Raw genomic sequence first — 144179 nt, forward strand, 5'->3', positions numbered from 1 at the left:
ATAGAGACCTTCCCTTTTTCCTTTTATTAATATTTCGTAAGGGGACGAAAATGAGTTTTACGGTTTACGGAGGACGTTTGTGTGAACGCATTATCTGTTTAATTGGTAATTTTGGGGTAGCGAGCTCGTCTGTATGAACTTGAACGAATGAGGGAATTCCCAGCGCATGGGTATACTTTATTGGGGTGATCCGTTTTGCTTATTATAATCCATAATTTTAATAGGTGCCTATTATAAATGCCTGTCTGTTTTTCTGCTACGTTTTCACGTCCCATTAGCTTAACCGATTTTGACGAAATTATGTAAGAAATCAGCTTTCATCCCAGGGACAGACATAGGCTACTTCTTCCCCCGAAAGATTAAAGAGTTAACACAGGACTCAAAAAATCTAATTCCATATTCACGCGTACAAAGTCGCGAGCATCATCTAGTTTTGTTATGGTTAATGGGTTAAATCAAGCGTAAACGGCAGGATTCAATCGGCTGTTAATTTACGTCTTACATTTGATTTGCTGCGCATCACATTATTATTGTTAAAGCAGCTATTGGTGACAATCGATTTTATGCATCGTGGCTTGATTACCTATAGGTAAATCGGAGGACTGTTAGGGGTATGAAAATATTATGATACTTTGAATCTGTTAAATTTATTTAATATGTACAATTACTCTAGAATATGTAAAACTAAACCTAAACTAGGCAGGTATCTATTCCCGTCCATGACAGACGGGAGAAAAAAAACATTCATTGCATCGTCTCATACGACGATGTAAGATTCTAAAGGAAATAAATACCTATCCCCAGGTGTCATATTTTTGTAGACTATGGAAACGGACGGATCTCCACGTGCTAATTCAACGTGATGACGGATCGTCCCACAATGTAATATTGGATGAGTGTTGCTAGCATAATATTTGATTCAAGCCCACACTCATTCCCACTTGCGTCACGCACGTGGCTTAGCATGAGGTCGGATGTTTCTCATATGCTTTTGTCTTTTTAGGTTTCCGTACCTCAAAAGGAAAAACGGAAACCTTATGGATCACTTTGTTGTCTGTCTGTCTGTCTGTCGGTCTGTCAAGAAACCTACACGGTACTTCCCGTTGACTTAGAATCGTGAAATTTGGCAGGTAGGTAGGTCTTATAGCAGGGGATATATTAGGGGAAAAATCTGAAAACCGTGAATTTGTGGTTACATCACACAAAAAAAATTAAATTGCGGTCATGAACGAATAATTAGTATTTTCAATTTTCGAAGTAAGATAACTGGGTATATCAAGTGGGGTATCATATGAAAGGGCTTCACCTGTGCATTCTAAAACAGATTTTTATACATCATAGTTTTGAATTATCGTGCAAAATGTCGCAAAATACGACTGTAGTACGGAACCCTCATTGCGCGAGCCTGACTCGCACTTGGCCCGTTTTTTAAATAAAATCCGCATAATATTTATTATCTTTTATTCATTTACTAATAATTATTGTAATATTGATCTTTGAAATATAATGGTCCAATTCGCCTTGATTTATTAGACTTGAAACCCCGTTACGAATCGGTGTCTGGCCAATATTGTTAATTAACAGGAAATTTAATTTCCCTTCCCTTAATTAATTTCCGGTGAAAGTCCTTAAGACTTTTTTTGTGCGTGATGCATATTATACTTTTTACCGATATTTCAAATACATATTTTTAATTTTCGCCTAATTAAATATTATTATGACAAATTCAGATCTTTGGTGGTGGTGCTAGCATTTGTAAAGAACTGTTTATTGTATAGTTCACGGTAGGTCGAGATGACAATCGGGGTGGAGACGCCTCACACCCACCTGCACAGCCCCGCGCTAAACCGGTGCGGGATAGAGCGGGTGACATGTGGGTGTGCGGGGAGTCCGCCCGCCTCATACCCTGATTGACGTTACGACCTGTCGTGTACCATAACGTAGGTCCGCATGAAGATGTAGCTCAAATATTTGGCTTTAGAGATGCGCCCGCAATTGTCAATATCCTCAAAATATTCTTAGTAAGTAAGAAATAAATAAAAATGATCTCTTAGTAATTAGACTCAATAAAATTATCAGCACGTGGACGAAAACTTAATGTTACCTATCTCTTATTCATAAGTATTCGCCATGACACCCCCTGTCTGATAATTCCCACGCTTTATACGCCTATTTGAGAATACTTGAGGTGCGTAAATAAAATAAAACCCGCTAATGGCGTCGTAACATTTGCTTATTTATAAGGGTATTGTTCGCCTGCTTTATGATGCGGAACGGAAAATTGGTTAAACGAGTTTTGGCACCTTTTGTTTTGCTCATTACATTAATACAATTTTTATTTATTAAATTAAACCGACCAAATGAACATAATTTAATTTATATTTGCGATTGTTCGGAAGCAGTGGCATTTTATTTTTTATGTGGAAATTTTTGCTATGTTGAACTACCTATACAGATCTCTTGGTAGGTATAGTACGCGACAGGTCAAGATGGCAATCGGGGTGGGAACGCCCCGCACACCCGTACAAGCCCCCGATCTAACCCAGTGCGGGATAGCACAGGTGACGTGTGGGTGTGCGGAGCGTCCCCCCGCCTCATACCACGATTGCCATCTCGACCTTACGTACTATATTTACCTTACCATAAAATATGTGTGAGATATATGTATATACAGGGTGTAACCAGAACGCTAGCAAAAACTTAGCGTTATTGTTTATACTATCTAAACACAATCCAATACTAATAACCATTTGCCTCATTTTGTAGTTTTAGTGATTTAGTATTTTTCAAACCCGCAATGTATAGCGTGCAAAACTGGGGTCAATGCCCCATCTACGACGTGCCATTGCCTCCGAATGGCCTACAATACTGATACAGCCCGCTGAAAAACAGACGGACGGACAGCGTAGGCTAAGTAGGTACATAATAGGGTCCCTTTGGCACCCTTCAGGTACGGAACCCTAAATTCGTTCATGTTATCTATTGAACATGTAATTGAAGATGACTAGACTTGTGTAATTGGCATACTTCACAAGGAGAGGGCTCACAGGACAAATTGGAACGTGCTACGCGTGCGATGGAGCCACTAAATCAATTTGTTATCCAACTATATCCACGAACAGACGCGTTCGTACTCCATATCCGTGGTATTCAATTATAGCACTGAAAAAAGATGCTTGTCTTTTTTTAGATACAAGTTAGCCCTTGACTGCAATCTCAGCTGGTGGTAAGTGATGATGCAGTCTAAAATGGAAGCGGGCTAACCTGGAAGGGGTATGGCAGTTTTTATTAAACCTATGACCCTTTGGTTTCTACACGGCATCGTAAATCGCTAGGCGGCATGTCTTTGCCGGTAGGGTAGTAACTAGCCACTATCAATCCTTAACACTATTTTAAATACAAAAGTGCTTTTGTCTGGTCCGTTTTAACGACTTAACGTGATCTTGGCAAAGCATATCCTAGAATAGGATACGGAATATTTTTATCTCTTAAAATCAGTTTTTTTCAAAACCAAACATGAGCGTAAAGTCGCAATCATCAGGGTTACAATTTTTTTTAGAATCTTATGCAAACTTCATGAATTGATTTCGATAAGATTTTTCAGACAAAGTGCGTCGCAGCAGCCCGGCAAAATGTCACACTCTAAACAATAATTTTTGTTATTAAAAAAGTTCATTGATCCAAAAGAAAATCATACAATTGGCAGCTATCGTATCCGAACGACACTTAAGTAGACTACTTATTTCACAGTAGCGAACAGTGAAAATCGTGTTTCGAGTTTCAAGAATTCCTCATACAGCGTCGTCAGCACCCTGCCCGGCCACGTTCCACTTGGGATATATGAACACTTTTGCACCGACATTTTACGTCCACGGCCGTCGATTCAATTTATGGAATGTGTAAATTTGATATAACATGGTCAGGGAATAAAAATTCTGTCCCTGTAACTTTTTATTAGTTTATATAGAGTCTTGAACATTTACAGGAACCTACCTAGTAGTTAAGCATTCTTAAATGATAAGAAAGCTTGGGAATGAGTTGCTTAACGGCTTTGTGATAGTTCTAATAAGTTTAAGTGATCTTGTAAAGTGTTGATAATAAAACGAATATAAGGCTAAGTTTGTTGTGGGCTCTTCTCAGACCTGGGCGCGTTTGGAACCCTCGTAGCTTTAGTTTTTAAGTTCGGGTAAAAATTATCACCACTATATTATCTTACAAATGCAACAACTGACTTTCAAAAAGTATAATTTATTACCTATTTTGAATAAACCATTTGATTTGACTTATATAATATACAATGTATACCATAGATACTAATTAAATGAGAATGTGTGTCTGTGTGTCTCTTCCCATTTCACGGCTCAACCACTGAACGGATTGCGCCGTTTGGAACAGATATATCTTGCACCCAGGACACGTACAAAGGACACTTTTTATTCTGAAAAAAATCTTTCGAATTCCCACGGGATTTTACGCCGACGATGTTGCACGTAATATTAAGTAACTTATAATAATGATTATATTGTATTAACTTACTAACTCGACATGCGTTATAAATTACCTACAATGAAACTCATCACCGTTAGACATCTAAATATATAACATAAAACGAAAAGGTGACTGACTGACTGATCTATCAACGCTTAGCTCAAACTACTGGACGGATCGGGCTGAAATTTGGCATGCAGATAGCTATTATGACGTAGACATCCGCTAAGATAAGATTTTTTAAAATTTAACCCCTAAGGGGGTAAAAATTCAAAATTTGTGTAGTTCACGGGGATTATACGAGACACCATTAGATATGATACAAGACATACATAACACTCTACCAGCCGAATTCGAGAACTAATACCATCGAAGAGACCAATCCATTACAATTGACTGTCTCAAGGCCGATGCTGAACAAACGTGGCCTCAGCTGCTCACAGCGAAAAGGGCTGAAACAAATTAATATTCCAGGTACTTGCTCAAAATTACCTGTGAGGATACGTCCGGGCGACTGGCAAGGAGTCTTGGCATTGAGATCCATACCTACAGACTTGGCCTGTCAAGAAGACACAACAACAAAAACTAACACAAAAAACCGGCAAAGTGCGAGTCAGGCTCGCGCAACGAGGGTTCCGTACTAGAGTACTATTTTTTCGACATTTTGGACGATAATTCAAAAACTATGGTGCATAAAAATAAACAAAAATCTGTTTTAGAATGCACAGGTAAAGACCTTTCATATGATACCCCACTTGGTATAGTTATCTTAGTTCGAAAATTGAAAATACTAATTGTCAGTTCAAGATCACAATTTAATTTTTTTTGTGTGATGTAACCACAAATTCATGGTTTTCAGATTTTTCCTCGAATGTCTGCTATAAGACCTACTTACCTGCCAAATTTCATGATTCTAGGTCAACGGGAAGTAGGTACCCTGTAGGTTTCTTGACAGACCGACAGACAGACAAACCGACAACAAAGTGATCCTATAAGGGTTCCGTTTTCCCTTTTGAGGTACGGAACCCTAAAAACTATTAAACTATTTATCCAAAGTATCAACCTAATCGGTTGAGCGTAACGAAAAGACAGAAAGACGGACAAACAAAATGGCTTAATTTTGTTTACCATAACTTATTTCAATTTTCAAACTTCAACATGTCATCGGTATGATGGTCATACCTATACTTACCTACAAAATATTAGTTCAAGTATGTTATGTAGAGCTGAAGTAGGTACTTATAGTTTCTAACATAGTCCCTAACAACAGAATTTAGATACCTACCTAAGTTACCAACTAACTATATTGTAGTAACTGAACATTAGCAAGAAGTCTTACTTCTAAACTAACTTGGTGTTAGTGTTACGTTATAAACTGTCGTAATGGTGTAGCACGGATGTTGATGGTTCAAAAAAGGTATAAATTATAGTTGATTATTTTAAAATAGGACTAATAAAATTCTGCTATTAAATCAATCAATCTTTGAATGTGAGACCTCCCTAAAAAACTCATGACAAAACAACTGACCCCCTTGATAAAGGACCTCGGATGGGTTCGAAACTAGTCGGGCTAACGTCGACTGGATACGTGAGTATAGCCGTAAAAATATACTATATATAATGGAAATCACTCACGATAGTTCAAACGCTAAAAAAGTCATAATGTAGCTACACTAACGGAATACTTTAGGCGAAGGTGGAGTATATTTTCAAGCGATATATAGTATAATGTTACTTTTCATTCCACATTAAGACGGGTTGCGTTGCGTTATCGAGCCACCCGGCTTAACTTATAGTTGCTCGTATATAAAATAAAAGCTTAGCCTTTTTTCCGACAGTGAAAAGCCCGCGGGCTCGCCGGCGCGGCCGTCTCATTTAAATTACAAGAGCGTTAAGACGACGATTCGGGAGGCTGGGGTTCGATCCCAGGTACGCATCTCTAACTTTTCGGAGTTTATGTGCGTTTTAAGCAATTAAATATTAAGTACTTGCTTTAATGGTGCAGGAAACCCACATGCCTGAGAGTTCTCCAAAATGTTCTCATAGGTGTGTAAAGTCTGTCAATCCGCACTTGGCCAGCGTAATAGACTACAGCCACGTCCTTCTCATTCGGTGAGGAGACCCGTACTTAGTAGTGCGCCGGCGATGGGTTGATTATGACGATGTTTCGTAGTATATTACACCATGTGCAAATTATAGCACTTCAGATGGGTCATCACAGATTCATCACAATTATAATAAAAATAAATTAAAGGCGTATATAAGTCCCGCAAATTGCTAATGCGCGTGGCCACCATTTTCGTGACGTCAGCACTAGACTGAAGTTTCTAGCTGATTTGCTGCTGGTGAAGATTTGAGCTGGTTATTTCGACTGACGTCAAAATGACGTCATTTTGATGTTAATGAGACATGGTTCCAGCGCAATGGCAATTTTCGGGACTTATAGGTACTTACGTGTAGTAGCTTGCTTAGATATAAAATTACAATAGATACAATTCTATAAACAACCCAACCTAAATGCCGATGGGCAAAAAATCGATGGATTTGAAATAAGAGCTGGCTGTTGGGATGACATCAAAATTCCATCAAGAGGATGCCGCCCGGAGATGATCTGAATTCAATGTGCGTGCGGTGTTCTATGTAGTTCACCGTTTGCGTGTACGAAAATAAAGCTCGGAGTGAAGCCATTCATAAAACGAAAATCGTTTTACCATGGCGATATCGTTTTTGTAAATAAAATACTGCAGGGATGTTGGTTTTGCTTCGATTTTAATCTCTCTCTATTTCTCTTTACCTTACCCCCATCTATCTCTGCATCATATACTTTCACTAAGGAAGATTGTGAGTAATTATTTACATGGTAAAGATTTTCTTTGAATAGAAAAACGAAAGAAGTGAAACCTGGTTTTTATTCAAAGTCAAAGTCAAAGGTTTATTCAAAATATATAGTAAATTACACTTTTTGATGGTCGGTTGTTGCATTTGTAAGATTAGTGGTGATAATTTTTACGCGAACTTAAAACTAAAGCTATGAGGGTTCCCAAACGCGCCCAGGTCTGCGAAGAGCCCACAACAAATTCAGTATTCGTAGCAAGCTCTGGCGAGCAATTTTTGAAATTTTAGCAAGAGTTTACCTTTTAACGATAACAGTAACGGCACCGCCATTTATCCGTCACCATTGTTTTCCAGCAATTTAGATATATAGATATATTTAGGTTTATAATTTTCATAAAATTAAGTTCACATAATTAATGCGGTTTCACTTTAACATTACGATGAGCTCCCAGATCTTTCCGCAATCCGCATGCAACACTGAGTATGTATTATTTTTGGAGACGTAGACGCCAGATAGGTAGATCCTATACTGGGGGAAGGGACCTCAGGGTCTCCTACCATCTCGTATGCGACCTTGGGAAGATGGAAGGTTGCTGTGACACAAGCTGCCATACCTAAGGTATCTACTCGTGTGCCTCTAGAACGAGCCTAATGGGCGTCGCACAAGGGGGGCACAGATGTGTTCTATTCATATTTAACTAACTGATGCCCGCGACTTCGTACGCGTGGATTTAGGTTTTTGAAAATCCCGTAGGAACTCTTTGATTTTCCGGGATAAAAAGTAGCCTATGTCACTCTCCAGGTCTTAAACTATACCCATGCAAAATATCAGGTCGACCCGTTGCTCCGTTGCGGCGTGATTGAAGGACAAACCAGCAAACCAACATACCAACAAACCAACAAACAAACACACTTTCGCATTTATTATAGGGGTAGTGATTTTAACCAGTAGGTAGGTATACACCACAGATATTCGCTGCTGAATTAAAGTGACGTTTGAAAATTTTGTGGAACAACTTCACGATGCTATTTCTGCAGATACAAGACTTCTTAACTATGGCTTCTGGCTAACTTACGACAGCAACTCGCAAAGTTGAACAAAAAACAAGAATTCCAGTGTGGCTTCTTTGAACGTGACAATTTTCTCGAGTGGCTTATAAATAAATATTTATTTAAAAGGATTGTTTTGCGTGATGCTCATAGCCTGATGCAATTATTTATTTAGTTCAACGCCTTGTTTTCTTTACTATAAGCAAAAGGATATAATATCATAATTTATTAATACCAATATTTATAGCCTTAATAGCTCAACGGTTAAAGGTGCGGACTGAAATTCGAATTCGAAAGGTCGCCGGTTCAAACCCCACCCGTTGCACTATTGTCGTACCTACTCCTAGCACAAGCTTCACGCTTAATTGGAGAGGAAAGGGGAATGTTTGTTAAGGGCCATGGCTAATATTCTTTAAAAAAATAAAATATGAGTTCTGAACGAGAGAACCGAATTCACGCGGACGAAGTCGCGGGCATCATCTAGTATCAAATGTTTTCACGAAGCTCTCACCATGAATCGTAGCCCCAAAACATAAATTACTCGTGCCTGTACACGTAATCTAAATCAAATACGAAGATTCAGGGGGAGTTTCACGATCATTAACGCGCCAAACCTATATTAGTTCCATGCAAGTAACTAACACGCCAACTACGTTTCATTATAATGTATATGAAATACATCATTTGGCTTAAAAGGTAACAATTCTGCTACATTGCTGAGTATATAAGACAGAAACTAAACAATAGTGTTACAAAATGTTCAATGTAGAGCTAAATTGATACTGACACATTCACTTCAAAAGTTATTTGTGTCTGAATGGAGCGTCTAATGAGAAACTAAATGTTCCGAGGGAAGATTATGAACGCGGTAGCAAAATGAGTTTATAGCGTGATGATAATTATTATTGGGTAGGTATCGGGATACTGGGTTGTTAGTCAGTTGCAAATGGCATCAAATTATGTATATTCTGTCGTCTTTTGATATTAATAACGTTAACTGTATTTCATCACGATTTCGAAACTTTGGTGACAGCTTTAATATTTTTTTAATCTAGGTATACATATATGTACTAAAACTGGGCGGTTTCTGTATATTACTAGAAATTATTTGTTGTAAAACTTATATTATAATCGTAGACCATCGTTCTTTTTTATGTTTTATTGTATTGTAACGCGTAAAATTTAACTCCTCACGCGCTATTTGAACTTTTTGTGTCAAATTTAATGTCAAAAGTATGATTTTAGTACTCATTTTAAAGGTGAACCATACTTTTGACATGACAGTTGACCCATAGAGTTAAAATGGCGCGTGAGGAGTCATTTTGTACGGACTATACAGCTTTATTCTGTAAATTATCCTACCAAATGAATGAGCTTACACTTGTTCTTTAAATTAAAAACTCGCCCCATTTTCCCATAAAATATGTTTACTATAGCTCTTCCGTTTTATTGTAGGTAATGGGACAATTTCAAAGGATTTTATCGCGGTTTTATTCAATTTCATAGCATTCCGTTCGAGCGCATTGCCCTATTTATGTTCGTGGATGCCGTGGTGAACTTTGTTTCCAAGTTTATGCTTGAATTAACTGAAGCCTATATCAATAAACTAGGTCGTTTTCATCGATGACTTCAATTTATACACATTTTTTTTGTTTTATGGTCACATCTTGTTAGTGAAAAAATCTAAGTAAGTAATATAGGAAAATATGGTGTAATTATTCCACTTCTGATTAAAATATTTTTTCTTTGATACGGACATTTTTGGCCTACTAATTGGAATACAAATCGGAACTCATTTTCAAGCAAAACGGCCTAAAGTATGCTGAAACTGAGTCCAAAGTAAATGATTTCAATCAAAATGGCCTACTATTATTACAGTAGGTACCTACGTACGTAAGCCAAAGTTATCCGAATATTTCAAGATTTTTATTCTGGAGGCTCTATGTTCTGGAAGCCTTTTATACCATCATGTCGTGACTGTTTACTCCACTGTTTACTTACTTACTTCTTTCATTACACATTTTTATACTTAAAGAATATCATGTCTGTGATTTCGAAGAAGGTTAGGTATATTATAATCAAAACCTAAACCAATTTTTCTGGACTAATCTTCAAAATGGCAAAATCTATTCTGGCCCTAGGTTTTGAAAGAATTAATCAAGGTTATTTTTTAGTATGGGAAAATATTTTAATTCCACGGTAATATTCGTCGACAAAGTCGCCAGCAATACAGCTTGCGAATAAAGCCTGTTTAGAATTACATCTGAGCCGTAATATTATTTCGTATGAAAGAGAGTGACAATTTTAAGCCATCTCATCGCTCCCTTCTAACTTCCGGGTAACTGAACAAATCACAATTTCTATTATCTATCTGTACCAAATCTTGAGGGGAATGTTTCGTTTAAGTGGTATTAAATGATTTGATATTTCGCTTTGATTATTTCTATACATTTTATACGTATTTATAGAATAAATCGTTCAAAGAAGTTGCCTTATCTAATTAGGTAACTTCGTATTTCGCAGTTTGTTATTTTGAATAAAATATTCGTATGTACCTATTCCCTACAGCTAATCACTACGCATATTATAAAATACGAAGGTGTGTTTGTGTTTTAGGGTTCCGTACCTCAAAAGGAAGGAAGGATCCTATAGGATCACATCCTTGTCTGTCTGTCTGTCTGTTAAGAAACCTACAGGGTCCTTCCCGTTGACCTATAGAATCAAGAAAGGCAGGTGGAGAGGTCTTATAGCACACGTAAGGGTAAAACTCGGAAAATCGTGATTTTGTGGTTACACCACAAAAAAATTTAAAATGTGGTCATGAACAAATATCTATTGCTATTTTCGACTTTCAAAGTAGGATTGCTGTACTAAGTGGGGTGTCATAATATGAAAGGGCTTTCCTTGTACATTCTAAAATAGATTTTCATTAATTTTTATGCATAATAGTTTTTGATTTATCGTGCAAAACGTCGAAAAAATACGACTGAAAGACGGAACCCTCGGTGCGTGAGTCTGGCTCGCACTTAGCCGGTTTTTTTAGTTTGTTTGTTTGTCTTAGAATCACGCTGCAACGTAGCAACGAAACAATGTATTTTTTACATGGATATACTTATTTAAAGATCTGGAGAGTGGCATAAGCTTTTTGTACCGGAAAAGCAAATAATTCCGGCGAGATATCCAAACCGTCATATAATAAGTAGGTATAGTACCTACGCGACAGATCGAGTTGGCAATCGGGGTACGAGGCGGGGACGCCCTGCACACCCGCACGTCACCTACGTTATGCCGCCCGCACCGGGTGTGCTGGGCGTCACGACCCCGATTGACATCTCGACCTGTCGCGTACAATACAATTATTTATTTATTTATTTTTATTTTTCATGTACCGAAATTGTAGTTACATAGTAGTAATAAATTAAGTTACATTGGAAATGCTTATTGCTTTGCTAAGTATACTTATTCGGTAAGTAGGTACAAGTGTACGGAGTAGAAAAATAAATTCTATAATTATCGTTTTCCATACAATATTAACGAATAAAGTAATAAAAAATATTGTACAACATCCATAATTTGAAAGATGATAAAAGTAATGGCATGTTATCTGTGTATTGGTGATATCACAAACGACGGACAAAACTATTATAGTATAATTGGAAAATGACCCCTTGGGACTTAACGGATTACACGTTACTGCTGTCAAGGGCCTAAAGGAACCCAAGAGTATTAGACCCTCCCTTTTTCCTTTCATAATATCTCACAGGGGGATAGGAATTACGAGACGAGTTTTATGGTATTCGCAGTACATTTGTGTGAAAGCATTAGCTGCCTAATTGATAATTTTGGGGTAGGAACATCGTAAGCACGAAGTTTAAGTGTGGGACTGCTTATGTCGTTACGCTAACTCCCCGTGAAATGTAAAAGCGTTTAAGAAGGGCACAGGGATAAACAGCTCGTAAAATGTAGCGCGTAACAAATGAAGTATTATAGGTACCTACGGTATTTTGATTATTTCATGTATTCATTGATAAAATAGCGTAGTATCCAATGAACTCTCTGTGTATCGAATATACGTCTATAAGCGTATCATAGAATGGCGTATGAAACTACAAAATACCTATTTCGAGCAGTGGACGTCTATCGGTTGATGACGATGATAGAAATAAACAATACGAGAGGTTTCATAGTGAGAGCGTTCGTAGAAGCGTCAGAGTAACCAACATTGTACAACTGTAATGGTAGTGGCCATACAAGAACTGATAAACTAAGTACATACATAAATTGTGATAAACACTGAATCTATATACATAAAAACACGTCTTGTCCCGTACGCTTAGTATAAGATTTTACGTCTCACCAAACGTTGCTAGAATTCGAGAGTCGAAACAATACCGTCAAAGTAAAATGGACCTAAAGAGCCTTGAATTGAAGTCAAAAATGCAATGCCATTGATTTTAGTTTCGCAACGTTTCCGCTTGGAGCGCTGGCTGTACACAAACTTGAGCTTAAAACAAGGCAGTTAAGATCCAGTTTACTGTAATGCGCAAGGTTTTCGACGCTCGAATACTATCAACGTTGGTTAGACATAAAATCTCGTACTAAGCATAGGTACTGATTGACATCTATCAATACTCAGCCTAAATAACATGACTGAGGCTAGAAACTTGAAATTTTGATAGTAGGTTTCTTATAATATATAATGTAGGCACTCACTGAGAAAGGACTTTTAGAAATTCCGACTCGAAAGGAATCAACTAGGGGATAAAGTTTGTTTTAAACTCTGTCAATTTTTTAAGTTATATTCATAAAATTGGTGGTATAGATATTTAAGGGATTTCAGTCAAAAATGAAGAGCAATTTTTTCAAAAATTCTACTCGAGTGAAATCAGGGCGGGTTAGCTAGTTTCGTATAATCGGATCAACGAAGTGGAATAACCATTACACTTGATTTAGAATAGCCTCATGGCGCTCGCAGCACGTTCCAATATGCCCTGTCAATTGAGAGCTCTCTCACTAAACTACGCCAATTATTATTATAGAAATCTGGCCACGTTTTATTACTTCCATGCATTTATTATTGCTTGCAACTGCAAAGTGCGAACTAGTAGTATTTCGTACGTAGATACCATGTACTTATGAGAATGATATCAATTAATGAGAAAAGAAGACATTCAAAAAAACTACCCAGTAACCTAAGTTATACCAATTTTTGTAAATATTAATTTATTTTTAATAATTCGTAGATTTTATTAATTAGTTTTACTAATTTTAATTAAAGTCCAGCCTTCAGACGTTATGTTTCTTCTTCTAATTTGCTTTTAGGGCTTTCAGGGCGTTATGTTTATAAAATAAAATAAAATAAAAATCTTTTTTATTCGAATAAACTTTTACAAGTACTTACGAATAGTCGGATGCATCTACCACTGGTTCGGAATGCCTTTCCTACCGAGAAGAACCAGCAACAAACTCGGCGGTTGCTCTTTTCAAATATTTGATATAGGTACAAGTTTAAGTTCTGAATCCATTATCAATCCAGTCTAGTAACTTAGTGGTTAAACTATCGTGAGTGATATATCAAGTATTAGGTACAAGTAAACGTCCTTCTTAAATGTATTACTTAACAAGAAAATTAACAATTGATGGAAGGTTAGGAGCCTGGAATCTGTTAGAACTGAAAAACTGTATATGGACCATTTAACTAGTTACAGTACGCGGCAGAAAGTAATGTACATCGACCTTTAGAAGGAGATAGCAGATTTGTAGAGCACTGTCTCTGTCGTTGAGATCGACAAAAGGTCATATAGGTATGAGTGACAGAGCCAACGCTCTACAAAACCGAAGTGTCATTGTAATGGCCGATGTACATTACTTTCTGCCGCGTACTGTAGGTACTCAAGTTATTTCATCAAAATTAAAACCATTCAAGACAGAATTTTTATCTACAAAAAGGAAGACCCCTGTTTAACATTTTTTAAACAAAACATTACATCCACCGTTCAGGCTATCGTTGGCATATCTTTGGCAACGTCAGCTAAAGTTTTGTACAAAAATGTGACCCGAGACAGTAATAGATTGCGACACGGTGTCTCCTTGCAGTTTTATGCTGTGTTGCATTAATGTCACTCGGACACTTTAGATGGATGTTGCGCGAAATTTCACACTTTTCTATATTAAATATTAAATATTTTTAAAAGTGATGTAATAGCCGACACTTAAGCTGATCGCATACTATGATGAAATAGACGCCAGAGATAGATAAGCTGCGTCTGTCAAAAAAATGTGGAAAATGTTATTTTTGGTTCCTACATTGGTTCCTACCACTCCATGGTTCCTACATGCGAGTGACATTGGCAGCACGAGTTGGCCTAGTTATAGATTAGTTCCGACGTGATTTTTCACTGCAATTTTAGGACGCTCCACATAGGTACAGGATATGACGCTTGTTTGTAAAATAGGTATTAAAAACACGTCTTATACAATGAGACTTTACATCTCAATAACGTTGATAGAATTTACTTACTTTACTATTTATAGGTACTTAACTAGACTTACTTTAACGCTGGAATGTCTCGATGTTCGAATAGAGCAGCGAAGAGCATCCGCCGAGTTTCTTGCTGGTTCTTCTCGGTAAGAAAGGCATTCCGAACCAGTGGTATGCATCCGACTATTCGAAAGTACTTCTAAAAGTTTATTCGAATAAAAAAGATTTATTTTTTATTTTTTTATAATAAGTATAGTAAACGTTGGTGCGATGTGAAATCTCATACTAAGCATAATCACATACATACATTACACGCTTTACACGGAAGTACTTCACTAACCTATGTTACACTTCATAGACACTAGATTATCTAGGCTCTACAGCTTAACGCAAATTAGGTTCCTTTGTTATACGACGTAGACTTAAGGTATGATTCCGAACCACGTTGCATGCAGCAGCGCTGCCGCAACAGTGCTGTCACTAACTGTCACAGTCCTATCGCGGCACTACTGGTCACCATACAATCTCTATAAGCTTATATTATGACATTACATTCCGAGCTAGGCAGAAATGTCGCGGCAGCAATGTAGCGGAACATTGCTGCCTAGCTCGGATACATATATATATATATAAAAGAAAAAGGTGACTGACTGACTGACTGACTGATCTATCAACGCACAGCTCAAACTACTGGACGGATCGGGCTGAAATTTGGCATGCTGATAGCTATTATGACGTAGGCATCCGCTAAGAAAGGATTTTTGAAAATTCAACTCCTAAGGGGGTGAAATAGGGGTTTGAAATTTTGTAGTCCACGCGGACGAAGTCGCGAGCATAAGCTAGTGTCAAATAAGCTTATAGAGATTGTATGGGGACCAATAGCGCCGCGACAGGACTGTGACAGCTGGTGACAGCACTGATGCGGCAGCGCTGCTGCGTGCAGCGTGGTTCGGAATCATACCTTTAAGAAAATATTCCCACTGCATTCCGTACAACCCACAAAAAGTAGACGCTCACAATCTGGATTTGGCAACAGTTTCAAGAAGTTAAAACAAAATCGCATTTCACGTGAAATCACGAACCTAAAGACTTACCCATTCTCCGCTCGAGTTTTATCGAATTTACACATTTCAAAAATCCAATCGGAGCTTGTGAACGAAAAATGTCACTGCAAAATAGGAGTTCATAATACAAGTGGAACGTGGCCGGGCAATATGCTGACGTCACCACAGCACAAAATACTTAAATTCGATTTTCACCGTTGCAGCGAAATAAGCAGTCCACTGCAGTGCCGCTCCGAGACGCTTTTTATTGTTTCAATTCTGTTGTAACACGTCTTGTTTATTGATATTATCTATTTTTGATGGCATTGTAAATTAATAAAAATACGGACGATTTTATTCGTAAAAAGAGACATTATACCGCGATAGTATCTTACCCGGAAGAAAATATTGTACTTCGACCTTTAGAAATAGATAGCGGTTTCGTAGAGATTTGTCTCTGTCAACATAACATACCTATAGTATACTAAAGCTTAAATATGTTTTCTAAGTAGATTATGTAGAGTCATTGACATAAATCGTAATAAAACAGAGATTGACACTTAAATCGACAAAATCGTCACTAGTATTCTGACATCTTTGACTTTCTCCCAAAGATTTTGTGGAGACTGGAGACAGATAATAGAGTTCAGTTGCCCGTGAGTAAGAAGGGAAGAACGGCTTGAATTTGTAAAATTGTCATTGTCTCTGCAAATTAGACCTATTGTCTTAGAGATTGCGTAATGAAACTTTACGATTATGATTATAATAGGTAACTTAAAACCTGCCTTGATTTGTCTATACAGCAGCAGCTTTACGGTAGGTACCTACTACCTATATGCGCTACCGAAAGCTTACTGAACCCCTGTAATACGGTACTGTACGGTACGGTACGGTAGGTACGGTAGGGAGATGTGTTAGATGTGTTGAGATTTGTTATCAAGCTCATTGAAAAATTAAATATGTTTGGTAAGTTCTCAGTAGTGTATGAGTGAAGCCAAATTTCATGCAAATAAAAAATAAAAAAATCGAGAAAATATGTATGCCTCTAAACTATGGTGAGTGAATTCCATTACAAGTATAGGTTATTACTACTACTCCCACAATACTCACGTATTTAATCGAAACTAGTCGGGCTTACGTCGATTAAACATGAGTAGGTATAGGTGGAATAACCTCTACAGTACGCGGCATAAAGTAATGTACATCGACCTTTAGAAGGAGACAGCAAATTTGAAGAGCGTTTTCTCTGTCGTCAACGACAAAACGTCATATTATAGGAATGAGTGACAGAGACAAAGCCGAAATGTCATTCTAAAGGCAAATGCACATCACTTTAGAATAGAATAGAATAGAATGTTTTTTTATTCATGTACACTTTTTAAAAGTGCTTATGAATAGTCAGGTAGTTTTAATTTACCACTGGTTCGGAATGCCTTTCCTACCGAGAAGAACCAGCAAGAAACTTGGCGGTTGCTCTTTTTAATTTTTCAATTTACAATGTTATTATACCGTACTATACAAGCCATTGCAGCCCCGTGCATTGCTGGAGCGAGTCAAATCCAAGCTTTTTTATCGTTTACATAGTCTTTCTGCCGCGTACTGTCCCTACCAAAAATCTGTATGGCAAAAAATTAAAATTTTCTTAATACTTAGTGTGAATGTCATGTAAATGTAAGCCAATGTCTGTTCTACAATATAGAAATACTATATTATTATATTACCTACTATATGGGCAGGGCACATAGTTCGTACAACCGATAGACGTTGGGGACCCAAGGTGCTGGAATGGCGACCTCGCACCGGAAGATGCAGCGTTGGAAGACCCCCCACTAGGTGGACGGACGACATCAGACGAGTCGCAGGGAGCCGCTGGATCCAGGCGGCGCAAGACCAGTCCAGCAGTGGACGTCTATTGATTGATGGTGATGATGATGATATTATTATTGTTATCGTGCTCCAAACTCATTTACTACCACGACCATAATCTTACTTCTCAGCAGTTAGTTTCCCATTAAACGGTTAATTCATTCCATAAAGACTAAAACATAAACCAATGTTCACTTTACATTGATACTTACGAAAAAGGCTTTTCTTATTTTTCTTATGCAACAGTCAATGTAGTTTGAATATTCGTATCGTGTCGTATCGTAGGCATTGTACCTAATCTACGCATTATAAGAAACCACCTTGGCGTGCTACCTGTATGGAATTAATATAGGCTTTAAGCGTTAATGAACCACGAAACTCCCTCGAACGTAGCGTATTTGATTTAGATTACATGAACACGGGCACGGGCATGAGTAATTTAAACAAAACGCTACAGGCTTACTGTAAACGTAATTATTTAATCATTACTTATACTTACTATATACTTTGACGGTTTTTATGTATCTAATATAAGAAAGACTTTGTGCAATAATATCCATCAAAAAATTAATAAGTAAAATTGAAAAATTGAGTCTAAAAAGACAGAATTTCCCCATCACTTCCCTTTCCGGTTGTCTATATTTTCGCAAAAGTTTCGTGACCCGCAATGTATCAAACTTTGTCGGGGACTTCATTTTGTGACACTGACTGCAATATTTGAGGAAACTAGGTGAAATAAATTGAACTTCTTTTTTGACGAAGTACTTTTGGGACAATGTTGAGACAGCGTGAGCATTGGGTAATAAGACCAACCAAAGTTTTCATAATATGGTCAGTTTCTATCAAACATCTACAGTACGCGGCAGAATGTAATGTACATCGACCTTTAGAATGACTTTTCGGCTTTGTAGAGCGTTGTCTCTGTCACTCATACCCATATGACGTTTTTGTCGGTCTCAACGACAGAGACAATGCTCTATCTTCTTCTAAAGGTCGATGTACATTACTTTCTGCCACGTACTGTAGGTACGTTTATAATTTATGAGCAGTGTTCTAGTCGGGACGTTGGGGTCCCAAGGTGCTAGAACAGGCGAGATCAAATGAGTCGCAGGAACCCGCTGGATTCTGGCGGCGCAATACCATGGCGTGTGGAAGTCCTTACAATAGACCAATGTCCAGCTGTGGACGTCTATCGGTTGGTAATTATGATGATGTTTTTTTTTTTTTTTTTTGTTTTTTTGAAAGTAATCAACAGCGTAAATACATAATTATTATTTAAATTTAAATCTAGGTATAACAGAAGGCCAAAAGAGATTACTTAAAATTATAATTAAACTATTTTAACAGAATAGAGTTAGAATAAATGTAGGTATATACAATAATAAAATAAAATTACAACAGTGTGTGTATGATTGTATGTGTGTGTGTATGCGTGTGTGAGTGTGTGCTTATGAGTATGTGTGAGCGTGTGTGCATGTGTGTGTGTGTGTAAATGGGAGTGTATGATTGCATGCATATTTAGATGTTAGCTACTTTTTTTTTTTGTTTTACGATGATAGTTTCTTAATTCCTTTTTAAATTTATTGTTTGATAGGTAAAATAAGTCAAACTCAGCGAACTGTTAATATTCTAGTCAGTAGGAGCTTTCTCATCTTTGTTTATCTCGGTTTATTACACAATATTATGTACTATACTAGGCATATTTATTGAGATTTTAAAATAACTGCCTTTTCTTAAGTTCATATCCAATATCTATGGTAGGGTCAGCAACAAAGCTAGGTTTGCACCCGCCAGTACAAGTGACTATGGACCGGTGCATACCTAGCTTTGTTGCTGACTGTACATTTTAATAAATTAATATTGTACGTTATTAAAACCACCACCAAAAATTTGTCATTAAAAAAATCATGTCTTTCTACAAGTTCATCAGTGGAATTATCTTGAAAAAATGTTACTAATTTAAACACAAGAAAGGACCAGAGGTGCGATTGTGTAAAAAGTTACCATGGAAATGGTATTCATTTCATGGCGTAAACAGACGATTTCAGTTGTCAAACGACAATTTCGAATTGTGTAAGGTGTTCATGATTGTTTAGTCATTACATGGTTATGAGATTGGTTTTTAGACCATTGAGTGAATGATTTGATAAGATTTGACAGCTAATTTCGATTGTGTAACTATTTTGAGGCCATTGCTTATGTCAAATAATAACTGTGACTCGAGACCTATGACAATGGTCTTAATATAGGTCATAATATAGGTTTTAAATATAATTATCTAACTTTTTTAAGCCAATTCCTACTTCACCGCGGTAAATTTTGTACCTTTTTACTCGACTACGGCAAAGCCGAAGGCTCAACAGTGCACAAATTAACACAGCTCTTTATCAAAAAGTGTTTTAAACAAAAATTGACGTTATTATTGCAATAAAAGGTACTTAATAATTCATTGCATACATAAGTACCTAGCTAAACTACAACTAGTGATAATAATTTAGTGATGCTAGATGCTAGAAAACCACTAGGTATCGACGCCTCTCAATCCGGCTGGTCACCCTGAGAGGTTAGACCAATAACCTTCAATGTAAATACAGTTCATAGGTGTTTTGATTGACTAGGTAGGTACCGTATGTTAAATGGACACAGAAAACACCTGAAGGAGGCCTCACACCCTAGGGCCTAGGGTGTACTGCACAGCTAAACGGTATCTACCTAGGTATCTACTGGAAACAAATTAGCATTTAAGTAATTTGTTCACTGATTACCTTAGAAAAGAACTCGACTGATTACAGACAGATTGTTTTAAGTTTAAATTGGCTTAGGTATAATTATGTTGTAGGTACTTATGTATGTACCTACCTACTCAAATCTAATAGGTGAGTTTTGTAGGTAATTAAATTTTTGTTTGTTTATTTAATGTAGTATTTTATGTTATGTAAAATAGCTTACTTTATTATAAACATTAAATGGTTTAATGGTATAAAATTTAACTCCTTACGCGCCATTTTAACTTTATGTGTCAAATTTCATGTCAAAGGTACCATACTTTGAGGTGAAAGTTGACTCATAGAGTTAAAATGGTGCGTGAGGAGTCATTTTGTATACTATACCTAACTATACCTAACTACCTACTTAAAACATCATCATGATCAACTCATAGCCGGCTCACCACGGAGCACAGGTTTCCTCTCAGTATGAGAAGAGTCTGGCCATAGTCCACTACGCTGGCCAACTGCGGATTGGCAGACACAACCTTACATACCTACATTTTTATTATTAAAAGAACCTACTTCCTTGGATACAATATCAATAATATAAGTTAGTAAAAATGAATTGTTTATTTGCATTCTACACTACACTAGACAAGTACCTACATAAGAATGAATATTATTTACAACTTTTAATTTGATCATTTATTCAACAATTTAATTTACCTTGGTTTCCATATTCCAGTCAAAAAGAATGAAAATAGCTACTTACATCTTTTATTATTTAATAGAATGTTATAAGGACCTACCCAACTATCTACTATCATTTAAGAAAAAACATTGTCAAAGACTAAAATTCTAGAATGTTATACTTAAAGGAAAGTAGCTACCTAATAGGTACTTATATTTTTTATATAGAAATACTGAAGATAAAATAAACGAGAAAAAGAAGTATGCATTATTACTACATATAATAGCAAAAATATACTTACTAATAAGTTAAAGTAGGTAGGTACATTTATGTTAAAATATTTAGGAAATAGTAATGTAACAGGTTTCAAGGGCAATGTTATTAAGTACCTACCAATAATAATGATAAAGCATTTTTTATTTATGTTATTAATGAATGTACTGTACTAGTTATACCTATCTACTACCTAGGTAGGTAGGAACGATACCTAGGTACTTATTAAAACTCTATTAAGTATTTTTAAGTTCAGTAAATAAAGGGCTTTAATATTATTATTATTACGGCAAAGCAAAAAGGTAAGGATATGATTTTAGCAGTCTTTGTACCTAGATGTTTGTATTTAAGTACTTATGTTCCTAAACTACTGAGCCGATTTTGATAAATGTGGTCTCAATCGATTCGTTAGTACAATATTAAGTAGGTACCTATGCAATTAATTCTGTTTATTTGGCCATGCCAGTTTAATCAGTTAGGTAGGAACCTAGTTACAGTTTTACTTAATTAATTGCTATGTTTTAGTAAGTAAGTTTTCTGTTTCATCATAGGTTTAAACCGTGTAAATATTTGGTGAGTGTTTTTTGCAATTAAATCTATTCATTTCATACATTGGAGAGAGTTTTACTTAGTTGATTAGACCCCAGGGTAGCTATATTTAGGTACCTATCTACTTACCTATTTCTTAAGAGTAGGTACCTAGCTGTTTAACTTTTTACTTTATCTTGTTAAGTACCTACCTAATTGTAATTGTGAAAATAGCTCACCCATACATGCTGAGAATGGGAATGAGGAGTTCCCAGCTGCCGAAAGCCCCTGCCACATCCCAGAAGGGGAATTTGTGGACAATTACAGGCTATCTTTGCCACTGTTCCAGCAACTTGTCGACGAACTCACACCCATACTTGCAGTCAAGGCAGAGATCTACACGTATCTCTACAGAGTTCAAAGTATTGGTCTTATTATAAATACTATCTGTCCCGGCTGTACTAACTAAACGCTAAAATATTGGTCTTATATTATAGTAGGTAGGTACGTATTGATGAAAATAAGAAAAATTAGGATAGAATAGTCATGTCTGCCAAGAAAACCTAAGTATAGGGTACTTCCCGTTGACCTAAAATCATGAAATTTGGCAGGTAGGTAGGTCTTATACTACAAGTAAAGGAAAAAATCCAGAAACCATGAAATTTGTGGTTATGATTCTAGGTCAACGGGAAGTACCCTGTAGGTTTTGATTCCCTTTTCTTGATAGACACAACAGACATACAATGAAGTGATCCTGTAAGGGTTCCTTTTTAAGGTTCTGTACCTCAAAAGGAAAAACAGAATCCTTATAGGATTACTTTGTTGTCTGTCTGTCAAGAAACTTACAGGGTACTTCCCGTTGACCTAGAATCATAAAATTTGGCAGGTAGATAGGTCTTATAGCAAACATAAGGGGAACAATCTGAAAACCGTGAATTTGTGGTTACATCACACAAAAAAATTGTGGTCATGAACAAATAGGTAATTAGTGTTAACAATTTTCAAAGTAAGATAACTATATCAAGTGGGGTATCATATGAAAGGGCTTCACTGGTGCATTCTAAAACAGATTTTTATGCATCAGTTTTTCATTTATCGTGCAAAATGTCGAAAAAATACTAGTACAAAACCCTCGGTGCGCGAGCCTGACTCGAACTTGGCCGGTTTTTTTCTTTTGGAACCCTAAATAGTAGGTCTCTGAAAATTTTTTTGCTATGGTAATGAGTAGGTAAGTAGGATATCAAATGAAAGAGGAGAAAATTCTGTTCATAAAATAAAAAGTATGTAAATTACGATATTAAACATCTTTATTGTCTACAACTATTACAAATAATAAAAATATAGGATAAGCGACAGATGATTAGGAACCTACTAGCTACTCAGCCCCACCCGTTTGGTATTATTAGGTATTTCTTTGGGTTTTAGTTGGGTTTATCTGTTTACTTATGATAAACATAGGAAAATTTTACCTACTTATAATATGCTAAAATGTTGAATGTGAATCACAGTCAATTTTAACACGGCACACAACTCATCATCATCAACTCATCACTGGTTTATCACATTGGAGGCAGACATCTTAACCACTACACTATCACCGCTCTTGATCAAAGATTACTAATTATGAACACATAGTAAATAATAAATTATTTGCCTACTTATATGCTATAAATAACTCAAAGTCTTAATGTGAGAAAACTTAACATTTGATTTTTGATTTATTTTTATAAAGAATGTTAGCAAGTTTATTATGGTGACTAATAATCCCCTTTTCTTTCCAACTAAGCGTAAAGCTTGTGCTAGGAGTAGGTACGACAATAGTGCAATGGGTGGGGTTTGAACCGGCGACCTTTCGGATTTCAGTCCGCTCCTCGAACCGTTGAGTTATTGAGGCTCCGATAACACTCTGGGCTGTTCATAGTAAACCAAGTAGGGTTCTAGGGTTAAGGATAATGCCTTTACAACTTCTTCAGTGCCTGTTCTGCAATCTCCATTTGATATCCAAGCAATTTCAAGGCGTTGCTTCTCATAACTTTGTGCCCCCACGTTCCCCTCGTTGGCTTCTAGTAGGCCAGAGTGCTTATAGGCATTTCTCTGCCGGAGACTTCTTAATTTTATTAACGTATGGAAATTATGGAATAGATATCGAACTGAGAATTTTGTCTAATTTGTTATTGTAATTTGTTCTCGTAAAATTCGTAATTTGTCATTACTGACATTGACACCACTGTCACTTGTCACTTAATTGACACTTGAAACGTAGACTTACAGGAAAAAGCATAATCTAAGAGGAAAAACATAGGAAAAAATAAGTCCACTAACGCCACCTATTGTCGAATAGCAGTAAACTCGACTATTCATTCGTTCAAAGCGTTTAGTTATTGCAAATGCATTATATAATAATAACGTTAGAATTCAATGTTTTAAGTATGAAAGGTAATTTTTATGATGAAATTAATAAGTTAACTTTTAAGTTGCATTGTTTTTGTGTCCGACATAATTCTTAAAAACAAAAAATATTGACTTTCACTAATGCTATTTGTATAATAAAACGCGATTCTAATGAAAAATTTTTAAGTCACCGGTCACCAGTAGGTCTTCATATGATGATACAATTTACGCAATTCGAATTCGGTTTTACCATTTATGACCAATCGCTTAGATTTGCCATGATGGTTAAAACTTACGCAATCGCACTTCAGAACGAACTGAAAAATTGTAGGCATACAGTTTATTCCCATCCTAATCCTATATACCGAATATTCAGTATTCTACGGGAACCCTGTCGCTACTACGGAAACTCGACTAGGTTATTAGGCTAGCGTTTCATTTTGCTTATGTTTGTGTTAAATCGAATATGCAAAAAACTTTTCCAATAGGTGCATTTCGCCGAATAAATTTGCCACCCTCCATTGGATTTTCCGTGGTTTTTTCTCAAGAGCTTTTTGTTAAAACAGGATGCCATTGTGGGAAAACGATTTTCTTTTTATAAATAGCTTTACTGCGAGCTTTGCTTGCGTAGCACATGATCGGTGAACTATGGCTCGAAGCGCATTGAATTCAAATCTACTCTAGGTACTTTCTCTTGATGGAAATTTGATGTCATCCATATGACTAGCAACTATTTCAAATTCAAATTTTGACTTTCATGGTCAATTTTTATTTTATAATATTATCTTACCCATCATCATCATGATCAACCTATCGCCGGCTCACTACAGAGCACGGGTCTACTGCCACGCTGGTCATTTGCGGATTGGTAGACTTCACACACTTTTGCGATCATTATGGAGAACTCTCAGGCATACAGGTTTCCTCACGATGTTTTCCTTCACCGTTAAAGCGAGTGATATTTAATTAATCAAAATTATCTTACCCATATATACTAAAATTAATGTTGGTTTGCTGTCTGTTCGTATGTCCGTTATCTATGCGTTCACAGTCGTTCATTCTTGACTGGCAGGTGCATACTTACGAGTTACACAATATAAACGTACGAATTTGTCTTCATTTTCTGCAATACGAATGTATGAGCTTTATTGATTCCTTTCCTTTCCTTGATTATATATATCGGATTCATCTAAGTCGGAGATACATTTCGATTAAATGACACTTGTTCATTGTTTATGGCCTCATTGGCCGCCATGTTGTTTCCTTATCAATCAGTACGCACGCCCGGCGCTTACGCGTTCTCGAAAACGAATATCGATCGAAATGTGATCGAACGACTGACTGATACGACGTTAGCCACAGACACTTCACTCTAGATTTGTACCACAAATCCACAGACCATGCACAACTTACACTGTCTGTGACGTTTTCTAAGGGACAAGACCACAGACCAACGTTTACTCTGTGTTGCTATCCAAATAAATTCTAATGAACAAGGATGTCGTATTTAGTATGCCATTATTTTCCCCGACATATTAGTAAAAAAATATCTACTTAGTAAAATAAACAATATTATTAAGATGAATTACTGAAATGTACTTAATTGAAACTTCCAACTGCAGACCACTGGAAAAATGGATTATATTAGTGAAGCATCATCAGATATTCTCGCTGTAAAATAAAGCAGAAAAACTCTCTAGTAGGTAGGTAGGTAGGTAGGTAGGTAGGTACCTACCTATTTCACTCAATGTGGTTCATCTAAAGCTAGCCACTGCGCTTACACTATATTAGTACTAAATGGCGTAATGGATAGAACAGGCTCATTACCGCAAAGTGCAGAGCTATTCGGAAAGATATTTCAAACACTACTAAATGCCATGATACGTTTAAAAACCAGTCTATAGTTATAGTCTAAAGTCTATAATATTATGCTGGCACATTGAAATTGTCATGCCAATGGTTAGAAAATCCGAGAGGACAGTCTAAAACCACACCTTTAGAGCTAGCGCGCACTACAGCGCGGCGAGTTCTGAAAGAAATCTTTTAAATCCGGTGCGGAGTTGATTCCGCAGTGCGTGCGCTTCTATGTACCTAGTTCTATAGTTCACAGATTTTGCGGGGCAAAACGCACGGAAATTTACCGTAGTGCGCGCTAGCTTTTAGCTTCTGCCTACGTCATTTTACGGAGTTCTTGAATAGTTTTCAAAATGAGTCCGAGTAAGTAATAAATAGATGAAACTAACTAAGTACTTTTAAAACACCTCGAAAAAAGGTGGTAGTCTAAAAATAGCTATTTTATTTGGCGGCCATTTTAAATATGAACAAAAGTAACGTTCGCACCGCTTCCATCCGAAAAAAGATCGGACCTATCGGATCGGATCGAATCGGACGCGCTGATTCATGCCCAAATAAGAAATTAATACTCAAGTGAAATAGTTTTTTTATTTAATTAAGAACAGCCGCGATTTTAGATCCATTAAGAGCAATCACGCACACATCCGATCCGAATCAAAATCCGAGGAAAAATACGGATACTTATACAAAATATCTACGTCATAAATGTCATATTAAGCTACCATACAAATAGTTCTATGACTTTGGAATTTATTTACGCGGACACGGTTCGGATAAGTGCATAACCACCCTCAGGGTTTGATTTAATTTTATAAGCCTAAACACAAATTAAATGTAATTGTTACGATAACTCATTACAAGAGCACATTACCTTTCTTTTTAATCCCACCGTAAAGCAAAAAAAAAGTGAGGTATAAACATTCTATTTCGCTCAATGTGATTCTTTCGCAAGCTTACCGCGCTCGCACCTAATTACTAAATAGCTTAATGGATGGTACGGGCTCATTACCGCAAAGTGCAGTGCTGTTTAGAAAGACATTATCATAAAGCTGCACACCCACAGTGTTAACGAATGTTTGCTCGTTCACAGGAACGGGCAAACATTCGTTAACTCGGTCGGCGAAAGTGACATGTGCGAATAAATTTGTTCACTCGGGAACGATCGGATGTTTGCGGTGAATCTCCCGATCTGCGGTTTTTTTGGTAGAAACTGTGTCATAGCGAAAGAATGGTTTTCCGATAGTTGGTTTAAACTAAATTTTTTTGTCAAACACCAGCCGAAATATGTTATTTAACGTTTTTAGGGTTCCGTACTTTAATAGGAAAAAAGGAACCCTTATAGGATCACTTCGTCTGTCTGTCTGTCTGTCTGTCGGTCGTGTATGTCAAGAAACCTACAGGGTACTTCCCGTTGACGGATAGACGTTAGATAAACTTTCACACGTCACGGTCTTGCACTGCCTGAATTCAGCAACTCAATCAAAAATCACTTAGCGGCACATTTTTGCCGTTGCGCTGGTAAGGCCTTAAATTATATATTTTTAAACTGCACTGCTCGGCATCAAACCCGTGATCTTCCACTCATAAGACCTTAGCATATGCTACAGATACAGCAATAAAGAGGTCACTCGGTCACCTCCTATTTTTACAGAAAACAACGTTATTGACAAAATTAATAAGCTTTGAAAATTTTAATTAAATTTCTCTAAATAAAGGAAACCATTTCATTTTATCTTATCTTGAATTCCAAGCTCCAAGCAAGCCAGCATGTTATACAATACAGAGATATCATTTAGTGTTTCACGTTTTGTCGTCCGGGCTCTTTTAACAAAGCAAGCGCTGCCGGTTTAAATTCCAGGAAATACAATTCAGGCTGACCATTCAGGTAATAGGGATATTTTGGTTCGCTCTCTACTCGTACCTTACCCTCACTCGAGATCACGTAACGTTTTCATAGCGCTGCAAAATTCCAAATATATTACTGAACCTATTTCTTGTATTTCAGAGTAAAAATATAGCGGAGAATAAAATAAATAATATGTAAAAGAAAACTTGTGTTCGTAAATATAAGGGATTCGGTGTGTCTACGCTTGCTTACCTACTTCATATAGGTGTATGACATCCATTCGTCTATACTTTTGTCACTAGGCTATCACCCTTCCGCACACTTTTCGGATTTAGCTAGGTATGTTCGTTTTAACCATTAAATATACCATTATATATTGCTTTAACCGTGAATGAAAACATAGCAAGGAAGTCCACACGGCTTCATTACGTTCTCAAAATGTGTGCGAAGTCTACCAAACCGCACTTGGCCAACGTGACAGTGGCCTAAGCCCTCCTGAGAGGAGATATTTGCCGTTAGTAAGCCGGCAATCGATTCTGATGATGATGATAAATTTATTATGAAAGAGAACCCGCTTTACTATAGAGCGGCTGGACGCAATTACATAGCTTCTCGAGGTATGACAGGGGTGAAATATGGTAGTACATATACTCGTATTGCATGATAACTTAGATTTTTATAACTCAAAAGGAATTTAAAGACCAAAAGATACAATCGTAAAGGTGACAGACAAAAGAAAAATATTCCTATTCTACATTTCTGTCACATTAATTTTTCGTCCCTATTGTATTGCATTCTGTCACACGAAAATATTTTTTGGACACGTGTGATGGATCATCCTCGAAGTGATACGTTCAATAATTATCCAGGTTGTCGCATTTTATGTAAAAAAACATTTTATCGCACCGATACGGATATAAAATTGGTATCGAAAATTGGTAAACTGAACACAGCTGTCGCAATAATTTATTGCCGCACCTCGCGTCATCTCTTTGCAGTTTTTGAGTTCTTTTATAATAATTTTACTTGCTCATGTCTGATGAATTACCTGGGAAACAGAAAAAGGCATGCACGCTGTTGAAAATATTTTTTGAAATTTTTCACGCTTTTATACAGTTTCTGAAACACGAACTAAAAAAATTAAGGAAGATAGGATAACAACAGATTAGAATTTAATTATTCAAAGTTAGAATCATTTGTTTCTAAGGTTTCAGTATTCGGCAGGAATTATTATAGAATCGGCAGGTGGTTCAAACAAAATTTTACTATTTATACTTAGTTGGGCATCATTGCAATGCGATTAAAATAGGTAAAGTACTACTTCTCGTTAAAAGTATCCGAAATTTCTTCTTCTTCTCGCGTTGGTCCCTCAATTTTGAGGATTATGGCTCCCTTGATATCATCACCTTCTTCACCATATTGCGCCATTTTTCTCTGTTGAAGGCCGTACGGAAGGCATTGCAGAAGGATGTTTCGGGTTTCACAAACCGGGTGTATGAAAATTTCTGAACTAAACACAATATGCGACTTTGTACATCTTTACATGTCAAGATGGCGATCGGGGAAAGAACGCCCCGCACACCCACACATCCCCCGTGCTAAGCCGGTGCGGCGAGCGCGGGTGACGTGCGGGTTTGCGGGGCGTCCCCCCCGCCTCATACCTCGATTGCCATCTCAACCTGTCGCGGACTTATAGCATAATGCTTATCTTTGTAGTCATGTATCGTTGCAATAATACTTGGTTATATGTGATGGATAAGCCAACAAGTGGCGTATCGAATAAATTACAACGTTGTTGCATTTTATGACCATGATACTGGTGCGAGTATGAAATGGTTATTGAGTTTGTTGAGATGAGCGCTGTCACTGTAAATTGTTGTGATACTTTGTAGTTGGACACGTCTCTTTGTAGTTTTGTATCCGTTGCAATATTACTTGAACTTTTCTGCAGGATAAGGGTGATCGATAAAGGTCGACAAAAAAACGAAATGATTCGGAAGCTGTGAAAGAACGGTAAAATACTGTTCACATTTTTCAGGACCGCTTTTTTGTCACTAGCTTATGCTCGTGACTTCGCGTGAACTACACAAATTTACAACGCCTATTTTACCAACTTAGGAGTTGAATTTTCAAAAATCCTTTCTTAGCAGACGTCTACGTCATAATAGCTATTTGCATGCCAAATTTCAGCTCGAACCATCCAGTAGTTTGAGCTGTGCATCGATAGATCAGTCAATCAGTCAGTCAGTCAGCTTTTTTAAAAATGATTATTCGATACATTACTATGGAGTGCTGAATAAAAAAATATTATTCGTGTTAAATTTTTATGCAAAGTAACATTTTAATACAAAGAAGTGAGAATGAAGTTGTGAATTTTACAAGTATCATCTTAACACATAATTTTGTTACGTCACCTTATTAATTTTAATTAAATCTTTAAAAAAGAGCGAATATATAAAAAAGTCAAGAACAAAAAATTGCACTGCAGAAAAATAAGAGTTCATAATATGAGTGGAACGTACGGAACACTCCAAACTCGATTTTCACTGTTTCAGCAAAATAAGCAGTCACTGCGGTGCCGCTCAGCCACGCTCTTTATTGTTTCAATTTTGTTGCAACACTTCCCTTTGTTATTAGTTTTGTTATAGTTTATAACTTTCAAGCTATTTTATGAAAGAAAATATTAGCATAATATATTTTGAAAATATAAATAATACAAAGACCTGTCTTATTATATTTTTATATATTCATAGACTAACTCATTAAACCTAGAAAGCTGAAATTTTGTTAAGAAGTTCCCTTTATAATGTAGACCGAACTTTATAATCAGGCCGGATTTTCTAAAATTCACATGGGGCAGGGAATAAAGGGGATTCATATTTTCAGTCTGATAAAATGCGTTCAATGTTGCAAAATATGGCCGATAGGTAAATGAACCTAGTTTCTGTCACAGGTATTGGTCACTGCGGCCAAAATCTCTCCTAAACCTCTCATTTTCGTCAAATCAAATCAACCAGTTTACAAAAAAAAACCTAAACAGTATAACCACTAACGGTATTGAAACTGAGCCATCTTACTTTCAATGCGAGCAATCCTATCGCTGCGCCAAAAACAGACATGGACGTATAGTACGCGACTGGTCGAGATGGCAATCGGAGTTGAGGCGGGGGAGACGCCCCGCACGGGTGACGTGCGGACGTCACCCGCGCTCGCCCGCACCGGGACGGCACGGGGGCTGTGTGAGTGTGCGGGGCGTTACCTCCCCGATTGTTTTCTCGACCTGTCGCGGACTTATAAATCGGAAACTTTGTTTGTAGCAAGACTAGGTTTTTCTATCTATATTTTGAATTTTTCATAACAAATTTAGAATTTTCAGGTGTCTTAATTAATTTATTCAGCATGTTGGGACGGCTAAATAACTTGACAGTTCTGGCTCTGCATGCCGCAAATATCTCTGTTTGAAATATGACGACTAGTTTTACAGTTGAACAAAAACTCCTGACTGAAATGTCCATCCAAATATTTACAGCGAACAGAGGCAGACACTATTTACAAATGGCCTTTTGAGTTTGCCGAGGAATAACTGTTGAAACGGACATTTTTCAGAATTTTGCTTTGTCAAATAAAATGCATAAATGCTTGGCATAATCGGAGGATAGATGGCGCCTCTGCCATGTAAACATTAGCTCTGACAATTTTTCGTGTTTAAATTTAATTCCAGTTGAAAAATCTAGTTGAAACTTTGTGAAAACACGGAAGATTAAGTGATTCTCACGTGGAAGTGTTATCTAAGTCATCACAACATTATAACCAGCAAGATTAATCTTTTTCTACCTGAACATAACAGTGCCCCAATTCAAATATCTTCAGCTTTTTTGCTAGCCTGAGTGTGTGATCCAACAGCATATTTGAATATTCTTTAGTTTAAAGTAAAATCTTAGTGCAAAGTGAACTTTATTCATGTAATTTAACAAAAGTGTGCTTGGAAATTTCCTATCTTAAAACATAACGGACAAAGTCACTCGCATTGTAAATAATTACCGCCACCTATTTCGCACGTTTCACAAGATTGGACGAGTCATTGCTATCGACTGTCGGCGTAGATCATACTTTGCTTAATAGTACTCGGAAGTGCCGGTAGATGGCATAACACGAATAAATAATTTATTTTCCTCAAACCTAATTTGCCGCTATTAAACACCTACCGCGACCGGTCAGGCCCTGATTTACTTTATCCCACAATCAGTTAATCACCACTATGCCTGTGACTATATGTGCAGGGTGCCCAAATGTAATTAAGGGCCCGGAATTCCTCCTCTGTACAACATGCAAGCTAACATTTGACTTACTTTGTGCAAATGTATCGGAGAAAAAATTTAGCTCAATGACAAAGGAGTCTAAGCTATCCTGGACATGTCATAGCTGCCGCAGCAAACAGCCCAAAACTGACAACTCTAACACGCCCATACGGGCCACTAGCAATGCTCAAACTGCAGCTTCCACCGACAGTGAAATAATAATCACCGATAGTAATGTCACGCGTCGCAAAAGACTAGACCCTACTGCCTACAATACAAATGTCTCCGACAACTCTAGCTCGGACGTACAAAGCCTCTTAGCAGAAGTTAAGCTGCTTACGAAAGAGATATCATCCCTCAAGAACATGCTAGAGGACGCTACTACATCTTTGAATCGATGCCATGAGAGACTGGACGCTATGGGGGCTGCCATAAGTTCGAATGAATCGCGCATTAGTGCCCTCGAGAGACGGAACGCTGAAATTGACTCACTAAAAGGCAAGGTTATTGAGCTGCAGACAGAAGTAGACATGCAGGCCCAAGATTGCCTCAAAAATGAAGTAGAGATCTGCGGTGCATCCGAGTGTCCGGGTGAGAATACAACGCACATAATGATGCTCTTAGCGAAGAAAATTGGCGTAGACCTTTCAGAACAAGAGATAGACTGGTCAACACGCGTCGGTCCACGTATCCTCACTGCTACGAGCGCCACTGGGAATGCCAGAAAACAACCCCGTCCAATCGTAGTGAGGTTACTGCGTCGTGCCAAGAGGGACGAAATAATTAAAGCTATTAAAGTTCGTAGAAACGTCACAAGTACTGACCTTAACTTATCTGGACCCGCAGAAAAAATCTTCGTAAACGAACGACTCACGTCGAAAAACAGGTTGTTGTTTCGTGAGAGCAGAATGCAAGCGAAGCAAATGGGTTTCGCTTTCTGTTGGTGCAAGGGCGGGACGATCTACGTGCGTCAACGTGAAGGAAAACCCGCTGTCGCTATCAGAAACAACGAAGACCTCAACAGACTTGTTAGTAAATACGGAACACCAACTGAAACAACCTCGCAGTAAACTATTAAATCTCAGTACAATTATAATATTAAAGTTTCACTACGACGTATTAAAGCACATTAATAGTCATGTGTTACTATACTTCTATTTATTATATTTTTATACATGCGGCGAAGTCTTCAAAAAATTTGTTAAGCTAATAGGATACCAGCGTTATGAAGTATCATTATTTGTAATTATTAAATGCTCTTTAGATGTTACTAGGTTGGCAAATATACTTTCATTGATGTGTTGTCGCAACGTTTATGAACTATCAGAACTATCAACTATTTTTACCTCATGTTTTTTGCATACTCATGATCAACAAATAACAATAAGTTTATATGTATTGCCTACAGGTAAATTATTAACACTGGCTGTAATACTGTTTTTTGCTTTATATAATACTTATAAGATGCTTGTAAACTATGCTTTAAGAAGGTCATATATTACTTCGGTGTCCACATGGCCGCAATTCTGCATTATTATTAACGCTAAATTGTCAACGCTGGCTGTAATAGTATATTTCGCTTTATATTACACTTGTAAGATGCTTGTAAATTATGCTTTAAAATGGTCATATATTGCTACGGTCTCCGCAAGGCAGCAATCCTGCATAAAACAAAACCCCGAATTCAATATTATTATAACTGTTACACACTCAAAAAGAACAATTAATTTATTCAAATCGACTTTACCGCTGTGTGGTGGTTTAATAAACAGCCCCTGCAAGGGTAATTCACTCAGTTTTAAAGACAATATTATAAGCAACGGGCGATAGTCGCATCATTGATGAGCTAGAAACATTATGCATAAACTGCCACACAGTACCTGAACCGGAACAATGTGGAATGTCAATAGCGCATGACTACAACTTAAAAATACTTAACCTCAACATTAGAAGTTTAAATAAAAACTTTGATAATTTTCTAACAACCTTGAAGAGATTTGATATAACTTTTGACATCATTATCCTAACGGAATGCTGGCTTAATGATATCTCGATAATTCCTACAATAGATTTTTACACGGCCAGTTATACACAAAAGATAATAAATCAAAACAGCGGTGTTGTAGCATATATTAGAAATACTTGGAATGCTGTAGTTTCTGAACCCAATCTTACGGATGCTAACTGCTTGCAAATTCAAATTTCAAAATCAATCACTGTACTCGCAATATATCGTCCTCCGTCATTTAAAAACACAGCTAACTTCTTGTGTTCTCTTAACGCAATACTAAATAACCATTCAAATTCTGATACTACTTTAGTTTTGGTTGGTGACTTAAATATAGATTTGTTATCCCCATCAAATAATCAAGATATAGAATACCTATGTTTAACAGCTGAGCATGGGCTATTTCCGGCTATTACAAAGCCAACAAGAGCGGACGCCTGCCTTGACCATGTGTTTGTAAACAAAATCGAAGGTGCTATTGGTGTAGTCTGTAATAGCGACATAACCGATCACGATATTGTCATACTAGGTCTGTCATTAATTATGCCCAACGCAAAGACATTTAACATGGAAAGGTCTAGACATGACTTTGATGCAATCAGAAAAGAACTAATCGAAATAAACTGGGCAGAAATAATTGACTCACACGACCTTAATAAAACTGTTAATACCTTTGATCTCCGCCTATTACACACTATTAGCAAACACACAAGTAAAGTTAGACTTAAACGCAGGGAAACTAATTTAAAGCCATGGATCACCTCCGGACTAATCCGTTGTATGAGACACAGAGATCGCCTACACATGCAATCAAGGAAATATCCAAATGACATGCTCAAACGGACCATTTACACCCGCTATCGTAACTTTTGTAATGACTTGTTGCGGAAACTTAAAACAGAGTACGATAATAATACCTTATGCTCTAATATAAATAATCCCAAAAAATTGTGGAGATCAATAAGGGACATCTGCCATTTCCCTACAAATAAACAAGACCCTCACGAACTGCTGAAGATCGATGGCGCGACTGACGCTAAGCATTCCTTAGACAAGTGTAATAGCTACTTTTCAACAGTAGGGCAAACTCTGGCTAGCAACATTCTACGCGAACTGCAAACTGAGGAGAAAAACCTAGCAGCTAAGATTAACCCAAAACATTTAATGCTTAACTCTTTCTTCATGCAACCGACTGATGAATATGAATTGGAGTCCCTTATTTTGTCCCTGCAAAACGACAAAGCCCCTGGTATCGACGGCCTAAGCAATGCTCTATTAAAAGAAATTAAGGATGTTATCATACCGCCTTTAGTTACCATATTCAATTTAAGTATTCTGACTGGTATTTTCCCTGAAAGTTGGAAAATGGCGTGTATCAAACCAATCTATAAAAATGGGCCTAAGGACTCCCCGCAAAACTACCGACCCATCTCACTGCTGACAGCATTCTCAAAACTACTTGAGAAGGTAGTTAGTAAAAGACTTACTAAATATATTGAAGCTAATAACCTAATCTCCTCGAAGCAATTCGGCTTTAGAAGTGGAATGTCGACGGAAGATGCTGTATCCTTGTTTACTACTACAGTAGCTGCACATCTTGACGCTCACAAAGCCAGTATTGCTGTATTCCTAGACCTGTCCAAGGCGTTTGACACGGTGTCGATCCCAATACTGCTAGAGAAGCTGGATTCTCAATTCGGTATTAGGGGAGTTGCACTCGATTGGTTTCGAAGCTACCTGACAGGTAGAAAACAATGTGTTAGGGTTGGTGGACACGACAGTGGTCAGGAAGCAGTCAATTTTGGTGTGCCGCAAGGGAGCATCCTCGGACCTACGCTTTTTATCATGTACATCAATGATATAAACACTAATGTCGATGGCGAAATAGTTTGTTATGCAGATGATACAGCAATAATTTATGAAGGAGCTACATGGCCAGAGGTGTTTAATAAGGCTGAAATAGGAATGAAAGGTGTATCCGCTTGGTTGCGTCGTAATCTTCTTACGCTTAACTCGTTAAAAACCAACTACATTTGTTTTCATAAAACAGCTACCTCTGCCCCTAGCCCAACATCGCAGTTGCAGCTGCATGCCTCTGACTGTGACCGAAACCGGTGTAGCTGTGTGGTGCTGGCCAGAACTGACGTTGCGAAATATTTGGGAGTACTTATTGATCAAAACTTAAACTTTAAAGCACACATAAAATCTCTTTCCGGTCGCGTACGCAAAATTATAAATATTATGAAACTTCTTAGACACTCAGCATCACCATCAACCTTACGGTCCGTATACTTTGCCCTTTGTCAGTCAATTATTACTTATTGCTTAACTGCCTGGGGTAGTGCCGCGAAAACGCACATTATTCAGCTTGAACGAGCTCAACGATCAGTACTTAAAACTATGCTAAATAAACCTTTCAAATATCCCACGGTCAAACTTTATCAGGAATGCAAAGTCCTTACCGTGCGTCAGTTATATATTTTAAGAGTAGCTCTCAAAGCACACCGGTCAGCAATATCTTCTAAAGAGTTCAAAATATTGCTTAACCGTCGTGTCTTCAAGATCCCTATGCCTAAAATTAAAACTTGTTTTGCTAGACGTTTCAGTCCATATGTGGAATCATTTATTTATAACAAAGTAGTAAGCATATGTGACATCAAGCATTGTTCCATTAAGCAAGCCAAATCTAAAATTGCATCATGGCTCGCTTCCTTAGGCTACGATGAAACTGAAAAACTTTTCTTGCATTTAACATAAGGGCACTTTGTCATTACTATTTAGATAATAATCTATACTTAAAACAATAATGTATATAATTAATCTTAACATAGCTTGTACTGTAACCTTATTTTTAATCTTAGATAAATACCTACCTTAGTTAAGTGAACGTAGACTAGTAAACCGAGCGTCAATTTACCGGTTAATTGTTTATTGTTAATTCTATTAGGTACCCACGACACAGGACTACCTAGTGTGGGTACCATAACACAATGTTATAATTGATTGATCTATGGTAAATAAATATTTTTTCATTTTTTTTTTTCATTTTTTTCATAATATTAATATTATCCAATAGAGAAGTTGATATTCTAACTTGGTAGGTATGTACACCTTTGCCCACTTGTTTTCCTGTCCATTTTTAATCTGTTTCTTTTTACATTTTTGTCTGGTGGGAGGCCTCGGCCGTGGCTAGTTACCACCCTACCGGCAAAGCCGTGCCACCAAGCGATTTAGCGTTCCGGTACGATGCCGTGTAGAAACCAAAGGTGTATGGGTTTAGTAAAAACTGCCATACTCCTTCCAGGTTAACCCGCTCCCACCTTAGACTGCATCGTCACTTACCATCAGGTGAGATTGCAGTCAAGGGTTAACTTGTACCTGAAAAAAAAAAAAAAAAAAAAAAAAAAACATACTTTTATTAATTTTTGGCACAAATTTTTAATCAAAATTCTTTTGTAAGTTCACACCTAATCATAAATTTCAGATTTTACTTTTCATCGCATTTTTATCTTTACGACAAAATGATTTTTTCTAGTATAAAACTTTATACATTCCCTTTAAGGACTGCGGTTTAACGACGTAGTTTATTACCCGATTCCCAATTAGGCAATTCGAACTTGTGGTCGATGCTTAACTTAAATTACTCTTAGAAAACAGTTTTTGCACTCAAGAACGCCTCAAAGGAGTCGAGAATAATAAATTACTGAAATTGACTAATTTGGCATCTGCTAAAATAACTTTGTTTTCTAATTTAATGGCCGTAAACTCCGACCAGTGAGGCCGTAAAGTTAAAGTTTTGTATGCGATTTTCATGTTTCTCATTTTTAAAGTTTTACTAACAATTTTAAACATGTTAAAGCCTTAATTTAACAGAATAGTAATTGTATGTTTACAGGAGCCGACAAGAAATATTGTACATGTTGAATGAGAGTTGGCTTTGTTACTATGCCCAGCAGTGGACTTCTATCGGTTGATGATGATGATGATGAGAGCTTTGTCTCTGCTCTGTCATGATGTCATGTGACGTTTTGTCGATCTCAACGACAGAGACAACGATCTACAAAACCGCTATCTCTTTCTAAAGATGGATGTACAATATTTCTTGCCAGGTAGGTACTGTAGGTAGATATCACTAGAATGATCAAGTCATCAGCCCACAACTTCGTCCGCGTAGACTGAGGTTTATAAAAATGCCGTGGGAACTCTTTGAACTTCTGGGATAAAAAGTATTTAGCTTATGTCACTCTTTGGATCTTTAAGACCGGAATTCAAGATAGCGGCTTCTGTAGAGAACGATTCAGACGACATGTGTCATGTCCTTACTGCACAACCTAATTGCATTGCAAAGGTTGAATATGACACATGTGGTTTGAATCGTCCTCTAAAGAAGAAGAAGAAGAAGAATCTTAACTATAAATTCCAGTGTAAGTATTATTATTATCTATGCTAAAAATCACGTCGATCCATTGCTCCGTTGCATGTAACGTGATAACCAACCGGTAAATCACACAGTTTCGGATTTACAACATGGATACCGGTTAGTAGAGAATATTTTTAGGTCCAATTAAAACAGTTTTCTTTAAATGAAATGTGCTGTGTTGTATAGGTCCCGCAAATTGCTAATAAGCGTGGCTGCCATTTTAGTGACATCAGCACTAGACTGGAGTTTTGAGCTGATGGTATATTTTCATTTCAGGTGACGTCAAAATGACGACATTTCGTCGTGACGTGGTAATGAGACATGGTTCCAGCGCAATAGCAATTTGCGGGACTTATAAACTGAAAAACCATAGCTCCTTTAAAACGGGGTTGAACCGTGCGTACACTTTGCGCCCGTGCATTATTTATTAGCTCTGATGCGTTTTCCGCGTCCTGTACTGATTCATGGAGAGGGGCTTGGATGAGAAACCAATCCAAAATAAAGTACCCTCAATCGTTATTCTCGTTATTTATTTAAAGTTAAGTGCGATGCTGTGATGTGGTGTAAATAGTACAATATACTTACCTGAGATAGAGATTATAAAGACAAAACCTATGTTTTCGAATTGAATTTTGATTATTTTTTGTTTTTAGGGTTCCGTAGCTCAAGAGGAAAAACGGAACCCTTATAGGATCACTTGTTGTCTGTCTGTCTGTCGGTCTGTCAAGAAACCTACAGGGTACTTCCCGTTGAACTAGAATCATGAAATTTGGCAGATTGGTAGGTCTTATAGCAGATATTCAGGGAAAAATCTGAAAACTGTGAATTTGTGGTTACATCACACAAAAAAAAATTAAATTGTGGTCGTGAACTATAAATTTGTATTTTCAATTTTTGAAGTAAGATAACTATTTCAAGTGGGGTATCATTTAAAAGGGCTTCACCTGTACATTCTAAAACAGATTTTTATTTATTGTTATGCATCATAGTTTTTGAATTATCGTGCAAAATGTCGGAAAAATACGACTGTAGTACGGAACCCTGGTTGCGCGAGGCTGACTCGCACTTGACCGGTGTTTTTTAAACATATTTGTGGCTCACGATGGTCGCCTCTGCCAGTTTTATGGGATAACGTAGCAAAGAGAGCGCTATATCTAACTTTCCGTGAATATCTTCAAAATATGCGATCGCGTCCGGACACCACTAATAAGACCACAGCGCTTAGCAGTGCGCCAAGGAGGTTGTCAAATGCTCGTGATGTTTTGAATCCGTGCTTCGTCCGCGAGTCTACATACAGTATAAACTACTACAGTATAAATTATCCCTTATGCGTTATGCCTATAGCAGTCATCAAAACATGCGTGAACTCGGTGCCCCCTGAGACCCCCCCCCCCCCCACTCTTATTTAAATAAAGACGTAATAACGCCATTAGCTTCCATTTATAAATCAATGTAGCTAATTTAGTGGGCGCACGCAATACGGGGTTGATGCTATAAATCTTCGGTAACTACCGCGAAGCTCAACCGACAGAGGTTAATCTGTAATCTTAATATATTAGGTAGGTACTGGTAATTGTAGCTACCTTCAACTAGCTTTAGCCCGCGTTTTCATCCGCGTGACATAAGTAATAAGATGATGTGATTTTTTGTGTAGCGGTAGTTTATGGAGCTAGAATTAAATTATTAAAGAGAAATTTAAAAAAAACATGATTTTTATTTATTTTAACATGAACGTCACGCTGTACGGAAGGTGAATAATGACGTCACAATTCGTAAACGACAAATTTTTTCAATTTTTAAACATAAAAATAGAGCAGGTAATTATTTCTGCGGGAAAATAATTTATATGAAGAAAAAAAAGTTTACATTTACGCCTTCTGGCCTTTATCGCTTTTTTTTTAAATATATTATAACCATAATCATGATCTTTTTAATTATTTCACTACAGTCCAAGACCCTATTTAAGTATAGTTTACAGCACTCTGGGATGGTAATATATTAAATCAATATAATATAATTAAATAAATAATACATAGCTAACTGTACATACAGTACAGTACTATACATGTACTATAGTATTTCTGTGTAATGAAAAGTTTTTACTTATTTACTTACCCACTTACGTACCACAAAGCTGCAATCAAATACGTAATAGCAACAAAATACAGGAAGTACTCGTAGGCTGTACAATGCCGCGTAGCAGGTCTACGCAGTTCTTTAAAAAACTTCTAGCTCTTTTAAAGCTTACCGAAATGTAAATATAATAATTTTTAAACCACAAAAATGTATGATAATAACAAATAAACACAACAATAAGTTACTCGTTCCTACGTCAATTAACAATAACGATTATTTATTCTGTATTCCCTTGCGTAGCCCCGACTTGGGTACAGTCTTCCACACGTTTCTTTCATTGAAGTTTCGCACTTATTACGATGGGATTATGAGTGAGGTACTTCGTTTCAGGCTGTACAGTGCGTTCATTAAAATTTCTTCAGACGTGCGTGCGATAAACCACTCGAATACCTTACCCGCCGAAAACTTCGACTTATCTCCCTCTCGTAGGAGGTCGTTACGTCGGAATTATGGGCCGTGGTTAAACACATGCTACATTTAGTCGAAAGTTCATGTTACGCCCGAATAACTTGTTATTAACGCAAAATGGATAATGGTACACTTGACTACGTAATATAAAATAGAACTATGCTTCGTAAGCAGTGATAGCCTAGTGGTTAAGACGTGGGCCTCATAGTCGGGGGTAAAGATTCAATCCCGGCACACATTTACTAGCTTTTCGGCGCTATCGAATAAGAAATCAACTTACAAACACATTTGCGCATGTATATTATTATATGAGATGTTATGCATGTGTATAGTCAATTACTTATTCTTTCTCCGTCAAAAATCTGTTCAATTGGAGTTGGTTATACTAACTCCGAACCTGCAGTACCACGTTTTTGTAGGACGTCTGTTAAATTTTCGGCACTTATTCTATTTTCCACCAACATTTGACGTACATCTTTTTATCAATAGTCTGCAATAGGCATAATATTAAAATTATTTTGATATGCCATTTTAACATCGACTAGTTTATACAAACCGTCAACCACACAGCATTCCATAATGTTGTAATTAACAAAATATTACGAACCGCATTCGAATATTCATTTAACAGCAACATCAAAGAGAAATATTGCGCATTCGATCGGACGATACGTTTAATTATGGCGATTTATGGCGGGCAGTAATGGTGCAGCCATTGTTATGATTTTTTTTCGACTTCCCGATTGCACGCGAATTTATTATGTTTAAAATCGGTACTTAATACTTACCCTTTGTGAGGACACACGTATTTATGGTGCTTCGTAACGGCGATTACGCACTGCACTGCCGTCATCCGAGTTCTATCCGTCATCGGTGAGAATACCAGCGATTATCTATGACATAATATATCATAAGCTACCATACAAAACAAAAAGGAACGTATTTTCCCGGACTCGGATTTGATGAGTGCGTAAGCGCCGTTATTAAGGTATACTTACATGTGACAGCAAAAACGATGGCCTATTTAATTTGTGATCTGGGAACCCAACGTATTATTATCTCAAGAAAAACCCTTACCGTTATGTGATTAAAGGAAAGAGTTATTTTATGCAACTGTTGTATAATAAGGGGTAATAAAAGACGAATGTGGGTTTATGTGATGATAGTATCACATGAGTATTTTATTACCTAATTATCAACAGTTGCATACAAGACTCCCAGTTTTGGGGACAACACGCAAAGAAACTTTCAACTTTTATAAAATAACGAAGGTCTGGCACGCGCTGGCTCATACTCTCTATAACTACGATTGGTAAAAAAGGAATGTCAACTATAAATTTCAATCGTGAATCGTGCATTTTCCAATTCCAAGCGTAGAGATATATCCTCATTATGTACAGGTGCACTTTTCAAATAGAATGTGGGTACAAAATTGATTGTATAGGGCCGTTTTCCATTTAGATATGGAAATTCAGATTGTGTATACGAGACAGCAGCCTGTGTTAGACGCTAAAAAGATTCGATAGGCTATTTGTGACTTCGACTCTGTGGCAAGATTTATTTCTTTGAATTCATTTGCACATTTTCTTTACGAAATATAATGTCTCCATTATTAATGGTACAATATAATAGACAAATAATAAACACGGAACCCTAAAAATGTGTTTTTATTCTCATAATTTTTCTAAAAAATTTAAAATCATTGGTTCTACCTACTATTTTCAATATAATGAATATTGAAAAAACCTACAAGTATTTATATTAAAAAATGCAAAATATGTAGACAGCGGAAATGTTTGCAATTTTAATCTAGAATATCTACACGTAGTGCAGAAACGATTGAGAGATACAATATCTACATTATTTTTGTATTATAAAAAAAAATCAAGCGTAGAACACAAGAGCAAAAAAATTGTTCTAAATTTTCAATGAACGTTCACTGTTGTGCTCGTTGTCGCTAATTTGTAATTTTGTCTCACTATATAATTAGGTTATTGGCTCAGTCTGTATAAGTCCGTTCTCTCAGTCGACGAAACGGGCGCTGTAAACTGAATTATCAGATGAACTAATTACTGACTCGATGGGAACTGTACTTGGCAACACTGCGAACGTTACAAACTCGCATTTTGTAATTCCTGGCGTTAAATTGTTAAAAAGTGGAAAAGCTTACTCTGCTTGCATCGGATTGTATTGATAAACTCAACGCATAATAAGTTTTCTAACTTTCCATTCATGAAAATATTATCCTTACTTGTAATCGTTTGGCTCTAGTTTTGTTGTGTACATTAGCTATAAGTATCATCAAATACGCATCTATATTATTATGAGCCATATGTACCTACTAGACAATGAACGGTACCTACCTAATATTTGTTTTGAGTTAAGTACATTATATAGTATACAACTATACACAGTTCACGACAGTTATGGAAATTCCAACAAAACGTCGAGGCCTTGACGTCACTGGCAGGCGTCAAATGTTAACAGGTACATTTGACGCAGGTAGCCCTAAAGTAGCCCTATTTTCTTTGATTTACACCACCATAGCCTAATATTTGACATATCGTCGATTTAAGATCAAACCGACAGTTCCCTCACTCTAGTTCACTGTGCTACAGACCTATTCTACTTCATCGGATTAAGTAATTATAGCTTCGTTAGGAACGGCGCTTAGCAACAAGGGAGGGAGCGTTACGAATGACAGATTTTATAGTTCCCTTTTGTATCGTTTCAAAACGTAAAATAAATGAGCTTTCGCTGTTTGATGATAAAACTCATTATTTTATGCTACATAACTTAATAAGTCGCTATGCCTGTTTCATCGGGAGCTACATTATTATTATTTTCCTTTTGCTGTGGGGAATCTGAGGCTATGAAGTTTTAGTAGGTACCTACGAAAAATCTTACAATTTTAAGCGCGTTAATTACCTTGAATGAAAAAGGAGGACTAGCTTTGTAGGGTTCCGTACCCGGAAGATGCCAACGGGACCCAACCCTATTACCACAGTTTTACGATCTATAAAACTGTGCTATTACTAAGCCTCCGCTGTCCGCTCGTCCGTCAGTCCGTCCATCCGTCCGTTAGTCAGTCTATCAGCAGGCTGTATTCCGTGAACCGTAATGAGTAGAGTAAAAAAATTCATAGAATATGTATTTCTATTGCCGCTATGACAAAAAATAAAACACGAAATAAAAAAAATAAAAAGTGTTATTTTTTGTACGATGGTACGGAACCCTTCGTGTGCGAATCCGACTCGCACATGAACGATTATTTAAGTTACGCAAACAATCAGCCTGGCTGCTTAGCGCAAAGATTTAGTAAATATTCTTAGCACCACCCACGCTGGCACGACTTTTTTTAAAATAATGAGACAGCTTTTCTTTAGTTTTATTGCAACAATTTTAAGGAAATGGATAAGAGAATAATATGATGTACATATTATAATACTAGATGATACCCACGACTTCGTACGCCCACGTGGATTTAGGGTTTTAAAAATCCCGTGGGAAGTCATCAATTTTCCGGGATGAAAAGTAGCCTATGTCCTTCCCCGGGATATAAGCTAACTCTGTACCAAATTTTATCAAAATCGGTTGAACAGTTGGGCCGTGAAAAGTTAGCAGACAGACAGACACACTTTCGCATTTATAATATTAGTATGGATTTTCCTAAATAGTGTAAAGTTTAGCGTGATACAGTTAGACCTGTTAACTAAATTATCAGATGAACTGATTGCAGTTTCGATCTAAATGGGTCGTCGGAACAGAGAGCGGCGAGAATTACAGCTTCTAATATTCCGTCTGTTTCATACCAAAACGCTAGATTAAGCTTCGCTATGAGTGCTAAATATAACTAAGTTAAACTATTATAATTATCATCATGATGAACCTATTAAGCGATTTAGCGTTCCGGTACCATGCCGTGTAGAAAAAAAAGGTATGGGTTTAATAAAAACTGCCTTGTGAGATTGCAGTCAAGAGCTAACTTGTATCTGAAAATATAAAAAAATCGTGTCTTACATTGAGTTCCTGTAGTTATGAGCAATTGTGCCCAACTTTTTGTTTTGTGTCAAACCTCAAAAAGAAACATATTTTGATTTTTATACATTGAATTTTCGGATACAAATCAGATTTTACGTCCTGTATTGCTAAGCAAAAAGATTGAAACAATACATGAATCCAATCGCAAATTTCAATTCGAGTAGAAGTTGAAAATAAAGTAGATATATCCTCAGTACAGTACAGGTGCACTTTCCAAATGGAATGTGGGAACAAAACCGATTGTGTTAAGGCCGTTTCCCATTTAGATATGGAAATTCGAATCGTATGCACGACACCACTGTCTCTATGTTAGACACTAAAAAGTTCGATTGCCTATTTGTGCCCCAATTACATTCGAACAAGATTTATTTCTTCGGAAGCAGCAAGATTTATTCTTATTTTCTTATTTTATATCAAGTTCTTATTTTTAACTCAGAAAAGTTTATATCAAAATAAAAAGTTACTTTGATGATACATGATGCAGTCTAAAATGGAAGCGGGCCAACCTGGATGTCACTTTGGTTTCTACACGGCATCGTACCGGAACGCTAAATCGCTGGCCAGCACGGCTTTACCGGTAGGGTGGTAACTAGCCACAGCCGAAGCTTCCCACCAGACTAGACCAGAAATTTTGAAATATTATAAAACCACAATGACGTACCATAACGCAAACGCCGGGCAACATCTTATATTTGAATCCTAGCCCATGCGTTCAGTGAGTTTCGTATCAATTTGGACTCACTCAAGTAGAAGCTTTTCGATTTAAATGAATAATGAAGCTTTGGATTTATCTAATCATTTGAGGACTTGAACATTTAGAGATATCAATTAAATAAACTCAAAATTTATTTTTAGAAATGACTTTATTATTCCTTTTACTTGGAAATTACTTACAGACTTTAAAAATTCTTATACTATAATTTATTTACAATCAGTTATTGAATACTTATCAGATAAATTTACACACATATCAAGAAACTATATGGTACATAAGGGAAATTTATTCACATTATCAAGTTACACAGTTCTTGTTGACTTATATATATCTTTTTTACAACCTATATCACATTTCATTTTAAAACTAGATTCTCATTACAGATTCACATTTTATTTAAATTAACTAATTCGCGAATGTTACTAAACAATTGCGATGAAAATCCGCAAACATTATAAAAAGAAACAATTTACTATAGTACCGTGTCAAATTATTTGTGTATCCAAATTGTAAAATTTCCATATTTTACCTCCTAACCATACATTAAGTAATATCATTACAATTATATTGATTTAACTTGTATCTTAAAAACGTATTGTCAAGCATTTTATTTACATTCAGATATGTTATTTGATGTGACTACAATAAATTATTTTGCTGTTAAACAAAATAATATTTTGAATCAACTTACTATTCGGAAGGCAATTAATATAAGGTAACCTTAGCCGTTTAAGGTATGTTATACGAGTATGTATGTACAATGTGATTTATAGTATATATAGGAAAACTATCTCCAATAAGTTTCAAGCGATGCATATTTCAATAGACAATGAAATGAATGGAAAACATCAATCTAGTAGATTAACATTTTAATCGATTTTAATGTAGCAAGTGATTTGTGCACTTCTGATCAAATCTGTTAGGGAGGCACTTCCGCCAATTCAGTCTTCATTATAATTTTATACGATTATAACAAGGTTCACTTTACTATATCCACGTCCACATTTCTTAAAGACTTTATTAAAATAACATTGAGTTTTAACACAGAGAAACATGAATTTGTAGTTTATCTACAGTTCCACACGATTTTTATTGTAATGATAGTTCAGATGCTATACCGTCGTTTCTAACAAGTCTGGAGAGTGTCAACAGAAACCATCTTTCAAATCTGGATAACCTAGATCTGGCATTGGTCTTCTAGAACCGTTACCTCTGTTATTTTCAACACGAACTCCTCTACCACCACGGCCTAAGCTAGCATACCTTGTATCAGCAAGTTTATCTCGTTGTGCCACTTCATCATAATATCTGGCATCATTTAATCCTGCACTGTATTTTTGACTTAAACTGTATTTATCTATAGTTGCATATTTCTGTACAGTAGCGTATTGCTGTGCGGCTTCAGGAACGCCGTTGACTTTAGCATGTTCATAAGGTCTTTCTTCGGGTGGTAATGCTCCATCCAGTCTTGCTTTGAATTCCTTATCTTTTCTTCGACGTCTTTTACAAGCGCAAAGTGCGATTGCTATGGCACATATGAGAAGACCGACCCCGGCGAGTGCTGCAACGTATGGTGGTGGTAACGACAGTTTAAATGAACAATTGGAATCATCTTCATCGTAACCGGAAGGACAATGAGCGCTGCCATCACACCATAATGAAATAGGAATACAAGCGTTCAGCTCCGGGCAGCTAAAACAAAAACAAAAAACAGGTTAATACGGATTTTACCTAAATATTTTCTCATTTACAGTAAAATATATTTTTACTCAACCGCAACAAACAGAACCTTGTCCTAATGTAGTTATTTATCAATACGAAACTAATATTCTAAATATGAAACATTGCTTTCATAATTAAAATATGTAATACAAGTTTATTCCTGGTGAAGGAAAAAAACAGTTTATTTGTAATTAAAATTCTCAGGAAAGATTCATTGATTTGTTAGAAAAATTCTGATAAGATTTTTTTTTTCAAAATCTACTTAAATTATTTATTAATTAGAAAAATATACTTAATAATAATTTCTATATTTACTTAAAACGGCAATCGAGCGTGACAGTAGAAGGTAAAATATTTGTATCTGGATCATGTTCAATATTAGGTTTCTTCATTATTTCTATCCATTTTATTGAGTAGTCCGCCTGTTCGTGTTGTAAGAAATCTATAACGTAACTTCTGGCGTGTGGCTTGAGTGATGACTCAATTGTTGTTTCAGATGATTTCCAACCAGGAGAGTACAATTCAACAGTACTAGTAATATCAGGACAGATTTCTCGATAGGTCGATGTATCTTGCGCTTCATAGATAAATAAACGATTGGGCGTTTTACAATATGGGGAGTTGGAAGTTATTTCGTAACCGGGAATCTTTACATAGAGATATCTTCCTTGCATAGGTGTAACTTCATCGCCTCCAGGTTCAATGAGCCATGGTCGATGAACGCAGGCAACTTCTGCTCTTACACTTTCTGATATAACATGTCGATCACCAACGATATCAGGTGCGATAGAAGCTTCTCTCTTATCGTACAATCTAATCTCTCCACTACTACCTCTAAGTCTTCGATCACCCCAACCCGTAGAGCAGATATTCTCATCGCCCGGTCCAGTAGGAATAAATTTATATTCGCCTTCAAAAGCGAAATCATCATAATCTTCTGTTATATTCATCATTGTCACAGTAAAATTAACTTCTACAACGGGAGCTGTCAATGTATGTATATTCAAAGGCTCAGAACGATTCGTACATAAGCAATCTCTTTGAATTGGGATTCCTTCCCAAGGATACTCAGTGATAATAATTTGTGACAATCCTTCGCCCCCTATAATCCTTTTAGCCGGCCTGTCACATTTCCAGCGGCTAGTGCGGGAATCTTTATGGGTACTACAAATTTTATTTCCGAAATACGTATTCGTAAATGTAAGCTGTATTCTTTCACCATGTTTTGCTTCAAATCTGAAAACAGTAAAATGTTAAAATAAACGGGTCTGGACACTGAAAAATGGAAAAATTATCTTTTATATATAAAAGAATATGCTGACTGACTGACTGATAGAGTGACTGACTGATATATCCACGCACAGCTCAAACTATCGCGCTGGAATTTGGCATGCAGATAGCAGCTATTTTGATGTAGACATCCCCTATAAGCAAGGATTTTTGAAAATTCAACCCGTAAAGGGGTAAAAATTGAGGTTTGAAATTTGTGTAGGCCACGCCGACGAAGTCGCAGGAATAAGCTAGTTATCTATAAAACTGTATGTATTTATTTACCTCAGTATACATGTAAGATTTTGTGCTCCACCTCTCCCGTAGTAAAATATGGCACGCGGGGCTTGAAATCTTCCAGAATATGTAAGTGCTGACTTGAAAACCCTGTCGCAGGCCGATTGAGAGTCCACTAGTGGTTGCCCTTGTTCACTCACGTCCACAAATTCATAGCGAAGTAGGAAAGAGACGGGATACAATGCTGATCCTTGACGTAATTCCTGTGGAAAAATATATTTTACTTAGCTTTTGTGAAATTAGTTGATAAGGGTTGAAGTTAGAACAAATTTGGGTCCTAATAAGCAAATTACTTGTTTACTTCTAATTTAATCTGTAGCAGATACAACAACTTAATTAAACATAAAATTTGCCTCATTTTGCTAATGACTTGCTCTGTTGTTTGTTCACCCGTAGAAAGTTTACATTACGAGTATAATACCTACTCAGCTATATACAGAAACTAGCTGATGCCCGCGACTTCGTACGCGTGGATTTAGGTTTTTAAAAATCCCGTAGGAACTGCTAAATTTTCCAGGATAAAAAGTCCCTTTCCAGGTCTTAAACTATACCCATTCTAATCCGTTGCTCCGTTGCGACGTGATTGAAGGACAAACCAACAAACCAACAAACAAACACACTTTCACATTTATAATAGGGGTAGTGATTTTGCCACGCCAAAGACGACCCAAATAAATAAAATATTTTTCTGCATTGTAAATATGTTTTCAAAGTCAAAATAAATCAATAACCAAGTTCAATAAAGATATGGAACAAGATTGCGTGCAGTTGTAAAACTTCAAATATTTAGTTAGGAAACTTGCTTCAGTCCTTCCGACGTTGAATATAATATTGAATAATAAAGCAGTTCTCAACTTGTGACTTTAACAACTTGCTTAAGACCAGGTTCCCTGTATTAACTAGGACGCTCTACTTCGCATACTCGGCACGAATACTAATGGTAACAAGGCTGTTTTTAGTGTGACAGTTTTAGTCTAACCACACAAGACCACACTATAATGAATACGTCGAATTATGTAGGTATCTTATAGAAAAATAGCTTATCTCATAAAATACTGAAAATTAAAAAAAAAACATTTTTTACATTTTGAAGCAGTTTCCGATTTTTTTTCAATCGAGGAAATTGTATTCAAGCGTGTTTCCATTTCAACATATTGAAACATTCAATGTTTTCACATAAAAAACTTTCAAAAGCGGGTTGACGGGAGCTCGAAACCTCGCGTACCTGCCCACAAAAGTCAGCCACGAGCTCATCAAGGAGCTCTTAAAAGTACCTTACCTATATATTATTGAATTCCACAAAGTAACACCTGTCTGTCCAACTTTCAAAAGTCACAAAAATTTTGCATAATATTAGTTTCACTCATGGTTTTCAGCTAGCTAGAAACTTGGTACACATATTAACTTTCATCACACTTATAGCGTAAAAACTAAAAGAATTCATCGCCATTGTTGTTTCTGATGAATCTCAGTAAATTAGTACTAACACTCGGCACGACTTTACTCTCTTCGTAATAAAGTGACAGCACTAAAGGATTCCATCACGGGGAGCGGAGAGTGCACGTGCCTCTTGCATTATTCACTGCGGCGGATGCAACTCTACGCGTGACTTATCTTGCCTTTGCTCACTTAATGTCAAAGTGCAGAAAAATTCCTCGTGCTCATAGAATGAAGACTTGAAAAATATGCGCCTTTCATCTTGCGCTCTAAGGCTGACAGCTAATTTAATATATTCGTAACATGAGTCAATAGAAATTTTGTAAAATACTACAATTTACCAGAGCCAGAAATAACCGATCCATCCGGGAGTAGGATCTGAGCCTCAGGTTATTCTGTATCCATACAAGGTTTTTTATAACACATAATAGAAGCAAATGTTTAAGTGCGGAAACCTTCCCAGATAGAAGAATAAGGTTTATGTCCTTAGCAAGGCGCTGGAAACCAGTGGGTATAAGCAACATGAGAACGTGTTTAGGGAAAATCCAAGAGAAGACTTCTATTAGTTGACACAATAATGTTGAAAATGACAATGCAAAAAAAACAGTGAAATCTAAAGGAAGGATCTAAGTTTCCTAAAACCGTCGAACCGTTATTGATATCAAACATATATCTGCTTCCGTTGATGGCAAGGACTCGACGAACCGTTAGAAGGTTAAACGAGACACAAACGTATACATAGCTAGTCTATGAAAGATCGATTCAATAAGATAGCTTGCCGAAAAATGTTTGTCCGGGTTCGGGTATCAATCTTAGTAACGGAATATACTCATAATGAATGAGGATAATAACATATAGGATATTGTTAGATTCATCTTTTCTTCTGTGCAATATAAGATGATATAATCTGGGAGAAACGTTGCCCTTTCTGAAAATAATCTTGAGAAGAATCTGAATGGTTTACTAAGCTGACCCCGAAAAGAAGATTTTTTCTGGGACTTTTCAAGAAAGAAGCAACAGTTTAACAATAGTTTTCACATCTATCGCCACTCCGAGCACTATCAAGGTATTAACATTAGCATGTTGGTGATGCAACCTTGAAATATTTACCCATTCCAAAATTGTCCATTGCACCTAAACGATTATTTAACAACGTGCTGTGCCGGTCACGGAATATTATCGATATATTATCGCCCAATTTATGGGATACAGGTGACGACTGCCTAGTCATCACCCGCGTTCCATTTGGGTATTGTCATAATTTGGATATTGTCTAATGTGAAATACTTATTTACTGGGCACATATTTACATATACTCGTAGATACACAATCAATAGCAGCGTAGGTGGAATTGAGGTCATATATCAACAAAAACAAATCCAAACCCGAACAAAGATATCATTGTTTTGTAAAAACTACAAAGGAAATTATAATAGAAAATTGGATACGATTGCGCAACATTACAGCAAATTTAACGGTATCGAATCTCGTATAATATTCCTCTCACGTAATCGACAAAAGCTGGGAATATGTCAGCGTCGGGAACGATTTGTGGCTTGTCTCGTGCGTGGATCTGCGGGGGCCGGGTATTATGGATCAGCAAATTTAGAAATTTAACTAAGAGAATTCCATGAAATGATATTATTCACTAAAATGAGAAAGACAATTGTGTCATGCCAGTTAATATCGTTAGACGATAGGTATTGCTGTTACTGACAATTAATAGTCTGCCGATGCGATATCTGATATTTGCATGACAAATATCGGGATGATTCTCAGCTCCATTGATTCATCACTCATGATTAAAGGAATCGACAGATTATGCAGAATCTAAACATGTAAAAGAAAAAACTATAGGACGGATCGGGCTGAAATTTAGCATACATATAGCTATTATGATATAAACATCAGCTAAGAAAGGGTTTTTGAAAATTGAAACCCTAAAGGAGCAAAATAGGTATTTGAAATTTGTGTAGTCCTCGCGGACGAAGTCGCGGGCATAAACTAGTGAATAATAAAAAACACCATAGTGCAGAGAGAAATTAATTGTGCGTTAACAACCTCAATAACGTATTCCAAATTGCAGAGGGTACAACTATTGACATAAAAATAGCATCATACATTCCAACTACGCCGAAACTAATGACATCCACGCTACATCCATGGCTAGTGTATGTGCGTTATATTTTTCATGCAACTGCAAGCTACGCCGTCCCGCTCCATGCATAGCTGAGCGAACCGAAATGGAGGCACAATGTTTGCGATGTAATGAAAAGACCCCGAAAGACCTGCACAAAAGCAAAATCCTTTGCCACATCGTGTTTGAGCAGCAAGCCTATTTTCAATTCTTTTCTTGATGTTGGGATGAACTCTTTTTACCTACAGTGCCTACGTATTTTGACATTTTAAACTAAGTAATACAAGATGCCATCCGAGACTTCGTCTGCGTCAATTTGTCTTTTAAAAATCCTTTAAAATCTTTCAAAAATTTCATCCTTTTTTCTCTCTCGTTGTTTTTATCACAAAAATATTAAACAAAAGGCTGCCTCATTGACTGATCTAACAAGGCAGATTTTAAGTGACTGGATCTTATTGAACAAACATTTAGAAAACAGGTTGTTGTTGTTGTATTATATTATAGTCTTCTTATTTGGTATCGCATGTTAGCCTGCTATGCCGATCATTCGGCGCTACTCCTACTTCCGGGGAAGATGCTTGTCGCCGATATGCAATAAGCATCTTCCCCGGAACGTCTTTATTCCTTTGAGTCGTTATCTACGTACCCAGCAGATCTAGGATAATATTTTTCCACCCCACCAAAATAGCAATTCCCGCGCGCTGTCATAGAACTACTGGACTAAGAGCTAGCGTGTGCCAGACATTCGTTATTTTATAAAAGCTGAAAGTTTTTTCTGCGTCTCCCCAACACTGAGAGGAGCGTTTGTATGGATGTTGGTTTGGATCATAGTGGCTTTGGGAGATAACAGGTAATAATTGTGTAAAAAAATCTTACCTCAAAGTAGGTATACCTAAAATCTAATTTTTTATATTTTCTTCGGAATAGTTTTAGAAATCACGTTAGGTATATCCATACACTTAGTGTCGTGGCAACCCCCTGCCAGATACCCTTAAACTTTAGACTTTAACGCAGATAAACTTTCAGCTTTTATAAAATAACGAAGGTCTGACACGCGCTGGCTCTCTTTATATTGACATTATGATAGCGTGCGTGATAAGAAAGGAAAAGGTGACTGACTGGTCTATCAACGCACAGCTCAAACCACATGAGTAGATATCCGCTCAAACTACTGGACGGATCGGGCTGAAATTTGGCATGCAGATAGCTATTATGACGTAGGCATCCGCTTAGAAAGGATTTTTGAAAATTCAACCCCTAAGGGGTTGAAATAGGGATTTGAAATTTGTGTAGTCCAGGCTGACGAAGTTGCGAGTATAAGCTAGTAAAATATAAATTCACAAAATTAGGTTTAGACATTAAATCCAACGTCATCTTTCGAGTGAGCATCTGTTAGTGATCCGTTGAACGAACATTAATTGTGGCGGGGCACAGTTTGCCGTTCGACGTATACATGATTGATACAAAGTGCTGAAATTGCATCTTGCTTCTCTAACGGATACGTAGACAAATGATACCTACTCTACACCATGTCTCAATTTCGACGCATCGAATGAGACGTATGTGGTTGATTGATAGAGGCAGATATCGTAACTTTGCGAAATTCCATGACAATATTAGGTATAGAGTGAACTTAAGGATTTTGCAGATAGGGTTAGTCACATATTTACGCGTTTCAAATACATTTCTTTACTTTAATTATTTATTTATTCAGATACAAGGTAGCCCTTGACTGCAATCCCACCTGCTGGTAAGTGATGATGCAGTCTTAGATGGAAGCGGGCTAACCTGGAAGGGGTATGGCAGTTTTTTATTAAACCCACACCCCGTTTGTTTCTACACGGCATCATACCGGAAGACTAAATCGCGGCACGGCGTACCTAGCCACGGCCGAAGCCTCCCACCAGACAAGACCAGAAATTTCTAAACCTCCCACTATTAAGACAACAGCGCTTACCAGTGCGCCAGGGAGGTCGTCAAATATTATCAATAATTTCCCACTAAAGACTTGGACTGAGATCTATCGCCGACGATAGTAGGTCGGACTCGTTGCGATTCTCGCACCCGTGGAGGAGGCCTAAAGAAAGATAGGTATAAGTTAAGTTCGTTTATTTACCTGTAATATAGTGAGGGCTGGTCCAGTAGTGATGTAACTCTCACTCGGTGCACAAGGCCGAGTTGCTCGTGTGGCGTTCGATAGAAGCGCATGGTCACAGAGTCGAGGAGATTCTTCTCGACAGAAAGAGCCAAGAAGAGACTTCTTGTCACTCATCTCCAACTAAAGACAAAAGTGATAATATTGATAAAAGCATAATTACTTTAACAAATAAAAACCGGCCAAGTGCGAGTACGACTCCCGCACCGAGGGTTCCGTACTCGGGATTTTTTTCAACATTTTGCACGATTTTGGAATGTTCAGGCAAAGTCCTTTCATACCCCACTTGGTATAATTATCTTACTTTGGAAATTTAAAATACATATTAGTTGTTCATGAACACAATTTTTTTTGTGTTGTAACCACAAATTCACGGTTTTCGGATTTTTCCCTTTGCTATAAGACCTACCCACTTGCCAAATTTCATGATCATAGGTCAACGGTAAGTTCCCTATAGGTTCTCTTGATAGACACGACCGACGGACAGACAGACAGACAGACAGACAGACAAACAGACAGACAAACAGAAAGACAATCAGACCAACAGAGAAACAGACAGACAGACAAAGAAGTGACCCTACAAGGGTAATTTTTCCTTTTGAGGTACGGAACCCTAAAAATGAATTGGCGAAACCGTTTTACCGTGCCGTTACCGAGTGAAGTGCTTACTTAACTCCGAAAAGTTAAAGGTGCGTACCCGGGATCGAACCTCCCAAATAGGAGGCCGACGTGTGAACCACTAGCTATCACCACTTTGTTTTATTTAAAAGTAAAGGTGGTTCGTAGTGTTGCTGGTAACTTTTGCGAAACTGAATCACCATAATATTATTCTATTTGATTTTTATAAACGCAATGAAAATAACATTTCTTCCGTCCAATAAAAACGATAAAGCACTTGCTCGTTTGTAGCAGCAGTTCGCCATATTAAAACACAGTTGCAATAATGTTTCCACTGAAGAATAAAGCGTGACCTACTTCCGAAGTACACAATCTACGAGCAGGAAGTGATTTGCTCCAGCCAGGTGCACTATTTACTCGAACTATCTAGCGAGAAAACTTTTCTGATTAAAGTGCCAACAAAAAATAACTTCAGCGTGGCGTTCATTCATTCTTAATGCAAACTGTGGAATGCCGAATGAATGAACGAAACACCGCACTGCAGGAGCAAGCGATCGAGACGGGGTTACTCACTGTAATGGACATATACAAGTACGCTGGAAGAGGTGTGCCATATAAAATGACAGTTATTTTTTGTGCCGATTCAAAGCTTTCCATTGAGCGTACCGGGAATTAAAATTGTCATTTTGTGTCAAATATTCTTCGTGTTGATCAAGGGGGCAAGATAATGGGGTCTTATTTTCACTAATTCGTTACTTTGCTAGTGATACCACTGTATTGATTTTCCTATAATATGGTCTTCGTATTGACACTATGTTGACAAGTGTCTTTAAATCATCTGTCACTCACTGCCGTAAAATGGCGTAAATCTAATTGCTCTAAAAGCAGATCGGCGATCGCAGGGATAGCGTACTTGTAATAGTAGAGGTTAGTGCGGTTCCCGGATGTTGTATTTATTTGACGCGAAAAGGAATAATGAGTGCTATATCAACATGCATACTAATTATTATGATGAGATTAAAAATACTGCAGTTAGGAACTTTGCAGTAATTTCGAAGCCAGTTGTGATAAAAAATTCCGTCTAAGTTTGATAAGCTTATTAAAAGAAAAATTAAATGTTTGTCAATTTTAGTATTATACATTTTACTGAATAAAACGCCCGGAACGCGCATCTCTTCAGATTGCCACTCATATGCTTAGTACCTATGAGTCGGTAAGAGTGCTCAAACACATTAAAGAAAATTAATGTTTGGCTCCCGACGTCAAGTGGGAGGTAGCGGTAGTTGGCAAAGTGAAATGGCACGAATACAGGCAAAGACGTCCGATTTTATATCGTTCTGTGTTTGTATCATCGCATTAGTCTTCCACTAGCAAAGTTTCGCGAGCTAAGTTATTCCACATTTCATTATTTTAAACTTTACTTCGTGCAGTTAAAACGGGTATACTACATTTAACTTTGGTAACGGTGCTTTGAAAACTAATAACGACCTTACTAATGGGACTTGAGATTATGCTTTTTATTGCTTTGTACCAATTAATAAGAAACTGATGAGGCAGTTAGAGTTATGCTTTAACCCGCAATCGTGTACTCAAACATCAGGTTGGGTTTGAAGTTCATATTCAGGGACAACGATCTACAAATCAACTATCTGCTTCTAAAGGTCGATGTACATTACTTTCGGCCGCGTACAGTACGTAGATATATGTATGTCTCTACAAAATAAATAAATTAAATTAAATGCATTTTCATTTTTTTTTAAATTAGTAATGCATAAATATTGACCTTGACAACCCAGAGCCCCTGTACGCGTCTGTACGTGTTTATGCAGTACTTTGCTATTCCACAGTATAAGTAAGTAATAGACATAGGTAATAGCATACTTGATACTATCCTTAGGTACTCGTGTGACCAGTGGCGTGCAGCTCATAGAGGCATAAACGCACTGCTTACCCTCATTGTAATAAATCAATGCTTATTTTTCATTTTAACCTGCCGTAAAATAAATTCATACCTAAATGCATACCCTGGCTTGAACTCCTGTGCACGCCACTGCGTGTGACTATACTATACTAGCGTTCTTTTTTAGGGTTCCGTACCTCAAAAGGAAAAAAGGAACCCTTATTACCGTTGTCTGTCTGTCGTGTCTGTTGAGAAACCTATAATTTCGTTAAACTGTGCTATAGGGTAATTCCCGTTGAGCTAGAATCATGAAATTTGGCACTTAAAGGGAAAACCCCGAAAACCGTGAATTGGTTACTTTACAAAAATAAAAAAATAAATTGTGTTCATGAACAAATAATTAGTATTTTCTAGCCTTTAGCGATACGCGCGTCCGTCGCGTCAAAAATCACCAGATCACGCCTATTTTCATTGTAACAAGTTCAATCGTCATATCAAAAAACGATTTCACCGTAACTTCGTTCCGTCTGTGGGTTTTGATAGCATCGAAAATACCTTTCTATCCAGATCAGCGTCTGGTGCCGCGCCATCCCAAATAGTGAGTTGTGAAGAGCAATCCTTTTGCTGGTCGAACCCCGCCGGCTCGGTCCCAGCGGCGTGATACTTGACAAACGACACCCATACTATTTCGTTTGGACGTCCCTGCGAAAAAGAAAACCATTTATCAAGCAATAGACTTTAACAAAGTGTAGCTACCACTACTAGTGGGGTTCAGTTTGAATGTGATCAACGATCGTGTATTCCGGCTCGATAAGCAAGAGGCGCAAGAGTTGCGAAAAGCGCACGCAATGCATTTTTCAGAACTAAAAATGCCTGTGACGTCAGTATCAAGAGTCTTCGGTATTGGCCGATTTGAGGAAATGTTGATGACGTCAGTGATTATGTGAACTCTGCTCACGCATTACTACGGCGCGTTCAAAACACATCACACGCATTTTTCAGCACCTACTGAATAATTCTCTTGCGGTTTTGACTCCCCTCGCGCCACCTTAGGTTTTATAGCCGTACTATGCGCTCCACAAATAAATTAAAAAAACCTATTTATTTCAAACTAGCTTATGCCCGCGACTTCATCCGCGTGGACTACACAAATTTCAAAACCCCTATTTCAAGCCAATATAATAATAAATATAATAATAATAAATGTAATAATAATAATAAAAATAAATATAATAATATAATAATAATAAATATAATAATAATAATAATAAAAATAATCCCAATCGTCATATCTGCGAATGGGTTGATCCCAGTCAGCCTTGCTCACCATCTGAGGCGACTGGGGTTCCGTGGCAGTTCGCTCGCAGCCAGGATGCAAAAAGCGGTCTTGCTGGACTCGGCTAGGATAGTCCGCCGATTTCTTCACCTGTCGCCCTGACCCCCGGCCGTTTGGTCTCCCCTGCCGGGGTGTAATCCTCCGCCCGGTACAAATATGTATGTATGTAATGTTTATGTAGGTTTATTTATTTTTATGTAATGTAAGTATATTATATTTCTTTTGGGTGTTATATATATTTATCTTGTACACGGGCGTGAGAGCAGATAATATATGATAATAATAAAATAAATAATAATAACAAATATAATAAATATAATATAATAAAATATAATAAATATAATAAAAATAATAAATTTTCAAAATCCTTTCTTAGCGGATGTCTACGTCATAATAGCTATCTGCATGCCAAATTTCAGCCCGATCCGTCTAATAGTTTGAGCTGTGCGTTGATAGATCAGTCAGTCATTCAGTCAGTCAGTCAGTCAGTCAGTCAGTCGCCTTTTATATATTGAGATAAGGTTTCTTATAATATTTGGAAAGAGTTGAAAACCGTTGCCCGGGTTTTGTGCGAAGTTCGTTATTTGCGCTAAAAAACACATTCACACATACTCACAAAATTCGCGCTGTTTCATTATAATCTTAATCTAAATATATAAAGGGATTGACTAACTGACTGATCTATCAACGCACAGCTCAAACTACTGGACGGATCGGGCTGAAATTTGGCATGCAGATAGATATTATGACGTCCGCTAAGAAAGGATTTTTGAAAATTCAACCCCTAAGGGGGTTAAAAATTGTGTAGTCCACGCGGACGAAGTCGCGAGCATAAGCTAATATTATTATAGATATCACCATATCATAAATGCGAAAGTGTGTTTGTTTGCTGGTTTGTCCTTCAATCACGTGGCAATGGAAAAACGGTTCGACGTGATTTTTTGCAGGGCTATTAGTTGAAGACCTGGAAAATCAAACAGTAGGGCGATTGTCTAAAACCTGCATCAATCATTATTACAATCTCAATTGTTCTGATTGGCTGAATTTGTGCAATTCTTGTTGCAAGAATGCATTGTAGCCAATAGTGAGTGAGCATTAACCAATCAGAGATGATTGCGATCGTGACATTGTAGCTGTCAAACAACCGCGGTAGGGCCCCTGTTCCCACGGGATTTTTAAAAATCTAAATGCCTGTGGACGAAATTGCGGGCATCGTATAGTCCATAAGGTACTCATACATCGATGAAAATGAAGGAATGAAAGGTCCACTTACTTGAAAGTAATAAACACAAGAGGTGTTCGGTGGCAGGGAATGGCGCGGATTTCTCAACACGCCACTTGTCTTGTCTGAGGAGCGCAAAACAAACCGACACCGCCCGTCTGAGCTCACGTACGAATGGGAATCTTTGTCCACGTACAGCACCTGCCAGGAATAATATTGGTAATACAAACACGGGGCGATTTGTTATGAAAAGAATTGTTTGCTCCAACGTGTGACATTATTTGAAGCTGATTTTGGGTGATCGTTGGTAAGGTAAGGAAAATACAATACGGTGATGATAGAGAAATCTGTCTTCTATGTTAGAGAGGAGACCTATTTTTAGCAGATTTTATTTATTTCTGATATATTTTCTTTCTAGGAATGATAGCCGTTGTTGATAGAAATTGTTCGTTTTAAGTAATAAAATATACTTATTAATTGCTTTGACGGTGAAGAAAAACATCGTGAGGAAACCTGTATGCCTGAGAGATATCCATAATGTTTTCAAATGTGTGTGAAGTCTGCCAATCTGCACTTGGCCAGCCTGGTAGACTATGGTCAAAACCCTTCTCACTGTGAGAGGAGATCCGTTCTTTGTAATGAGCCGGCGATGGGTTGATCATGATGATGATGAAGATGATATTTTTCTTACCTCAACTTCAAGTTCGAAACCAGGCAAGTAACTTATGGGCACTGGATGAAAAGGATTGTCGTATGGTGACGTATGGAATTCTAGCAGCATATTAGGACCTCTGCTGACTATGTCTGGCACAGCATCTCCTCCACACAACCGTACAAGTACAGGAGAGTCTCGAGTTAGACCATCCCATACTGTTAAATAGTCTTGCACCACATTGCATTGATCCCATATCCTGAAACACAAACTTTATTATACTTACCGTCTAAAGTTAATATTCCTATAGTCAGTTAATACGTACATATTTTAGTTGTAAGCTAAAGCTTACAACTTCTTACAAGTTCTTGCAATTCACGAAGGCTAGTGAACTTTACTTGTGGTAACGTCGTTTACATGGTCATTGCGTAAGTGTGCGTGCATGTCGGCCCTATCAGTCGCGAGCAAGCGCTGTCAAACGCACACATTTAGTGTACCTTACGTATACCGATACGACTTAAACACAAGCATGAGTCAGTGGCCTTCGTGAAATGCAAGAACTATACAAAGATATGTTAATGGTCACTGCGATTAGATAGACCGGCATATGCCACGATATTTTCGAATTATACATGAAAAATTACACTAAGTCCCAAAGACTTAGGACCGGTTTCACCAACAAAAAATAAGTCTTATCCAAGCGTAAATTTTATATTTTGGCAGGTTTTCAATACAAAAACTCTCATTACGCCCAATTTATTCCTCAAGTTGGTGAATTCAGCATTTAGTATATTATAGTTCGACATCTTTGACCAAAATACCAGTGTCATTGAACTAAATTAGTTCTACTAGGTCTATTCTTAAAAAGTCATGTTCTATGAAGCTATCAAAATCAGTATGACCCTAGAAACCAAGTTGTAAAAAAGTTGACCAATGTTAAGATTTATTGTAAAACTTTTATGAATTCTATTAGAAAGAATTGTTTTCTTACAAATTTTCCTCGGGAGTTTATGGTAAAAGTTGATAAGTACTTACTTGAGAACCCTTTGACTTCTATCATACTTCACAATCTGATCTTTGATATGTATTTTATGGCTGTTCGTTTGTCTAACCGCTAACAATACGTGCTTATCTGCCGGGATCTGAAAAAGTGGTTTTCGTTATTTCCCACGTCAACAGGAAATCATACTTTATGTTTTGTGCCATACGATTGTTTATTCAATGCTCGCAGGGTTGAAACGCCATTTATATGTAATGTAAAATGTATGTATATTGTATGTGTATATAGCTATATAGGCCTGTGGCGGAGTCTGGTGTAAATTTTAAATTAAATATTAATACAAACAGCCGCATGAGCCACATGGACCTACGCGATGTGTGAAACGCTCGTTTTAATGTAAATTCGCGACACCCTTAACCCAGATGTATAGGGTTATGTAATTTCGTTCAAGCCAAGCCCGGCTTTTAATTTCTATGCTGATTCTAGAATGCTTTTAGAGAAATGTAAAAGCCGATTTGGTAATTTATAAAAACCTTTTTTTAAGTTATGCTTATATAGAGAGCCCGCGAGTGCCAGACCTTCGTTATTTTATAAAAGCTGAAAGTTTCTCTGCGTATTGTCTCCGAGGGAGGAACGATCCGCGACTTGAAGTTTGGATCATGGTGGCTTTGGGAGATAACAACTAGCAAAGATGTTAAAAAATCTCATGTCAAAGTATTTTCACTTTTATGTCGCTCTGGGTGCTAGAGAATATAATGTTTTTTGGAATTATCTTTGTGTGATTGAACACTGTACCGATTCGATTCCTGGCACGTAGATAGGTACCTATTTTTCGGACTTAATGTGTGCGTTTTAAGAAATGAGGAAAATAATTGATTATTGTTGAAATTTGATTGAAAATTATCATCGTGAGGAAACCTGCATGCCTGAGAGTCCTTCATATTGTTCTCATAGGTGTGTGAAGTCTGCCAATCTGCACTTGGCCAGCGTGGTGTGCTATGGACTAAAGCCCTTCTCGTTCTGAGAGGAAGACATGTTCAGTAGTGGACCTGGCGATAGGTTAATGAGGATGATAATTATGATGATTTCGAGTTCTGAGATAAATATCCAAAGTTGCATAGTTTGTATACTTAGTAGGTACTTCGTAGAAAATAAAGTGTGCTACTTTCATTTCAAATTCCACTCGGATCTGACGATGTGATTCTTACCTTAGTATGTTCGATTCGGTACGTGCACGTAGCATTACGGGGATATACACCGGGGAAGTTAGGGGACTGTATTCGACATGCACGTAGATCACAGTCGCTCAGAATGCGGTCACAATATGTGCCGGTAACACGCTCCCCTCTCCACGCCCCGAGCGTCGCATTGCCATACCGCAGTCGTGCCTCACTCCGTCTTAGAAACTTGTACGCCAACTTGAAGTCGAAATTGTATCCAACACCCTAAAAGGAGAATGACATATTAAACTTCTGAAAATCATCGGAGACAATACGGTATTCGACCATGAAATTATTTCTCAGTGATTATTATATAGAGAGTCTTCAAAAATACGTAAGATCCACGTCCTTTATTAGTTTTATGTGTGATAAGTGATAACCATTTTAAATTATCGATTAAAGTAAAAAAACCGGCCAAGTGCGAGTCAGGCTCGCGCAACGAGGGTTCCGTAATTCAGTCGTATTTTTTCGACATTTTGCACGATAATTAAAAAACTATGATGCGTAAAAATAAATAAAAATCAGTTTTAGAATGTACAGGTGAAGACCTTTCATATGATACCCCACTTGATATAGTCACTCACTTGGAAAGTTGAAAATACTAATTGTTAGTTCATGATCACAATTTAATTTTTTTTGTGTGATCTAACCCTAAATTCGCGGTTTTTAGATTTTTCCCCAAATGTCAGCTATAAGATCTACCCACTTGCCAAATTTCATGATTCTAGGTCAACGGGAAGTACCCTGTAGGTTTCTTGACAGACAGACAGACAGACAGACAGACAGACAACAAAGTGATCCTATAAGGGTTCCGTTTTTCCTTTTGAGGTATGGAACCCTAAAAAAGGACGTCAATTAAGATTGTGACTAGACATACCGGTATTTCATAGAATCCCGCATCCTAAGCGTGCGTGTTGAAGTTTGATAAAAAGTTACTGATTTGACTATTTGTCAAATACCGGATTATTGCTATAGTACGCGACAGGTCGAGATGGCCATGGGGTATGAGGCGGGAGTACACCCCCACACCTGGACGTCATCGGGTTTGCATGAGGGCTATGCGGGTGTGCGAGGTGTCCTCACCCTGAATGCCATGTCGACCTGTAAACTTTACGTCCTGGAGTTCATAGTCAAAATCTAGAGGCTTCTTCGGAGGACATTGAGACGACATGTCATACACAACCTTAATGCATTGTATAAGGGTTGAATATGTCACGTGTCGTTTGAATCGTCCTCTAAAGAAGCTAGAGATCTTGAATATGAATTCCGGTTTAGTATCAGTAATGGCACTTATCATATTTCAAAATATATCAGGGCTTGAAAATAGATGTTATTTTCTGAACTCAACGAGGTTCATGAGGACATTTTTCTTCTATGGCTTCTATTAAAGGGATTGAATTCTTCCTGATACATATCATGTCACGTTCGTATTAACAACGGTTACATGATTGCCCTAGAATATCGTATTACCTGTGTGGAATGCCAGCTAAAAACATAGTCATTGTACTTAGTCAACCTATATATCTTAACCCATATTAAAGCCGTGATATAGCCTAGTGGTTACGATGTCCGCCTCCTATTCGGGAGGTCGGGGGTTCGATCCCCACACAGCTGTAACTTCTCGGAATCATGTGCGTTTTAAGAAATTAAATATCACTCGCTTTAACGGTGAAGGAAAACATCGCGAGGAAACCTGTATGCCTGAGAGTTCTCCATAATGTTCTCAAAGGTGTGTGAAGTCCGTAAATCCGCACTTGGCCAGCGCAGTGGACTATGGCCAAACTCTTTTAAGTTCTAATACTGAGAAGAGACCCGTGCTCTGTGAGCCAGTTATGGTTTGACCATGATACCTGCATTTACTGTAGCGTACCTACCTATTTTTCGTATTCTGCTAGTGTACCTATACTTTAAGACCTGGAGAGTGACATAGTCTACTTTTTATCCTGGAAAATCAATGAGCTCCCTCGGGATTTTTAAAAACCTAAATCCACACTTACGAAGTCGCGGGTATCATCTAGTTCTATCTAAATGAAATGCCCATACAATCCACAAGTCTTGCCGTCGAAGGTGGACAGTGGTTTCTGACTTTAGACATCATTAACATTCTCATTAAGGAAGTTATAACATCCAAAAACGTACAAAATTCTTCCTGTTGTAAACCTATAGTAAGTTTAGGAACAGGCATTGCTTTGCTTTTATACCCTCTGAGTGCACGGCTGACAATAATAGTACTTTATATGATACTACAGATCGCAGGAACTAAGTATATGCGGTTGAAATAGGTGCTGTGATCGCCCCCGTTCCCACAACCCCCTTTTGCCTTCCGCATCCACGCCTCGCTGTCTTGGAAACGCAAAGTCGAAGGTGCAACCACACACGGTGTCGGCAGTAATTAATTAACGTCTATCATTTACTACTTGTGTTAGTTAGTATGGATGATAATTACTTTAGATTTGATTGTACAGGATTTTTACAAAACGATTTCGTAATGTAGACGTATCAATAATTTAATTTATAAAATAAACAAACCAGAATCAATAACTAATCCTATAATAACATTTTGAAATTACTATATAGCTTAATCGGCGTATTTAATTAGGACCAACGTTCTATTTGCGAAGGATTATCTACGGTAAATAACATAGCATTACTCACAGCTGAAAAATTACAGTTCAAGCTTTTCACCCCTAATGTGGGCTGTGGTTAGATCCGATCTTTATTTTGCAAAAAGTCTCTTAGCGAGCTGGAAAGCTTGGAAGCAACCGGCTGAGCTTTCAGTTGCCTACAAAACTGTAACTTTTTATGATTTGATAAGAGCAACTGCTGAGTTTCTTGCCAGCTCATCTCTGTAGAATCTTCATTCCGAACCGGTGAGTCAGAGAGAGACAACGAGACAACAGTTATCCTACATGAAATAAATAAATTTTGATTTTGGTTATTAATGAATAACACTTGGAATTCGTAAACTTCCTTAACATGTTTTTCAGATTTTTCCTTTACATTGTGCTGTAAAACCTCACTGATTGCCTAATTTCATGATTCTACTGAGTTTTTGAGAATGTCAAAATATGCGGTAAGAAGCTTGATTTTCGTAATTACTTCAACTCAATACCAAGCGTTCCTGAAAAAAAAGTCGTGACTGACAAACAGACAGATACCGAAGTGATTCGTGTACCTTTTTCGATTTGAGGTACGGAATTCTAAAAACTCTAAAGCTGAAAATCTTTGAAATCGAAAATGCATAATAATATAGGTGGATAGTAATGAAATGAATCCGTAATTTACGGGATGGTTATAATTGTTCTGAGATTGGGAGGAAAATTCGATTCAATGGGAGATATTACAAACAGATTCTTTGACGCGAATATAATTGCCATAATTAAATATGGAAGTAATAATATTAATTATCGTATTTTAACCTATCCAGCGGTCCGGAGGGTGTTCGTAATCATCACTTAATTAATTGATCGAAAGTTCAACCCTTTGTTCAGATAATGTGCCTGCTAAAGGGAGATAAAGTATAAGGTCACCGAACCGTTAAACTCGGGGCGATGTGAAATATTAGGCGAGTCACAAGTGAAAACATGTTTGTTACGTCAACTTGGTATAACATAAAGGGGTGCTTAGATACTCTAATGAAGATAAATATCTCTGTTCCCTTATTAGTATAGCGTGTAACTTTGTGATGTGCTGACGTTGTTAATTTATGTTGGAGTTGGAAACGCTGATCAAACTAAACAAACTTGCTTAGTTAGTCGACAATCGACATGCAAATGAGCGATAGCGATTATCACAGATTATCTTTCTCGCATTTGCATTATGTTTATCAATCTATGCTAATATGGTGTAAATTTTGGCATTGGTTCATCATTAATGCAAGCATAATCGTAATCCCTATCGTTTTATCGTAGGTACCGAATACATTTTTTTCTGAACATCTGACATTCAGGAACATCTATGTAGGTATGTTGATCAAGCAGTAATTGTCTATTGGTTAAGATGTTAGCCTCCTAGAGAAGAGAGTTTGGGGCTCGTTCCCAGGCACCCACCTCTAACTTTTCTGAGTTATTTACATTTTGAGCAATTAAATATCACTTGCTTTAACGACTAAGGAAAATATTATAAGGAAATCTTCAAGCCTGATACTTCTGCATAATGTTCTCAAAGGCCGGCGGCAATAACAAGGAAGGACAAACAAACAAACACACTTAAGCATTTATAATATTAGTATAGATATTGATACTAAATATTGACTGACAATTATTCTTCCTGACACTGGCGAAACAATCTGAGCCCAGTTGGCACACCGAAAGCCAATAATTGGGAATTGAATTGAATTGACAACTCTTCCAATATAAAAAACAATATCGATCGTATTGATGATAAACAAATTTTCGTAGCACACTATGACCTTATTCTTCGGTACTGCGTAATATTATATGACTGTTCATGAATATTTTGAATAATCTAGGATCAACATTCTGGAATATTCAGTTATCTATACACTAACGCAAAGTTCGGGTAAATAACCGCCGTAGTTATATCGATCTCGGCTTAATTACACCGACATAACAACTTTATAATTACTAACGTTGACGCAGACGAATAAATAATGGACGCCAGACAAATGATTGTTTGTCTTTTATACGCTATTTGTGTTGTTTCAGCTTTACATTCAGATAACACAAAGAACCGTATATTACCGTATTTACTTTGTCAGTAAAAGCTTTTGTGATACATTTTCTACGTACCTAATATTAAAAATAATTTTAAATTACAAATAAAAATATAGCCGTATCTGTTTTTCTGATGGGTTAGGAGACTTCGTCATCTGGTACCCTTTGTTTAGCTTCACCTACTAGACCCTCGTTTCTCTTACAGATTTCAGCAGCTCGCTCAGGCCACCTTCTCCCTCCTTTCATCCACTCGGCCTCATAAGCTCGCTTCACTCAGGACCTCATTCGCAAACCCCTTGCTTGGTGCTTTACAATAACATTTTTAAGCTAAGAAAGACAAGACCGCGTGGAGTCAGATGATTTTTCTGCTAACCAAGTATTCATTTGATCGGAAACAGTTGTCTGAGCATTGAGTTATATATTACTTCGTATGGACAGGGCCATTGAACAAACAAAATGTCACCGACTCAGTGGTGCTATTAGCACCAATGCAACCTCAGTGACGTCTGGATTTCGAACGGGTCGTTCATTAGTATCTAAGAGGTGGCGCTGATTTATTTGGTTCCAAACCCGTGAAAAGTTTTGTGCACTTGGGCATATCTTGTCATCATTTATATATATATCGATGTGTCTGAGAAGTTTTTGACATTATTCCACCCTCAATTTTCTATAACCGCACCGCACGCCACCATAAGCAATTTCATCCTCACCACCTGGTGTACTTCGAGCACGAGTTATGCCAGATTTTTCTTTCCACGAAGGTAGATACAAATTGTGAAACTAACGGCGCTGTTTTCATTGGATTTAAACATAAGGCGTATCAACGAATCTTGAAATCCCATAATAAGTTTAGAAGTTATTAAAGATAACAGACATACTAGAATTTCGCCTTAGATTACAGTAACAACAAACAAAACGCTTCGTAGTTCTATATTTATCACATTGTAACAAATACAACGTCAGTTCAAAATGAGCACAATAATAATTTATAACTGCTAGGCCTATCCTATGCTACATCCATTCATCTCTGGTGACCCATTAAAAGCGAACCAGTGAAACTGCTGATCTAGATTTCAATCCTAGGCTTAACAATCATTTATTATTAGATATGTTTATCGTAGTAACAGAGAACGAAGCTGTCTGAATCAAATCATAATATCAACGTTTTGTTTTAAATTAAATGCATAAACGATTTCTTGTAATAAGGGTGATTATAGACTATCATTTTTTATGTGCGTTTTTCGTTCGTTTTGGCATACCTATGCGCTTACACCCGCACTGCCTGCAGCGCTTCGATAAACGATTACTCATTCCGGCGTGTTTTCTCATACCAGCAGTAGTTCAATCAGTAGAAATATCTGTTGGCAACTGGCGTCTCGCGGCTTGCGCGTATTTGAGCTTATCTGCGCTCGTACAAGATGCGCGTGTGTCTAAAGATGTGTGTACAAAAACGAGCTTATGCATCCAAACAAAACGTTAATCTGTAACCACCTTAGACATGTTAAAGTTGATCAATCTTATTGAATAACTTTACTTAAACAAACTTACCTGTTCAATCAGTCTATCCTACCTATATTAGGTACCTTGCAGATAGAGCAACTTCAGTTGAAGAAACTTTCAACTTTTTAAAAGTTTACTTTAAAAGTTGCCAGTTACTACAACCAAATAACCCGATTTACGGGTGCCACAATTTTATGGCAATCTGTGAGCAACTTTAATAGCTGAGTTGCTCAATCTTCGTGCATTGTAACGATGGATATCGAAGAAGCAGCACTTGTTCTCCTTTTTCGTTATCCGTTAATTTCCTGACGTACAATCCAGTTATACGTAGGAAGGTAAATAATATTAATGTTTACTTTTTAAATAAACTTACCTGTTGACTCAGTCTATCCAACCTAAGTGTCATATTGATGGAGTCAGTTTCACTGAAGTATACAGTATAGCCCCACGCTGAGCCACACCACTGGCCCGTGGGGGGCGACGGGCTATTCTCAACTATCGTCATATGCCCGTCCGGACATCCATCCGAGGTGAAGGACACGAATTTTCCCACTGTAAACGTGTCGAATGTTAGCTGAAACAAGATTATGTGGTTAGGGATCTCTGAGTGTCTTTGTACTGTTGCTTTGAGGCTAATACTATGGTACTTAGAGCATATTGTGTGTTATGTGGTAACTTTGTTATTGAAGAGAGAAATCTTTGTTTTACTCTAAGTACAAAATGGAATTAAATTACTAGCCGATGACCGCAGTGTCATCCACGTGGTTTTAAGTTTTTAAAAACACACATTATTACAGATACAGATATTTTTCATGGTAGATATGTTTTGTATTCGATTCTAAGTTGGTTTGATTTAGAAAACCCATTGCGGTTTGGTAAGACTGGCCACTTTTGGTGTAGGTATACAGCTCTAGGCACTATATTAGCTATAAGTACTAATAGATACATAAATACTTAGTAGCTAGGTACCTAACAAATTTGGAAATTGAATGGTAAGATCTATCAGACATCTTCATTTACCACCAAGGATGCCTATACCTAGAGAAGAGTGTGATATCATAAACTCTTTTCGATTAAGTTTAAGACGAGCTAAGCATAGCATATCGGATTTATTGGTTTCGGGCGAATGCCCCGCTTTGCACATCACATAACGTCGGTCTGAACCTGGCGCCTATGAAACATTTTTACAGGATGTAACCAGAACGCTAGCAAAAACTTAGCGTTATTGTAATACTACCTAAACACAATCAAATACCAATAACCATTTGCCTCGTTTTGTAGTTTTAGTGATTTAGTATATTTTGTCAAACCCGCAATGTATAGCGTGCAATACTCGGGTCGATGCCCCGCCTACGAGACGCGGCATTGACTCCAAGTGGCCTACTTCCGCTACGTTCGTTGACCTCTAGCGTCAGTCAGATGTTTTATTTACAATATATCGTAAACTTTTACAAAACTATGTGATTTTTTATATTTCTGTTCGCGTTTTTATTTGTGGTATCATATCAGTATCATAATCATCAGTACTATCACCTGTCTTCGTTTTTGCCAGCGTTGTGGTTACACCCTGTATACATTATCCATATAACGTACCTGTATAATATCGCCATAGCTACCGCCGATAGCGGTAAAGTTAAGATGGCACACAAACGGCAGATGGTCTTCTCTCGGCCTTCGAACCTCCAGTTCGTACGTCCGACCGACATCCCCCATATACGTTCTGTTGCAAGCTGGAACAAAATGTTAATATTAATTTATGCTGCTAGGTAGTAGGCGGTTAGGTAGAAATCCTACAACCCGTCGGAAATATCTGCGAACCTGGCGTAATGACTTCATGCAACGCGCTTGCGTTGGCAACTGTTCTGGGTAGGCGAAAACGGGCGAGCTGCGGGGAAGCGCGAGGGAAGCGCATTCCAGTGAGGTGCTCAGATAATTCCGACGTGTTGTAACCCGATGTCTTCCCAGGACAGAGGTATCTTTAGAAAATATTGTACCCCACCCCGTAAACAAAAAAGGTGTTTTGGTTTTTTGAGTAGTGCTACCTGCACCCCCTTTGCTGTGTTAGTTACCTATCTGATAATTATGTGAAAAATAGTTAATAAATCGGATTGCTAGGAACATTGTTCATTATTAATTCCTTCCAAATATAGAGGTAGCCCCAAATAAAAAATATATATGGGGTAGCCTGTCTAGCGATGTATTTTTTAAAAGGAATAAATTATTCTAGGGGGCAGAACAGTGGACTGCTAACCAAAAGTTAAAAACTACTGGTTTCCTTAAGATGTGGTAGTTGCAAGCTTCTTTAAAAAAATCTTTACTTAATAGGTCATTCCAAAAACTACTCCCTTCAAAATACTTTTTTGAAACCTTTCTTATAGCTAAACTCTTACCTTTTTTTAAAAAATCTTGCACTTTTTTAAAATAAATTGAACATCAATATTTTAGAAACTCTCGAGCATTGAAAAATAACAGGAGCCATATCCGTACGATCGTGTAGCACTCTAGTAAATAGCTTAGCAATAAAATGTTGAGATTTATAACCACAAGTCGATTAATAACGTTCTTAGTAAACATGTTGCGTAATATTTTGCGTTTGTTCTGTGTGTGTTTCAGACTTCAGATGTGGTTTATCGGTTTTCGTAGGTCGGAGGGTCAACCTTCGAGTTAGTTTAGAACAAGTAACTATCTATCCACTCAAACACTCTTGCTGGTTCTACTCGGTAGGAACGGCATTCCGAACCAGTGGTAAATTAAAGTAGCTAACGATTCAAAAGAACTTATAATAAGTCTACTTGAATAAAATAAATTCTATTCTTTTCAAATTTATCAGAAGATCATTGACCTATCCTCAATAGCTCTATAATCGGACATGAATCCGAAAGAATTCAGGATCAAAATTAACCCTTTGCATATTTTGTTGTGCCCTAATTCCTAGCACCAACTTTACGTTTCCACAGGGGCTCAACAGGGGCAGTTAGTACAGAGAGAAAATGTTGCTCACATTTAAAAAGCCAAATATTCTTTTTAAAAATGTAAAAAATCTAGGACAACGTTAGCTTGTGGATAACTACAAGTACGTACCTAGATTTTTATAATAATCATCCACCTATAGTTACGAGTAGTACGTTATTAAAAGTATACCTTCTCATACAATCCGGAGCTTTATAAAAATCGGTAACACGCCGTCTCGCGTAGTCTCGTCATAATGATAGAGGCAATCTCCAAAAAATTGTATGAGATTTTCCGAGGACAATAATACAATTTTCGGGTACCTGTGCCTACTATTATTAATCCTTCCAAGTTCTAACACAAAAATAGGGAAATGAGAAGGAAAAAGGAATTTGAATTAAGCGAAGCACACAATGGGCTAGGCGGCCATATTTTTACAATCTTTTAAAAAAAGCCTTTTGTCTGTCCTGACAGGGCATTAAGTACGGCATAAGACAAGTGTTCTCTTCGCCGGGAACATTATTGTTCGTTTTTATGCTTTTTAGACCTTTTTCTATTATGGTTCTGTCATTTACCGTTCTTGCTAGGAAAATGTTTTTGCAAAGTTTTACCCTTTGACCTACTGAGCATGATTGCGAATAGCAGTTACGAATGGGTACTTATCTACAATTAAAATAACATTATCTTTTTATCTTTGTTCATTTGCCGACCTGGATAGTATACTTTAATTTTTTTAGGAGTTTAATGCATTTTTCTCTTTGGAAGTGGTTTATATACTAGAAAAAGCCCGAGGTTTCGTTCGGAAAAAATATAGATTATATTCTCTTTATATCCATTGAGGATTTCGAAAAATCGTACATTGTAAAGGGAACCTCCATGCAAAAATTTCAGCTGTTAGGTCCAAGGCTTTGGTCTAGGGTGCTGGTGAGTCAGACAGTGAGTCAGGACTTCTCTTATTATACATTTAGATTTCTGATACAAATGCGCTCGAGACATAATATTATGGCACACGGCGTGAGTCAGTTGCGTGAACTGAAGAGCATCATACCACCTAAGTATAGTACGCGACAGGTCGAGATGGCAATCGGGGTATTCGGGATGGCAGGCGGGGGGACATCTCACACACCCGCACATCTGTCGCGCACGCCCGCACCGGGCTAGCGCGGGGGCTGGGCGAGTGTGCGGGGCGTTCCTACCCCGATTGTCATCTCGACCTATCGCGTACTATAGGTATCATGTCCGATTACAGCAATGGGTGCTCAGCTTAAAATTTTTATCTTGTCTATCCTAAGTTTGTTGCTCGCAATTCTAGATTTTTACAAAATTATTATACCTACCTAGTGGATGGATACAAGTATATTGCTCCCAACCCCAAGAAATGCATGTAATACAATAGGTACCTAATTATAATAGGACATTACATTAGTATCAAGACTGTAGAGAGCTCGCATAGAATATAAAAGGAAAACTTGAAATGCATACTAGATCCCAGATAATAGAATTGCGCACTGGATCTTTTATCGTGCGGCTTCTATATCGGATTACAACAGGGGATGTTTTCTGCTCCATACTTGCACTACATTCACGTCAATATTTTTACTTTTTGTAGAGCAATTATTTTCATAAGCAGAGCAAGGAGTGTAGGAGTTCAATACCTTGCAGCATCAGGATTGACGACTTGGAATTCAATAACAAAGTCTGTGCTTGGCATTTACAATATTATTTCAACAGGAACAGTTTCTGAATCTCTATGGTTTAGGAGTGCTGTACCATGCATCATCAAGTTTGAGGAGTTCGGACTTGGAATGTAATCGTGAAGAACCACCTTTTTGGAAGTCGATTAAAAATACGCCCTTTGCGGTTATGCAAGTCGTCCCGCGTCTCCCGAGGTTTGTGCTCACTATGGGGTTATTCAGAATCTTTTACATCAGTCACAGCCTAAAATAACCTAAGGACTTAGTTAGAGGATACATATTAGCTAATTACTTAAGGTCTATGTGTACTTAGGGTAGGTATGTAAGCAGTAGCATGTTTACGAGCACTAAAATATAAATACATATATACACCTACCTACGTGCGCTGCAAAATATATTTTGTCTACAAATTCTTGCTAAAAGCTATTCACATTGTCTGAGCACGAAACATTTTCCCTTGACAATAAAAAATGCGTGGGTAGATTAATATTTAGCAAAAAATGTACGGAGCCTGGTTTTCGGGCGGACGGATGAATTTTTTCAACCCGCTGCACGCAGACGCAGAACAAATGGACCATTTTACCAAACTAATGGGATACTTATACATACTTGTGTATAAGTAAGGGAATAAACCATGGGAAACTATTTACGTTTACGAGGGTTGTGTGGCCTAGTTTCGACAGCGTGTGTCAAACGACCCTCGCACCGGAAAGCGCGACGATTGGTAGACCTCAACTTGGTAGACAGACGACATCAAACGAGTTGCAGGAAGCCACTGGATTCACTGTGGCGTGTACAAGTGCCTACAAGAGACATGTGTCCTGCAGGGGACGTCTATCGGTTGACGATGATGATGATGTGACAGACGATTATGAACGTGATTGAAAGTACAACGGTAGGTCTGTACCAAGGTTGTTGCGGATACCAATATTTTGACATCAACAGATGCGAATACGAATGCGTTAATGCGAATGTTCTGCATTTGCGTGCCTTCTGTATCTGTATGGTACTATTAAGTGTTCTGTGATTATTTTCTTACAAGATGATGCCCGCAACGCGGAATGAATCGCGGGCATTTTAAAAATCTCGTGGTAACTCTTTGGTTTTCCGGGATAAAAAGTTGCCTATGTCAATTTCCGGGATACAAGTTAGCTCGGTACCGTTGGGCCGTGAAAAGCTAGCAAACAGACAGATAGACACAATTTCACATTTTTAATATTACGGATCTAAAACTAAACAGTATCTGAAACGGTGTGATAAAAATATTTGCAATTTAAAAATATCTCATATAAAACATAAAAGGTACTTAACCTTAGTTGTCAATCGAAGGGCATTATCAAGAAGTTGTGAAGCGGCCATTAGGCGAGGTTTTCCAAGATGCATTCAGTATTGTCCTCAAGAACTTTTCACTCGAGACATGAATAATTCTAAGAAGTGAAGAATCGAGAACTAACAAGCGAATACAGATTATAGTCATACTACAATGAATACTGTTTTGCTTGATATTTTCAACGAAGAGCAGCTTATTTTCTTTATTTTTAGGGTTCCGTACCAAAAGGAAATAAGGAACACTTATCGGATCACTTCATTGTCTGTCAAGACCCGGAATCAAAACCTATAGGGTACTTCCCTTTGACCTAGGATCATAAAAGGCAGGTAACAGGGGAAAAATCCAAAAACAGTAAATTTGTGGTTACAGCAAGAAAAAATTACTAGGACTACGTAACGGATTGGACTTTTATTATGTTGACATTTTATTCATTACTATTATTCAATGTTTTGCTTTTATGAACTTATATTTTAATCCTTACTTATGTTTAGGTATGTTTTTAATTTAAGGTAATATTCAAACACCAGTTACATGCAATGGTTAAATGTATAAGGCTCATCAGACATTGTTTCAACCTATTGTACCTGCATTTTATTGAATAAATAAATCATTCAATTATTCATTCATTCATTTTTTTTTTATTCAGATACAAGTTAGCCCTTGACTGCAATCTCACCTGGTGGTAAGTGATGATGCAGTCTAAGATGATAGCGGGCTAACCTGGAAGGGGTATGGCAGTTTTTATTAAACCCATACCCCTTTGGTTTCTACACGGCATCGTACCGGAACGCTAAATCGCTTGGCGGCACGGCTTTGCCGGTATTCATTCATTCAAAATTAAAGTGTACGATGTACGGAACCCTTCGTGTGTGTGTCTGACTAGCACTTAACCGGCTTTTTTTAATAATAAGTGAATATGTGCTGATAAAGCTGTGGTAGCCTAGTGGTTAGGACGTCCGCCTTCCAATCGGAGGTCGAGGGTTCGATCCCGGGCACGCACCTCTAACTTTTCGGAGTTATGTGCGTTTTTAAGTAATTAAAATATCACTTGCTTTAACGGTGAAGGAAAACATCGTTAGGAAACCTGCATGCCTGAGAGTTCTCCATAATGTTCTCAAAGGTGTGTGAAGTCTGTCAATCCGCACATGGCCAGCGTGGTAGATTATGGCCAAACCCCTTCTCACTCTGAGAGGAGACCCGTGCTCTGTAGTGAGCCGGCGATGGGTTAATCATGAAGAAGTAAATATACTTACCTATTATTTATTATGTTTGAAATAACAGTCGGTACAATTGTCTGGACTTCAAGCAACTTACAATTTTATTTCATTTAAATGAACAAAGTCTAATTTCGAGTTGCAATTTCGAGTACAAGCAACTATCAAACGTAGGAAACGACAATTTATAAGGCAGTTAGCTTCTGCGAGTAGTAGAAAGCAAACATGCAAACAAGGAGTGCAGCACTAATTATGTGCAAACTGAAACGTGGAGCTCGCATTCGCAATATAGATAGACAATATACATAGTTAGTATGTGATTAAAGTTGTGCCAAGTTTAAATTTCATGAAACCATTAAAGTTTATTAAACACTAGATGATGCCCGCGCCTTCGTCCGCGTGGAATTAGGTTTTAAAACATCTCGTGGGAGCACTTTAACTTTCCGGGATAGAAAGTAGCCTACATAATATGTATGTCCTTCCCCGGGATGTAAGCTAACTCATTACTAAATTTCATCGAAATCGGTTAAACTTTCGCATTTATAATATTATTAGTGTGGATTTTGAAAGAAATTTTTAGACTACAACTTTTGACAAACAAAAGTCTCATCTCATCATCATCATCATCGTCAACTCATCGCCAGTCCACTACTGAACACGGGCCTTCTTTCAGAATGATAAAGGTTTAAGCCATGGTCCAGCACGCTGGCCAAGTGCGGAGTGGCAGACTTCACACGCCTTTAAGAATTTTATTGAGAACGTTCAGGCGTGTAGATTTCCTTTTGATGTTTTTCTTTACCGTAGAAATCCTAATAAAGTATATATATTAGTCTTTTCTAACCTGTCTTTATCCTGTACGTTATTCCTGAGAGTTTTCCATAATGTTCTCAAAGGTGTGTGAAGTCTGCCAGTCCGCATTTGGCCAGCGTGGTGGACAATGGCCATACCCGTCTCATACTGAGAGGAGACCCGTGCTCTGTAGTGAGCCGGCTATGGGTTGATCATGATGATTATATTAGAAGTCCCGCAAATTGCAATTGCGCTGGAACTATGTCTCATTAACATCCAAATGACGTCATTTTGACGTCAGCCGAAATAAAAATCTACCATCAGCTCGAAACTTCAGTCTAGTGCTGATGTCACTAAAATGGCGGCCACGCGCATTAGCAATTTGTGGGACTTATATCTTGGTACCTATACTTACGACTTATGTAGGCAGTTAAGAATAGAAGTTGTCTATTCTTGAGCGAAGTTTTTCAAGCCTCACTAACACAAAAGCTCCCACTTATGATGAGAGTCGTACGATAAAAGAAAGGCACAGGCTTAACTGAAGTACAGAATTCTTATTATTCTCTCGTTGTCAGTGCTATATTTCGTACAAAATGCTAAGATTTTCTTAACATTTGTTTTTCGTTAATCCATCTTTTCTTTACTTGACACTGAACACATACCTACCTATTCAACTATTTTTTTCTTTTTTGTGACTTACCAAATTATTATTCTAACTTTTTGTCTCAGGTAAAAATTTTTCAAAACAATCTGTCTATATCTATATATATCTACTTATAAAAGAAAAAGCTGACTGACTAACTTACTTACTGATCTATTAACGCACAACTCAAACTACTAGGTATATCTATTATGACGTAGACATCCATTAAAAATGATTTTTGAAAATTCAATCCCTGAGGGGGTAAAATAGGGTTTTAAATTTGTGTAGTCCATGGGGATGAAGTCGCGGGAATAAGCTAGAAAGCATATCATAAATTGACTTCATATAATTAATTTCATTTCATACGAAAATACCATCAAAAAGCACCACCAAATTGCGCAAAGGATGCCGTGACAGATTATACTCTATTTCGGAAATGGCACGGCAAACTTAACACCTTATTAAACGGTACGTGGGTTTTTTGCTAATTGCAGTTACATTTCAGCTTAATGACTATGAACGTGGCAACGATAAAAGCAAAGACTCATTCTCACCCACCGTTGTAATTAAAGGTGGTTTTATTATTCGGGCTTTTTGAGTGTTTAGAACGGGCATTGGATTTTGTTTGGATACTTTGGATGTATTTTTCTTGTTTGGTGATTCAGTTCAGTAATTTTGGATATTTTGGCATCATGTTGCTTTTTGCTATGGTCATTATGAACATAAATGTACCTATTTATTAATTATTAAGGACAGGTCTATTGTTTGTAATGAGTGTTCCTAACATTTTTAACTACTTTTATTAGTTATAGTTCTTTTTCTATATATTTTATCCAAATGGTAGCTTCCTTAAATATTTTCTCTTACAGTACCTAAGTATGCAGTGTAGAAACATAGCCTTGAAAAATCATTATTACGGGCATACAGGGTAAAATAGCAAGAGACCGCTCATCAAGGCTGCTTATCAACTTAATGGTCTTACCAGTTGAGAGAAATCGATTCACTGTAAAACAAGATTACGAAAGTGGCTTCAAAAGAAGCCGATGAAATCAACTGATCCATTCAAGGCTAGAAAATTATTAGGATCACGACCTTCAGCAATGAGCGAACGACCACAGAAGCTGTAAGTTAGATACAATTTTGGTTAATTTCTGCAGTCAGTTCTGATTTATTATTTTTTAAATAAACGAAACAAAGAGAACTGCCAGAATAGAGATGAAAGAATATTTTATTCTTAGACTATCGTAGTACTGACGCTGGTGCTGATTAAAGACCAAACGCCAAGAAGGAACGCATACAAATAGATTCAAGTACTCGCCCTGTACTCGTCATATTGAGAGTCGAGACGAGAGATAATGAAGTAACCACATTGCATAGGGATGTCAACCATCATTCAAGGACATTATTTCACCGTAATAATTACTTGGATAAATAATATTATGAAACTTTTGAAATAGTAACACTTGAAATTAAATAAAAAAATCGACCAGTTAAATACCTACGAGTGGATAGTAATAATAAAAAAAAAATGTTATTCTATAAAGAGTTCTGAGTTCATTTTTAGAAATATTATTATGCAGAACTAGACGATTCCTACAACTTCTGGCACGCAGCCATAGGTTTTTTAAATCCCGTAGGAATTCTGTATTTTTCCGGGGATTAGCCTATGTCTGCCTCCAAGATACAAGCTATCTCTGTACCAAATTTCATCAAAATCGGTTAAACGGGTGGATCGCAAAAAGGTAACAGATACAAAGAGATATTATTATTAGTATGGATATAAAGTTTTTCAGCGTTACTTTACAATCAGTTGTCAGGTAAACGACAACATTCTTCAGTTATCATTTATTCCTTGAAGACTTCAGTCAACCCTAGTCGTCACGTCAACCATCTCACGACGTTTTCCCCTCGAGGATGGGAATTGTGGAAGCGGAGAATAATCTAGTTCTTTCAATTCCCTTTGTAAGGACATCTGCGAGGTCTTTTGTGTTAGACAATTATCTTTTCCGAAGCGTGAAAACGTATTTAAAAGACGACAAAGACGTGCTGTAGCGTCTGTTCTTAATTAGGTGTTTCAGATCTGTTACTAAAAGTTAGGTATTGGAGCCACAATTGCATGTTGCATGTAGCCGCAATCCAAGGACAAACTGAGATCTAGATGTTTGAATGTTTGTCCTTCCAACGCTGCGTCTTTCGGTGCGAGGTCGCCATTCCAGCACCATGAGACTCCCTCCCCGATTGCCATTTTAACCTGCCTCGTACTAGAGTAGCACTTAGTCATTATTATTATTAGTTAATCAACATCATTGTACGATGTCATTTTTTAAAGCATAGGTAGTTACTTATTTTAGCTATATTAAACTTGACAAATATATTATTTATTATTAAACACTAAAGTTTGTCTTGTCGTATCTTAGCATTTCGTATTGAATATTTTACAAAAATATACGAAGTAGGTAGGTACCTACTTTGAACGTCACTAAACATAGTCACTAAAAGAATAAGTGCCGTTTAATTTCCTCAGTAGTTTCCCAAGTAGGTGGGTACGCCGCAACTTTGAAATGGAATTTTTAATCCCAAACCACAAACTAAGCTCCCCGAACATTTAAATTTAAAATCGTCCTTGGTTTCAGGAATACGCAAAATGAGTTCCATTACAATATTCTCGTTTGATTGGATATTCTCCTCAACTCGAAGAATATTTTAAGCAAATTTACGCTGTATTATTTTAGGCATTCTGATTATGAATGTATTAAATTATAATGATCCTATTCAGAATTACCACGAAGAATTAATATTCTCTAGGGATTGATTTGAACAGAATATAATACCAGTATTTCTAAATATTATTGGGTACTTTCGTAAGTATAAGTATATAGTAAACAATCAACTAGTTATTACTCGTAATCTCATAGAAAACACGTAACTAGCTTTCAAATTTTAACCATAACTACTCGTATATTTTGCCTTTATCTAATGCTATAAAATAAATACATTTTACTCTAATCGAAATTGTTTCACAATCTCCTATTCGTAAGCAAAAGCCAAATAAATCCCAAAGCATTAGGGCACTTTGTCTTGGGAAGGTTGAAAGCTTTCTATTATAATGAGAGGATTTTAGGAATTAATCCCATTTTCTACTCTAAAGTAAGAACAATTAGTATTATTTATATTTATATGTTGTGTACTTACCTAAAGAGCTTTAGATATTTCTAGATTCAAGTCTGAACTAAGTCGTAAAATTTTCTGAGGATTAATCATGAATCATCAAAAATCCCAGTGGAAGGATTATGCAGTTAAATTTAAAATTTAAACCATCCCCGATAGCTAAAAGTTACCATTAAATAGTCGGGATCGAGTTCATAAGACAAGTGCAAGTATATACCTAGTACTTAATGTAAAAATTAACTGGATGACTGAAAACAGCTTATAATCCTCAAACGGTTGAACAAATTTTCTTCAAACATAGCTAAGAAAATTTTGATTAAACAGGCTTTCGAATAATAATCGCATACATATCGGCTCGTCCGTATGAGCGAGCTACGATATCACAGACAGACATATAGATACACAGATACAGATAGGTGTTATTAAGTTTAGCATGAGCTAAACTTAATAACACCCCTCTCTTTATGTCGGGGGCAAACAGGGCTAGGAAAAAGGGAAAAAGAGTAAACAATTTGTTCAACTTACGTGTGCAAGATTTAGGCTCGTCACTTTTATCACCACAATCGTCTTCACCATTACAGTACTTATCCAATGATATACACTGCCCCGTATCACAAAGGAGTTCACTCAATCTACAAGGACTGTCTGTATTGCGCGGAATTTTCACTTTCTTTACCGGCATCACTACACTTATATCAGTGTCTAAACTATCCTCATTAAACTCCTCGCTCAAGTCCTGTGGAGTGCACAGTTTCAATGACAACAACACTATCATGAATAATATAGTTCTGTTGTTCGATATATCGTAATAGCTCTTTAGGAAACACATTTTTAGTTCGATTTGGCTGTAGTTTGTTGTCACAACATGTTGTATTCGTTTTCGTCCACTCGATACCTGCAACAATAAAAACATATTATTAACATAAAATTATTTTAATAAGATTGGTCTTAATAAAATGCACCTCGTGTATAAGCATCGTCAGTGTCAGGTCGCGATTCTGGGATTCATGTCGAGTTTAGTCCTTAATAGGCCGATAAATTTTTATCTTGTAAATTCATTCAATTTAATAGACTGTGGCTCTACACAAGTGCAGAACCTGGCCAATTAGTAAATAAAGTAATACATTTTGCTTCTCAGTCAATCTACGCCCCTCTTTGCTATTCAAAAAAATTAGTTAGTGGCCTCAAATCAATACGATAAAATTCTTATTAGCCGATCAAAATGCCCGTTTGGAGGCCTTAGAATAACTGATGTGCTAATAATAAATATTATAATTTGTCATATAGGTGCATGACAAATTATTATAAAGCTGACTGGGCCCAAAAACAATTAACCATAATTAATCCATATTAATCTCACAACAACTGATGCGCGGTAAAGCTGGGTCGTTTAAAATTAACTTTTCCATTAAGCCTGTTGCACTGCCGATGGGATGTGCACTGACTCCTGTGTCCCTACTCCCTACTGAGCTTATGTGGGGTATTATAATAATTGAAAAATTTATGGTGAAAAATATGTTAATACACCTTTACGTCCATGTGAAATACGGGTCAAGCCTCGGATTCTTGTTGATAACAGTTAGACTTATAGCTAGTAGTCGTTGCACCGATGTGCTGTTTTCTATAGGTAAACGTGCATGATTTGTGTATTCCTGGTAAAATTGTCTAAATACTTGTTATAAAACCCTCGGTGAAAACCATATTTAATTGATTTACTAAGCAAATACCCAGACAAACTCGGATTGCGACATGCTTTTTTATAATTTAGGAATTATTGAAAACGGGTAGCAGGATTTTTTTTAAATAATAATAATTAGACAGAAGCAAATCTCCTATTGAGGTTACGAAGAATCAGAACCTACACAGCCATCGCTTTCATAAAATTTAATGTAAGTACCTATACTCAAAATTATTTCAGCGCAAAATACTCTTCGTTTCTAAGGATTAAACTTGAAATTAAACACGAACAAAGGATCTTTAAAATTATCTGGTAATAGACGAAAATTTGGTCGGTTCATTGATTCGTACATAATTTCAGACATTGATGTTCACGCCCTTGAATAAGATGAGACCTAGCTACTCGTAAAATGTTTATATACTAACACTGAACCACCCCGCCCCGCCCCAGCTTTGAGTGGAATTTTTAAACATTAGTCAAGGGGTGATGTTTCCAAATATCCTGATACACGCAAGCATATTATGTTATTCATTCTTAACCGAAACTCCAAATACGAACTTTTATGCATATAACTTGAAAACTGACAGTTTTATAACCCTGTATTTAAACCCCCTTGGCGTGAATTAAACAAAAATTACGAAACACGTATTTCTTTGCTTTCAGTCAGTCAGGGCAAGTGTTTTATAAGCTGGATCCAGCTAGATTGCTACTGGAATTGCTATGTCACAAATGTTTTGATTCGAGTAAAATGCACTGAGTCTAATAAAAATACATTTATAGTAATTTACCTATTTATTTTTTAAGATATTTCCGATTTACATACCTAGGCTGATTTATCCTTGAAAATCAAAGAGTTTCATAATCATAATCATTTATTTTGCTCAGATTTATGGTAGGTACATGTATATTATTTACATGGGGTCTTAAAAATTAGGTAATCAGTCACATATCCTGCCAAGCATGGCGTGCAAAATTAATTGAACCCAGCATCTCATTTAAGAGTCTTATAAATTTCGGTGGGATTTTTCAAAACCTATAACCACGTGGAGGAAGTCGTGCCCATCATTTACTGTTATTATATTCAGAGCAGCTTAAAATAGGAAAAAATTTATTTCGCATAATTTATGATGTAAATAGAAATTTCCTCACCAAAAACCTTTGGAATCATTGCAAAGCAATCATACAAAATAATCACACATAAACTTTATGACAAACATAAATCAACCCTACAAAAGCGTATATTAAATTTCTTCATCCACACACTATCAACTAGTTACAGGTGTGCTGTAATATTTATGGTCTACACACATGTCGGCAAGGGCTGAATGGATTGCCTCACTTCGGAGTCCTTACGGGGTCGGTTATGCCACCCCCGAGCTGTTAATGTTTGTGTAAGCATTACTTGCACGGTTTGATTTGTTCGTGTAATATGAACTAGGTTGGAGAGTGAGAATTATTTAATATATAAACACAAGTTTTCATAAGTTTTTCTCTTTCATAAGATTTAACACACAGATCATTTTTGTTTAGTAGTGTATATAATTATGTAACAAAAAAGTTTTTCCTGCTATTTTTCTTAAAGAGAAATGGTAGAATATTACAATACACAATGCAAAAACATACAATGGGATTTGTAATGTATTATGTGATTTCGATTGCAGATAAAACGGTAAAAAAATACCACGCAAAGAACACCTTAATACATAGGCTACATCAAGCTTATAGTAATGTAAAATATATACATAGGTATGTAATTTCGTATTGAAAACCATTCACGCATTGGAATAGTGCGGAAAACCTATCGAGTCACTCATTCAGAATGCAAACGTCAAACTATCCCAACGGTTTTACATTTCAACGTATTATCTGCGTCGCTTTTATGATAGAATTGCAAATTTAAACCCTTTGTAAGCACTTTGCATTTCGAAACACAAATTCGCTTTTACGGTAATTTGCATGTTGCTCATGTGTCGCAGTTGTGGTGACTTCCGAAATGCACTGAAACTGTACACATTGCGGTTGTTATTAATATTATATTGTGCAAACACCATCACTCTTAACTCCAAAGTTGCTATAGTGAAGACACACGATGTATTGCGTTAGCGGTGCGGCGCCTGAGCCGTGCCGTTGCGTCATTCTAGATAGAAATCGCTGTACCATGCCACACGATGTGAGGCCACACGGGCCGCTGCGACATAACAACGTTGCGGCGCCGCACCACTCGTGAGCCCGCTGATACGGTGAAATCTTTACGGTGCGACGCCGCAACGCATCGTGTGCCCCCAGTCTTATTACTACGTGCGGCGCCGCACCGCACGCGCAGCGGACTTGGGACCAGAGAGACGAGGCGGGGAAGGGTAGTGCGCTGCTACGCCATCTACTCGTGTGGCCATACTCTCTGCCGAAGCGTCAACGCAGTGCCCTTGTGGCACCCAATACTCAAATCGCCACGATCACCGCTATGGTGCGGCGCCACAACGCACCGCCAACGCATCGTGTGGCCTCAGTCTTAGGCTGCCTTTTCACCAGAGTTGTGCTATGTATGTGTGTAATATCCATCAATCATTTCCATTGCTGGACGTAGCTTAGCATTGGTGGAAACGGTTTCAACGAAGCTATGTTTTTCATTTACTAGTTGAACCGAAAGATGCGAGCTAGGAATGTATGGCACGGGCTTCCATTTCTCCTCACCACGCCCCACTAATCTACTACTAGTAAATGACCATTGTTGAAACAATGCACGTTGCGCATCATCTTTGCGCAGAACTACCTCGTGCAAAGCGCATCTTTATGAACATCTTACCCGCTCCGTTACAGCCCTTAGATTTGGTGGGCAATGGTCACATTGTTTTGCAACTTAGCTTCAACATACATTCATCGCTTAGCTATCTCACACATCTGTGGTGGAAAAGCAGCCTTAAGATTATACCTATCTACAAGATATAGATTTATCCAACCCGATCTCAAAAAATATCACCATTCGAATCCTATTTTCCTTGCCGGAAAGGCAAATTGACTTGCCATTCTAAATTCGAAGTCATTAGAGTGAAAACTCTTGCGGATTAACATTGATGTATCTTCTTCTGATGAAACGAATAACGAATTACCGCGAGCAATGTGTTTTTATCTTTTATATTTTTCAATATGACTTGATTGTAATAAAGTTTACATTATTAGGTATTATTTTTACTTTATAATGGTTCTAATTTCCAGAAAAAAATTAAAAACTTAATATAGTACAAAAATATTGCTCAGTCATAGTATTTTACAACTGTAGAACAAAAGGGAATGAAAATACAACAATGTAGTTTTAAATTATGAAAAACAATACACTTCTGGGCGCAACGCCGTCGGGTAATATCCTTTGTAACATTCCATGTACAATGAAATTGCAGGCGTTGTTCCATATAATAATAATATACAGTACAATATAAAATGAATACCCCCATACATATTATAATGCTCTTTAGCGTCCGGGTTAGTCACAGGGAAAATTCTGTAAATTCCACTTTTTTATTGCAACATTGTTGTTTTTATTAAAACTTACCATAATCGCAAATTGACAGGCATAACTGAAATATTGTACAATAATTTTATGTTGACCACCGATTTTAATACAAGGGCTTTACTTAATTTCAATTTTTACTAGGGTTTTAGAAACACTAGATTATGCGTACATTTTGAGATCTCACTCGCTATTAAAATAGCTCTTAGGTCAACTGTCATATCAAAAATAAGGTTCATTTTTAAGAACTAAAATCGAACTTCTGACATGACAGTTGACACATAGAGTTAAAATGGCGAGAAATGGCGAGTGAGATCTCAAAATGGCAACACTAACATCCATCAATATTGAGAATCTCCCAAAGCCACCATGATCCAAACTTCATAGTCGCTAATCGTTCCTCCCTGTGTAAGGGGCAATACGCAGTGAAACTTTCAGCTTTAATAAAATAACGAAGGTCTGGCACGCACTGGCTCTTAGTCCACAAAGCCATGCTGTAAATCTTAAGTGATAGTTTTTGTCACTCGAGTCTAGATGTCCCTATCTCAGCGACATAATTAATTATATCCTCTTACAGTCTTACTGCAGTGAAACCGACCCTGTTTATTAATGTGAAGCATTATTCAAAAGCAGCCACAGATGAAACTTGGTGCCCGAACATAAAACATTCTTGAATTATATTCATTCCGCTCGTTAAAAGATAGTTGAGGGAAAAACTCGACATTCATGATAGTTGCGTTTCTTTTAATGCTTGGCTTGTGATGCAAAATGAAAAACTGTGTCAAACTTTTAACTTTTTGAGATGGCGAATTTAATGAGTTTTCGAAAACTAGGTGAGAGGTGTCTGCTTGTTAGTTTCAATATTTCGCAAATTATTTTTAAACTTGGCATTGAGTTCTTTTTCATTTTAGTGAAAGTAAATTTTATTTGTAAGTATACTTATGTACTTTTTGCAAAAATTAATTCAGAAAAGTGGAAATCAAATTAAAAATACAAATGATTCAGCCGGAAATGCAGCCAGTTTTCTTGGCACCATTCAACGTAGATCATACAGTAATTAGATTAGGCTAGCTGTAAGACTTATTGTAGGACCACTACCCATATTATAAATGCGAAACTGTGTTTGATTGTTGATTTGCCATTCAACCACGCCCCAACTGAGCAACGGATCAACGTATTTTATTTGCATGAATATAGTTAAATACCTGGAGAGTGACATCCTGGAAAATCAAAGAGTACCCACGAGATTTTAAAAACCTAAATCCACGTAAACGAAGCCGCGGGCATCAGTTAATTTCAATAAAAATAGAATGAAAATGTCACAATTTTTCTCCATGTCACATAGAGTACAAATAGTATTTTACTCTTTGAAATCTACTCTATATAAGTTCGCGTCTTAGTTATAAATAATAACATTAATTAGAAATACCTAATCGAGTTCTCAAAGCGTTAACGATTTTATCGTAAGCTGTTTTAGGCTTGTAGTCGATTTGTCGAGGTTTATCTTCCAAGTAATAATCTGCCCCGGGCAAATTTGGGTCAGCAGGTTATTGTAGACGCAATCTTAGATAATTGCTGGCATAAATAAGGAGTTTTATAATTTTGAACGCCGAATTCTTGGGAAGCACAGGAATGTAAATTAATTTTAAGATTTGTATTATTAGAAATTCGGGGCGTTATTTTAAGGTGAAAATAATTTTTAACTGCCGTTTGAGAAATAATTATCGGTAGATTTGTACGATCATAATCATGTACCTATACGTACATGATTATAATAATACAAAAAGTAGAGAATATTTTCTAGATAGGTACATTTTAGGATCAAATATCTACGTCTGTGATTTGCCAGATTTCCGTTAAAGTATTTTAATTTCAAATTACAAGAGCTCAAGAATTTATACAAATCTTTAAACCGGGTGGTATAACTTAAAAACAAGACATTATATTATTTTAATGGAAATTTGGCAAAAACAGACGCTGATATTAGTTTCTAGAACGTTTAGGATTCAAAAATAACCAGCAGTATTATGAGTACCTATTTAACTAAGTACCTACTTCAAATAAAGCTGATAAGCGTGAATTTATTTGACAAAATTGCCTTGTTCAAATTAAATACGAATTGAATGGTAAATACATTTAAAGCACAATTCAATTACTGGAAATTATGTACATTTTTTGTGTATAACACAAAAAACAAGCTACAATTTTAAAGCAATTATACCTACGTAACGGTTAACCGAATAAAAAATGTATTCATCAAATAATAACAATTGCCAATGGAATGAAATTATCATATTTGAATACAGATCCCGATCTGTATTCACACATTGTAATTTATTAACGGTATCAATCTCAAAAAATGGATTGCATTTTTATGGATCTAATTTGTATTCATTGCCGTTATAAATATACGTGCAGTGTTTTTTCAGAACTCACGTGATATTTTTTTACTTTTTCCGTGAAGTGAAATTTATTTTTCCATCACTCTGTTTAAATGAAATATAAGCTGTAGTATGTGGCTTAATAATATTATGTTTGAACCATTTTGTATACTTCTATTACATCTGGTACTACATAGACTAATTATTGAGACTAAACTTGGGTAGTTTCTAATCATAATATTATTATATTCATTCTCCTTCTTCTTTCACGTATATAATCTCAGAAAAGAAAAGCTTATTTGACGGGAGTGCACCGGGGAAATAATACAGGAAATATTGTGATAGTTGAAAATCTTTTTTATATTTCTGATATCGGTGACTGCTGCATGGTTTTAGATTCTTTAAAATTCCGTAAGAACTCTTTCATTTTCCGGGATAAAAGGAGGTACCTACCATTATTGTCCGTCTCTAAGATACAAGCTATCTGAAGTGCCCGTCAGATTGGATTTGCAGTTGAGCTATGAAAGGTAACAGACAGACATAGTTTTGCATTATAATATTGAGTAGGTATTAATAAAGATTTATTGTAAGTATAGATAAAACCAGTGTACATAATGAAAAAAATTGTTCAAATTGTTATAAAACTTCGGAAGATAATTACTTGAGTTGGCACCTAATCTAATATTCTCTTAAAAAGCTTTTTTTCTTTCGCCTTTCAAGCCTATCTTGGTATCTTCATTGCCTAATCGTGTGCTCAGCCGCATGATCCAAATTATATGAGCGTCAGTGAAAAATAGACTGTCGTTATTCTTAGGAAAACTTTCGCCAGCGACCGAGCGGGAGTCATGTCTTTTATGCTACCAATTTTTCTTGCCTGTCAAAAAATGTATTCGTAATTTTCAGACTCTACTTATATTATAATAAGCACATAATAATAAATGAGGTTGTCAGGGTAAAGTAACTGGGATCTCCCGAACTGGTGTGATTAACAAAAAATCTGAATATCCAGAATTTAGATACGCTTTTATTTTATCTTATCTAGCTTTTCACAGTGACTTTGTTCGCGTGAATTTACGTTTTCTAAGGATAAAGTAACAATTTTTGGAAATCCTTTTTAGTAGGAGTATCCGTTATCAAGAGAATCTCAAGTTTTTTTGTCAAGTTTGAGCTAGGCTACCTTGATGTGCATTTTGTTAGGTTTCGTGTAAGGTCTAATGTGTGTAACATAATATATTTATTTTGGAGGTTTCATTAAAAGTTTTGGAGCTATGTACATTTCGGTCGCATCAGAAGTAGTAGGTAGTATTTAACTACTGGATATAAATCTAGAATAAAATATGTGTTTTATTCTAGATTTATATCCAGTAGTTAAATACTACAGTAATAGTTTTACATATAGAGTCTCAGCTCCGACAAATTATATCCACATTTGTAAAAATAATCTCGTTTCTGGATCAAATAACTTATATGGTATTACACGAAATCTAATAACAAAGGCTAACGTAGCATATATAAATCTTATGAAGAATTCTGAAGATGTTTTTTAGGTTTGCGATTTTTCTCGTCATATTATTATTTGGAACATAATATTAATTATAATTGGACCAAATGTACTAAGTATATATTATAATAACTTAGTACAAAAAAATTGTACCTAATACGTTGACAAAAAATCTAATAATATAAACTCAAACTAGATAGACTGCTGGCTTCAGATGGTGCAAGACTGTGGTGTGTAAGTCTCACAAGAGTGGGTATGCAGTGGCACCGGCAGTGGACGTTAATCAGTTGACGATGATGATGATGATGATGACACACTTAAAAGCGAGAAAAAGAAACTCATGAGTGGTTTAATACCTAAATGAAACAAATAATTCTCTTGCAAAAAATAAAAGAAACAGAGGGATAAGCTTAGCAACCGCAATTTCCACAACAAATAGAATATGTTGGGCATGCTTCAATTGTTCCGAGAAGTATTGTATTATATGGGCAGCCATCATTGTATTTTCGAGCATTTCCTTCCTTACAAAATGGCAGTTAGAAATATTTATTGGACAAACTTGTAGCGTGACTCCATTTTTTTGTCAATTGTTGCCAATTTTCGTATCACGGTCTTATGTTTTCCTCTGATATATTGAACATTACTGAAGCCTGTGTAGTCGTTACTATACTTACAGTTCAGTTCTTTCGCACATATTTTTCTTCTGGCCCATTGATTTCATAACAATCTTTGTGTATTGTCGGTTCTTACATTATGGAAATAGAATGGAATCACTTTATATTATTCATGTCTTGTTACTTGTTATTTCACTTGATGGTTAAACGAGCAAGAAAATAACAGAAATACCTGGTGTTTTGAAAGCTTTTGCTACTAAAATATTCTATTGTATGCAAGGCACGTTTCAAAGAATCATAGAAATACATTGTATGAACGAATTCATGGTCGTCCTCCTGCCGTCACCTCGTCTGGCTCATTTTTTGCGCAACCTGGCTGTCCAGTGCGGAATTGCAGCCAGTATTCTTGGCACCATTCCACGCGGGCTTGATTTATATAGTTACCAGATAAGGCAAGCTTTAAATTTTATTGTAATATTTTCAGTGATATTTTAATTCCTCAAAACGCACAAAACTCTGAAAATTAGAGGTGCCGCGTGCCTGGGATCGAACCTCCCGATTTCCCAAGCAGGATGCCGACATCTTTACCACTATCTATCTATCATACCTGGCTATCATAACCTTTAACTATGCATCCACCAATCATACCGATATTTTCGTATTGACAAAAACGTTCTCCATACATAAAAGATCCCTTGATTAATTCCTCAATTGATACTTAAGCACGCTGAATAATCTGAGGGAATGGACATTCGGGTCTTATTAAAGTGAACAACCCATCTTGTAGCGGATGGGACTTATGCAAATGAGCGAAGGGTAAAGTGCTGTTGTGCCGGATTAAAGGGACCGTAGTGACTGTCTGTTTTTACTGCGTCACATGCTGTTGAGTCTCTAAACAATACAGCTAAATGAATGGGCTACATAATCAACGACTGATCTGATGCCTGCTGGTTAAGTGGGGTATACATGATAATGGAACTTTTACAAAGACAAGCATTTGATGAAAGTCTGTGTTACAAGTATAGTACGCGACGGCTGCTGCGGGTGCGCAGGGCTGTGCGGGTGTGCAGGGCATCCCCACCCCGATTGTCAAAGCTTGTAGAGAAAAACCAAAAATAACATGATCTATTCTTATTATTCAAAGAATTTTAAAATATAAATGTAAGTAGATTAAAACGTTCATACTACACGGCGGATAACGATTCTTGCTCGATGAACAGAAGACACAAAACTCACCAGAGCGAAAGAAATAGACTCCACAAATCTGACCCAAGTATCGTAGTTAAGCCTTCACTTTGTATACGTAAGTATGTAACTTTTCTACTCCTTTTTACATTATATAAACTGATGCCCGCGACTTCGTCCGCGTGGATTTAGGTGTTTAAAAATCCGTGGGGACTCTTTGATTCGGGATAAAAACTAGCCTATATTACTCTCCGCCTCTATCAACACGTCTCGTCTCTTCAACTATCTCTTTGCCAAAAATCAAGTCGATTGGTTGCTTAGTTAGGGCGTGGAGCAAGGACAAAGAAACATACATACACAATTTCACATTTATAAAGAATAATGAGAATTTATATTTACAATAATGAGAATGGCCACAGACTCTACTAATAACAAATATCTACGCGTAGATAACATTATACTTATTCACATATGTATTATCCAAATAAACGCAAGACTACGTATCCAGTCTGTAGATAAGTGCGAGGTTTTGTGAATAAAAACACTTCTTTGGGAGGCTGCGCTTCTTTACAAACACGGTCCATTGTGATGACAGACAGACGGGAAAAACCCTTGCATATTTCACGCATCCGCCAGACAGGATACACGGTAAAGGCTCGTTTACGTCACTCGCGTTACAGGCCTCTTCTAAAATTGTCAAAAATCACAAGGATAAATAAATGAAATAGAGATTGTAGCCAGAGTGAACTATGTAGCTTTGGCATTCCGAGGTACTTATTATGGTATAATTAATTTAGTGTTGAGTAGAGATGACTTACCAGAACCAGTACACCAATTTGTCCCGTTACATGACAGAAAATTGTACAAATCGCTTAACATTTTCAAATGTAAGACCACATTACGAATGTCAACGAGGCACCAAGACGGCTTGCCGCGAAAGCATGACTTCGTTGGATGGATATAACAAAGACTTCTTCTTCTTCTTCTTCTTATAGTGATGTCTCCTATCGGAGGTTCGCATTTCTCATAATATGACCAAAATACTGCAACTTCCGCACTTTTACCGTTTTCAGAATTTCAAGATCTTTGTTTAGCCTTTGTAGTACTGTTGCATTCTTGACACGTCAACAAAGACTGAGAGACGTTAATCTTCTATTAGTCACTCCACCTCACGTGTCATTTGAATAACAGAAGTAAAGTCGGATCAGACTCCTTTCGGCTCATTTACACCAACTCCCTCTTTTTGATCTCGTGTCATAGCCCAGCATTAGTAGGTATTTATAAAAAAGTGTTCAGATTTTTAATACAAAAATCATGTGGTACAAGTGAATCTACTACTACTGTAAATGGATTTTGGAATCTTCAATCAATCAATCAATCAGCCTTTTTGCGTCCACTGCTGGACATAGGCCTTCCCTAGAGCGCGCCACCACACACGATCCTCTGCCACCCACTTCGTGCTACCTTCTTAAGGTCGTCAGTCCAGCGGGTTGGAGGACGTCCCACACTGCGTTTGCAATTTGGAATCTTACATCTTGGGTTTCAAAATATATTTAACAAAATAGCATTGAAAATAATGGGATAGAGAATTTTTCTTTCTTATTTATCTATGAACGCCTCACCGTAAAGATATCTCCTGCGAGCACAGACTGCGAGCGAGATAAGTCCGTATATATACCGGTATCTAATCTTCTTTCATGTCTTTGTTTTAAAAACCTCCCTTGAGATCGGCAAACGTCTCACTGGCTTAAGAGCACATTATCTATGTCAATACTGAAAAAAGGACCATTTTAAGAAAAGATTTTCGTATCGCGTAAACCCTTAAGGAGCCATTTGGGATCTATTAAGAAAGATTTTGTCCCACGTCGAGGGAAAAATGCGGGTAGGGAAGATTAGTTATAACCCATAAAACTTAGATTTCTGGGACGATCTGTAAGATATATTGTTTGGAAAATCTACAATGATATCTAAGGATGTAATATGGGCCTTTGTGCGGAGTGGTAGATTTATAACAACCTAAAAATAGTGGATGGGAAGCAACTAATTCGAACCTCATTCACATTTTCGTGTCATTATTTGAATGTAATCAGTCGCCCTTTCTTCAACTCTGTCTTTCTTTTACATCCTCTGCACGCTTAGTCTTGAAACTTTGGATGGTGAGTTCCATCTCGTAAGTACTAAGTATTCTTTTGCTTTCTTGAAATGAAATTAATTTTTTTCCACTTAATAACGGCATTCCGAACTAGTGGTTAATTGTTATGACGATTCAAAAGCACTTGTAAAATTGTACTTGAATAAAAATATATTCTATTTTATTTTCTTCTAAGATATGCCAAATATCTGCCACCGGTTCGGAAAGCAGATTCTATTGAGAAGAACCGGCAAGAAACTCAGCAGTGCTGTTGCTCTTCTTAAAAAGAAAAATGTTATCATGGTACTTAGATAAACAAATAACAATGCACAAAAAACATAACAATACTTATGCACACTACTTTATAGGCTGCTGAATGGAAAGCCAACTGTTTCCGTGCAACCTTGTTATTAAGAAAACCGATAGAAAAGTAAAAATAGAGAAGTACATTGAGTAGGTATAATAAATGTTTGGTATCGGGTCCGTCGTCCCACCGCTTTGATCCACTAGTGGGTCTTCGGTATGCCACCATATATATACCTGTGGTCCCAATGCACACTGGTGGGTCTACGGTATATCACAATGTACCCGTGGTCTCACTGGTGGGTCTAAAGGATACCACCATGTACTCGTGGTCCCAGTATAGGTACATTATACAAAAAATATGCTTTTTGTATATTTAGCTACTAGCTTTAAGATTTCGAGAAAGCAATATCGCTTGTCTAACTGCAAATCAAATGTAAGTTTAACTTCAGTTCAAATCGGTGCAGCTTGCTCAACTTGACAGATGAGATAAGCGATAGCACCCGCCCGTTGTTCCGAGAGAAAAATAATGACGGTCATAAACCTTGAGATGTAATAGTGGTTGTCTGCAATTTATTTCTAACGGAAAACAGTACATGAGTAGAGAAATGGTACTTAATTCGATTTTTGGCTAAACATTGGCTGGTAACGATTTTCATCATCATTATCATTACTTCATCAACCGACAGAAGGTCTCTTGTAGAGATTTCCACGCGCTACGATCTTGTTTCTCCTGAATCCAGCGGCTCTGTGCGACTTGTTCAATGTCGTCTGTCCCCCTAGTGGGGAGTCTTCCAATGCTGCGCTTTTAAATGCAAAGGCACCTTACATTTATGTTAACAATTTCATTGCATACTTTCTTAACAATTTACTTGAATATTTAGCTCAAAATAATTTTACGGAAGTATTTTATTATAAAATAGTCTTGCGCTTAGTGACAATTATGTCGTATGGGCAGCAATGATAGGGGTCGAGGTTGGAGCGCACTTTCTTGAACACAGTTATTTACTAGGAAGGGAGGCTATGAAGGGACTTAGGTTAGGAATAGATATTCCGTGTTTCTTGTTCCTAAACACGGACGCCGGAAGGGCGTTCCAAACCTTAGCGATTCGTATCAGAATCGTTGATCAAAAACATTTCGTGTGAGGGGATTGGAAAAAGTAGTGAAGTAAAGGTATGTTAGCAAGACCTTTTCAGATAAGCACACAATACAGACTACTTCAAAGCTAGTCAGTCAGCGAGCCATATACGAGTAGAAAGCAATGCTTCACATGTTTGGAGATATAAGGAGATACTTACACATAGGTCAAGGAGTCGCAAAGCAGAAGTGGCAATAGGCGAGGACACAAGTACATCCTTTCTATGAAAATCTATACGTACGGTCGTCGTAGGTGTATATTGGTTGTAAGGCTTCACCGCAGTAGATACATCTGATCCAAAATACAAATACGAAAATTTTTGACCCGAAGTAGCCGTAGTATTATTTGTATGAGAAGCTACGTATTAGGTTCATTCCGTCCGTTTACAAAGCCGAGAATACGGAGGTCAAAATGGAGAATTTGGAGAATTATTCACGGCAAGCAATTAACCACATTAATACTTGTATGAACGCTTACTGCACGGCCTTCAATCTGAATCCGAACCGCTGGCGCTAGTGGCTCAAGAATACACGACCAAATCCATCGAAACCGACGTAGTGTAAAATCGATATCCCGATTTGTTCCCACTTTTATAGATCTGTATTTTTCGGATTCGGATCGGATGCAGCATGTAAAAGGCTTAACTATGATGAGATTACCTGATAAAGTGAAATCGTTAAGCACAAAACCTATAGTCCAGCGACAGGTCAAGATGGCAATGGGAGTGGGGACGCCCCGCACACTCGCGCAGCCTCCGCGCTAATCCCGTGCGGGATAGCGCGGGTGACGTCCCCCTGCCTCTTACCCCGATTGTGATCTCGACCTATCGCATAATATACATGTCATTGTTATTTTAAATTCCATTCCAAATAATATATTCCAGTAAATGCCAAATTCCATTTGCAATAAGTCCCCAAATTATATAGATGCCCAAACAAACGCGAATGCGGTCTGCAATAAACAACATAAATTTCTCTCAAACACCAAATACAAGCACAAACAATAACAGAGGTGGAACTATTCCGGCTAAATTCTGTATACGGACGGCTACTTACGCGAACTTAATCCCATTTAAGCCAGTACAAAGTAAGAGCTCTAATAAGGCCACTATTTCACGTAGATAATTGGTTGGCTGGCAAACGTTGTCCAGATTAAGGATGCGACAACATTTCGCGAACACTCCTTTTAATGCCAACTTAATTGAAGTATTATGTTTAGTGCTTATGTACTATGTAGTTATGTTTTTGGTTTGAGTGATGTAAGAAAACCTGTTAGGAAACTTTTGATAAATAAATAATTATCAAAACTGGTCTAATTTATTGGCTTTATTTACTGGTTTTGGTCACGACTCACGACTGGTTGATAATAACATCAACATTCGCAAGCAGATGGCGCTTCTCACTCGTACAAAGAAATCGATCAGCAATCATTGGATACAAACCCAAGCCTTGACAACTCACGTCACTCTCACTAGATGACAGCCATCCTCGGAAGTAATAGTAGAACACGCAAATCTGAATCGCAGTAATGGAGTGTTTAGGAATCTGCACTATACATATTATGTAAAAGTTTCAAGTTACAACCGTCGGCCCAGCTGGCGCTACCGAGCAAAACCAACCACTCGGTGGGAGAATCTCCTTTTGTTGGTACGGTTGAGCCAACAGACTGCTCCCATACAAGCTTATATCCTCGAGACAGAGCTATGGTAACTTTTATCTAAGAAAATCAAAGAGTTTACCTTTTTAAAAAACCTAAATATACGCGTACGATTTTTTGTACATCATCTGGTTCTATATGAATGGATAAAATATGCACTTTGAACATAAAATTATAAGCTTTACACCGCTAACTGCACGTCTCGTTGAATTTTCAAAATTAAGCGACATCGCATTTAATAACGGACCTTTGTATTGCAAGTACGGACGACAAAAGCCGACCCGATGTCGATGTCATCAAAATATTAAATCGCGAAATGGAAATCACATGACTTATTCAATTTAAACGGTACTGCCAGTAAATCTATTGAATGCTGCAGAAAATGAGCCCGATGGAAATAATAGATGAGCAGATAATACCGCTCCGATGATATTTGAATTTTGAACAAATATTAATACGAGGGCAAGTATAATTTTTTATTTTATTATTTGTCTAGCTGATACCCGCGGCTTCGTGGATTTAGGTTTTTAAAAATCACGTGGGAACTATACTTTTTATATATGCTATAGTAAGATTCAAACTTATTTATTGACAGCAGCTTAGGGCACTTTCACAATACTTGCGCTCGATCGATGCAAGAATACCTCAAACGATTTCCATGTAAATTCCCACGATGCGTTGTACATTGTCGTAGAATTTTACGATGTGACGTTGCACCGCAAGTACTATGAAAGCTGTCTCTAACATCTCAGCCTTCAATAGATAAGTTTGAATCTTACTATAGTAGTACCTAGCGAACCTCTTCAATTTATGAAAATGTCTCGTGTTAGGACGGTTACACACTTATCCGATCCGAGTCCGTGAAAATACGTTCCGAAGAAGTCATAGAACTATTTGTATGGTAGCTTACGCACTACATCCAACTTCCGTCATCCGATATCTCTCCTTCATCCATGAGAATATCTCGGATGTGCCTCAGATTCAAATCGGACATATTATGACGTAGTTATTTCAAAGATGTCGACGGAATAGCTTGGATTTTGATCGGAAATCGGACTAGTGCGTAAGCAATATCTTAATTCGGTCCCAGATTTTTATATCCGTGTTTTCACGGATTCGGATCGGATAAGTGCGTGATCACTCTTAATTGCATATCGAAATGTCTACGAAGCGGGAACGTCAGCCGCGCGGCGGTTGTCTCCCAGGCCACAATATTTATGGCGCGATGCACACCTCTATGCGACTACAACAGTTGCGTACGTGTGCACGTATAGATTCGCAAAGTGAACGCTCTTGCATTCCCAAGTTCATGACGCGTGGGTGTGGCCCTAGTTTAATCTTACTTTATTATTACGGCTCTTCAATTAACGAAAATGTCTCAAGTATGTACTAATTTTATATCGAGACGTCGCGCAATCTACTTTATTGAAATTGATTGATTTTCAATTATTTTCACTTAACCAAATTAAAAAAGGAGGTGCAAAATATTTATTTAATTAATTAATTAATTAACATGCAATGAGTGTTAAAAGTAGACAAATAAGTATTTGTTATGTATGATGTCGTTGGTGTAGAATAATGTGTTTTTGTAATAGCCAGCAGGCTTGACTGCTTTTATGTGGACCACTGTTGCAACTTGCAAGGTTTCAGCTACTGTAGAAACGATGCAGTTATTGATCCACATATTTATGCTTATTTTATTTAGCGTATTTTTTTATTTTATACAGATACAACTTAGTACTTCACTGCAATCTCACCTGGTGGTAAGTGGTGATGCAGTCTTAGATGGAAGCGGGCTAACCTGGAAGGCGTATGAAAGTTTGGTTTCTACACGGCATCGTACCGGAATGCTAAACCGCTTGGCGGTACGGCTTTGCCAGAAGGGTGATAACTAGCCATGGCCGAAGGATCTTTGTGAGTCTTTGTTGGTTAAAATAAACTTCTATTTTGAATATTTACATAATATATATAATATTATATTCATTTACACTACGCCCCCATTTTAGCCAAGTCAATGACAGGCCTTTGTCTCTAATATTAGTAACAACTAACAAATTGATATTTAATTGAATTTGTAAGTAATTACGCTGCCAAAACCATGTGTTAACGGGTTGGAACACGCTACGTGTAAAGGCTGAAACAAACCAAACGCGAGACGGTAGCGCACTGCGTCAGCAATGGACTGCTAAATATTGTAATACAAGGGAATACTTAGAGAATATACATAAGCCATTTCACAGATAAAATGTGAAAAGCCTTGTCACTTAAAGTAGCCTGTAAAAATCACGAAATAAAATCTCACAAAGTTTGAATATTTCGCGAGAACAGTCGCATCGTTGCGGTTAGAAAGACATCTTATTAAATAAATGCAGCAAACTGTATTACAAGTCTGAATTCGTACAAGCGTACAGAAACATTTAGTGTGACGTCTAGCAGCCCAAACACATCTTTCTTGTGGCAATACCTACGTTGTTAGTGAAAAAGTCGCGTGAAAGCAGTTGTCGCACTGATATATTTTTGGGCAGTTGCAGTTGCAATCACGTGTGTTTCAAGCTCAAAATTTTAATAAAGTTATAACTCTAAATCCCGACTCCAGTTTGATTACTGTTCTGATTACGAAGAGGCAGCCATTCAAGTTCGAAGGGGACTGGACGGTCAGTTGATCAATAATATCTCCCTCTGATAGCTCTCTTTCTACAGCTTTTGTGTATTTATTACAAGCTTTGATCGCGTAAAAATGTACTTACGATTCTGATATTCGTAGATTCCACTTACGCTTCTATCTAATATCTATTCTTGATATCTAATCCTTAGTACGCTTGTACTTAGATTCCATCAATAATGTGAAACTCCACTAAGAAATGATTTTGGGAAATTCCTATAGGATTTTTTAAAACTAATCCACGCGGATGAAGTCGCGGAAAAAACTAATATTCAAAAAGGCATCAAATTTTCCTAAATTTCGGTTTGAATAAATTACACCTATTAAAAATAGTTTAATGCCAAATCATAATTAAAGATTGATGTACGTTAGAGCAACGCAGGTCTGTCTCACAGGAGCATGAATAATCAGCAGACTATCGTGCCGTATTATTATAACTCTACACACGATGTAGTTTCGATAAAAAAGATTGCCGCATGCTGCTTGCGGCCGCAAAATTAGTGTTTTGATTTGTAGTACGTCGCATTGCCGCAACTGTTGCTCCGGTGTATAGTAGCCTTAACAGAGGACTCTCTGTCACTCGGTCCACACAAACGTATTTTTCTCATTTTAATAGGTGGTTTACCAGATTTCCGTAAAAATTTGTATCTAAATTCTTGAGTCCGTGTAACTTTAAAACAAAATATTTTTAAGAGAAACATTAAAAACCACAGACATAGATATTAGTTCATAGAATGTATCTGCAAAATTTATTGAGGTTGATTAGTTAATATTGAAATGAGAGCCGAACTACCTTTGTTTGGTATGAATAAACCCCTCTTAACAATAAGAGCGCTTATGCGCTCATCCGATCCGAATACGTGAACATACGGATATAAAAAACTCGAACCAAATTCGGATATTGGTTATGCTTGAAATCCAAGCTATTCAGTTGAGATCTTTGACATATCTAGATCATAATATTATGTCCGGTTCGAATCCAAGACACATTCGAGATATACTCACGGATGGTGGATAGACATCGGATGACGGAAGTCGGATCTAGTGCATACGCTACCATATAAATAGTTCTATGACTACTTCGGAACTTATTTTTACGGATTCGGATTGGATGAGTGCGTAACCTCCCTAATGCTCATACCAGTGCTGCAGAGTGAGTAGCATACTCACACCGCAACCCATTGTGTATTAGACACTGGCAGTTAAAATTATAGCAAACCCAAAAATAGTTAACATTTACGACACACGTCATGGTGTAGCCATAAAGCCATGTACTGTAATATCGTATCTGTATGCAAATCTCGGCGGACTGGACCGCTTCATACGCTTTAATTGCGTAACTGATGGCTATTCCGACTCGGAACCGGAAACTCAAATTATACCTTTATTAATAACACCACAGTTCCTGCAATGGTAACTTTTATTATTATACTTTAAATGTGTAACTGGGTAATGTGGAATATGTATGAAAAAAATGAATGAATCGGTAATTTACAGAAATTTTGTATGAAAGAAAATCTAACGACGCACAATTTTACCAGAAAATAGCTTTATAACTTATATTTATACCTGACAATTTTTTGTGGGCAAGAAATTTAAGCAAAATATAGGTCTCCAAATTGTTCTACGTTTCGAGATATATTCGGCCTCAAGGCATATTTGAAGTCTTATGAACATTCTTCGGCGTATATAAAAATTCATAAGGGCATTTTACCTTTCGTGGTAGATACGAGTGTATGCTAAAATGTTAAAGTTGAATTTTCTGTTCGAAAATAATATGATTTTCCCCCAAATTATTATCTTTGTACGCCCTTACTAAGGAAACGATTTTGATGATGGTAACGTGAATCAAACATTAATTTTATTTTTATCAAAACATAACGAACAATTAAGAACCTTTTTCAAAAAAGGAGGATGTTTTCAATTATTATAGCATCATTATGATAGCCTCTTGCATATTATGATAGCCCACTTGGCATAGTTATCTTACTTTGAAAATTGAAAATATTTTTATATTGTTATATATATTGTTATGATAATAATTATTTGTTCATGAACACATTTTTTTTGACAACGAAGTGATCTTATAAGGGTTCCTTTTTCCCCTTTGAGGTACGGAACCCTAGAAAAGCTTCCTAACTTTATTTCTAGCGGAGTTATAACAATATTCGATAAAACAATATTTTCCCAGTTCGCGCTCACTCTTTGAACGGCGTTTGTAAAATGGTATCTTCAAAATTCGATTCAATTTCCTGGCGAGCCATTTTTGAAGCAATGCAGGCTTGCAAGCTCTAACAATGATCACATTGGCGCGGCGTAAACCGACAATCTGTTTTACAACCATTTTTGTGTAAACTGAAACGATGTAATTGTGTTAAGCTAAAAATCAGTACCCTTATTATAAATGCGAAAGTGTGTTGATTTGTTGGTTTGTCCTTCAATCACGTCGCAACGGTGCAACGGATAGACGTGACTTTTTGCATGAGTATAGATAAAGACCTGGAGAGTGACATAGGCTTTTTATCCCGGAAAATCAAAGAGTTCCCACGGGATTTTTAAAAACTTTATTCCACGCGGACGAAGTCGCGGACAACAGCTAGTATGAAAATAATTGCGGAAGATGATAGTATGGACCTAGTTAACAGGATTCTCAATAAAGAAACAGCAACAACAGCCTGGTATCAGGTATGTCACCAGGATAATAATTTCCCGCGATACTTGAGCTCACTCGTCTGTCAGTTTTTTCAAAATTGGCTAAATGGATGGGCTTTGAATCCTTCGCAGACAAGCAATATTTTAACATTTATAATATTTATAGTTGACTCAGTTCACGTGGATTTAGGTTTTCACGAATCCCGTGGGAACTTTTGATTTTTCGGAATTCGCCTATGTCACTCTCCAGATCATTAACTATACCCATGCAAAATATCACATCGATCCTTTGCTACGCAGCGACGTGATTGAAGGACAAACCAACAAATAAATATACTTTCGCGTTTATATTATGGGGGAGTGGTAGTATATGGATAAGTAGACGATATGAATAAAGAGCGAAAAGCTCTAGTTTTTTAATTAAAATGCCCGAGATTTCCAAATGGTATTTGAAGAACTTGAGCATTTTAATCAAGCTTTTCATCAACAGTCTCAATCATGGTAGAACGATTTTCTAAAGTGCACTACATACTGTACAAGTAACATGTTATCAGAAAGGAGGTATTGTGTAAACATTCGACATCAGTCTCCAAAGCACAACGGTACAAAACGTGCGATATCGACTAACATGGTCTTTGTAGGCTGTGACATTTCCCCCACAGTGGAGGTACTCTCTGCACAGAACAATGACTCCACTCAATCGAGGTATCGCTAGCGCCACAAATAGCGACATTGGTGGCAATGTCCGCTGTTGTAATAAACAACTCTTAAATCAATATTGGCAAAAAGTTAATCTGATTAACGATTAAAAAGTTAATGTGATTAACGATTAAAAAGTTAATCGCGATTACCGGTTAAAAAGTTAATCGCGATTCATGATTACGATTAATTTTAATTGTTAATCATTAATTGCGATTTAAAATATAATATGATTAGGTTGGTGCGTGGGCGTTGGTGGTTGGCTATCTTGGCGCGTGGCGAAAATCGGAACTAACGTTGCCGTCAAGTGTCCCCTTAGTTCTTATTTGAATATTCTAAGCCTTTGTTCTCCAACAGCGCCGCCCTGTCAATGTCATTGAAGTGCCAAGAGAGTCTTGTCGCACTGTATACATATACTTAGTTGTAAATATTTACAATAATTTTTAAACAATTTCAAAAAAGGAGGAGGTTTTCAATTGGGCGCGCATGTTTTTTTTCCTATGTATGTACACCGATGTACTAATCGGACAGACAATAGTGTAAAATAGCGAATATTTTTCAATTAATATAGGTGGTTAAATTTCACCAAGTTTGATTTTCGTAGCAAGTATCTCAAAAACAAATGCACCAACCTGTAAGTAGAATCAACAAAAACCAAAGTGTGAAAAGAGTGCCCTTATAAAATGATAGTAAATATTTTTCAATTAATATAGGCTGTGAAATTTCACCCAGTTTTGATTGTCGTAGCAAGTAAGTACTTCAAAAACAAATGCACGAATCTGTAAAGTAGAAACAATAAAAACAAAAGTGTGAAAAGAACGCCTTTATAAAATGATACCTAGTAAATATTTTTTAATGAATATAGGTCGTGAAATTTAATCCAGTTTTGATTTTTCTAGGAAGTAAGTATTTCAAGAACAAATGCACGAACCTGTAAAGTAGAAACAATAAAAACAAAAGTGTGAAAAGGACGCCATCATAAAATGATAGTAAATATTTTTCACTGAGTATAGGTTGTGAAATTTCACCCACAACGCAGTTGCACCCTACACTGAACAATGACAACAGACAACAGTCAATCGGAGTATTGCTTGTTCTACAAACAACGACATTCGTACAATGCCCTGTTATGTTCCAAGTGTTGGAACTGGCGCGGATTTCGTTTTTAGATGATAAATTAAAAACAAAACAGTATTGTTTCAAGTTTCATAGTTCTTTTTCTCTTTTTTATCATTAGCTACAGTTTTTTACTTATTTCATTGGTGGTCAAACATATACGATTGTATAAAAGTTAAAAGTCAAATTATTTATTCAGAATAGGTGATGTAGGTTATTTTATAACGGATAGTTCATAAAAATATAACCAAGACAAGATGCATAGGTACAAAAAGAAGAAAGGTAGTTAGGAAAGATACTTAGTTACTTTTTTGTATAAAAGAAAGGACTCGTTTCTTTATCTTCTGTGCTCGTCATTGAATTTTATTCAATGACGTGAAGGATCCGGTTTCGAACTACGAGTGCTACGACGTACAATGCAACACTGAACAATGCAAAGTTTCCTATGCAAGCATTATGAAACTTTGCACATCGTATGCACTATGTAGTACCTATAGTCCGCGACAGGTCGAGATGGCAATTGGAGTATGAGACGGAGGAACGCCCCGAACACCTGCGTATCACCTGCGCTCGCCCGCCCTGGTTTAGCGCGAGGGTCGCTTGTCGGGTGTGCGGGGCGTTCCCGCCCCGAATGCCATCTCGAGCTGTCGTGTACTATATTGTAATTCGACGGTAGCTATCGTAGGTATGGTTATAGTGAAAGGTTTATTTAAAGACGTAAGTTGAGTGCTAGATCTTATATGTATGTAACTAACTAGCAGTTGTCCGCGACTCCGTCCGCGTTGAATGTTAATATTCAAAATTATTTACGGAAGCCGCATTGAATGACTTAAGAAATTTAGAATTCATAATTGACAAACGTGAATTGCAAACGCACAACAGACGGAAACGTTTAAGTGCGGAAACCAGCCCAGAGAGCGAAGAAGAAGAAGAATACGTGAATTGCAAAAGTGCAGTTAGAGAAGAGAAGAAACTAATTTATACTCGCAAATTGCAACTTAGCTTGTGTACAGGTTACAAGATGTACAATGCGAATATATCTTCAATTTTTAGGGTTCCGTACCTCAAAAGGAAAAACGGAACCCTTAAAGGATCACTTTGTTGTCTGTCTGTCTGTCTGTCTGTCTGTCTGTCAAGAAACCTACAGGGTACTTCCCGTTGACCAAGAACCATGAAATTTGGCAGGTAGGTGGGTCTTATAGCTAGCTTTAGGGGAAAAATCTGAAAACCGTGAATTTAGGGTTAGATCACACAAAAAAAATTAAATTGTGGTTATGAACTAATAATTAGTATTTTTAATATTCGAAGTAAGATAACTATATCAAGTGGGGTATCATATGAAAGGGCTTTACTTGTGCATTCTAAAACAGATTTTTATTTATTTTTATGCATCATAGTTTTGAATTATCGTGCAAAATGTCGAAAAAATACGACTGTAGTACGGAACCCTCAGTGTGCGAGCCTGACTCGCACTTGGCCGGTTTTTGTTAAGTTGTTTTTGTTGTCAAGTTTTGTTGTTTTTTTATACTTACTATAATGATATTATTTAATAAGGCAAAAAATGCCTCGCATTCAGAGTCTAGGTAGGTAGGTACTAAAAGTTTGGGGCACAATGTTTTGAAGAATTTAAATCGAGACACGTCATTTTACTGCATCTAATCAATTTTCCATATTAAGTATAAAGACTTAGTTCTGCAAACAAATTCACAGTGTAGGTAACATTTGGAAGCTTGAAAATGACATGAAGAAAAATAATGTTACTTCAGATGTAAATTATCGCTGCCCTCTGATTACATTTGAACCCGTGCGGGATAGTTTGTTTACGGCTTGTACTGTGACCGCTATAAAAGACCTCCATCGAAACTACTCCATATGTAGGTATGTTGTTAGGGTTTACTACAACGGGTCCAAATTGACCGTACTAGAAAATGCTTGCTGATGTCTCTGATAGCTTATTTATCCTCATACGTTGATGTTATAGTACAACTGTATAATCCAATTCTTCCATACACAAAACTTTTAGATCTGTACGTCCAGCGCGAAAATGCAGCCAGTATTCTGGGCACCATTCCACGCGAGCATGATTTGTATAGTAATTAGGCAAAGCTAACTTTAAGTTTTATAGTAGGTAATGCTAGCTTATGCTCGCAACTTCGTTCGCGTGGACTACACAAATTTCAAGCCGCTATACACCCCTTAGGGATAGAATTTTCAAAAATCCTTTCTTAGCGGATGCCTACGTCATAATAGCTATCGGCATGCCAAATTTTAGCCCGATCCGTCCAGTAGTATGAACTGTGCGTTGATAGATCAGTCAGTCAGTCAGTCAGTCACCTTTCCTTTTATATATTTAGATTTTTAAAAAAGCGGTTTTGATAAATATCGTCTTATCACGTCTTTGACACAGATTTTGTTTTTTGTGTATTTAAGTTTTAATTTTTTTTAAACTTATTTCAAGTTTAGTTATCATACCGTTACGCCCGTCTTAATATATGAAATATACCGAATCTGGCAACAAGATAGCTCGATCTGCCGAATCTTCCGACTGTATGGATATAGTGAGATGAGATCTCTTCAGACATGTTTATTTATACGAACACACCACACAGTATGAGAACATCACAAATAGTTATTTGTGCAGCTCTGCTATAACTGTAACAGTTGCAATGCTGTGTTCTTCGTCTCGGGCATAGAAATACAAGCATGTTTTAGTTTAACTACATCCCTGCTGCTATTTTAAATGACAAAAAATACTTCACACATCGGAATAGTGTTTCAATAGGTACGTTTGAGGTATATTTTAGTTCGTTTTTGATAAACAAAGCAGAGCGACAGTTATTTTCAAACCTGGAAAACAAAAAAAAAAACTTAGTCGGCTGAACCTAATGTGTTTATTTTTAAATAAGAGGTATTTCAAACTACCGATAAATAGTTGCTGCTTGCTCCGATAATATTCTGTCTAGAAAATAGAATATACTAGGTACATTTTACTACTTTAACGCAGACGTCCCATAAAAAAAAGCGATACGAAAATACTCGGAATAAAGTACAATCAACTTTCGGCTCGATCTTTGATAAATCTAGACCCAGATGAAACGAAGAAATATAAAACAGGCCAAGTGCGAGTCAGGCTCCCGCAATGAGGGTTCCGTACTACAGTCGTATTTTTCGATTTATTTTTTATATTTTTTATTTATTTATTTATTATTTATATTTTTAACCGACTTCAAAAAAAGGAGGAGGTTCTCAATTCGTCGGAATCTTTTTATTTATTTATTTTATTTTTTTTATTTTTTATGTATGTTCCCCGATTACTCGAAAACGCCTGGACCGATTTTGAAAATTCTTTTTTTGTTTGAAAGGGTATACTTCAAAGTTGGTCCCATTTTAATTTGGTGAAGATCTGATGAACATCTTCGAAGATAGATACTGGAACTCCTCAACGAATAAGAGTAAATTGCTCGCGATCAGTGTAATAGCTTAGTAAACAGTAGATTTTTAACCAGTCATAGCATAATTCCATGGAGCCACTAAAAATTGTGAAATAAAAAATTTTTACAAAAGAAATAAAAACCGACTTCGTTCCACAAACACTAAAAATTGAAAAATAATTTAATTTATTACCGAATATATTATGTATACAAGATTTAATATAGTTCCATAATAATATTTTTTGGGGTCGGTGCCAATGAGGTGCCATTGTGGAGTCCCATAAAAATATGAAGTCTAGACGATTCGCGCAGCTAAAGCTAATTGGCACCGGCACCAAAAAGTATTATAATGGAACTATATTAACTCTTGTATACATAATATATTCGGTAATAAATTAAATTATTTTTCAATTTTTAGTGTTTGTGGAACGAAGTCGGTTTTTATTTTTTTTGTAATTTATTCGACATTTTGCAGGATAATTCAAAAACAAATCTGTTTTAGAATTCACAGGTGAAGAACTTTCATATGATACCTCACTTGATTTAGTTATCTTACTTAGAAAATTGAAAATACTAACTATTAGTTCATGACCACAATTTAATTATTTTTTGTGTGATGTAACCACAAATTCACAGTTTTCAGATTTACGTGTGTGTGTATTCTAGGTCAACGGGAAGTACCCTGTAGGTTTCTTGACAGACCGACAGACAGACAAGAAAGTGATCCTATAAGGGTTCCGTTTTTCCTTTTGAGGTATGGAACCTTAAAAACTAACATTGATTAGCTAATTAAAAATATGCAATTTGTTGTTGGTAAAATAAGCCCTTTTACGTAAAATAAATATACTTTTCCGATACTCCCAAAACTGTAAAATAAAACAACACAAGTATATTCCACCATTCCGGACGTAAAATAAAATGTGAAAAATTTTACACTGTACATCCTCATCTGAACATTTTTTACTCCACAATTTCATGAAATTAATATTACAAGCCTCAGGCGCGGCGGTAGCAATTTTAATTTCATACAATCGTTTGGCAATTAGAGTAGAAAAAAGTGATTCATTTATCAATTGTTCGAGTTGCTGCCAAGTTTTTACACTTATCGTGGTCCAGGCTTATAGCCAAAATTTTTCTCAACCTCAGCTTTATTTTTATTGGCGAAAAACTTAGAGCATAATAATGTAGGTAATTTAATTTTGCGCTGTAGACCATTTTATTTTACCAGATAAAGGAAAAATGAGGTACCTACCACATCTCGTGTTAAATTTTTAGGGTTCCGTACCTCAAAAGGAAAAACGGAACCCTTATAGGATCACTTTGTTGTGTCTGTCTGTCTGTCTGTCCGTCTGTCTGTCAAGAAACCTACAGGGTACTTCCCGTTGACCTAGAATCACGAAATTTGGCAGGTAGGTAGATCTTATAGCTGACATTTGGGGAAAAATCTGAAAACCGTGAATTTAGGGTTAGATCACACAAAAAAAAATTGTGGTCATGAACTAATAATTAGTATTTTCAACTTTCGAAGTGAGTGACTATATCAAGTGGGGTATCATATGAACGGTCTTCACCTGTTTATTCTAAAACAGATTTTTATTTATTTTTATGCATCATAGTTTTTGAATTATCGTGCAAAATGTCGAAAAAATACGACTGTAGTACGGAACCCTCATTGCGCGAGCCTGACTCGCACTTGGCCGGTTTTTTTATTAGCATTGGCCAAAGCTCCGATCATTTATAACACTAACTTTTACTAATACATTATACAAGTACATTGGACTGGCGATTGCCAACCTGTTTTGAAGCAAGTTGATTTTCGCCACAAATCGCAGCAGTCAGCATCATGGGAGCGTACTCGGAACTAAATAATAATATGTGATAATCTGTCAAAATAGTTACAATCGGTGCGGTGTTTCGATCGGCTGACGTTTTTTATAGTTCTTTAGTCGAGTAGAGTGACGAAAAACAACTGACGTTTTTTATAGTCCCACCTGTCCTAACGTACTTCATACAGCATACAGTATAATTCTGTCCGTCAACTGTATAATTTCAGATAGATGACATGCCCATTTACCATTAATTATTATGATCTTACTTTATTCTGTACATTAAATGAGAATAATATGACACCATCAGTTTGAACATTTTATGAAAACCTTTGTTTTATACTAATAAGAGCAGAGAAATCTACTCTTGTGAACATTTAAAAGAAAAACCAAGTAAGTAAGCTTCAATAGAATTGGAAGAAATATTTGTCTCGGCAAAAGAAGTTTTTCAAAGCCTTTTAGAGAAGTGGGGACCCTATTAACGAAGCTCCTTTGTGCGCCCATACACCCGCAGTGTCATTAAAAATAAAGATAGATATACGGCCTTTTCTTCGAAAATGGGAGTTAAGCGTGAATAGAAAAGCCTCAGGTTCGCTTAGCCTTGCAGTTTTAATGAAATTAAAAATAAACGGAGAAGTTGAAGGCTCAAAATATCAGTTTCTTAGAAAACACGCTACGTTTATTGACTAAAGAAACTAAGAAAGTACTGGATAGCCGTTTGTATATACCTGTACTATAAGGCTTTAAAAAGCTTTAGTTGAAGTTTGAACACCCATCGGATACTATCGTCAGAGCAATCGCTTCTTTTCAGCCGCTACTGAGTATCTAATTTTAAGCAGCTTAAGTTTCCAAATCCCTACCCTTATTATGAATGCGAAAGTGGTTTGTTGTTTTGTCCTTCAATCACGTCGCAACGGAGCAACGGACCGACTTGATTCATTGCATGGGTATAGTTAAAGACCTGAAGAGTGACATAGGCTACTTTTATCCCGGAAAATCAAAGAGCTCCCATGGGATTTTTAAAAACCTAAATCCACGCGTACGAAGTCGCGGGTATCAGCTAGTTAAATATAAATTCAAAATAAAGAAAAAGAAGAAAAAACCTGCGGTTGAGCTGACAAATAACTCAATGACGCCTGAACGCTTGACGAAAACGCTTGAAGAAATTTGGCACTAAGATACATTTTTTCATTCTGAAAACCAACATACAAGTAGGATGGCATATTGTATATCAGGAAATCAAGAACTCCCACGGTTTTTACAAAAACCGCAACAGGCGAATTCGCGGGCATCAACTAGTTTGAATTAATTCTACTGTAGTCTCTTGAATTTAAATGACCACGGTTGTAATTAACAAGAGCCATAAATAATCTGGGATCAAATTAATCAATGCCAAAGTGTAACCACTGATAACTACTAAAACCACGAAAATGGCAATAAATTTTCAGTCTAGAACAACAATAGGACATTAATGGGTATCCTTAATGTTCTAATGGCTACAGCAAGGTGATCCTCGATAATTCAAGGTTTTACTGTTTTTTTTTGGGGTTGAGCTCCCAAGGTGCTAGAATGACGACCTTGCACTGGAAAGCGCAGCGTTGGTAGACCTCCTACTAGGTGGCCAGGCAAAATCGAAGAGTCACAGGGAGCCGTTGAATTTAGGCAGCGCAAGTCCGTAGCGTGTTTAAGTCCCTACAAGAGACCTGTGTCCAGCAGTGGATGTTTATCGGTTGATGATGATGATAATGATGATCGATTGTTTTTCACTAAAATAGACTAACTAACCTGACAGCTGGATTCCTAAACGTCCTCCGTAAGTATACTTAACACAAAACATGGAACTTAGAAGTGATTCGAAGGAAGAACAGCACACACAGGCGCGCCCCGCGCCGCCTACATTACGCTAAAAGTTTAGTTTGAGTTGAAGCAAAGGAAGACGCAATGTCTTGGCTCCACTTCATATTGCAGGTGTGGGTTATAGAGAGAGAACCAGCACGTGCCAGACCTTCCATATTTTATAAAAGCTGAAACTTTCTCTGCGTATTGTCCCCAACACTCGGAGGAACGTTTGTTTGGATGTTGGTTTGAATCATGGTGGCTTTGGAAGATAACAGGTAATAAAGGTGTAAAAAATCTTACATCAAAGTATAAAGCCTAATTTTTTATACATTCTTCGGAGTAGTATTAGAAATTACGTCATGCAATGCCAGACACTTAGTGTCGTGGGAACTCCCGCCAGAGCCCCGCCAGACACATCAGAAATTTATTAAACTTTAAAGGCGTCTGGTCTGGCATGTGCTGGCCATTACGCTTGATCGTTTTCTACACGCCATTATCTCTCCTCTCATCATAATCCTCATTGAGGGCCACGACCCCTTTCATTCTAAGCTTCAGCTTTTTAATCATATTGGGATATGGTATTGTAAATAAATGAATAAAGTACAACTATCGTGAGAAATACTTATATGCCCAATACATACTTCTGCTATTTTGCCGGTGTATACCCAACTAGTGTCAAATCCATTTATGGTCGGTCGTCGCAAAATGACGAAAATGTAAATATCATCATCCACTGTAGTTCCGCTTGGAAAGCTATTTGCTTATAATAAACAAAACTATTTTAATATTTAACCTGTGTTATACGCAATACATTGTTTGGCTTAATTACTGGAAAACAAATTGAGGTCATATCGGTCCATCGCCTACTATAAACGTAATTGCTAACTTCGATAGAATCATAAATAAAGGTAATCGATTTTCACGGATGCCATAACGGTTAAACTAACAAAATATTAGGCACTGGCTGCCCGCAACTTCGTCCACGTGGACGCAAATTTTCAAACTCCAAATTTCCCCTTTCAGGTTTGAATTTTCAAAAATCCTTTCTTAGCAAATGTAGATATAGGTACGTCATAATAGCAATCCGCGTGCCAAATTTCACCCTGATCCGTCCAGTAGTTTGAGAAGTGCGTTGATAAATCAGTCAGTTAGTCAGCTTTCCCTTTTATACTTAGGCACACGCGGAATATAGGTACCTATACGTATAGGTGATAGAGTCGTCTTTTCAGAAAGTCATGAAAGAAAAATCACTGATGACTGAAACAAGCATAATATTTAAGGGCTGTAAAAAGTACAGTAATTAAATTATATTTCAATAAACAATAAAATTTTCACCTATAGTAGTTAATATTTCTAATAAAGAAAATGTACCTATACCAGAAGTAAAAAATAAATAAATAGATAAAACTTTTTACTTCCATGCAAAATAAAATTCTAAACAAAACGAATAAAGTCTAACTACCTAGGTATCACCCCGATACAATGTATCGAGATACGATTAGGGTATAGGTACCTAGTAGATTTAATTATGCTGCAATGGCTTTATTACCATCTTAAACTCCATCACTGATACCACCAGGTAAGATTGCAGTCAAGACCGGACCTCGAAATAAAAATATTAATATATTATATAATAAAAAAAATTAATCAAAATAAGGGGTTTGGTATGTTGATACCACATATTATCTCTATTTATCGTATCCAAACCCTTATCGCTGTATTTTCAATTCAACATTAAAAGTAAACAAGGGCCGTCACTTCCACGCATTTTGTATTTTTTAGATAACGAATACTTTATTATTATCAGTAAAATTACTTACCAAAAATGTATTGCTATAATAATATTTAGTAAAAAGAACTAAACAGGTTTATTTTATAACATTTTACATACCTTATGGTCGTAATAAAACATGTAATTCCATTATTCAACGGTCAATCGTCCCCTCTTAATATCGTTCCACTCGCACTGCAACGTCACTCGATATATTCGTTTTCATCACAATACTATACCTACATAAATTTTAGTGTACCGCAAAATAAATTAAACAGTCCAATCGGAACACATTTCACATCATTATCGTATTTATGTTCGGAATTATTACGTAAACGCGGGGTGATAATAGCTTTTTATGGGGACAAAGGACATCCTTTCCGACCATACTGTCCATTAGGGGTCACAACAGCGCTTTTGTGGAAGATACCCACACGTTTGAGAAAAAATACCGAAACTGCTTTCGCCGCCGGCTCTATTGTCCGAATATTATGAGCTGGCAACACATAAACTACGCCGTAGACGCGTCGTAGAATCGCTACGGCTGGCTCGCCACTGGCGGGGGCTACGAGCACCCGGACTGTGCACCCACACTAGAACATCAGCTCTACAACAACGTATCAACGCACTCACACAAGCGCTCGGATTACAGGAGAGCCGTAAGAGGAAGCGGGAAAGTAACATTTTTGAGCCTGCAAAATGATGTACAAACTAATGGTTATTCATTTACACACGCGCGCGCACACCCACACTCACAAATACGTACGTACGTACACGGTATACGGACCGATTTAAACTTGTAATCCCTAACGATGATTTGAATTTAAAGGATTTGGCTAATCTTGAAACAGTAAAACAAGTATGAAAAGTACGTTTCTTGAAAATGGAACGGAGTTTTTATTGCGTATTTCAACAACTCTGAGAAACAAAACAAGTTCGTGTTCAAATTGTAGCGCTGCGTAGCTCGCTATTAACAGCTCGAAAACGTTTCGAAGTTATACTGGATTTATGATCAAATCAATTATTTGTTAGCGATACAGAAGTTTCTTGATACTTTTAATGATCACTTTAGACCTCGTTTTCATGCGAACTGTATTTGGGCTTAAATTATTATTATTTATAGATCTCTCCCCCAATGTGTGCCTGAATGGAGTTAGTAATTTCAAGTAATCAATTTGATGAAATCTAATTTAATTATGAAAGAGATTTTTACCAAGTAATCGCTACCCAACTACCCATATTAGAAATGCGAAAATGTGTTTGTTTGTTGGTTTGCCCTTCAAGGACGCCACAACAGAGCCACGGATCGACGTGATTTTTGCATGAATATAATAAAAGACCTGAAGAATGACATAAGTTACATTTTATCCAGGAAAATCTGAGAGTTCCCACGAAATTTAATACTAAATCACACGGATAAAGTCTAATACCTACAACCTACTATCTTTAAAGATAGTAGATAAAATGTGGCTTACAAATAAACAAAGAAACTTTAATAAAAATTTAACGACCTATAAGTAAACTAGATTATGCTCGCGACTTCGTCCGCGTAGACTATGTAAATTTCAAACCCCCATTTAACCCACTTAGGGATGGAATTTCAAAAATCCTTTCTTAGTGGACACCTACTCTTTACAAAGAACACACCCTCCAACTTTCATGTCTCTAGGAGCAGCGGTTTAGGCTATGCGTTGATATATCAGTCAGTCAGTCAGGACTTTGAATTTTATATACACTGATACCTACTAGTCAATTTCCCCGAGAAGAAACAATTATCAAATAACCCGAAGTAAATTATTATTATTATTTTGGAACAAGTTAATAGACACCAACCACCAACACCAGTTGATTGACATGGAAATTCGGCAAGGTTTACCCCCACAGCTGTCATTCAACCACCCCTTTCTACCAGAGGTGGCCATTATATTTCTACTTTAAATAATTTTCATTTGGTGAAATCATTATTTTTCTTCACAGTGATTTCACAGGCGATTGATTTTTCAATTTTTACACTTAATGTCACGTTAATTTAACAAATTATCAAGGTCAATAGCGCTGATATTTCGTAGTGTGAAAAATGAACATAGCAAACGATTGTTTGCTACATTCATTTAACTAGATGCTTTCCAATACACAGCAATGCAAGTGTTCTTGCCTGCTTTTAGCTCGGATCGATGACCGTATGTGTGCTAATTTAAAAAAAAAAGATTCTGATGAATTGAGAACCTCCTCCTATTTTTAAAGTTGGTTAAAAAATAAAATGGGATTGAGTTGTACTAATTTTCGAAGTTGATTCTGATTTTGCTTCGTGATTTTTCACAGGCTAGTAAGGTAACAAGTGTGACATTATGAAAAGACTTTTCATATGCTACCTGTGAAATGGTCTATCTCTTTTCTACCCAGTTTTATACCGACACATTGCACTGTCAAAGTTACCCCGAGGAAAATTTTAGATATTAAAGTTGACTGAAAACTTTTCAATGAAGATGTCGCAATTAATTTTCGATAAAATTTAGCTCGTTAACGTTTGAAAATTACAGACTCCAAAAGAGCCTAATTGAAATGTACGAAAAGTTTTTTCATTAAGGATCGACCGATGCGTAGATTTTATCAATATACACAGCCGGAAAACAAAGTTCTTTTTCATTTTTTTAATTAGAAGAACGATATATTGTTTTCAAAAATGCTTTGCTTATGAAATCTGTTTGATGTCGACTAAATACGTACGTGAGTATAGCCGAAATAATTATATAAGTACTTAATAATAATGGAAATCACTCACTCTAGTTTAAAATTTGTTTGAGTTGGTCGAATTTAAATATAATATTACAGGAAAGCCTCGTAAATGTGCATTTACATCAGGGGGCATGGCAGTGCCCCCGCCAAGACGATAATATTTACACGAATGACGAGACGGGACGCGAGCTGTCTGTTCACACATTCGTCCATCTCCAGTCCCGTCTAGCAGTCGCGCAGTATAACAATTACGCGACGTCGAAGACATCGACTGCGAGTGACGAGATATACTGCGATGGCAAATATGTAATTACACCGTTATGGTAGACCGTTTTCTGTATAATATACTTATGGACTAAGAGCCAGCGCATGCCAGTCGTTATTTTATAAAAGCTGCTAGACACCCTTAAACTTTTAAACTTTAAAAGGGTGTCTGGCAAGGGGTGGCCAAAATATTAGGTGACTGGCAATGCATGACGTGATTTCTAATACTATTTCTAAGAAAATAGAAAATTAGACTTTTTATACATCTTTATTAGAGATTATTTACACCGTTATTACCTGTTGTCTCCCAAAGTCACCATGATCTAAAATTCACAGTCGCTGATCGTTCCTCCATGTGTTGGGGACAATACGCAGAGAAACTTTCAGCTTTTATAAAATAACGAAGTTCTGGCACGCGCTGGCTCTCTCTCTATTATTATTTCTGTCTATTTTTTAACATTTAGCGTAGGTATACAAATACCACTATTTAGTATCTACTTGTTAAACGATCTCCATACTTTACACAATTCAAATTTATAGTTATTTTATTAAATTTTTAGACTTTATTCGTGTGAAGAAATTATACTTTGGTAAACTAGTTAATTAACACCAAATTTGAAATAGGTACCCAAGGGAAATGTTTGAAGATTCTAGTAATTTAAATTTAATTTACGACAATTAACCACCGTAAATATTCTGAAGCAAAGATAGTTGTTTGCGAATTATGGGTCTTATTAGACGTGCCACAGCCACGCCACTAAGATGTAGCCAAACGCAATATTTCCTAAATCGTATAGTTCCATTCACACATACCACCTTAATACAGTCACGTCAAGCGCCTGTCGTGAACGTGTGGTCAATACTGACCACATCGTGATGCATGCAAACACTCGCGGTGCTCGCATGCAAGTGTCCGAACATTATCTTAACCAGCATACTTCGATTTGGCTACGAGATACCTTCCTTAGTAATTTGTCTTTGCGACTGCTTGACAACTTTAAGTGTCCTGCTGCGAGCAGGACACTTACTGTGTGGCGACATTTTTTCTGAAATGGAGCAGTTGTGATGTGGTCCATCTGAATAGACCCTAAGATGGAAATTTCCATATCAAATTCTGGGAATGCCTTAGAGGTACATCTGAGTACAATTAGTAAAACCCTTCCAATACAATTGAACGTGTAACAAAGTGGTTGTGTACAGAAACCTCTCAAACCCCCAATCATGTATTATGAACAATTGTTCCCTCGGGATCATTACTGCGGTACGCATTGTAGAAATTGAATAGACAAATATAATGGTTTCCGAAATCAAATTGATGTCGAACTCTGCGACCAAATATATATACGTTATTTGATATTTAAATTATATTATTATAATCGTGAAATCAAAATGTAATAATATATGAGAGACAAACTTTTCTTTCTTTCTATATCGAAGCTAACTACATATAAGCCATTCTCAGTAGGTCCTTTTAATACTTAAACAGTATGTTAGATAATAAATACGTACTAAAATAATAAAAGAAAAACCCTCCTATCCTTGGAAAGATCCTTGTATGTTACCGACTTCCGCAAAGTAGCGCCTACTTTCTATACAAAATTTAAAATATTATATTATAAATAATATATATTATAAATAATATATATTATAAATTTTATTCACCAAGTCTCCTTTCTTTGAGGAAATATATTTTATTTATTTTAAATTGAAGCTTATTATGTTTGTTTATTTTGAAATATTTTGCATAAATAGGTTTTCTTATCGTCAGATTTATATCCTCGTGTTTTTGTGATAAATATTTATATATTATTATTATCGTATATTCTTTCCAGTCTTAACGCATTCGCTCTCAACTCAAAGCATTTCCTCGAGAAATTGTTTCCATTATAACAATCCGATTTTTTTAGCTGAAAAATCAATATAATAAGATTTTTTTCATAAATCTATACGTTTATTTACGTCACCTCGAGAAGGTTTATAATATTTTTGAAACCATTAACTATTTTTTTTGATACCCATAACTTTGTCCGCGTGGATTTTGTTTTTTAAATTTTCCCTAAGAATTCTTTGATTTTCCAGGATAAAGAAGCCTATCTTCGTATGTTCGTTCTCCGGGATGCAAGCTATCTCCGTAACAAACGTCTAAATCTGTTCAAAGACGTATGTGATAACAGATGTAAGTGTATCAGTCTGATAGACAGATACACACTTTCGCATTCATAATATTACCCATAAATGTAATGTGTACCTATGCTATAAAAATGTAGACATGGCACGATAAATGTGTTAGTTAGAATGCAAACGAACTCTCGTCGTAGGTAGGTACTTGGCCCGAGACCGGTAAGTGCGAAGAAAGAATGATCGTCCACTAATGCCCTATTCCAAACGTTGAATAGACCGAATAGTCATGCAGTTTTATTGGAACTATCAACCATTCCCACTGGATAATATCTTTCAATTTCGTAGAATATTTTCTCAAAAATTGCGAAAGTAATCCTACTCCTACATTGACGAGAAAATGTTGACGGTTATCGATTTCTATAATACGAATACCTATTTGAAACTGTTGGTATGAATCTAGAAAAAAGAAAAAAACAATTAAATCCCAATAAGACTCAACTACGACCTACGTGGACAGACGACATATTATGATATGTTATGTATATGTGTAGGGATGTATATGTATGTATATATCTATATATATGTATATATGTTATGTATATGTCCAGCGGATTTCTATCGGTTGACAATGATGATAATGGTGAAGATTAAATTTTCCAACTGTTTGACGACTATCAGTAGCTAATATATCTATATATAGCTGTAAAACTCGTAAGTTCGTAACTACTATTAAAAGTCCAAGGTAGCTAGTGGTCGATGAAAGTCGGCGAAGGCATGAAGGCAGCTTAGGATATTGCGGCGATCGGGCCCTTTGAGACTTTCTAGGGGCGGAAATTTAATTTAATCGCATTTTCTCCTTTACTAAACGACCACCGATGCGCTGGTATTCCTTTTTGAACGGACTTTAGACTGCACGTTATTAGATGAATCTTGATATAATTGCTAGAAAGTACCTACAAGAATAGTTTTCTGAAGAGACCACGTGATACGCCCAGCGGGGTGATTCGCTAACTCCGTTTCTAACACTGACTGATAGCCACCGAGCTCATTTTTTAATCCATTGAATCCACGAAAAAATATTTTACTATCACCCAGTGAAGCAGCAATGCAGAACCAACCAACCTCGGTGGCTATCATTTAGTGTTGGAAACTGACTTAGCGAATCGCCTATCTGGTGCCGCAATACGGGGTGGATGAGGAAGGCGGAGGACTTTGTTTGGTAGCGTGCTCTTGAAAAGGTTTATCATCAGCAATTAACGTATACTTACCTATATTATAACGCGTAAAATTTAACTCCTCAGGCACCATTTAACTACATAACTTTTTGTGTCAAATTTCATGTCAAAAGTACGATTTTAGTCCTTATTTTAAAAGTGAACCGTACTTTTGATATGACAGTTGACGCATAGAGTAAAAATGGCGCGTGAGGACTCATTTTGTACGGACTATATACTAATACTAGCTTATGCTCGCAACTTCGTCCGCGTGGACTACACAAATTTCAAACCCCTATTTCACCCCCTTAGAGGTTAAAATTTTAAAAATCCTTTCTTGGCAGATGCCTACGTCATAATTGCTATCTGCATGCCATATTTCAGCCCGATCCGTCCAGTAGTTTGAGCTATGCGTTGATAGATCAGTCAGCAGTATATATTTAAAGATTACAAAGAAATTAAAATTGTTAGTATGCGAGTTTGTATACCTATTTCCGATTCTGAAAATTCTTTCAGTGACAGATAGCCACATTATTACCGAGTGTTATAGACTATAATTATTTCTTATTATATTTTAAAAAAATAGTACCTAGTATAGTTATAAATATAATTATTCGCACGTACGATACTAAGAATATGGAGAATGTGCGATATCGATATGACATCCTTATATGATCTCTTCTTCAATCAATATATTAAAGAAGAGATCTATTATTAAGGTAGTATATAATTAGCACATTTTGGGTGAGATCTATAGAGCGCACTCTGACTTTGCTTAGACTTAAGACAGTTAAAACGAGACAGAGCTATATCTCTAACATATTTCTTTCTCGTTTTAACTCAATCTTAAGTCTGAGCAAAGTCAAAATGCACTCTATAAATCTCAGCCTTGGTCCTAACTCGGTATAGTATTTTTTATCTTATTTATTTTGCTTTTATTTTATTTGCTATTGAAAATCTAAAGTAGTGGGCGATGAAGCTCAACGATTTTAAAAGCTTTTATTTCCTATAATGGCAACTTAAGAAATTGCGGCAATCGAGCCCTTTGAGAATTTCTATGTGTGGAAATTTAATTGAATCATGCCTTCATCTTAAGTGGGCTTTTATAAAATGAACAGATCTCATTTTCCATGTAATCTGTTTTACAATAAATAATATCCCTAACTATAATTTTTAATAATAATAATTATAATTATTATTGGCTAGCTTATCTTTAATACTTACTTTACTTTAAGCTATTATATACCTACCTACCTAAACATAGTGAGCAGCTAAGGTATTATCAAAAATTAATACAATTACATAGTATAAAATCGCCGAACAGCTGACTTAAAGCTCTTTAAAATTATAGCTGTCCAAGTTATCTCAGTCAACTACTGCAAAACTTGCCTCTTCTCTGTTTCTTGCAAAGCATAATAAATCTCTCCCACTGTCATTGATATTTAGTTGCTCGAAAAGTCATAACAACTTATGAATAAAGTTAATAAATCTTCATTGAGAAATAAACGTCTTTAAACCGAAATGCAATCTAATTATTATTATCTAGAGGATTTTTAAAAATTCTGCAGGAACTCTTTAATTTTTTTAATTTAATTTGTTTACTGTTTATTTAGGGTATGAGCTATATCCATTTCAAATTTCAGCCAAATCTGCGGCTCGATTGTGGTAGAATGACAGCTAAAATCTCACGATCGAAATCATCTCTTTTTGGTTGATGTTCACTTACTATTGGCTACAATGTATTGTTGCAACAAGAATACCTTAAATTCAGCCAATCACAACGAATGCGATTGTAATAATGATTGATGCAGTTTTCTCGCATCAAGCAGCAGGTCAGTCATTGTGATGTAAAGTACGAGTAACTAACATGCCACATAATAACTTTTAGATAGAGTAGAACGAATAGAAATTGATTATTTATTTATTCAATATTTTTGGCATTTATAAATCAATTAACAAATAATTAAGAGGTATAAGAAACTATTTAAAAAAACCGGCCAAGTGCGAGTCAGGCTCGCGCAATGAGGGTTCCGTACTACAGTCGTATTTTTTCGACATTTTACATGATAATTAAAAAAATAAAAATAAGATAAAATAAAGATAAAAATGAATAAAAATCTGTTTTAGAATACACAGGTGAAGACCTTTCGTATGATACCCCACTTGATATAGTCACTCACTTCGAAAGTTGAAAATACTAATTATTAGTTCATGACTACAATTTTTTTTTTTTTTGTGTGATCTAACCCTAAATTCATGGTTTTCAGATTTTTCCCCAAATGTCAGCTATAAGATCTACCTATCTGCCAAATTTCATGATTCTAGGTCAACGGGAAGTACCCTGTAGGTTTCTTGGCAGACAGACAGACAGACAACAAAGTGATCCTATAAGGGTTCCGTTTTTCCTTTTGAGTTACGGAACCCTAAAAAACCAGCCAAGTGTGAGTCAGACTCACGCGTGAAGTGTTCCGTACAATTATCTATAAAAACGAGCAAAAAAATCACGTTTGTTGTATGGGAGCCAACTTAAATATTTATTTTATTCTGTTTTTAATATTTGTTGTTATAGCGGCAACAGAAACCTGCATCAGAGTTCTCCATATTCTCAAAGGTGTGTGAAGTCTGCCAATCCGCTTTGCCAGCGAGGCCATCAGACTATGGCTTAAGCCCTTCTCACTCTGAGAGGAGACCCGTGCTCAGTAGTGGGCCGGTAATGGGTTGATCATGACGATGATGATGATGTTTTATGCTAAAAATAAATAAATACCTACAAGTTACTAAGGCTCACCAAGTTACTTTTCTTACAGATTTCTGGTAGTACAATCACAATCTTCCCAGATTCCAAATTATGTAATCTTGTTAAAAGAAAAGTACGAAACCACCCTTGAATTAATTGAAACGAAGACGATGAGAATTGTATTAATTAAAATACTTGATTTTAGTCTTCAATGGCTACAGTGAGTGCCTTTTTAATTAAAGTTACTTAGACTGTATAAATATTTCCCTAGAAAAATCCTTTAACTGATATAAGTAATTACTTTATCCGACATAAACTAAATGATTAACTCTCATTCTACGCTCGATCTAGCCAAACAAATAACATTTAAGACTCATCAGATATACCTATGAATTCATACCAAGGAAAAAATTCGAAAACCGTGAATTTATGGTTACATCAACAACAAAAAATGTGGTCACGAAAAAATCAATTAACTAAATCAATATAGATGGTGCAGTCAGTCATTAACTTGCAGTGTTCTACATAAAAGTGTTAGGTATATCTTGTACGATGATACGGAACCCTTCAAGTGTGAGTCAGACTCACACATGACTGGTTTTTATTTTGTACAAATATTGGCGTAAAGGATTCGACAGTTTACTGTGTTCCAAAAACACATAAGGAAACATACTGAAGTTTACCTATATCCGTGTATAATAAAACGTACCTATTTGTATATATAAATTAAAATTATTCTCGGAAACATGAAGTGTGATGCTGGTTACCCTAATTTTATAATTTACGCTCATTGCCTCACTCAGAGTAGGTATATTTTTTCCGTGAATATTTTTGAGCAAATTTTTATACGGCTTATAATTTTCAAGCAGCTCAAATTTTAAAGGGTAATATTTTATTTGCGCTGCAAAAAAATACGGACATCCATATTGTATCCAGCATTTTAACTAATTTAGCACCAATATTATCATTATAACTATTAACTACGCATCCAATAAAACAATTGACTACCAAAACTTTGAGCCAAGGGCTCGTGAGAGCCACCACTTTATCCATTTCTATTGCCGCTATAACAAAAAAAATATAAAAATTCACAAAATAGCCGCCTTAGAAATAATAAAAAATCAAATAAGTCATTATCTTGTACGATGGTACAGAATCCATCGTGTGCGTGCCCGACTCGCACTTGACCGGTTTTTTGCTAAAATAGTTCAGTAAAAGTAATTGAAAGTAGTCGTGACTTGCAACAAATAACGAAGGTGACGTTTAATAAAACTTGTAAATAAAAGAAGGAAATAGGCTACAATAAAAGTAAAATATTATTTTTAGTTTCACTAACAACAGTCTATATTTTGTTACAATGTTTTCCGTCGAAATATATTGGAGCTATCTTCTTATGGTTCTGTACCTCAAAAGGAAAAACGGAACCCTTATAGGATCACTTTGTTGTCTATCTGTATGTCGGTCTGTCAAGTAACCTACAGGGTACTTCCCGTTGACTTAGAATCATGAAATTTGGCAGGTAGGTAAGTGTTATGGCAGACATGAGGGGAAAATCTGAAAACCGTACAGTGGTTACATCACATAAATAAATTAAATTGTGGTTATGAACTAAAAATTAGTATTTTCAATGTTTAATGTAAGATAACTATATCAAGTGGGGTATCATATGAAAGGGCTTCACCTGTGAATTCTAAAACAGATTTTTATTTATTTTTATGCATCATAGTTTTTGTTTTATCGTGCAAAATGTCAAAAAAATACGACTGTAGTACGGAACCCTCGTTGCGCGAGCCTGACTCGCACTTGGCCGGTTTTTTTAAGTCAATGTTTTAGTTTGCAGTTCTTTACTCTATACTCGACTATCTAAGGTTTTACAGGGGGTTGTTAAAAGCAATTCATTTGACCTTTTAAAAGCACCACATCATGCTATAGGCATATAGGAACTGTAGCATTGAGTAACCAAATATTGGAGACAGTACGATTCAAACTCTAAAATGAGTTGAGATAAAGACAATCAGCAGATTGTATTCATTAAAATACTTAATTTTAGTCTTCAAAGGATTTGTTCTTTCACAGTGAGTGCCATTTTAATTAAAGTTACTCATCCCGAATAATGTTCGTTTCTGAAAAACTTTCAATGGAACCCCTTCAACCCAAATTTACTTTTACCTTCTTTAGTTCATCTGAGTCTTTGAGATAATCTCTGTATACCTACCTACAAAAGAATTTGTTTGCCTGTTGAGTCAGTTCTACTATGCACTATCTATTCTAATAAATGTGACAAATAGGTAGTTAGGTATAAAATTTATAATTCTGTAATCATAATCCTACGTTTGGGTTATGGGTTTTTTGTTCTTCACGCTTTATATTTTTGCTATTTTTCATATAATTTATTCGATTCTAGATTCATGCGCACCCAAATAACTCGGTTGGAATTTTTTAAAATCCTTTCACAAGAAACACGATATTATGCTCTAGAACCAATTACTGTAAGTTTTCTCAATAAGTAGATCACGTTACGCTATCGTGAAAACCTATATAACATGTTAAAGTAAATAATTCGAAGTTTCTAGAGATTTGCGTAGTTGATTAATTATATCTTCTTGTAAAATTTCATAGATGGTGGTAAAAACCGCATTGCAACCCAAAGATCATATTTTTGTCCTTATGAAAAAAAACATGTTTTATTCCTAATTATTTTTAAATACTGCCTCCCCTTATTGCGCCCGTAGCATCCACGGTTCACTGAACTTTTTAGGGTTCCGTACCTCAAAAGGAAAAACGGAACCCTTAAAGGATCACTTTGTTGTCTGTCTGTCTGTCGGTCTGTCAAGAAACCTACAGGGTACTTCCTGTCGACCTAGAATCATGAAATTTGGCAGGTAGGTAAGTCTCATAGCAGACATTCGGGCAAAAATCTGAAAACCGTGAATTTGTGGTTATCACACAAAAAAAATTGTGGTCATGAACAATTATTGCTATTTTCAACTTTCGAAGTAAGATAACTATATCAAGTGGGGTATCATATGAAAGGGCTTCACTTGTGCATTCTAAAACAGATTTTTATTTATTTTTATGCATAATAGTTTTTCATTTATCGTGCAAAAAGTCGAAAAAATACGACTGCAGTATGGAACCCTCAGTGCGCAAGTCTGAGTCGCACTTGGCCGGTTTTTTATATGTATTTGAAATTATTTAGACCTTGAAGTGTAAGTAACACGCTTTTACAAAAATTAACACTCTTCCACTATAATATAAGCTCGGTATTTATTTAAAGGACTCCTTTATCATACAAAAGGCTTCCCGTCTGATAAAACTCAAGCCGTTCAACGTATAAGATTTCAATTAAGTGTAAGTAGGTAACTCTTTTACCACACAAGCCCCTCGAGCCAGACCCTCCTCGCCCCAGATTTGTGATAAAAGAGGTATTCTGTACTAATGAAGCGATAGGGCAACTTCAAGATTACAATATAAACGGGAGGTTGATGCTCAGCTCGCTTCATGGTTTATTGAAGGAAACATTACCTCCTTTGTTAAAGGTTAACTGGGATGTGATGTTGATTGTTGTTTACCAGACTAGATTTTGTGATTAATAGAAAGATTTTTTTATTTAAATAAACTTTATATAGGAATGCCCTTCCCATTTATATTTTTTACTAGCTGCCCCGGCGAACTTCGTACCGCCTAACAGTCGATTCAAATTTTTTTAATTTTTCTCTCCGTAAGAACCATTCTCGTACTTCAAGGAATATTATAAAAAAGTAGACACTTCCAAAGTGGTAACATGTGTCCGCCCCCCCCCCCCCCGTAACTTCTAAAATAAGAGAATGATAAAGCTAAAAAAATATTACATTACCATGCAAACTTCCACCGAAAATTGGTTTGAACGAGATCTTTTTTTATTTTATTTTTTTATTCGTTATAGGCGCACGCTTGATCACGATCACACCTGATGGAAAGTGATGATGTGGTCTAAGATGGGACGCGTTTGCCTAAAAGGTGCCTATTCACTCTTGTTTTAAAGATACCCGGATTATAATTGACAGGAAACACTGATCTAGGAAGAGTATTCCAGACCCTAGCCATGCGTATAAGGAATGATGACGCAAAGCGTTTCGTACGCGAAGATAGAATGTTGACGACATCTAGTTAGTAGTTTTTGATTTATCGTGCAAAATGTCGATAAAATACGATTGTACTACGAAACCCTCAGTGCGCGAGTCTGATTCGCACTTGGCCGGTTTTTATTATATTATAGAAAAAGAAGATAACTGTTTTACTTACACTTCAAGGTTTCTTATATAGATGGTAGGTACATAGTACAGGCAGGTGTATAAGATGGCATGCTCTGGCTGCTTGATCACACAACTTTTTTCAGATGTACAAGATGCAAAATAAAAAAATACATTTATAGTAGGTATCCTGGATTAGCAGATGATGTTTGAAGCTGCGCTTTTTTGGTACTATTATCTCCTTACATGGTTAAAAAATACACACTGATCTTCCTTCTTTTTAAATGTATTTTATAAAATTGATTCTTTTTTATTAATAAAATCAGGTAAACACGCTGGCTAAACTGCGAGCTATCAGCAGTAGGTACAAAATTCATAGATGAAAAGTAGATTAAAAATTGGTTTCGTTACCAAGAAAATGTACATCGGAGAACGCAATGTACTCAAAGGACGTAACACAGGATCCTTTGATAAGGTTTTGTGAGTCAAGAGTCAAGACTCGTTTAATAGGGTGCACTGTCTGTCCGTTGTTCAGAAGCGAATACCAGTGCATAGACCGTAGTTTAGCAAAAGAGAAAATTGCGATTTAATCAAATTTCCGCCAATAGACAATCTCAAAGAGCTCAATCGCTCTACTATCTTTATTACGCTAGTACAACGTTTCCACTAAGCGCTTTGCATTTTATTGATAACTTCTACAAAATAATGTAAAAGCCTTTTCATCGAGTCAGGTTACGAAACGAGAAAATCCTCATCGCCGGCCAACTACTAAGGGTTTTGACTTTAGGCCAAGTGCAGATTACAGACTTCACATATATTTGAGAAGATTAATTGCATGCAGGGATAAAATCATCGCAGCATACGAAATAGATTAACGGAGGCTGCATAGAGAACGGGTATCTCTTTATACTTACTGTGTTTATAAGTTACTTTGAAGCTTCTCTTAGGAAGCTGTATGCTGAAGGCGTTGCTATGAAGTTTATACCTTAGTATAAACCATATAAAGCATAAAGAAACGATTAACGCCTTTATGCCTTTTATCAAGGCAAACCACCGCGAACGTGGTATGCTAAAGGCGTATACAAAAGTGACAGTCAGTTCAATATTATAAAAATTCGTGCTGCATATAAAAAGTTGAAAAAACAAAAAAAAACAATTTTTAAATTTTTCCATCAAAAGTATTGTGAAAAATCGAATTCATTGAACTAGAGGACGGCTATTGCCCAGCAGAAAACACGACAGAAATAGTTTTGCAAATAGAAATCAAAGGCTTTCATACCGTTCATAGCAATAGCAGGCAGGTGGCAATTATCGTAAAAGGGAGCGTTGTAAAATTGCTTACCTTTTATTATGCATCTATCGTTTGTTTTTAAAGGTCAATTTTGTTATGCAATAAAATGATTTTTTTATTTGATGAGAGAGGCAGCTCTTGAATGCGCCAGAGATTACTTCCTATAAACAAACTTACAAATTTTACCTCTTCATAATATTAGTACAGATAAAATCATCATGAAATAATGTTTTTCAAAAACAGAATCGTTTGGCGGCAAGGATTTTCACTAACCGCAGCGTGCAATATACCACACCTGAACTAATTTCCAGAATATAATTCCCTTTTACCCAGCTTACATCTGGCTTAACATTTCATACACAGCTATTTATGATGATAGGGACCCGGTCTATTCACCAACAGTGACCCCTATTAACGTCTGAATCGTCTGAACGCTCTTAACATTTGCAAAGCCAAACTTCGTCCTAAACGTTATTATGCACAAAGGTGAGGTTGATCAAGAGTTGAGTTCGTACACATACTTTCGGATGCCTTGGTTGATTTTTCCGCTACTTTTTGGTGTCAAGATCTTGATGATGCTTGTGTCTTAGCGATGCATTCATAATGTTAGTTGTAATAGGTATAATTCGTTTATCGCCAAATTGAATGACTACTGACTAGCGTATCTATAAGGAAATGAAACAAAATAATAAATAAAAGTTCAAACAGTTATCAAAGCCTTTCATACCGTTCAAAGTTGTTTCAAAGAGCAGCCAGTCGGCATTTATCTTAAAAGGGAACATTGGAAAATGACCGTTCGAACGTTAAAGAATAATATTGTTTGTTTACATAGGTCCATAGCTTTTAAACTGCCAAGGATTGATATATTCATAGATTTATGAATAATTTTAGTAGAAAATATTTACTAGTTACAGGCCTGATAATTTAAATAAAGTACCTACAGCTGATAATAACGTTACCGTTATTCAGAAATGACTCTGTTAATCGAAATAGCAATCTGTTCTGTCTGAATTTATTGAGTTTTCGAGGGTATATCGAAGGCTATGCGTCCTTCGTAGGTAGTGCAATAGCCCGGCAAGAAATATTGAACATCGACCTTTAGAAAGATATAGCGGTTTTGTAGAGCATTGTTTCTGTCGTTGAGACGGACAAAACGTCACATAGGTATGAGTGACAGAGACAACGCTCTACGAAGTCAAAATTCCTTTTAAAGGTCAATGTAATATATTTGGCCGGCTACTGTACGTTCCTACCCAGCCCGGCGCAATAGGATTGAACCAGGGGGTAAAAGAAAGCAGGGGCAGTACGCAGTGCATATAAACTGTTACGCAAAGGGTTGCCTATTGCCTATTTCCTGGTAAAAGCACGCTCTTTAAATATTAGTTAAGTAGGTACATAATTTTACTTGATAACTAAAACCACGCAGTGTACTTACTTTGTTTTCTAATTATGAATGCATTTCTTACATTAAAATAATGAGCATTGAACAAAATTTTATTAGTTATAAAATACACCCAGACACAATATTATGATGAAATTATAAGGATTTTTTTGCTTGGACCCTAAAAGCATTATTCATTGGTTGATCGAATAGCTGCAATTGACTGAAATAAAACACAACGAAAATAGTATTGCAAACTGAAATCGAACGATTCATACCGTTCAAAGCGAAGGCAGGCGTTTGGCAATTATCTTAAAAGGGAACGTGGGAAAATGGCCTTTCTATTATTATATACCTACTAGCTTATGCTCGCGACTTCGTTCGCGTGGACTACACAAATTTCAAACCCCTATTTTACCCCCTTAAAGGTTGAATTTTCAAAAATCCTTTCTTAGCGGATGCCTACGTCATAATAGCTATCTGCATGCCAAATTTCAGCCCGATCCGTCCAGTCAAAAATTACTAAAACATAAATCGCCCACCTAACCTAGACTTTTCTAATGCATGAAAAGCGCAAGCAAATATTCGAATACAATTATATTATATATATACAATTAGTTTTAATTTTTTCTTATTATTATAAATTATTTATTTATTTAAGTATGTAGTTATTTACAATTGCAGGTGCTACCTGGCAACAACAACAATAACAAAAACAAATTGTATACTACTCCATTGCAAATAGCAGAACAATGTGGTAAATAAACGAATTGAATTGCAAGACCGTAAAGTGCTTAACCATAATAACGTCTTACAGTACGTGGTGATGTAAGTACCTAAGCGCATTTGCGTGAAATGTGCTTACTTGTAGTTTGTAAATGGTTTGCATTTAAGACTAAGCTCTACAATACAAACTTAGTAACAACTGAAAATAGGTATAATAATATGATAAACTAGCTAATCCCCGCGACTTCATCCGCATGGACTACACAAATTTCGAACCCCTATTTTACACTCTTAGGGGTTGAATTTTCAAACATACTTTCTTAGCAGATGAGCGTAGCTACCTGCATGCCAAATTTTCGCCCGATCCGTGTAGTAGTTTGAGCCACGAGCTGTGCGTTGATAGATCAGTCAATCAGTCAGTCTGTTATTTTCCTTTTGTAGAGCCTCGATAGCTCAACGGTTAAAGGAGCGGACTGAAAACCGAAAGGTCACCAGTTCAAACCCCACCCTTTGCACTATTGTCGTACCTACGCCTAGCACAAGCTTTACGCTTAATTCGAGAGGAAAGGGGAATAGTAGTCAGCATGATAAACTTGGCTAATATTCTTTAAAAGAAAAAAACTTTTACAGTAGGTATAGTTTAAAGATGGAAGGTTGCTTTGTAACTACGCATTTACCTTTGTTCACTTCATCCCCAATAATTTAATTTAAATAGACTTGTTAACACTTTGTTACAATTAATTACGCAGCTACTTTGAAACAATTAAGATTTAGATTTAAGTGATGTAAGTTAAATGGAACTCCAGTATTAAGATTTACAAAGAAAAAGGAAATTTTAATATGAGTTTAATAATATTATATCTTGAAATGAAGGGACTCGTGTAATCATTCACGTAGGTAAGTTCGTTTGATTATCAATTATTATGCTCCATAAAAATACCTATTTTTTGAATAAATTTATCTATGGTCTAGACTCTAGTAGAAATAAAGATTTTCGAAACAATAGTGATTGGAAAAGTTTAAAATCAGGCCATAGGCAAACAAAAATTGGGTTTTGGGGTTCCGTATCTCAAAAGAAAAAAAAGGAACCCTTATAGGATCCGTCTGTCAAGAAAACCTCTAGGTTACTTCCCGTTGACCTAAAATCATGAAAGGCAGGTAGGTACGTCTTATAGCACAAGTTAAGGAAAAAATCCGAAAACCGTGAGTTTGTGGTTACATCACCAAAAAAATGTGTTCACAACAACAAACAACTAATATTTTTATAACAATAAAAACAAATAATTAATATTTTCAATTTTCAAAGTAATGTAACTATACTAAGTGGGGTAACATTATGAAAGGGCTCTATTTTTACATTCTAAAACAGATTTTCATTTATTTTTAAGCATAATACTTTTTGATTTATCGTGCAAAATGTCGAAAAAAATACCCAAGTACGGACCCCTCGGTGCGCGAGTCTGACTCGCACTTGGCCAATTTTTCATTTTTTAGGACCGCACCGGCCGGATTATTGTAACTTTTTTTTAACACTATGATTTTCTATTGAAAACCAAACTGTACCTATATAGGTATATACCTATATAGAGTATGTACTCAAATAACAGTTTAACAAAAACAAATTAGCAACTAAACGCAAAAACCATTCATTTTGATCGTTTAGACATCCAGCATAGACATTCAGCAATAGACATATCAGCGTGGAAAAGAAAAACGAATAAACACGATACAAATTTTCGATTTTGATTTATCGGCGCCCACCCCCGAGCTATTTTTACTTTGTTAATGGAAGGGGCAAGCTCGGTGTCACTCTTCTCACTTCCTGAAATGACGTCGCTTAATGGTATGAAAAAGTTTTAAGAATCCATCTAAGAGCCCTCCGGTTGTTTTTGAGTTTTTTGTTTTAGGCCTGAGGAAATTAAATGTAATGTACCTACTGTGATAAGTAGAAACTCTTTTGAAATCATCGTATTATAACCATAGATACGTTTCTGTATTAAATTCTTGCTTACTTTTTGCTGTTATTTGCCAAGTTTTTGTTTTACTATTGTTTAGGAAAAGCTAATAACTATACGGCGACTATTCTGAATCTTATAAATATACAAAGCGCAACCTCCAGATAGAGTATTTATGTAAAACCGAATTACTCAAAAAACTTTTTTAAATCCACCTTTTAAATCTAATATATTATGTATACTTGGATGATAGGTAAAGACTTGGACACGCAAAACGCGTAATTAAATAAATAACGACTCGACGCGATGTAGCACTGCTGCATAAAATCCAACAACGCCTCTCTATCGGCGAAACTCTTCTCTTACCTCGCTCTCTGTCTCGTATCAGATAAGACGCAGCAGCCGTCGAAGCAGCGCGCTGTCATAAGTACGAGAAATCAGACACCCGGATTCTCCGAATAGGAGGCCAACATCGACGACTAGCTGCTAGCCTAAGTTTGAATAGAGCGTAGCGAAACCAATAATAATTAATATATGTTTGAATAATATAAAATCTATTGCTATGTACATTCTCTTTTGTTTGATGTGAAATTTTGCTTAATTTGGCAACCTGAAGAACGAATACTTACGACATCAAATACACTCGAGTCGACAACAAGTTCGTAATAAGAGGCGCAAGGCGGAACATCAAAGCGAAATGTGAGAGAAATTCTTCAGTCAAGTTTTGCAGATCATTATAATACGCGCTGGTGACCTTTTAAGGAGTATGACCTAGTGGAGGTAGGCCAAAATCCATTAATAGGGTCTTGGACTGTTTTATGAAAAGTATCTCAGCCATTGACTTATATAATTATTACTTCGTATGGACAGGGCTATTGAACAAACAAAATGGCACCGACCCAAAGTGTGTTTGTTTGTTGGTTTGTCCTTTAATGACGTCGCAACGGAGTAACGGATCGGCGTAATTTTTTGCATGGGTATAGTTTAAGACCTGGAGAACGAGTTCCCACGGGGTTTTTAAAAACCTTAATCCACGCGTATGAAGTCACGGGCATCAGCTAATATTAGTATAGATGTCACTTACGATAGTTTTTAACGCTAAAACATCCCACTCTAAGCCAATGTCAAAAATAATGAATGAAAAATATAGGTATAAATAGATTGACGAAATTAAGTTTCGATGTAGATTTACTAGTTGCTTCACTTGAGTTAAAAGAGCACAAAAGCTGACTTCTAAATTATTAGCCCAACAAAATTATTTGGAATAGCATTCAATGGGTTGGGTATATTAAAAGACCCTTTCCCTTATAATTCCAGTTTAGGTTCCATTCTCATTGGCTGAGATTAAATCGTGATTTTTCGTATACTGCAGAAGAATATTAAATAGGTTCAGTTATTTTTAATATTCACGTGACTTATTTGACGGTAAAGGATAAGGTTAAGCCCTAAATAATATCAAATAATATAAATTATACCTATTTTGTGTAGCTAAAGTTTGACAGGATGTTTTTTTCTTGGACAAGTAAAGCTCTTACCGTGCCACCAAGCGATTTAGCGATTCAGTAAGTAATCTGAACAAGTCGTAATGTTAAAAACTAACACCCGACTACGATCGGTAAACGCTGAAATATTATAGTAAATTTGTTTTTTGTCACTTGGTATATTTTAATGTTGTAGTGTAGAGCGTAGCGAGACCTATAATTTTAATCTATGGTTGTAGTATATTAATATTTATGTTTATTTATTTATATTTATTTATATTATGAATTTATTCTTCTTTCCTTTGAGACCCCACTCGATTCGATAGCAAAAAATAATTTTTGAGAACCCCACTTTTTTTATTATGGGTGCAACATCCGCCATATTAAGTTGTTCATTTAAAATGTAGCCTATGTCACCCGGACATCGATAATAAATCGATTGACACCTTATACATTAAAATCGGTTCAGTAGTTTAGGCGCTACGCTGCAGGAACACGTCATAAACACAAACCCACATAGACTGCTAAAATGTTAAGTTGACTTCGTTTTGGCTTTGCCGTAGTCGGGTAACAAGGTCTGAAAAACACACAAAAACGTGTCGGTCTGTCACGTTCTTGTAACTTGTTGTGGCTTGCTGCGCAGCTAAATATCAATGACAGCGGGAAAGATTTATTATGCCCCGCAAGAAACAGAACAGCGAAGCAAGTTTTGCTGCAGTTGGCTCACCGATAACTTTGGCCAAGTTATTTAAGAGCCTTTAATCTGCCCGGTGTCAGTGCAAACGTTTTTGACTTGAATGTAAATTATATTTATTCAGTGGGATTTACGGCGAAACTTCCGCGGAACTTTCAGTGATAATACTGACGCTGCATTTTATGATTTACTAGCTGATGCTCGCGACTCCGGCCGCGTGGAATACATAACTTTCAAACCCCCATATAACCCACTAGGGGTGGAATTTCAAAATATCCTCTCTTAGTAGATACCTACTCTTTACAAGTAGGTAAAACTTCATGTCTCTAGGACCATCGGCTTAGGTTGTGTGTTGATAGATAAGTCAGTCAGTCAGTCACCTTTTCCTTTTATATATAATATATAGATACAGATGATTCTAGCGTAGAAAGGTTAAATGATAAATCCAATGTACAACTGATTGATAAAGCATCTTAGCACTAACAATAAGGTTTATATGGCAAACATTTGCGCATTAATATATTTCGGTGATTCATTTGGATTTAATTGGGTATTTGACTCCAATTTTTTTATTTTTTTATTATAAACTAGGATAAAAATAATATGACGTAAACTGAAATAACTAATTAAATCGATTAAATAACAAAAAGTTATAAGCATTTAAATATTTCTGATTAGACAGAGATAGCGATATAGCATTTTGACGTCACACCTTACTAATGCCATAGTAGCTTCGTGCGGTTTCATACAAATTCTCGTTTTGCAAGAAAGGGATAGAAGATCCCACTCCAAAATTAAAATGCCTGTAACTTATTTAATATTTTTTTCAGCGTACGTCATTATTTTTATCCTAGTTTATTATTATAAACTAGGATATTATTTATCAAATTCAAAAGTAGGACAATACCCAAATGTCCGCCATGTCTTCGAGCAATCAGTAGGTACGCACACCCGGCGCCCAAGCGTTCTCGAAAACGAATATCGATGAACGACTGACTATCTACATACCTATAATATTATGACGTTTCAGAGACAATAGAAATCCGCTATTTCCTTAAGGTCGATGTACATTATTTTCTGCCGCGTACAGTAAGTAAAGCAGGTAAGTACCATTTAAAGTCTTGCAAAAAATTATTAAATAAATCTACTCTACTTAAAATCAGCGTACGAAATAATTTTTGATATGCATTATGCATGCCAAGAATCAGTTAACAGTAGGTTGCTTTCATGTAAACGATAAAAAAGCTTGCATTTGACTCGCTCCAGCAATGCATGGGGCTACAATGGCTTGTATAGTACGGTATAATAACATTGTAAATTGAAAAATTAAAAAGAGCAACCGCCGAGTTTCTTGCTGGTTTTTCTCGGTAGGAACGGCATTCCGAACCAGTGGTAAATTAAAACTACCTGACTATTCATAAGCACTTGTAAAAAGTTTACATGAATAAAAAAACATTCTATTCTATTCTATTGTAAAAATATACGTTAGTTTACTCGATAACGAATACCAGCGCATAGACGATCGCTACCAAAAGAGAAAACGCGATTAAATTAAATTTTCTCCCATAGAAAGTCTCAAAGGGACCGATAGCCGCAATATCTTAAGCTGGCTTTATGAGAGCAATAGCCGACTTTCTTCGCGTTTACGGGCCTTTCTTAACAACACTAGATAGATATATTGAATGGGCACATTTTATTCTTTAAAATTTTAGAGCCTCAAATAGCTCAACCGGTATAGGAGTGGACTGAAAACCGAAAGGTCGACGGTTCAAACCCCGCCCGTGGCACTATTGTCGTACCTACTCCTAGCACAAGCCTGACGCTTAATTGGAGAGGAAAGGGGAATATTAGTCATTTAACTTGGCTAATATTTTTTTTTTTTTTTTTTTTAATCTTTAAAATATCCTGGGTATAAACGTGACAGCTCATTGAAAGCTCATTGTGACAGTTGTGCCATACTAATTAATGACTTTTACCTTTACACCCACGATATAGTCTACTGGATGATGGCCATGACTTCGTCCGTGTAGACTTGGGTTGTTAAAAACTCTTCAATTTCCCAAGATAAACAATAGCCTATGTCACTCTCCAGGTCTATACCTAACTACATTCATGCCAAAAACGTCGATCCATTTGATAGAAATACAAATCAACAAAAAAAACACACCTTCTCATTTTTAATACTATAGAGATTGATCTGAGCAATAAGGTCGCGTTTGCATACAATTGTTTCTATTTTTAATTTTCTTTGTTTTTTGTCTTGTTTTTCTTATATTTTGTGTGCAATAAAGTTTTTCTATCTACATATCTATCTGTAGTTGTGATGATGACTGTTTTTTTTTTCAACTATAATAAGAAAAGGGCTCAAACAAACTAGTTTCGCATCCGTTAGAAGTTTCTCATTCGTGACCTTTTATTTTGAAGAACTTACATCAATTTAAACGTGATATTAATAGCTTCAGTTCTCGATAGTTTCAAATCTAAAATATATTCAAGCCGCAAGTAGCGATGTTTTCATTTAGAATTTGAAATTCAATTTTATTTCAACAAATAACAGGGTGCATTTATAATACCAAAAAAAAAACTAAAAATTCTTCGTTTTACTCATCTGCTAATGTGTAAAAAAAATATTTAATAATGATAACTTACACTACAGGAGACAGTCGCTTCCTCGTCGGCGGTGGGAGTACCTAAAGAAGTCGTGCAAAGTTCTGACATAAAACGAGATAAGTCATCAGTGTTAAGTTTGCAAGTAAGACGTCATAGACATTTAGGGGCGCACTTTTATTTATACCTTCTACCTCAGTTATAATTTATATCTACTTAAAATATTATACAGCCCAACATAAAGCAGAGTCGTAAACTCAGGCGTAAAACTCGGGACAGTTTCATCAAGTTTTCCCACCTGCACCCAATTTCCTCGAGATTTCTTTGAAGGCCTTACATTACGTAACTTATGAAGTATCTAATCAATGCAAAAATCTATACCTACCTATCATTACATAATATCTTTAGAGAACATGAATGCACATTTTATCATATAGGTATGTTTATGAATAAAAAATAAATTGTATTTGTAGATACATAATTAAGTAGGTATGACTAATAGTTAATATTATTGTTCTGGCAGTTTTTCTATTGGAAATTCCATTTTTTTTACATATTAGCCAATGATGACTAATATTCCCCTTTTCCCTCTAACTAAGCGTTAAGCTTGTGCTAGGAGTCGGTACGACAATAGTGCAACGGGTGAGATTTGAACCGGCGACTTTTCGGATTTCAGTCCGCTCCTCTAACTTTTGAGCTATATATAAACATATTATATATAAACATTATTTATTTAGCGATAGAAAAATCGGCCTAAAATTTATAAAAAGACTGAATGAAAATAATATCTAACATTACTTATCAAGATATGACAAGTGCTTGAATATATTTTTCCAAACTTAACCACTACTTAACTTTGGTAAAAGTAACTTAATTCATTATATAGTAAGACCCATTCATGGAACAGACATAAAACCTAGCAGAGTTTTCCTAAAATTTTCTAACCTGCTCGACTTTTTCAAGATTCATTTTCCAGTCACGTCTGAAGACACTTGCAGTATGTTCGACGAATCGACGATGCTCCGAATGGGAATATATTAAAGAACGGCTACCTTGAAAAGATTAAAATATATTCATCATCATCATCACGATCAACCCATCACTGGCCCACTACTGAGCACAGGTTTCATCTCAGAATGAGAAGGATTTAGGCCATAGTCCGCCACGGCCCAGTGTGGATTGGCAGACTTCACACATCTTTGAAAAAACATTATGGAGAACTCTCAGGCATGCAGGTTTCCTCACGACGTTTTCCTTAGTAAAGTATAATACCTACCACAAAAATGTCGCCACACATTTAGGCCCTTATTGAAGAGATTCAAAAACACAATGTTTTATTAACTATATCTACTTCAAAATTATTTTACTGCTTTTATTTCATACCTGGAAATTCCAAAAATTCGACTCTGTTCTCATGAGTAACATTATGATTTATTTCGGCATGAGACTTTTGGTAATGAAACGTTGCAAATCACTCTATAATGTGAATAACTTCTTGAGAAACAGCTACAGCAACTTAGATCGTATAACTTGAGCTTGTTTTATGAAGTAAATATTGAATGCTACTTCATATAATTATGTACCTACTCAGAATAATTGTAATCTTTTTTAAGTAGATCTTGATATTTTATTGGTCACCTATTTATTATTGCTGAAACTCAAGTGTTTTTGGTAACTTTTATAACAGGACTGGTACACTTATTATAGGGATTAGATTTTTAAAATTAAAACTATGTTTGAATCCAAACGATTTCTACAACATTCAACAGACTATAAAATTTAATAAACAAAAAAACATGAAAAAGATCTGGCTTTTTATTAGCATTTCACGTGATTCAATCAAAAATCCTCGTTAAATTGTTTCGTCGCACTTCAGTTCTCAGAATAAAAAAATATTAGAAGGATTTCTTTTATAACAAGGCGCTCAATTAAAATAGTTTCATCTGAATGCCGCAATACATCAAATTAATCAACAGATAAAACTGGCCGAAGTCCAAATTGCTGGCAGCGAGGATTCCCAATCGTCTTAAACCTCTTGCCAAGTTATGTGCGAAATAAACTTATAGCTGAACTGAACTGCAGTTCATTTTTTAAAGCTTATAAATATGGTAGTAAAAACCTTTTTTTAGCACTTTATTTTAAGCCTTCAAAATATCTGCTTGTTAGGTAATTGAATACTGCTGTACTTACTAGAAGTGAAAATACCTACCCAAGTGCGAGTCAAACTCGCGCACCGAGTTTCCGTAGTACAGTCGTATTTTCCCCCTATTTTTTCGACATTTTGCACGATATATCAAAAACTATCAGTACCCTTATTATATAAATGCGAATATTATAAATGCGAAAGTGCTTTAACTATAGGTACCCTTGCAAAAAATACGTCTATCCGCTGCTCCATTACAACATGATTGAAGGACAAACAAACCAATATATCAACAAACAAACAAACTTTCGCATTTATAATATAGATAGTAATTTAGAACCAAATCCATTGGTTGTTTCATCCACAAATGTTTTCAAAGCAAAAACGTTAAATTTTCAATCTCTCTCTGGATTGTACGTTCCTATTACGAAGGTGTTTATGTTTTTCATTCAATGAAAGCACGTATTCCGCAACTACCCAAATAATTTAAGCGGTGAGATCGACCCGATAAAACCTAGATTTTTATAAAAGCTTTATAAAATGGCTAAGCGCTAAAAAACTTTGAGCATATTAATTGATAGTACAAATAATACAATGCATGTGTGGCAATTAGCTTTTATATTAGCTCGTTACAAAATTCCAATACTATATAATATATGAATCAAAACAAATTATGACACCCTCTATCTAATAGAGAGAGAGCCAGCGCGTGCCAGATGTTCGTTATTTTATAAAGTCTGAAAGTTTCTTTGCGTATTGTCCCCAACATTGAGAGGAACGTTTGTTTGGATGTTTGTTTGGATCATGGTGACTTTGGGAGATAACAGGTACCCCCTGCAACTTAAACTTTAAGAGTGTCTGGCAGGGGCTGATTTGACGTGATTTCTAATACTATTCTGAAGTAAATATATAAAAAAAATTAGACTTTATACTTTGACATAAGATTTTTACACCTCTATTACCTGTTATCCCCCAAAGCCACCATGATCCAAATAAACATCCATACGATGATCCAAATAAACGTTCCTCTCTGTATTGGGGTTAATACGCAGATAAACTTTCAGCTTTTATAAAATAACGAAGGTTTGGCATGCACTGGCTCTTAGTCCAAAATGCACGGAGCACATTCACGTTCAAACTTTGCATATAAAACAAAACACTCAGCTTTGAATAATTTACAAAAGACGACCCAATTAGCATGTTTGTTCAAACTTGTTATTAGCGTTGTGTTGGTGGAACGTACAGTAGAACTATATTGTGTTAAAACTTCAACCAACGGTTTTGCTTGTATTGCTCGGGGTTTAACGTAGTTAACAATAATACGACAAGAGCGGTAATAGCCTAGTGGTAAAGAAGTCGATGGAGAGAGCTTGGAGTTTCTCTACGTGATCAAATCAGAAATGAGGAGATCCGTAGGAGAATTAGAGAAACCGACATAGCTCAACGGGTTGCGAAGCTGAAGTGGCAATGGGCAGGGCACATAGTTCGTAAAGCCGATAGACGTTGGGGTCCCAAGATGCTGGAATGGCAACCTCGCACCGGAAGACGCAGTGTTGGAAGACCCCCCACTAGGTGGACAGACGACATCAGACGAGTCGCAGGGGGCCGCTGGATTCAGGCGCCGCAAGACCGTGGCGTGTGAAAGTCCCTACAAGAGACCTATGTCCAGCAGTGGACGTCTATCGGTTGATGATGATGATGATGATGGTGAAAGAAGCCGGGGGTTCGGTCCCGGACACGCACCTCTAACTTTACATGCAGAGTTAAGAAGGTATGTTTTAAGCAACTAAACATCACTTGTTTTGACGATGAAGAAAAACATCGTGAGGAAACCTGTATGCCTGAGAGTTCTCCATAATGTTCTCAAAGTTGTGTAAAGTCTGCAAATTTGCTCTGGGCCTATATTGCGAACTATAGCCTGAACCCCTCTCATTAATATTAGACCATGTCACGCATAATCAAAGCAGTTTAGTTGGTATAGTTCAACGGACTCTGGCGCAAATCTGGACAAAAAAGAAAATGACAATTAACCAGAAAATTTTAAAATAAATGTCTTGTCTATTGTTACTACTGTAACCAAACTCGTAAACCAAAAATCTACTGAAGAAACAATAGAAAATTTTGTGCTCAGTTGAATATTATTATGTAGAGAAAACAGTAATTCCCTGTACCTACTAATGTAATACCACTTTGCAGACTGAATAAATAGCTATAATATGTGGAGCCAGACACAAATTAATCCTATTTACCGAGCGTGTTTGTCTGATTTGAATATTCATCAAGCCTCAATAACATTCTTCAGTAGATAGTCTGGCAAGTTTAAATGAATTTATACACCGAGAGACTGCTTGTTCTTACCATAATTTGGAAAATCGTGCAATTATAATTTATAAGTAGATGGTTGTTTGTTAGAATATTCAATATTTTTCTAATAGGTATTATATACCTAGTACTTTATTTGATGCATTGGCATATTTTTTCTTTCGTCCGATACACTATTATTTGCAGAATTTCGCTACAGGCTTTTTACGAAACATCTATTATCACTAAAATCTACGTCAATGCTAAAGAATAGGGCGGTTGCCTATGTCAAAAATAAATTATTTCTCAGTAATTATTAAATATAGGATCTTCCAATATACGTAAAATCCATATCCTTTGTTAGTTTTATATATGCAAGTAACCATTTTAAATTATCGATTAAACTTAAAAAAAAGTACGTCAAATGATTGTGACGACAGTTTTTCATAGAAGCTCGCGCGTGGTGAAGTTTGATAAAGAGTTTGGCTAGTTGTCGAAAACTGTATTGCAGTGTATGTTTTCATGTAAAAACCCTACTAGTGACACCAGTTATATTGTTAATTCGTCTATTTTATGGAAATATTGTCCCCAAACTATCAAGATAACGAGATAGTTCTTGTTATCTTGCAAAGTGTCATTAAGGCCTATTCTGGATCAGTACCACATTATAATATCCCAATCTGCGCTCTGATCAATAAAGAAATTATGTTCTATATATCAAAGTTCAGAAGACGCTAGTTAATATCGCAGTATATAACATATCCTCAATTATTTTGATCGATGATGTACGTAAATAGATGGTCATAGATAAAGGTCAAATATAATCTAAGAAGTTAGGGGAGATATTATATTGTTTGTAACTTGATATTAGTGACATTCATATTATACCCATTTAAAGGGGCCTTGGGCTGGGGGAATTAATTGACAAAGTTGCCGCTTGTTACCTGGGAGTACGTGAACTAATCTATGAAGGTTTCATTAGACACACTTGATTGTTCCCATGACCAAAGACAGATGTTCAAATTAATAAATCAGTAGATTTTGATCCCTGATAGTTTAGTAATTATATTACTAAACGGTTATGAGCGTTACTTTGGGTTGAATCCACATTTTAATGCCATTAATTTCTTGGTAACCTTTTTTTATATTTCGCTAAGATCTTAAAATTATCCATACTAATATTACAAATGCGAAAGTGGGTCTGTCTGTCTGTCTGTCTGCTAGCTTTTCACAGCTCAACCGTTCAACCGATTTTGAAGAAATTTGGTACAGCGATAGCTTGCACCCCGGGGAAAGGACATAGGCTACTTTTGATCCCGGAAAATCAAAAGAGTTCCCATAGGATTTTTGAAAACCTAAACGCGGATGGAGTCGCGGGCATCAGCTAGTACTTAATATGTATTAAAGTTAAGTATAATATTCTCCTAGATCAGTTTATGTACTTTTATAAGATTGTTTTGTTTATGCACAACACCTTTCGCTGATGGCATGGGTACCCCAAGGGGACTTTATTACCAAGCCTCCGCTATCCGTCTGTCTGTCGTATATAGAAAGAGGGTAAAATTTTCACAGAATTGTGTATTTGTATTGCTGCTTTTGCATTTTCAAATTCGCCATCTTGGTTTATATTATTTATTGTTATAACAATAAATAATATAAACCAAGATGGCGAATTTGAAAACGGCCGCAATGCGAATTAATGTACCTAATTAAAAAAGTACAAAATGCTATATCTTGCAAGGTGGTATGGAACCCATTGTTGTGAGTCCAACTTGCACTTGACCGGTTTTTACTGAAATTGTTACCTACATTTTGTTTGGTCCATAAATTTTTTTTTTATTCATTCATTTTTCGTTTACCTACCTAGTAGATAATTGGAAAATTAAATTTTTACCATAACTTCCCCATAATAATATTGCGTAGTGATTCTCTTTGATGTGAATATTCTATCAAGAGAAATGGGCCAAATTAAATATAACTCTCCAGTGTACAACCCAAAAAAACGTAATAAAATTCCACTCAACCCAAAAAAAATGTAATAAACTTCAAATAATTCCACGCAGCCGGAGTTTCACGTAAAATAGCTGAGCTGTTGTACCTAATAAAGCGAACCTGAAAACATTTTTCTAATAATACAATTCCTTAATTAGGAAAACGAGTCATGGTGTTAGTACGAGATTTATACTTCACCAACGTTGATAGAATTATTTGAGCGTCGAAGTCTAATCGCGTCAAAGTAAAATGAACCTAAAGATCCTTTGAAGAATCCTTCGTTTAAAGTCCAAAATTCAGGATCTACCACCAAATATAGCGCTGGCTATAAATGTATGGACAAACTTGAGAATTAAAACAAAAATGTTACGGTCCATTGACGCTAAAGTGTTTCAACGATCGAATTCTCTCAACGATGTTGAGATGTAAAATCTTATACTAAGGCTAGGTTGGCTGGTGTTTAACCTATTCGGAGGTAACTGCGCGGGCGTGAAGCCCCTCGAGTTTTTTAATCCGACCCTGAACTTCTGAACACGTTAATGAGAAAACAACATCGAACATCTTGTACCCAGTACCCACTATTTCTGAAGAAATGAAACTACAGACATAGATATTAAAATCCTAGAACATATCTACAAAATTTCATTGAGTTTGATTGGTTAATATTCAAATGAGAAGCTAAACTAATACTAATACTACTTTTGTTTGGAGCGCACTACAAATGAACTCTTAAGGAGGTCGCATTTTACGTATTCCAACAAACACGGCTGATTGGTCGAACTCGCTAGAAGTGTCTTCGGACGTGATCTGGAAAAGAATTTTCAGCAAATCGGTAACATGTACATAAACTTGATAAAGCTTTAGTTCTTGTGCTTACTTTTACGATGCTTAGACTTTATGTAGCTTTTTGTCTTCTTCGGCATTATCCTGAAACCTAAGTTTCTCAAACTTCATTTTCTGTCCTTACTCCTTATCAGCACCCATATTATAAGTGTGAAAGTGTGTTTGTTAATTTATTTATTTATTTATTTTATTTTTTTATATCTTATTAGAACGGCAGTGCCACTTACACTAACTAGAAAATTAATAATAAATTTAATACAAATAAAGGTACAAGAAAAAAGACATAAAATACAAACATATTTAATGGGTTTGTTGGTTTGTCCTTCAATCACGTCGCAACAGAGCAACGGATCAACGTGATTTT

The 144179-nt window shown here is 36.5% G+C and overlaps 2 protein-coding genes across 2 annotated transcripts; one reads left to right on the plus strand and one right to left on the minus strand.

Annotated features, from left to right (window-relative positions):
- Positions 1-31710: 31710 nt before the first annotated feature.
- LOC117989038 (uncharacterized) lies at positions 31711-34638 on the plus strand. The gene has a single exon (XM_034976340.2). The coding sequence runs from the start codon at positions 32313-32315 to the stop codon at positions 33420-33422; it is 1110 nt and encodes a 369-aa protein (XP_034832231.1). The 5' UTR covers positions 31711-32312; the 3' UTR covers positions 33423-34638.
- Positions 34639-46209: 11571 nt separating this feature from the next.
- On the minus strand, positions 46210-81908 carry LOC117988689 (uncharacterized). Its single transcript, XM_034975856.2, has 12 exons — positions 81534-81908; positions 70815-70951; positions 69595-69795; positions 63034-63270; positions 61861-61967; positions 60865-61084; positions 60225-60374; positions 58171-58317; positions 55059-55220; positions 49357-49571; positions 48118-49038; positions 46210-47772 (listed from the first exon to the last, which is right to left on the minus strand). Exons 1-12 carry the CDS (start codon positions 81835-81837, stop codon positions 47226-47228), a joined length of 3348 nt encoding a protein of 1115 aa, XP_034831747.2. The 5' UTR covers positions 81838-81908; the 3' UTR covers positions 46210-47225.
- Between the last annotated feature and the right edge of the window lie 62271 nt (positions 81909-144179).

Source organism: Maniola hyperantus, chromosome 15 (assembly GCF_902806685.2).
Source record: "Maniola hyperantus chromosome 15, iAphHyp1.2, whole genome shotgun sequence".
In the NCBI taxonomy this organism is placed as follows: domain Eukaryota; kingdom Metazoa; phylum Arthropoda; class Insecta; order Lepidoptera; family Nymphalidae; genus Maniola; species Maniola hyperantus.

Bases quoted from the DNA above. Each gene is read 5' to 3' on its own strand.
- LOC117989038 (XM_034976340.2), top strand. From the start codon at position 32,313: ATGCCTGTGACTATATGTGCAGGGTGCCCAAATGTAATTAAGGGCCCG.
- LOC117988689 (XM_034975856.2), bottom strand. From the start codon at position 81,837: ATGTGTTTCCTAAAGAGCTATTACGATATATCGAACAACAGAACTATA. The intron at 61,085-61,860 runs GTAAGTACTTAT...TTTGTGTTTCAG, and splicing joins AGAAGTCAAAGGGTTCTCAA to GATATGGGATCAATGCAATG. The intron at 58,318-60,224 runs GTAAGTGGACCT...TCTTTTTCGCAG, and splicing joins CTTGTGTTTATTACTTTCAA to GGACGTCCAAACGAAATAGT.